Genomic DNA, 144,179 nt, shown 5'->3' on the forward strand with positions numbered 1-144,179 from the left:
CAAAGGAGGTGTGGGTCCCTCAGTCACCCACTAAGGGGGTTTTTTAATTTTAAATTTCACAGTCTTTCAGGGAACAGTAACTTTGAATTGAAAGGGACCTTAGAGTTCATCTACTAAGACTCAAGTCATTTTGTTGTTCTGAAGTGACCCCATTTGGAGGGGTGCCTTTTCCTTCTCCTCATTTTAAGGTGAAATAACTGAGGCAATCAGGGTGAAGTGGGTCACACAGTTAGTAAGTGTCTGAGACCAGATTTGAAGTCAGGAAGATTCCAGGCAAGGCACACTATCTACTTCACTCCCCAGCTGCCTTACGCATTTTACCCCGGGGGGAAATAATTGCTCCGTCATACAGGAAGTTAATAGCAGAGTCTGAATATGAACCCAGAGCTTCTAGGTTCCAATGCCAGTAATTTTTTCTGCCACATCACATTGAATCTCTTAGTTTCAGCCACAGTTTGTCTCCTCTTCCTGCCTCAGTTTGAACTCAGCTCCTTCTGATTCTAGGGCTGATACTCCTTGTACTGCACCATTTGGCTGTCTCACAAGCCTCTAATTTTAGTCAAGGCCCTTCACAATTCCTGCGTATGGCTTAGACCTCTCATACTCTTGAGGGTTGCTCTGGGCCCCTCAAACTCCTTAGGCACACCCAAGGTTTTCAAACATCTTGGACCCCTTATTCTCTCTAGGAATCTTTCCTAGTCCCTAAGGATAATATTGTCCCTTATGTTCCTTAAGAATACATTAGGACCCTCACACAACTAAGATCAGCTCTGTTTTTTCCCTTTCTCATTGGAATGGCTCAGGTTGCCCATATCCTCCAGGCACAGCTGTGGTTCCTTACATCCAGAAGAATAGCCCACCCTCTCACCCTCACTAAAGACAATCTTGGTGTCTTTCCACATATAACTACTTCAGACCATTTCACTTCCCACGGATACTCTAAATCCCCTGAGAATGCTCTGGGACCCTTGGGTATCCAAAGCACCATTCTATCCCCAGAAATAGCCCAGGCCCTTCATCTCCATAGAGTTGTCCATGGAAGGAGTAGCCACATATAGGGGATGCTGGTAAATATGGGAGTTGTTTCTCTGCTACTCACTTTACCTATCATTAACAGTGATTTATTTGTCAGTAACAGAAGGAATTTTAGAGCACCAAAGCTCAAAACTGGACAATCCCCTCATATAAAATGTGGATTGTCAGAGCTAGGGGTGGTCTTAGAACATGGAACAACAAGTTTAGATGGAAAATGCTATCTAAATAAAGTCAGGAATGACCCGAGTTGGAATAGAAGATTTACTTGTTGACAGCTCTAAGTACACAATCAAGCCATGTGATTTTATTCTCTCAGCCTCTATTTTCCTATGTGTACAATGGGAAAAGAAAACTTGGTAACTTTCCAGGTTCCAGGGCAGCTGTTGTTTTGCACTGGTGAAGGGAATCTCCTCACAGGGTCTAGAAGGAAATCCATAAATGTTTATTCATCTATATTATGGGAATATGGCTTGATAGGAGTGGAAAGGACTTTGGAAGTCATTGATATCGCTTAGCTCTAAAATGGAAGCTAGGATAGGACGCCAGGGGAGTCAAGGGAGAATGGGTGGAAAGTGGAAAGATGGGTGGCTTCTCTCCAAGGAAACTCCACCATTCCCCATTTGCCCACAGTGACTCAATTCTCTCACCCACTCCCTGCCTCTCAGATCAAAATGTCAGTCTGGTAGGCATCCCTCAGTGTGCAATAGTATTATATCTAAAAAAAAAGACCAGTGTTTATCCCTTAATTAAAAATACTTGATTGCTAAAAATGATAACTATCCCCTGAGCCTTCAGCAAAGCTGTAATCTTTTTGCTGAGGAAGGGTATTGTTTTGATGCTTTTGGCTGTTACAGAAGTTTGGGGTGGCTGTAACAATTTCTTAAAATAAGACAACAATGAAATTTGTTGCAACTGTTGATTCTTCCTTTTGTGAGAGAGTTCTCTGTAACAAGTAATGCTGTTTGATAGAATTTTACTCACAAGAGAACTTCTTTCAGAATTGAAGTCAGTCCTCTCAAACGCTGTCCCTTCTTCTTTGCCAACTAGGTTGATGCAATGTTCTTTAATATTGCCGGGTCTCAAGGAATAGCCAAAGAGAAGGAAAGGGAGAATGGCAGGTCCGTGGAGGCTGTTAGAACACATTCAACGTTTATCAATCAAGTTCTTATATGAGCATAGTTTCTGGTATCCCAAAACAATTACAGTACAAAATCAAAGATCATTGATCACAGATCACCAAAACAGATTTAATAATAATGAAAAAGTTTGAAAGTGTGAGAATTCTCAAAATGCAACATCTGTAAAGTTCAATGAAGCAAATCACATATTAAATGCTGTCTTATGTATATAGCCACCACTTCGATGGAGTGTGAAGCTCTCTTCTGGACTATTGGAATAGCTCCTTAAATGAGCCCCCTACCATATCTCTCCTTACCCTAATTCATTCTCCACACAGCCATCAAAATGATTCTCCTAAAGCATAGATTTGGCCATTTCACTCACATATTCAATAAACTCTGGTGGCTCTGGTGGTTAAATATTACTTCATCTTTTACCTAGTCCTTTTTATTTTTCATTTCTGTATATAATGTACATGAATTTATTGGGCAGTTAGGTCGTGAAGTATGAATTCTGTTGAATGCTGGCTTAGGAGTTGGGAGGACTTGATTTCAAATCTGACTGTGTGACCCTGGACAAGTCACTACCTGTGTGCTTTAGTTTCCTCATCTATAAAAATAAGCTGGAATGAGAAGGAATAGTAACCACTCCAATATCTTTGCCAAGAAAACCTCCATTGGAGTCACAAAGAGTTGGCCATGATTGAAGAACAGCAAGAAGTGCATCTATAAATCTTTTAAATAAATATGTACATATTAGATACATATATTCAAAAACTTTGATAGGATGCCAAAAAAGTTTGGAGATATGACTAATATGGAAATATGTTTTGCATGATTGCACATATGTGACCCATATAAAATTACTTGCTTTCTTAAGGAGGATAGAGTTAAGAGAGAGGAAGAAAATTTGAAACTAAATTTAAAAAAAATTATTGTTAAAATATATTGGATTACTTGACATCTAGGGGAGGGGGTATACAGAAGGGGGGGGGAATTGGAACACAAGGTTTTGGAAGGATTAATATTGAAAAATTATCCATGCATATCTTTTGAAAATTAAAAAGTTTTAATAAAAAATTTTAAGGTTAAAAATTGTTTAAAATTGTCTTTATATGTAATTGGAAAAAAATGAAATACTATTAAGAAGTTGAAAGACTATTCATTCAAATCAGTATGAGTCCCTCTTCCCCCTATATTTATTTTAAGGTACTTTTAGAAAATTTTTTACTTGCATGATTATATATTCCAAGTTTAGTAAAAGAAAATTTTCACTGTCTGCATTTCTTTTCTGACTATTATTTTTATTGTTTTCATTTCATAATTATTTCTGAAAATAATTTTTGCCATAAAGAGGAGGGATACCAGGAGCTATTTATGACACTGTAGTTCAGCAAAAGAAATCAACTGAGAGTGTAGACTTCATTCTAAGTCAATAATTCACCACCTGTATTCTAGCAGAACAGGACAAGCTAGCACCATCCCTAATTACTTATTGCTTTTACTTTGTATTTATACTGTATATGCATATTAAGTGTGTAGACACACACATATGTATGTATGTTTATGTGTTTGTGTGAATAAATAACTGTTATTTATAGGTTTATAGATATATCTATATCTACTGCATTCCTCCTCTCCTCCCTGACAATGTAAACTTTTTGAAGACAGGGACCCTTTCCTCTTTGTATCCCCAATGTCTTGTGGACATTATGGCTAGTGCATAGCAGTGCACGCCGTGGGTAGGCCAATCCATTGCTATTCTAGAGGAGAAAACTGAATCTCAATGAAGAAAGGCAATAATAAAGGTGTAATAATGGAACATATACACGACACAAAGGGGTTGAATTATGACTGTTACCGCCTAAGGTTACCTTGGACAAGTCACAGAAACCTGGAATTAGAAGAGTCTTCAGCTTAGGGATACAAAGTTTGGGGATCCCCCTTTACTCTAGTCAAATGATTATCTAGCATTTCCTTGACCTCTTCCAGTGAAGGAGAGCTCACTTCATCTTTAGACACCCTATTGCTGAATGGCCAAAATCAAAGAGCATTTTCTTGGACAAGGGTCTATACAACTATACTTTCAGTTTCATTATCAGTAATATCCTGAAATTGGATTAACTGGCCTTTAAGTTTCCTTTCTGTCCTAGAACTTAGATTCTTATTTCTGGACACTATGTGTCTCCTTAATGCAGACTAATATAGCATTTGCCATCATTTTGGCCTCAATATCATACTGGTGACTTCAGTCAGGTTTGGGGACCATTAAAGTCATCTACTCTTGTTTCTTCTTATCTTATAAGAGAAATTGACAAGACTAAGCCTTATTAAATATTACCATTCGATTTGATATTACTAGATTTTTGGCTGGTGTTCTAGCCTTTTAATATTTTTTTTTGGAATTCCAATTGTCATCTATCATCCTAGCTATTCCTTCTGGTTTTATGATATCTGCATATTTGAGAAGCATGTCATCTCAAAGTCATTTATAAAAATATTAAGCATCTGGGGATAAATAGATCCCTGGGATATTCCACTGGGGATCATTAGTGAATACTCTTTGATTTTGGCCATCCAATCAGTTTTGAATTTCATTAAAGTGTTGCTATGTCACATCTTTCCATCTTGTTCACAAGAATGCTATGAGAAAATTTGTGTGTGACTCTGTAGTTTGAGAGCCTACTTTCTCTTGTGATAAGCTCTTTCTGGATATGCTCTTTCCTCTTGCCCTTTTTTGAAATTGCCTATGCCTGGAAGCTTTCATCCTAGAAACTTGTATGTTTTATGCATTCTCAATTATCGATGCCTTCCTGCTCATGGTTTCAGAAGTGGGACATGAAACAATTGTATTATGGAAGATTTTATCCTTGTCATTAATCCCTCTTGGTCCTGTCTGTATCCTAGAGGTACTCAATGTGTGAGAAAGATCTAAATGTTCCTGAACCAAAGTAGAAGAGGGAACAGGAGTCTCTCTTGGAAACAGATGGCACTGCATGCTAAACTCTTGTCCCTTTTTTATGACTTCCTCTGTGGGGGATCAGTGGGATTAAAGGGGGAATTTGATTATTCTAGGGATGCTATACTATGAGTTTGTATCTATTTGTGTATAACTGTAGAGAATGATCTTTGTTCTTTTTTAAAATACATATTTCTTTATGAATCATATTAGGAGAGAAAAATCAGAATAAAAGGGAAAATGATGAGAGGAAAAAAAAACCATTAAAAAAGGAAAAAAGTGAACATAGCATGTATTAATTCACAGTCTCCAACTTCTTGTTCTTTATGTTGTTTCATGTCTTAATTAAATGCTTTCTTACTATGAGAGTTCTATATGCCTTGTAAGGTCTGGTTAATGGAGTGTAGTAGATAAATGCTTGAACTGAGAATTATATAGTTGGTTCTCCAAAAGAGTCACTCTGATCCTAGGAATAAGTAAGAGGTTTCAGAACTACAGAGGATTCTTGGTCCCTAGACCATATTTTTCAGATTTTTACTGCGTGATCTGTAACATTAAAGCAATCCCGCAGACACATCATCCTACCTTGGAGAGCAAGCAGAGGCTTGATGGTAAACTGGGGCTCACAACTGAGGTTCCATCATTGGACTGTTTTTCTGGCAAAGAAGGCAGGTAAGATAAATGCTATTGTCATCGTCAATTTTCCTGTTTTGTGATGTCCCTGTCTTCTATGGGCAGTGGAGAGGAAAGACTAGTGGGTGAGCCTTCCTTATTCATTGCCCAGGTGCCTTCCAAAGAGGCAAAGCATGACTTAGTGTAATCTTAGCATAGATCACCAGGGGGCACTCTGAGCTCAGGCTACCAGCACTTTACTTCTCACCTCCTCCATGTACAAATTTAGTTTTCCAGTTTGCACATATATGCACATTCTGGGAAGCATTCTCTACCTCCTCAGATTACCCGCATGAGTTCTATTCAACTAGGTCTAAAATTTAAAATGGGAAGCCAGTTGGGGTCCTCTTTGGACTATCCCACAACCAACTCCCTGATCACATTTGCCTGTTGGGTTCCTTTGGTAATGACTGCCCCAAGTAGAAAGTACTCTGTGGCTCTGCATTCTGATGTGTTTATTACCTCCAATGGCCAGAGAATGAACACAATTAGCCCAAAGCAAAATCATTTACTGAAATAGCAAACAGAACAGTCACAACAAACCATTGCTCTCAGAAAACCTCTCTCCAATATACTTTCTGATAGAGAGGCACAGCCATTGGTAATACATGAGACTAAGGAAATTTCTAGCTCTGATCCTACAGGATTCTACAGCATTTTAGCTTGGGCAAAACTCTGTTGGTCTCCGTAGGCTTATTTTTTTCTTCATAGCTCCTCTCTCTGCAACTGCTCTCTCCTGAGCAAAGGTTTACTGGAAAAGATTTAACAACCAGCTCTCCAGAGGGGTTTATATTTATAAACACAGCACACTATAAAGCTTAAGTTGCATTATTAACATTTTCTCTCTCACTTTCTTAAATCTAGACTAGGAGTCAGCAAACTATAGCCAGGAGGCCAAACCAGTTTAAATAGGAATGGGAAAGGGAAGAACTAAAAAGTACATGAAGATTTCTACCACGTTATTGGCTTATTTTTTTGCAGCTGGTCCATTGCCTCTTCATTGTGTGTCTCTCCTGGACTGCCCTTGTGACTTGGTCTCCCATGGATTCTTCAAAGCAGTATAGTGTCTTATTTTAAAGTGTTCACTCAGTCATGAACTGATCTGACCATTCTGGAAAACAATTTGGAACTATGCCCAAAGGGCTATCAAATGGGCATCCCCTTTGATCCAGCAGTCTTTCTACTGAGTTTGTATCCCAGAGAGATCATAAAAAATGGAAAAGGACCCACATGTACAAAAGTGTTTGCGGCAGCCCTTTCTGTAGAGGCAAGGAACTGGAAACTGAGTGGATGTGCATTAGTTGGAGAATGGCTGAATAATTAAGGGATATGAAGGTAATGGAATATTATTGTTCTATAAGAAACGACCAGCAGGATGATTTCAGAAAAGCCTGGGGAGACTTACAGGAACTGATGCTGAGTGAGATGAGCAGAACTAGGAAGACATTGTGCACAGCAATAGTCAGTGATGATCAGCTATGATAGACTTAGCTCTTCTCCGCAATTCAGTAAACTTTGGGTAGAAAATACCATCGGTATCCAGAAAGGGAATATGGACACTGAATGCAAATCAAAGCATACAATTTTTTTCCCTTCTCATGATTTTTCCCTTTTGTTCTGATTTTTCTCTGCCAATATGGCTCATATGGAAAAATGTAGAGAATGAGTGTACATGTATAGCTTAAAAATAATAAAAATGCCCACTCTGAGGGATCATTAATGGAAGTTTGCCCTATGGCACTTAATGTTTGCAGTTTCTAGCACCCACCCTCTTGTATTTCTAGGAACCAACTGGCACTGCTTGAGTGGAGTTACACGAGTTTGCAAAGGAGGGAATAGGTTGTCTAAGCAGGAGCCCCATTTCTACCTCGCCCTCAGGTACCCTAAAACCTTTTAGGGACTCTCATTTTATCCCACTTAGCCCAACCCTAACAGCACAGACAGTTTTACATCAAGGCTTTAGAAGGCTTTATTAGATCATCCCAAGAAAGACTTGCTTTCCAGAGCCACCTTTCTCCCATCACCCCCAGCCCACGCCCACCTTTCGGCGAGCTGGTGGATCGCCTCTCTAACCTAGGGCCAAGGTAGGAGCCAGGAGCATGACTTTCTCAGTGAGGTTTTTGCGGGTGATACGGCCCCTCCAGGAGGCTTGCAGTCTAATGGCCGCTGCCTGCTGCCTATTCAGGGCCTGCCTAGCCTGATAGCCCCTCCAGAGCGCCTGGATCAGCACCGCTGCCTTCAGCTGGCCATGCAGTTGGTGAGACCTCTGTATGGGGGATGCGCCCACCTTCTGTCCGCGCAGGTCCTCAGTGCCCTGGCCCAGGCCATGGAGCATCCTCGTTTGGAATGTACGCTGGCAGATGTGGCAGGTCCTGGAGTTGGGCTGCGTGAGCAGGGCCAGGCAGGTGGGACCATTCTGGACCTTCCTCTGCAGGGCCTGGCAGAGGGCACAGGACCTTGGCTGGCAGGAGTGGAAGCAGCGGTGGGGCGAGATCTGCTCGTCCAGGCTTTCCGGTTCTACCTCTGAGATGAACCTTGGATTCATCAGCTTCTGGCGGGTATAGAAGCTTCTCCAGCAGGCCTGGATCGTGATGGCCGCTTTTATTTGTCTAGCCAGCTCCTTCTGAACCTGGTAGCTCCTCCACCCAGCCTGGATGACAGTGGCTGCCATGTGCCAGGCCTTCAGTTGCTTGCGGGCCATGTAGCCCCGGAAGGCGCCCTGGATCACCGAGGCCGCCTGGTGCTGAATGGCCTCTATTATTTCTGGTGGCCAGCTGTGGCATTCCCTCTGAATAGGGGTTTCTTGCTCTGGAACTGACCCAGACCCCTGCTGCACAACACAGGGATTTACCTTTTGGGTCATGAGCCCCCAAAGCCCATTTGGGACGATTCTACTGGCCCCGGGTTCCTGGTTTATACCGGCCACATCTGCTTGTTGTGTGCTCGGGATCCCCGGGCTAGCTGGGCATTGTGGAGTCACTTCGCTGACGGATCTCCCATAGATCAGGGCCATTCTACTAGAAGATCCCTGATACAATGTACTAGCCATAGATCCCAGGCTCCCCCCGCTTTCTGGGAACCTCTGATAGATACTTGGTGTGACCCCACTAGCCACAGATTCTTGGCTTGGGGTTGCTCTTATTTCTTCACTGGCCGCAGAGCCCCAGTTCATGCTCGGGGTCTTGCCACTGACGATGTACCCCTGATGCGTCCTTGGGCCTCCCCAGCCGGCTGCGTATCCCTTGGTCACCCCTGGGACAACTCTGCTGGCCGCAGCTCTGAGAGGGGCTATCTCACCGCCTGCAGACCCCTGATGGGTGCTTTGGGCTATGCTCCTGCTCACGGAGATCCAGCCTGCCTCTGGGACCACCGCAGTGCTCAAGGCTCCCTGGAACGCACTCGGAGCCATCTTGCTGTCTTCTGGTCCCCACTTCTCACTCGGGACCATGGTCCTGGCCATAGATCCCTGCTCTTCACACGAAGTGACTTTGTTTGTTACAGATTGTCGACCTTCACTTGGGGTTAAATTACTGGTCCTAGGTCCCAGACTTATACCTGGAATTGCCCCGTTGTTCACAGAACCCCAGCTCAGAGTTTGGACTGCACCCCGTGGCAGGGATCCCTGCTGTACATTTGAGGCACATCTGTAGGTCACAGATCTCAAACTTGATTTGGAGGCTACCCTGCCACCTACGAGTCCCTGGTGAACTCTTGGGGCTACTGCATTGGACATGGAGCCCCACCTTACATTCTGCATTGCAGTGTTGGATTTGGATTCTTGAGGTACATTTGAAATCATCCTATTGGTCCTAGACTCTTGGATACTTGGGGCTACTTCACTATCTCTGCAACCTTGAGGTGCACTTGGGGACTTTGGTTCCCTATATAGACTCGGAGCCGCCCCACTGACCATTGGTCCCTGGTGTACAGTGGGAAGTGCTCCACTGGCCACAGATTTCTCATTCCTATTCTGCATTGCCTCACTGGATCCAGCTGACCAGTGTCCACTTGGGACCATGGATGATTGATGTGTATCGGGAGCCCCATCTTGATTTACATGGGGAGCTGTCCCTGTGGCCACATTGGGGTCCTCTCTCCCGGGCATAAACTTATAGAACAGGCTTGGTACCAGCTGGTTGGCTGTTAAACTCCATTGTACTCCTGGGGACTCTGGTTTGGAGACAGGTCTCTGATTCATATTTAAAGTCACCTCGTCAAACAGAAATCCCTGTTTCATAGCTGGAGTCGCTCCACTGGCCATAGAACCTTGATTCATTCCTGGGTCCTCCCCACTGGGAAAAAACTTTTGTAATAGACTTGGAACCAATTGTCTGGCTGCTAATCTCCAAAGCACTTGTGGAGACACTGCTTGAGGCACGGATCCTTGGCACCCAGCTGGGGCCATTCCACCAGCTACCAATTCTTGACTCATGTCTGGAATGGCTTCACTGACCACTGGTCTCAGAGGCCCACTTGTGGCCACCCCACTGACCTCAGGTCCCTGAAGCAAACTTGAGGCTTCCCCACCGACCCTAGAGATCTGAAGCCCAGTTGAGGCCATCCCACTGACCACAGATTCCTTATGCACAGCTGGGACCACTCCACTGACCGCAGTTACCTGAGGCACCCTTGGGATCCCCTCCCTGACTGCACTCTCTTGTGGTCCACTGGGGGCTACCTTGCTGACCACAGCTCCCCAGGGCACTTCTAGGGACACCTCATTGAACTTGGGTTCCTGGTGCATATTCGGAGCCGTTTCAAAGGCTCTGGCTCCCATATGCTCGTCTGGGGCTAGCTCGCTGATCCGGGATCCCCAGTGCACATCAGACACCCCCTTCTTGACTTCAGATGGCCAGTACATATTTGGGGTTAGTGCCCTGACTCCCGATTTCTGATGTGCAGTCCCCTCATTAACTCCTGGTTTCCTGTGTGAACTTGGAATTACATCATGGGACAGGTTTGGGCCCACCCTGTAGCTCTTGAACTTCTGGACTTCACATGATTCTACCTTTGTGATCATGGAGCTCTGTGGTGCGTTTGTGTCTTCCTGAGCAGCTCTTACTTCCTGGACGTCACTTTGCCCCTCTCCAAAGATAGAAGAGCCCAGAGGCAGGCTTAGGGACGAACCACTTGCCATGGATTTGTGTAGATTGGTTAGAGGGTTCCTGGAATTATTTGAGGTGCTCTTAGTAGGCATGTGTTTCTGATACATATTTGGGGGTACTTTCATGATTGCAGAATCCCAGGCTGTGCCTGAATCCACCCTAGGATTAATGGATTCCTGATATAGATTAGGATGTGCTCCAGTAACCAAAGGATCCTGAGGGAGACTGGGGACAACCCCTTGTAGACTCAGGGCTATCTCATTAGCCAAAGAAGCCTGATATAGACTCGGGCCCACAGCACTGACCCCCGACTCCTGGTGGAGACTCTGGGTCATTCCCCTAGTAGTGGACACTTGGTGTATGTTAAGTTCTGACTTGTTGTCCCTAAACACCTGCTGTATACTTGAGGTTAATGCACTAACCATGGACCCCTGGCATAAAGTAGGGGACAACTTACTGGTCAGGGATACAGGGTATAGATTTTGCTCCATTCTACTGGCCACAGACATTTGGTGTAAAAGGGGAGTCACCTTGCTGGCCTCAGGCGCCTCATACAGATCTGAGGCAGCACTGCCGGGCATCGCTGTCTCAGGTCCACTCTGAATTGCTCCACTGCTCTTTGATACTGGATATGGACTTGGGACCACCCCCAGATATGGAGACATGGGTCCCTGCTGTAGGTTCTTCGTGTCCATCCTGTTCCCCAGCTGTTCGCTTAGGTGCACACTCAGGGCCAGGGCACTGGGTTTCAAAGTGTGCTGCAACATTGCACCAGTGGTTTGGGCCAGCTGGTGGAAATCTGGGACGGGTAGCCTAGAATTAGCAGCCTGGGAGAGACTTAGCACGGCCCCACTGGCTAGCTTGGAATGTATCTCATTGGTCATGGAGCTCCAGGACAGATTTCTGGCCAAGCTATCTGGAGCCAAGTTTTCTTGTGGACCCAGAATCCCAGTTCCTCCGGGGGACCTGCATGCACTCTGACCTAAAGCACTGGCCACGGATGCCTGATACAGATTCGAAGCCACATCCCTGATCATGGATGCCTGGTGGAAGCCTGGGAACATATCACTGATCACTGAGGCTGGATATAGACTGGGAACCAGTCCACCGACTGCGGGCCCTTGTTGTAGGGCTGGGGCCACCCCATGAGCCACAGACGTCTGGTGTAGCCGTGGCTCTGCGCCACTGACCAAAGACTCTTGGGATAGACTTGGGGCCATTCTATTGCCCCCGGTCATCTGGGACATATTTGGAGACATAGCAGCAGTCATAGATCTGTGGTAGAGACCTGAGGGTACCCCAGTGATTATAGATACCTTGGAGAGAGTTGGGGTAACTCCACTAGCTACCAAGGCCTGGTTTAAACTTGGAATTCCCCTGTTTTCCATAGATCTCTGGGGACCACCAGCCTTAGGCCCTTGATATAGAGCTGAGACCTCACTAGCCACAGACGGCTGGTATAAACTTGGGGCTGTCTCACTGTCTCTAGGATCCTGAAAGCAATTTGGTGCCCTTCCGCTGGCTCCTGAGACTGGACATAAGCTTTGAGTCACTCCTTTGATTACAGATACCTGGTGCAAACCTGGAGTCACCTCACTGACCACAGGTGGCTGCTGCAAGCTTAGCATTACCCCACTGGCCATGGGTCCCTGGGGTAGACCCGGTGCTATTCCGCTGGTCCTGGATGATTGCTGTAATCTTGGGGTCACTTCATTGGCTACAGATGGCTGCTGTGGGCCTGGCTTGACCCCACCCATCCCATTTTCCTCGGGCAAATTTGCTATCTCCTCCCTGGCCTTGTCCAGAGTGGAGACCACTTCATAACTCTGCAATAGACTTTGGACAAGTTCACTGGCCACTGTCCCCTGAGACAGATTTGAGGCCATTCCGCTGGTCATGGACCCCCAGGGCAGGATCGAGCCCAGGCCACTGGGTGGGAATATTTGGTGGAGACTTGGCCCAGGTCCTGTGTTGACTTCAGAATCCTGATGAAGACTGGGGGTCATCCCCTTGAGCAGGTTTCTCCAGGGGAGACCCAAGGTCACCCCGCTGGTTCTGCTCCCTGGGGCCAGACTTGGAGCCACTTTATTGGCTACAGGCTCCTCAGGATGATTTAGACTCACATTGCCATGGCTGCTGTCCACAGGTAGCAGGGTCTCTTGGGAGATTTTCTGCCAAGAATTTTCCCTTGAGATGACAACTTTTGATGGGCCGGGGCTTACTGAGAAGACGGTTCGCTTTGTCTCTCCCACATCCACTTGACTTGTGGCTTCTTTTAGGGAGGAGCTTGAAGCAGCTCCTACATCCAAAGGTCTTGTCATGGCTGCCAACACACCCTGGGATAAAACCTGGCTGAGGACAGTACTCAGCTCCCCCTGGGAGAGGGCTTGGTTGAGAGCAGCCCTCTCATCTTTGGTCAGGACTTTGTCTAGAGCTTCCCCAAGCTTCCCTTGGGACATGGCTTTGGTCACCTCTGCCCGCAGCTCCCCCCGGGACAGGACCCTGGAAACGCTTGTTCCCAGAGCCCCCCGAGACAGGGCTTTAATCAACACTGGCCCCAAAATCCCTTGAGGCAAAGTCTTGGCCATGCTAGAGCCTAATACTTCTTGGGACAAGGCATTGGTTAAAGCTGCTCTCACCTCTCCCTGACACAGAGCCTTGGACAGCACAGTGCCCAGTTGTTCCTGAGAGGGCTTAGTCTTGGCCACTTGGGACTCTTCTACTTCATTCTCTTCATTTTCCATCTCTGGAACTGCCATCATTCCTCCCTGCTCTTGGAAAGCCTGAGTTTTGCTCATGTCCATGTCTCTCCAGGATAGAAATTTGGATAGGAGTGACCCCATCTGTACTTGCAATGGTGTCTCTGTCCCTGTGGTCCCTAGTTGGACTTGGGATGGGACCTGGGTCTCCAGATATGGCTGAGGTAGACCATGGGCCATCTTGTTCTTCAAATCGCTCTGAGATGGGACTTGGATTGCCTTAGCTTCCAAATATTCATGGGATGGGACCTGGGTTGCCTTGACCTCCAGATGTGCCTGACATGGGGTCTTGATCACTCCAGCTATAGAATGTGTCTGGGAAGAGGACTTGCTCATCCTAGACATGGAATAGACCTGAGAAGGAGCCTTGGTCACCTCAGCTGTCAGATGGGAGTGAAATGGGACCTTGCTTGCTCCTGGTGACGGAGGTTCCTTGAGCAAGACTTTGGCTAGGCCAGCCGTGGAGTGGGCCTGGGTTGGGACCTTGGTCCCGCCAGGTGCCAGATGTAACTGGGATAAGGTCTTATTGGCTCTAGCAATGGAGTGTTCTTGGGCTGGGGCCTTGGCCACTCCTCTTGATGGATGTTCCTTGGATGAAGCCTTGGTTGTTCCAGCTGCAGCTTGTGCCTGTTGTGAAACCTTACTGGCTAGGGCTGCCAGATGTGACAGGGGTAGAGCCTTGGTGGTTCCAGCTACAGCTTGTGCCTGTTGTGAAGCCTTACTGGCTAGGGCTGCCAGATGTGACAGGGATGGAGCCTTGGTTGTTCCAGCTGTGGCTTGTGCCTGTTGTGGAGCCTTAATGGCTCCAGCCGCCAGATGTGACAGGGTTGGAGTCTTGGTTGTTCCAGCTGTGGCTTGTGCCTGTTGTGGAGCCTTAATGGCTCCAGCTGCCAGATGTGACAGGGTTGGAGCCTTGGTTGTTCCAGCTGTGGCTTGTGCCTGTTGTGGAGCCTTAATGGCTTCAGCTGCCAGATGAGACAAGGTTGGAGCCTTGATTGTTCCAGTTGTAGGCTGTGCTTGGTGTGGAGCCTTAATGGCTCCAGCTGCCAGATGTGACAGGGTTGGAGCCTTGGTTGTTCCAGCTGTGGGCTGGGCTTGGTGTGGAGCCTTAATGGCTCCAGCTGCCAGATGTGACAGGGGTGGAGCCTTGGTTGTTCCAGCTGTGACTTGTGCCTGTTGTGGAGCCTTAATGGCTCCAGCTGCCAGAAGTGACAGGGGTGGAGCCTTGATTGTTCCAGCAGTGGGTTGTGCTTGGTGTGGAGCCTTAATGGCTCCAGCTGCCAGAAGTGACAAGGGTGGAGCTTTGGTTGTTCCAACTGTGGCTTGTGCCTGTTGTGGAGCCTTAATGGCTCCAGCTGCCAGAAGTGACAGGGGTGGAGCCTTGATTGTTCCGGCTGTGGGTTGTGCTTGGTGTGGAGCCTTAATAGCTCTAGCTGCCAGATGTGACAGGGGTGGAGCCTTGGTTGTTCCAGCTGTGGGCTGGGCTTGGTGTGGAGCCTTAATGGCTCCAGCTGCCAGATGTGACAGGGGTGGAGCCTTGGTTGTTCCAGCTGTGGGCTGGGCTTGGTGTGGAGCCTTAATGGCTCCAGCTGCCTGATGTGACAGGGGTGGAGCTTTGGTTGTTCCAGCTGTGGTCTGGGCTTGGTGTGGAGCCTTATTGGCTCCAGCTGCCAGATGTGACTGGTATGGAGCCTTGGTTGTTCCAGCTGTGAGCTGTGCATGGTGTGGAGCCTTATTGGCTATAGCTGCCAGATGTGACTGGCGAAGAGCCTTGATTGTTCCAGCTGTGGGCTGGGTTTGGTGTGGAGCCCTAATGGCTCTAGCTGCCAGATATGACTGGGGTGGAGCCTTGGTTGTTCCAGCTGTGGGTTGTGTCTGGTGAAGGATCTTGTTGGCCACAGCTGCTAGATGTTCCTTGGATGAAGTCTTGGTTGTTCCAGCTGTGGGTTGTACTTGGCGTGGGACCTTGTTGGCTACAGCTGCCAGATGTGACTGGGATGAGACCTTGGTTGCTCCAGCTGTGAGTTGTTCATAGAGTAGAATCTTGTTAGATACGGCTGTCAAATGTGCAGTTTTGGTAATTTCCGATGCTGGATATTCCTTGGATGAAATTTTGGTTAATCCAGCTGCAGGATGTGTCTGGGCTGGAGCCTTGCTTCCTCTAGCTGCCAGGTGTTCTTTAGATGAGACCTTGGTTGCACCAGCTGTGCTGTGTGTCTGATGTAGGATCTTGTGGACTACAGCTGCCAGATGTGACTGGGATGAAGCTCTGGTTGTTCCAGATGCTATGCATTCCTTGGATGAGACTTTGGTCAATCTGGCTGTGGGCTGGGTCTGGAGTGGAGCTTTGGTTCCTCTGGCTGCCAGATTTGTGTGAGATAGGACCTTGGTCAATTTAGTTGAGAATTGGGAATGGGATGAGGTCTTGTTTATGCCAGCCACCAGATTTGCCTGAGATGGGGCCTTAGTCGCTCCGTCTATGCATTCTTGCAAAGGGCTCTTGGGAAATCTAGCTGTGGGTTGTCCCTTGGATGGAACCTTGACCTCTTTGGTCATAGCATATGTTGGAGAAGAGGTCTTGGCCACTTTATCTGTAGAATTCATTTGGGATTGGACTTTGGTCTTTCTATTACTGAAATACCTATGTGGTTTGGAGGGCTCAGATTTAGCCCCTTGCAAATCTTGGGATTGTATCCAGGATACTTTGTTCCCTAAATATGACTGGTTAAGTTTCTCAGCAACTGGAATGTCCTCCTTGGAGGAGACTTGTGTCCATCTGTCCACTGTACTCTTTGGGGGATGGAGTCCAGTAGTAGAAATCCCTAATCTCTGCTGATGTAAATGAACCAGTGGTCTCCAGGGCTGCTTATGGTCCTTACTAGTCTCAGTGACTGTCTCAGAACTGTTCTGTGGACAAGAAGTCCCTCTGAAGACCTGGACCTGCTCCTGGCCCATGTGCTCCAGGTCCTGAGTAGACTGCAGATGCTGATGGACATGAACCGGACGGCAGGCATTTGGAACATTCTCTATTGCCTTGCTTCTCTTTGGCTCTATGGACATCTTCTGTCGAATATGGTGACCTCGCCAGGCTGACTGGATGACTGTGGCTGCTTTAGTCAGCATCATGTCCATCTCATCTACCAGCACATTACTAAAAGGCCTGGTTTTGGCGTTAAACCTGAGCATATGGGGCTCAAGATAGTAAGCGGGAATCTGATGGTAAATATCATCCGGCAGCTGAACTTGGATGGCTTGAACCTTTTGGTTCGACAAGGGCTTAGGAGAATAAGAATCTTGGGTGTGGTTTAGCCCTTGACTTTTGGGTTGTCTTGACTCCTTTATATTTTTGGTAAACTGGGAAGTCAGCCTTGCCTAGAATAATGTGTAATAATAATCATATTAATGTCAGACATTTAGATTTTGGGGTTAAAGAACACTTTAAAGGCATTATCTCATTTCATCCTGACAACCTCATAAGGTTTGTTCTATAGGAACTGCATCCATTTTATGGATTAGCAAACTGAACTGGAAAGAAACTAAGTGAAATAATTACCTGTTCTCACACAGATATTAAATGTACAACTCCACCAACAATGCATTAGTGTACCAGTTTTCCCACATCCCCTCCAATATTTATCATTATTTTTTCTTGTCATTTTAGCTAATCTGAAAGGTGTGAAGTGGTACCTTAGAGCATATAACGGATCATTGCACAATGTTACTCTTACCATGTACAATGTTCTTATGGTTTTATTTCATTTTATTTAAGTTCATGTAAGTCTTTCCAGATTTTTTTTAAATCAACCAGCTCATCATTTCTTTCTTTCTTTCTTTTTTTAAAATTTTATTTATAAATTTTTGGACAGTATATATGCATGAATAATTTTTTAAATAACATTATCCCTTGTATTCATTTTTCCAAATTATCCCCTCCCTCCCTCTACTCCCTCCCCTTGATGACAGGCAATCCCATATATTTTACATGTGTTACAATATAACCTAGATACAATATATGTGTGTAAATACCATTTTCTTGTTGCACATTAAGTATTAGATTCCAGAGGTATAAGTAACCTGGGTAGATAGACAGTAGTTCTAACAGTTTACATTCACTTCCCAGTGTTCCTTCTCTGGGTGTAGTTGTTTCTGTCCATCATTGATCAACTGGAAGTGAGTTGGATCTTCTTTATGTTGAAGATATCCACTTCCATCAGAATACATTTTCATACAACATTGAAGTGTACCAGCTCATCATTTCTTATATCACAGTAGTATTCTATTACATTCACGCCCAGCTGATGGGCGTTCCTTCAATTTCCAATTCTTTACCATCACAAAAAGAGTTGCTATAAATATTGTTGTACAGATAGTCCTCTTCTCTTGTTTATGATCTCTTTGGGATACAGACACAGTAGTAATATTTCTGAATCAAAGAGTATATACACAGTTTGATTACCCTTTGGCAAAGTTTCAAATTGTCTCCAGAATTATTGGTTTGGTCCATATCCCAATTTTCCCACATCTTCTCCAACATTTATAATTTTCCTTTTCTGTCAAATTAGTCAATCTGGCAGGTGTATGATGGTACCCTCAGAATTATTTTAAATTGCATTTTTCTATTTAATAGTGAGTTAAAGCATTTTTATGTTACTATAGATAGCTTGGTTACTTCATCTGAAAACTGTTCATATCCTTTGATCATTTATCAATTAGGGAATTACTTGTATTTTTATTAATTTGATACTTTATCAAAGTATCTTTATCAAAGACACTTGCCATAAAAATTGTTTCCCAGATTTCTGTTTTTCTTCTATTCTTTGTTGCATTGGTTGTGTTTGGGGAAAGTCTTTTCAGTTTAACATATTATATTGTAACATTTGAGGAATCATTGTATCAGAAATGCTGTTAGAAAAATAACCATTTTAAATCTGGGTGCTGTTGGATTATGAATTAAGCTCTTAAGGTATCTGAAAACAAATACTTAACAAGGTATATTTTGTTTCAAAATAGATAATAATGTTGCTATAATAAAGAGTGAATTTTCAACTGAAAACTTTTGGCTGTCACATACAAGAATTATGAAAATGTGTAGAGTGGTTTATAGATATAACTTCAGTACATTAATATGTCAGCTATCAGGAATTTGCCATATGTCTGAAACACCAGAATGTGGTTAGTTTTAATTTAAAGAAAAAAGAACAAGTGAAATTTTAACTATAAGGAAAACATAAGTAAAGCTATTCCAGCTCTAAGTTGTGGTTAGTGAAATTTTGCTATTTGAGGTTAAAATCTTGGGACTACAATTTACTATTGTTTTGAGTTTTGATTAAAGGAATGTTTGTCTGAATTGTCTTGAAGGTAGTAATAAAACATGGCATGCACTGCCATCTGAAAACTGCTAAGGTGGGGAAAAATTTTTGGGATGATTTTGTATGGCATAAGGTAAGAGCCTCTTGACTCAAGTTTTCTGATGTACTATTATCCTCTCTGAACAGGAATTTCCCTCATCTGGTTAATCCTGAGCCTTGCTTTTGATACCATGACCACATGATTGATTGTCAGAAATGACTCATGCCTAGACTGAAACAGAGCTAAGGGATGTTTTTTTTTTCCTGTAATGGTATACTTCAAATGAATTTCACTATGTCCTTCCTTTTCCTTTCATAGCAAATTTCTGTAATAAGGGCAGTTAAATTGTAGCTTTGTTAAGTATATTACTAAATCTATTAATTAATAGATTGATACTGGAACATATCTAAGTTATTATAAATTAGATGTTAAGTATGAAAAATTTAATAATTTTAATCTGTTTGTGGTCAAATTATAATATAGGAATGTTTTATGATTCCTATATTATATACAATTATAATATTATAATTTTTATATAATATTAATTATATATTATATAATATTAATAATACATATTAATATTATATATAATTCCTATATTGTAATATAGGAATTATACCAAAATAATTTTTGATACCAAAATATGATATTTATTTATTTATTTTGGATACCAAAAAATGGATGAAGACATAAAACAAAGGTGCAATGTAAAAATTTCCTAATTAAATGGAATAATTTTGAGAAAACAACAGGATATGATTTTTTTTCTCTAAGAACTATATATATATATGTGTGTGTGTGTATACATGCATATGATTGGCTTCTAAATGTAAAGAAATTCAGCCTTTGATTATGTTTCAGATTCTAAAAAAATTAAGTAGATTAATATTATTAAGTAGATTAAGTATTTTACATAGAAAATTGTATTAATAATTAAAGTACAAAAAATGAAATTTTTTTCCATTTTTAAAGTATGCTAATTTAGAAAGACAAAAGGTTTTGTTTTGTATTTAAATCTTTTTGAATTCTTCTACCAGGCATAGGATTTAGGTAAAGATAGAAACAGCAAATAACATTAAAAAAAACTGACATTCTTGATTGGCTAAGATGACAGGAAAAGATAATGAGGAATGTTGGAGGGGATGTGGGAAAACTGGGACACTGATACATTGTTGGTGGAATTGTGAACAGATCCAACCATTCTGAAGAGCAATTTGGAACTATACCCAAAAAGTTATCAAACTGTGGATACTCTGAAGATACATTCTGATTGAAGTGGATATCTTTATCATAAAGAAGATCCAATTCAGTTCCAGTTGATCAATGATGGACAGAAACAGCTACACCCAGAGAAGGAATACTGGGAAAGGAGTGTAAAATGTTTGCACTATTGTCTTTCTACCCAGGTTACTTATACCTTCGGAATCCAACAAGAAAACAACAAGAAATTTGGTTTTACACACATATATTGTATGTAGGTTATATTGTAACACATTTAATATATATGGAATTGCCTGTCATCTAGGGGAGGGAGGGGAAAATTTGGAAAAGTGAATACAGGGGATAATGTTGTAAAAAAAAAAGTTACCTATGCATATGTACTGTCAAAAATTATAATTATAAAATTAATAAATTAATTTTTTAAAATGGAAAAAAAAAACTGTGCATACTTTTTTTTTTTTTTCCTGTGTATGCTCTTTGATCTAGCAGTGATACTACTGGGCTTGTATCCCAAAGAGCTCTTAAAGGAGGCAAAGGGACCAATGTGTGCAAAAATGTTTGTGGCAGCCCTTTTTGTGGCCAGAAATTGGAAACTGAGTTGCTGCCCATTAGTTGGAGAATGGCTGAATAAATTGTAGTATATGAATGTTATGGAATTCTATTGTTCTGTAAGAGACAATCCAGCAGGATGATTTCAAAGAAGCTTGGAGAGATTTACATGAACTGATGCTAAGTGAAATGAGCAGAACCAGGAGGTCATTATACACAGCAACAACAAGACTATTCCACAATCAGTACTGATAGACGTGGCTCTCTTTAACATTGAGATGATTTAAACTAGTTCTACTTGTGCAGTGATGAAGAGAGCCATCTATACCCAGAGAGATAACCATGGGAACAGCATGTGGATCACAACATAGCATTCTCACTCTGTTGTTATTTGCTTACATTTTGTTTTCTTTCTCATTTTTTCTTTTTCTTCCTTTTTGATCTGATTTTTTTCGTGTGACAAGATAACTGTATAAATATGTATACATATATTGGATCTAACATGTATTTCAACATATTTAATATGTATTAGACTACCTGCCAGCTAGAGTGGGGATGGGAGGAAGGAGGAGAAAATTTGGAACAAAAGGTTATACAAAAGTCAATATTGGAAAAATTACCCATGCATATACTTTGTAAATAAAAAGCTTTCATAAAATTTTTTTTTAAAACCCTGACATTCTTTAAAGCTATAGATTTGGAGAATCGAATTATAGAGATTGTACTATATATTAAATCTTGTTACTGGAAGATTTTCACAGAATTACCTAGGAATCTTTAAAAGTGATTTGGACCAGAAAACGGAACTCCTTCAAAGCTGTCCTGAGAAGGAAGTCTATTCTAGAATGTGCAAGAGAAAATTTCCAGGAAAAGACATATATACTAATACTAAGTGAAGTGAGAAGAACCAAGAGAATATTGTACGCATTAACAAGATGATGTGATTATCAACTGTGATGGACTGAACAATGAGGTGATTCCAATAGGCTTATGATGGAAAAATATCATCCACATCCAGAGAGAGAACAATGGAGACTAAATGTGGATTAAAGCATAGTATTTTCACCTTTTTTTTGTTTGTTTGCTTGCTTATTTTTTTAAAATTTCTCATTTTTCCCCCTTTGACCTGATTTTTCAGCTGTGATGAATACGGAAATATGTTTAGAAGATTTGCACATGTTTAATCCATATCAGATTGTATTGATATGCATCTTGGGGAGGAGGGGGAAAGAGGAAGAAAAATTTGGAACACAATGTTTGCAAAGGTAAATGTTGAAAACTATCTTTGCATGTATTTGGAAAAACAAAATAATTAATTAAAAAAGAAACAAAGATTTACAGGAACCAAATGACATCATGAGATATCTGGGACTCAAAATGTGTTGGTTATTGAGAGTGGATTACTAGGATAAGGAGACTTAATGTTAGTTCATATTGATAATTATTAATGTATTTCTTTGTCCTGTTTCACAGTGTTTATATTTAAGTTTTCTTGGTTATTTTAGTGATATATAATTTTCCCTTTTCAAAATTAATCTGTTGTTAGCTCTCTAAGTAGTTTGATACATAATCTGTAATTCTGATTCTGGATATATGAAAAACCTTATAAATTTGGCTTATAGATAAGTGATCCAATAGGGGGAGTAGATTGCCTATTGCCCCACAATCAAAAGAAGGAAATTGAGAAAATTGGAAGAATTGAGGGAATTAGGATAGCAACTGTTTAATCATGGAGACTGAAACACACTAACTTGATCTTGTGACTCAATTCTGAAGATAGCCCAGTTCTATTTCTAATTCAATTATAGGTCTAGTCCAACTTCTGTCTTGTGAGAAAACTATATTGCATTGTTTGAACCACTTGTACGACTGGGAAGCTAAACCACCTGTATCTACTGCTTACAGACTCAACAAAATGTCTTAGTTCCTAATCTTTCCTCCAGTTAGAAATCAGATTACCTGATGTATTGTTTCCTTTTAATTAATTGGCCATATTTGACTAAGCATTTTTTGGTTATATGGTTATATATTTTGGTTATATATATTTGGTCTGCCTTCTCTTGTATTGGAGATCTAGCCATAAGCTGAGAAAAGGACCTGGTCCCTATTTGTTTGGCGTGCATTGTTTAATGAATTGATATTCTTGGAAGATTTGGAAGACTTTGTTTCCTTAGTCACTTCATATTTCACTCCACATGAGAGCAGCTGGAAGCAGGCCCATGGAGAGCAACACGATGACATCATCAAAGACTTCCAGCCCTGTTGAATCAGTTAGGAATTGATATTTTATATGTCAGTCCTGATCATGTATGTTCTTCAGGTGCACTGACTGCACATTTTCCCTTTATGAGGGCCCTTTCATGAATGCTCCTTAGATTTTTCCATTCTTGTATTTAATGTCTTAATTTGTAGAACTGGGTGCATCAGGTTTATGAGAGAAATGTTCTATTGCTATTTTATGAAATTTCATGAAATAATCCATGAAATATCTTTAGTTTGAATTGTGTTCCCAGCAAACTCATAAAAGTTAACACATTGCTAGGGGTACCCAAACTATGGTGGAATTTTTTTTTCCTTTTAAAATTAATTATTTATTTTAAACAAATGCAAAATAGGAAAAGAAAAACATTACCATGTGCACAGGCAGAACATAAAAGAGAGAATTCAAAATGCAAAGCAATAAATTTCCATTTCAAGAAAGCCTGCACATTTTAAATACTGCATCTTGTGTTCAGAGCTGTCCATCTTTTCTCTCCTTCTTTGTAGGTTTTCTTTTGTTCTCTGTTGGACATGGTTTACTTTATTATTTTTCCCCCTTTCTCCTCTCCTCCCCCCTCAAAAAAAGAAGCATTAAGCACTTCTATATTTATATGTTTATATATAGGCACACATATAGCTATACAGATGCACAAAACATGTATGCATACATATACACATACATGTACATAAATGTCTACAATTATACATATACATATATACATGTTGATATGCATCTATATGAGACTATTTTATGCTTTTTATTCTCTATTTCACTAAAGGTGGATAACATCTTCCTTTATAAATCCAAATCTTTCCATATTTTTCTAACTCTATCAACTTACCATTTCCTACACCAAAGCTATATTCCGACTTTAAACTGTCTAGTTATTTTAGTCTAAAACAATACTGATTACTCAGGTTGACATATAGTTTCCCTATCTTTCTCTTTTCAATAAATCTATTTTAGTTTTAATGTTGTCTGAGATCTACCCCTGCTTTTTTTTTTAACATAATAAATTCTTCTCCTGATCTTTATTCTATGTTTGTGTATATCTTTTATTTTCCTATCTCTCCTAATTTCCCTGCTTTACTTCTACCTGCTGTCTTTCCCTCCTATTATTATTTCCCTCCTATGGTCCTATTACAAGGATCCCTTCCTTATTCTCTTTGCCCACTCTTTCTCCTCTGGTTAATCTAATGTACCCTTCTATACCTCACTTATCCTATTTCTTCACTCTCTTATTTCTTTACAAATTCAGAAAACTTTTATTACCTTTCAAAAGTAAATGTTCTATCTAAAAATCTTTCCCTTATCTTTTACCCCTCTTCATAACCCTGCCTTCTTATTTCTTTCTGAATTTAGAAGACTTTTATACCTATGTATGTATATGTATGTATGTATGTAACCCATTCCTGATGAGAGTAGGGTTCTGAATTTGGCTATGATATTCCTGTAGGTTTTTCTCATAAGAGTTCTTTCAATAGTAATAGGTGATTTTTTTTCTATTTTTACTTCCCTTATTATTTGAAAACTTCAGAACAATTTAAAAATTATTTCTTGTATTATTGTATCAAGGTTCTCCATTTTCATCATTGCTTTCAGCTAATCTGATAATTCTTCTGATTTCTCTTCTTGATATATCCTCCAGATCAGTTGTTTTTCTTATGAGGTATTTCACATTCTATCCTATTTTTAAAATTCTTTATATTCTGTTTTATTATTTCTTGGTCTCTTGTAACTTTGTTGACTTTCCCTTCCCCAATTCTAATTCTAGGAATGTAGTAGGTGACCCCACGTGTATGTTGGGGTTAGCCTTGAGGCTCTGCACCTTCATATATATCATCTGCAAATATCCTTCTGGTTAGTCTTCCTAATTCAAGTTTCTTCCCACTCCAGTCCATTTTCCATTCAATTGCCAAAATGACTTTTCTAAAGCGCAGATCTGACTGTGTCATTTCTCTATTCAATAAGCTATAATGGATCAAAAATAAAACCTTCTTCTTAGCTTTTAGAACTCTTCAGAGCCTGACCCCTTCCTACATTTCTAAACTTTTTACATCTTACTCTTCACATACTCTATGATAGTGACATTGTTCTTACTGTTCTTTCTGTTCTTCAAACAGAATCTACCAATTCTTCCTCCTTTATACCACCTACGTTCCATTCATTTGACATCAAAGGATAGGACCAGGAATAATAGGTTAAATTGAAGCAAGACAGATTTTGGACAAAAGAAAGGAAAAACTATCTTTAAAAAATTTGACTGAAGTTAGAAGGACCTGAGTTCAAATCTGGCCTCAGACATTTAACACTTCCTAGCTGTGTGACCCTGGGCAAGTCACTTGACCCCAATTGCCTCAGGGGGGAAAAAAAAGCTCTGTTCCATGTGCCAATTTGTTGAAATAGTTTGTTTGTTTTTTGTGTTTTTTTTTTACTTTAAAACAAAAGAAGTTTAAAGATTCTGTGTTAAAACTTCTAATCAAATGAGTCAATATGTGAAGCATTTTGCAAACCCTAAAATGCTATGCATTGTCATTTATCACTGTTATTAATAATCTAGAGGTACAGAAAAGAAAAAAAGAATAATCCTTTGAAATAATGGTTTTGTTGAGGGTCCACTGGTCTATGTTTTTGCCATAGTGCTGTTTTGGCACAGTTCTCCAGAAGCTGTCTCACCTTTGATAGCAAAGTACTTTGGTGTTATGGTAAATGGATACAATTGGGGACAGCTCTCAGTTTCTACTTTTCTGCTCCCTGTCACATGGGGAAATAGAATGAACTGGGAATCTTCATCCAGGAGCAAAATCCATGAAAAACAAAAGGTAATAGGTCTGTCTCTGACTTGGTGGTATTTTTACCCCATCCCAAATTCTCAGTTTCCCTGGTAGTAGCCATCACAGTCCTTCCTGTGTCTATCAAAGCTGCAGATCACATTATGCTAGGCGAGGACGAATAGAGGGAATTTTTCAGTTACTTTTTGTGGAGAGAGTACAGCCACAGATGTAAATGAAATAAAGCCATCCTTATATGTGGCTAAAAGGCTGTGAGATGAGGCGATGGCAAGGGACATCCACACATAGATTGAAGTGTCAAATGTAAGAGGAGGTTGTTGTGAGGGAGAGGAATATTTAATTCCTTGAGAAAAGAGGAAGGTTGGCAGATAACTGTTACTGGAATCTGAATACTAACCAAGAAGGGGTTTGAATACAGTTATATTTAGGGTGGGGTCAACCTCCTCAGATGAAAGGTTGGTGAGTGACAATGATAGGGAAGATTTGGAAGTAGCAATGAGGAAAAAGCATTTCTTTTTTCTACTTCTCCTGACCTGAAAAAAGATACAACCAACACAGAAAAAGACAGCCAGGAATACCCTGGTTTTTTTTTTTTGGATCCAGGCTTCTGGGATGGCAAAAATATAGAAGGAAATAGCTATTTATTAAACCCCTATTATGTTCCAGGCACTTGGAGAGCTTTACAAATATTAACTCATTTGATCCTCAGAACAACACCACCTGAGAGATAGGGGTTATTATTTTTACAGTTTTTTTACTTGCTCAGGAGATCACCGAATTAGGAGGAGACTGAGACTATATCTGAAATCAGGTCTTCCTGAATCTATATCCAGTTAACCACCTAATTACCACCTAGAAGTATAATAATAAGAAGAATTCTAATATATAACAGAACAGAGGCTCCATGGAATGATGGAAGAAGAAGACATAAAAGAATGGAGGAGGGTGTAGGTTGATCTGAATGAATTTAAGAATGTAAGGAGTGGTAAGAGAGCTTCCTTCTTTTTGGCAGCCCAAGTGGATCCTGGATCACTGGGAATCTGAATAAAGGGGAAAACTGGCTTGGGATGACAGAAGATTATCATATTCTTTCTAATAGCAAAGATATCCAAGGCCTAGATCTCAGCTCAGAATTAATTTGATTATTATTCTCTGAATAAAAAGTAGAAGTGGGAGTAGGGTAGCACTAGGAAAATGGGTCCAATAAGAATCCTGTATTATCTTGGCCACAGCCCTAGTCTTGGTGTGATAGTAAAAGGTAGGGAGTCAGATACTAGGGAGAGAAAAACCGTTACTGGTTTTCAAGGAATTGTAAAAAAAAAAAAAAAAAAAAAGAGAGAGACTTATAGGTGGAAGAGAACCCAGAGCTCATCTAGTCGAGCACCTTTATTTTCCAGATGGGGAAACTGAGTTCTACAAAGAAAATGTGACTTGCCCAGGATCTTATAAGTAACAAGCTCAGGGTTAGAACTCAGTTCCTCTGACTTCAAACCTACTACTCTTTCCATTTTTCAGAGCTGAAAGCTGGATGGTTTGCTCATTTTTCTAAACATTAGTCAAGGGCAGATCTGGCTCAGAGCTGCTCTAATTTTTATTTTATTTTTTTCCTACTAGACTTTTCCCACTCAGTCTAGGATTCTCTGAGCCTTTGTTATTACTATTAGGCAGCTAGATAATACCTGGACTCAGGAACACTTGAATTCATATTTGGCCTCTGACAGGGAATGTATCCCTTGTAGAGTGCAGACCTTGGGAAGTCTCTTCACTCCATTTCCTTCAGTTTCCACAACTGCAAAATGAGCTAGAGAAGGAAATGGCAAACCACTCCAGTATCTTCGCCAAGAAAACCCCAAATGTTGTCATGAAAAGTTGGCAACTGAACAACAAATTGCTTTGGCTATGTTCCTCACTTGTATTAGCAAGAAAGCATCTTACATTTTCTCCTGGTCATCTACAGCCATTGTTACCTTCTCCTCTCAATCCCCTTTCTACTCAGGATTGGTCTCATGCATCCTCATCCCAACCTCACTTCCAAAAAACCTAAACCCAACACCCTCTCCCATGTATCATGAAGACCTGACTCCCACTATTAAAAGAGTTTTGTTTTGATCTAAGCATGATAGTGACTATAAACCGCAGGATAGGCTCACCATACTGGGAGACTCTAAGAATCACTCAAGAAGCTTACATGAAGAGCAACAGATAGAACTCAAATTTTGAGAACAAATAATCAAAGAAACAACAAGTGTGTGTATATATATATATCACATATCATATATAAAATGCTATATGTGATATAAAAATATATGATATAAAACACATTAACATGTGAATAACAATTTTGAGAACAAATAATCAAAGAAACAAGTATACATATCACATAGAAAATATATGATAAATATGATATAAAACATATCATATATAAACACATTAACATACATGCTATATAAGATATTGTACAGTTGTGTATAGATGACATTCTATGTAGGATATTGCACATATGTGTATAGATACCTGCATACACACATACATACACACACGTATGTACACACCCCTATGTATTAACTCTTTATATCTGGCCTTGTTATAGGTATCTGGAAAACACATCCAAAGAATGAGATAGTCTCTATTCACAATAAACAGAGAAGACAACAAATACATCTTTAACTTCTGCCCCAAAGCCCTTTGATAATGGGACTCTCCCACTGGTGGATGGATGCCCTGTCCTGCCCTGCACAAGGCTCCAATTGACAAGAGAGCAGAGAGTTTCAGTTCTCAACCAGTCATCCTTAAGAACTCTTCAGGGTCAGTCCTCTTTGGGATTTATCAAGCTTTCTGTCAGGTTGGTTTGAGCCCTTCTCATTTCCAGCTTTGAGAGAGAAGATGGCAGAGGCCAGTCCCTCTTAGGTTCCTGAAGCAAAAGACTCCAGGAATACATGAGAGGAGCTGGCAGTCTTCATCATGTTTCTGTCCCCAGCTTGCTACAAAGTTTTCCTTTGGGTGACATTCAGGATACTTTTTGAACTAAGTTATCTTGATTCTCATGGGAGATCTTCACTATGCATTGTTTTTATATATTCTCCTTCTCTGGCTATATATATATATATATATATATATATATATATATATATATATATATATATATATATACATATATATATGTGTGTGTGTGTGTGTGTGTGTGTGTGTCTTGTAATGTAGCATATAATTACGTCCCATATAACAATATACTACATAACATAATTTTATAATATACCATATCATATAATAATGTGCTACTTGTACAATTATATAACAGCAGAACATAGATTATTATATAATAGCATTATACATATAAAACACAAAGATTTTACAATCCCTTCTGCGATTTCTCTTTTGCTGTAATTTGGACTAATGATTTTTTTGCCATGGGCTATATGTGTTTATGGTAGAATTGATCTTTTGTGGGGAAGGGTTGTCAAGCACTGTATAAAGTGTTTGGGCTTCCCTTTGTTCATAGAAATGACAAAGTGATAAAAAAAATTAACTTAGATTTTATCATATTCCCTAGCATGATGAATCATATTTAAGAGAGCTGATTGATATAATTCTAGCCCAGTATCTCCTCTCTCTGAGAAGAGAAAAGTGGGTTTCATCTCCAAATTCCTGCTTTCCTTCCTAGCAGAAATGAAAGTCTCACTGGAGAAGGACAGTGATGGAATAGTCGGGAAGAAGAGGCTAGAGATGTCTATTCTGCTTCCCTTCAAGCCAGGGATAGCATTCTTACCACTCTCTGTTCCATACATAAAAATATATACAGAATAAATGTAATTAAATATATGTGTATATGCCATCTAAGGTGGGGGGAAGAGGGAAAAATTGGAACACAAGATTTTTCAAAGGCCAATGTTGAAAAATTATCTTTGCATGTATTTTGAAAATAAAAAATTTCAATAAAAATATACATCATACAAAAATATGTGTGTACACACAAAAAAGGTAGTTAGATACAAGGTAGTTTAAGAAAGAGAACATTAGTATGGGGAAAGGCTTAATATAGGAGACAGCATCTAGCAGTATCTTAAAGGAAGCCTCTATGAAATACCGGAAAAGAGGGAACACAATCCAAGTATGGAGGATGAGAATCAATGCAGAGGCTGAAAGGTAAGATATGTGTCATGAGTGAGGAACAGAGAAGTCATTGCAAAATGCAGATGAAGGAATCATGTCATTCAATAAACATTAAGCACCTATATGAACTGATGCTAAATGAGATGAGCAGAACCAGAAGATCATCATATTCAACAACAAGACTGTAATGATCAATTCTGATGGACGTGGTTCTTTCCAACAAATGAGATGATTCAGACCAGTTCCAATGGTCTTGTGATGGAGAGAGCCATCTGCACCCAGAGCAAGGACTGTGGGAACTGAGTGTGGATCACAACATAGCATTTTCACGCGTCTTCTTGTTGTTCTCTTGCATTTTATTTTCTTTCTTATTTTTTCCTTTTTCATCTGATTTTTCTTGTGCAGCAAGATAATCGTATAAATATGTATACATATATTGGATTTAACATATATCTTAACATGTTTAACATATATTGGGTTACTTGCCATCCAGGAGAGGAGGTGGGGGGAAGAAGGGGAAAATTTAGAACACAAGGTTTTGCAAGAGTCAATGTTGAAAAATTATCCATGTTACACGTTTTAGAAATAAAAAGCTTTAATTTAAACAAAAGAAAAACACAATAAACATTAAGCACCTAATGTGCTAAGTAAGCACTGTGCTAAATTCTGGGGATACAAGAGATAGTGCTTCTCTCAAGGAGTTCCCAATCTGATGGGGAAGACAACATCAAACAAGTATGTATAAACATGCTATAGGTAGGGATCATGTCCAAGGAGGATAGAAAGGTAGAAGACTTTACACATTTTATTATCACTATGTGGTAGCTAATTTGGATCTTGAGTCAGGAAGACGAGTTCAAATCCAAACCCAGATACTTACTAGTAGTGTTATTTGAGGCAAGTCATTTGACCTTTGCTTCAGTTTTGTCTATAAGATGGAGATGATAATAGCACCTATTTCCAAGGTTGTTGTGAAAATCAAATGGATAATACTTATAAAAACACTTGATAAACCCAAGTGACATATAAATGCTAGCCATTATCATTACCATTCAACCAGTCTAAAGGCCACTTCAGCTGGTGAAGAATGGAGATAGGTATAGGATGCATTGGGGTGGTGAGAGACCACAAAGTAGATGGCTCTTTCCAGAACCTCCATTTAAGAATGGCACCTAGGACAGTCATGTTTAATTCCCCTCCATGCTATACTCCAGACTACTTCTACCATGCCCCAGCAGTGGCTATCTTCCCCCTCTTTCCGATCTTCCTTTTATATTGTCTTCTTCCATTAGAAAGTAAGTGCCTCGAGGATAAGTCCTGTCTTTCTATATGTATTTGCTTTTTTTTTTTTTTATTAAAGCTTTTTATTTTTCAAGTCCAATATGTGTTAAACATATCTACATGAATTTGTATCCCCAGACAATTCCTGGCACATAGGAAGTGCATAATAAATTCTTATGGACTTCACACATCCAGAGATTTGGGGTCAGGAGAGCAATTAGGAGGAAATAACTGTGATGGGGATCTGAATTAAGGTGAGTGCTGTGGGAGGGACTTGAGAGAATTTGGCTTTGCTGTGAAGAGAAAAAAGCAAGAATTGGCAACTGATAGGATTTTGGGGTTGGAAAAAAAAGAGAGAAGGGAATATAAATATGATCTCACTTGATAATGCCAGGATTGAATTTGAGATGCTCAAGGATGGTGTTGCTGTCAAAAGAACTATGGAAGTTTGGAAGAGAAGGTTTAGCAGGAAATAAAATGAGCTTAGTTTTAGATATGTTGAATTTAAGAAGATATGGGATATCCGGTTTGAAATGTCCAATAGGCAGTTCATGATATAAAGTGAGACTGGAGCACAGAAGTGAAATAGGGACTGGGTATATAGATCTAGGAGGCATATGCAGGGAGATGAAGCACTCTATCTTGGTTAGGCTTCCATGGGTTTAACTCATAGGAACTAAAGAGGTTACCAAGAGAAAAAGAAGAAAAAGAGGAGAAAAGAGAAAGAATAACACCTTAAAGAACACTCACATTTAGGGGATGTGATGTGGGTGATGAGCCAGCAAAAATGACTGAGAAAGAGCAGGCAAAATGTAGGAGGTGCACAAGGAGAGAGTAGTCTTTATGAAAAGAGACAGAGATTCAGAAAGAGATAGAGACAGAGATAGAGAGACAGATAATAATACAGAGACAGAAAGGAAGACAGAGACAGAGAGATAAGAGAGAGAGAGAGAAACAGAGACAGAAAAAGACAGAGGGAGACACCGAGAGACTGAGATTGAGAGAGAGACACACACATAAAGACACACATAGAGATTGAGACAGAGAGAAACAGAGAAACACAGAAAGACAGAGATAGAGACAAAGAGACAGGGACAGGGAGACAGAAATTTGGGAAGAGAGATTGGCCAAAAGCATCAACTATAGCAGATAGATTGAGAAGGATGAAGACTGAGAAGATACTATATGATTTACTGATTAAGAGATTATTGATAATTCATGGGGTCGTTTCAGTGGATAGAATGTTGAACTCAGAGTAAGACAGACCTGAGTTGAAATCCAGTCTCAGCTAGTAAGTGTGATCTTAGGCAAGTCACTTAACCTCTCTCTGTCTCAGTTTCCTTATCTGTAAAATGAGGGTTGTTGTGAGGAACAAATGAGATATTTGTAAAGAGCTGTCAGTGTCTGGTACATAGCTGATACTGTATAAATGCTTATTGTTATTTTTATTATTAAGTGATGAGATAGAAAATCAAAATGCAAGGGATTGAAGAGTAGGTGGAGAGTAAATGAAGGCCTTTTTTTAAGGGAAGGGAATGGATATGGGATAAGAGTTTGATGAAATCTAGGATCTAGAAAAAGTTTTTTAAGGAATGAGGGAGACCAGGGCATGTTTAAAGGTGGTTGGTTGGAAGATTGAAGATTTCGGGGTGGGAGTGGGAGGCAGGCTGCAATCAGCTGAAGATGGTAGGAGAAGGGATTACATAAAAAATAAGATTGCCTTGACACTCTTTAAGACAAAGCCCAGAAGAAGCTGTCCAGCTCCTTCTGGGTTTTCTATCTTTTGATTTTCCTGATCCTGATTTCTCATGCCTTACCCCCTACCTTTCTGAATATTCCTTAGTCTCCTTTATTGGTTCATCTTTTCCTTCTCATGCCCTAAATGTGGATATCTTCCAGACCTTTGAACTGATCCTTCTTTCCTCATTCTAATTTCTCTTCTCAGAAATTTCGTCCATTCTCATTTTAATTATAACCTCTATGCAGATAACAGGCAAATGGGTATTCCAATGATTAGAAGTCGAGGCCTGAAATCCGGAAGATTCATCTTCCTCAATTCAGACCTTCCTCAGACTCTTACCAGCTGTGTGACCATAGATCAGTCACTTCTACCTATTTGCTTCAGTTTTCTTATCTGTAAAATGAGCTGAAGAATGAAATGGCAAACTACTTCAGTAGCTCTGCCAAGAAAAAACAAAATGGGGAGACAACTAAAATAATCATCTCACTTCTCTCTTTTCTCTGTATTCTTCATACAATCAAAATCTTCAAGGAATCCAATCTAGGTTCTGTCCTTTAAGCATTTTCTGTCACTGCCTTTTAAGGCTTTCCTCATAGATGCCCCTTTTCTATTGTGTCTCACTCCCAGAACAATGCCAGTTATTACAAAAGTTAGAGAGGTCATGATAGTGCCCTTTCATACCAACAACTGCTCTCCTCCCCACTTCATCTATCTCTTGTTGACATTTTTCCCACATTTGCCAAGAAATCTCCTCCCTACATCCATGTTCTCCTGCTCCTCTAGATGCTAGTTGCCCTGAGGGGTTCTGATTTCCCCCAGATCTTTTGCAGTGTAGGATCCTCATCTCCCTTCACACATAGGGGTGTTCATCAGTGGAACCTTCTCCCATTGCCAATTTAAGGGTTCCTTCCTTTCCTTCCCTTTTCAATCTTTCCATTTCTTTTCACCCACTTTCCCTTTAGGTTTTTTTTTTCTTTCTGATATTACAGAAGTTACTTTCTCTTCATTAGAAGCCCTCAATTTTGCCCAGGCACATTACATTCCTCTGTATCCCCTTGTTCCCTCCCCACCTTTCTCATATTGTCCCTTGCCAAGATGTAGTCTAACAAAGGAAGCATTCACATATAGGCAAGATATCAACAGGTTCGGTCTATAATGTTTTCTGTCTGCCTTTTCTGTTACCTCCACTGTATTTTCACATTCATTCTTGCCTCCTTGGGTAGATAGAAATCTCTTATTAATCTTTCTGTTGTCAGTTGCTATTACTATCATCTCTTAACCACTCCTGTATTTCTGTTGTTGGAGTGTTTGAGAAGCAAATGATCTCTTTAGTTTTGGTTTTCTTTCTAAAAATATTTCAAGCTCTTCTACATTATCAAACATCCATATTTTGTCTGTATGGCTAAACTCAAATTTTCAAGAAAGATCACCATGAACTACACCCTGAGCTCTAGTGCTGTTCTAGTCTCTCCCTGTTCCATTCTCTCCTTTTTCTAGTGAGTTTTGAATAATCTTGTGTTATTCAACTGTCCTTTCTCTTGTATTGAAAGGTATTTTTCTAGATGGCTTACAGAGCTGATTGTTTCTGAATTATCTCTGTCTAGGAATTTACAGCCTTGTTTTTATTCCCCCTCCCCCAAGGTGATCTATGAATTCTTTCAATTGGAATTTCATTTTCTATGTTCAATAGTTCTGAGAAGTTTTCTTTTGTTATGGTATTAAGGTTTTTTTGTCCTATAATTCTTCTGGGAATATCTATTATTTTAGGTTATCTCTATGCATCCTATCTTGGAGATCTGTATATTTTATTTTAATATTTTTCCTTTCTTTCTTTTTTCTTTTTCTTCTTTTAGATTGGCCTTCATTTCTGTGTGTTTGCGTTCCCAATGCATTGTTCCCTCAATTCTTTGGTGAGACTTGTCATGGCAGATTTAAGTTTTTCTATTCTGTTCATTATTGTTGCTGCACAGCACATAAATTCTGTATTCACAATTCTTATTTCTCATCTAAATCACTTAGAAGCAATGTTGTGTTTCCATGTTCTCCTCAAATCCCACTGGGTCCTCTTTCTCAAGTGTTGGATCATTTTCCCTTCATTTTACAATACGTATTCATACATACGTATTCATTTCATTTACCAGCTCTAAAGGCCATATTTCTTCTGCTTTAACTGTTGATTTTTTTCTGTTTGTTTAATTGTTGATTCTGTTTTTTCTGTTGATTTATCTGTTTGTTTTAAAAATAGTTCTTCCTAAAATCTTTAGTACTACATATATCCACCCCCACACACACACACACAGAGCTTATTTTCCTTATCATTTACTTCTGAATCTCTCTCCTTTGATTGTGGTTTCCTTGAGGATTAGATCTCAGAGTATCTCAGTCTCCTTTCACACTGAGCAATTTATTGTTCACCAGCCTAGATCTCTGCCCAAGTGACTTTTGGGTCACTGGTCCTAGCTAGATGCTGTGTTCTTCCATCATGGTTGGTAGAGTGCTGTATAGTTCCTTGTGCACAGTGTCCTGTACTGTCCGTCTGTTCTTGGGTTCTCTGGACCAGCACCAGGAGTTCAGAGCCTGCCTTTCCTGGCATTAGCAAAGGCTGCTCTTGGCAGTGGCTGTTTTTGCCTGGCATTGGTGTTGGTACTTCCAGGTTTCAGCTCCTAGCAGTCGTTTGCTCTTTAAAGGCAGTGGCCAAACTGGATGCTGAAACCCAAAGAGACTTTCACCCTAGTGGGGAGCATAGTATAGTGTGTCGTGTACTTTAGCCTTCTAATACTTACTGCACGGGAGGTGAGGCAGGGATGCTAAGTAACCTCAGGGTTAGTGAATATCAGTTCTTGAGTCTGGGGTATTTTTTAACATTCTTTTGAATTCTTGATCCTAAAAATAATGGAAACCGCTGAAGTTGCTTTATCTTTGGTTTATCATTTCTGTTTTGGAGAGGTTGGAGAGGTAGTAGGGACTGGAGAAAATGTCTAGTCTGCCATGTTGTTTAATAATAATCTCCTAGCTGATCTCTCCTCCTGACCTCAATCCTTCCTTGATCTGTCATTTGCTATTTATGTGACCTTGATCCAGTCACTCTGAGCTTTAGTGAAATGAGGGGTCAGACTAGATAGCCTCTAGGATCCCTTCCAATTATAAATCCTATACTTCAATGATCTTTCTCTAATCCATCCATCACACAAGTGAGATAATAATCTGAACGCATAAATCTGACCATGTCATTCCCATGCCCAAAAATTTTTCAGAGGCTCCTCACTGACTCCCAAGGATAATTCCCGTCAGAAGATGCTATGGTTTTCATCCTGCATCTGTCTTTGAGCACCAAAAATACACAGAAAGCAGAGATATTAGAGTGATAACTAATGGAGAAAGCAAAGGTTCAAGCTTTCCTCTCAATTACTTTCACTTCAGGGTTAGCTCCCTTCAGTGAGGGACCTCATCCTAACTTATGGTGATCTACCAGTACATTTCCTAAATCTTTGCCTCTGTAGGCTAAGTCATAACCAGGCAATGACAGTTTGCCAAACAATCATGAAAGAGCTCTGCAGTTCCATGTTTTCTAATTTTTTTTTAATTCCAAGTTTCTGTGCAAATGATCTATATGAATGAGTGCCTGGGGAAAGATGGAGGCAACTATGTCCTGGGAGCAAGTTCATTGTCTCTGCAAATGATGTAAATGTACAAATATTTACTCAAAACCTCATAACCTTTATCAGATGAAGAATGACTTAACTATACCTGAATCTCATCCTTACATCTCAAATTTTCTGTTCTTACTTCTTAAGATACTCCAAATTTGCTAGTTTAAATAGGGCAATTTTGTTGTTTTCAGTCTTATCCAACTCTATGATCCCTTTTGAGGTTTCCTTGGCAAAGTGACAGCTATTCTCTAGATAATTTTACAGATGAGGTAACTGAGGCAAACTGGGTTAAGTGACTTGCCCAGGGTCATACAGCTAGCAAATGTCTGAGGCAGAATTTGAACTCAGGAATTCTTGACTACAGATCTTGTACTCTATCCACTTCACCAACTAGCTGTCCCAAATGGGGCATATCTTTATATAAATTATGAAAACATATAGCGTGTCTCAAAAAGCTTAATGCAGTTTTGAGCTATATGCCTAGGCTTTAAACATAGAAACTGAGGGGTGGGGGAGAAATTAAGAGGAAAAAAAAAAGGGAGAGTGAATATTTGATTGTCCTTGCTCACATACAATGGAAATGAATTGCAGAAGCTTGAGCTTAGATCACCACCTGGTGGCTTGCAAGAGATATAGCACTACCCATAGTCACGTGAATTACTAGGCTAGTGAATAATCAATCACTAGTGAATTATTAGTACTTTAAGAATGAGAAAATTTTACTACTGTGCACAGAAAAATTCCTGATATCAGGACATAAAGAGGTAACCCTGCAAGCTCTCTCCCAAAGAAACTGGTCTGATTTATAAAGGAAAAGAACTTCTCCGTGGCTCAATTGATCTTTCTTGATTACACAGATGAGTCTCTTTGAAGTTCCACTCTTTGAAGGTGTTTCTAGATTCTAGTAACTGTTTTTCTATATCCTTGTCTGCTTGGAAAACATGTCTCCAATTATTGATTGGGATGTTTCCCACTATGCTATAAATTCTTTTTTTAAAATTAATTTTATAATTATAAATTTTTTGACAGTATATATGCATGAGTAATTTTTTTATAACATTATCCCTTGTATTCATTTTTCCAAATTTTCCCCTCTCTCCCTCTACTCCCTCCCCTAGTTGACAGGCAATCCCATACATGTTAAATGTGTTACAGTATATCCTAGATACAATATATGTGTGTAAATCCAATTTTCTTGTTGCACATTAAGTATTAGATTCCGAAGGTATAAGTAACCTGGGTAGAAAGACAGTAGTGCTAACAATTTACATTCACTTCCCAGTGTTCCTTCTCTGGGTGTAGTTGTTTCTGTCCATCATTGATCAGCTGGAAGTGAGTTGGCTCTTCTTTATGTTGAAGATTTCCACTTCCATCAGAATACATCTTCATACAGTATCATTGTTGAAGTGTATAGTGATCTTCTGGTTCTGCTCATTTCACTCAGCATCAGTTGATTTAAGTCTCTCCAGGCCTCTCTGTATTCCTCCTGCTGGTCATTTCTTACAGAGCAATAATATTCCATAACATTCATATACCATAATTGACCCAACCATTCTCCAATTGATGGACATCCATTTATCTTCCAGTTTCTAGCCACTATGAAAAGAGCTTATGCTATAAGTTCTGTTAAAAGCTATGATCAATGTGGAAGAGGAGAGAAAAATTTCTTCCTTTTCCCCAAAAATATGAAAAGTTGGATTCTTTCCTCTAAGAGGCTCTCGCTCTTAACTGCCCCAAACTTTCTATTTTTCTTAAGTAAATTTTGCCATGTCATTTTGTTTATATCATCATAGCTAACTCCTGTATCCTTTATCTTCCTAGAAGCTATCCCATATAACAGCATTTTTAAAGAGGGAAAAAACCCAGAAAAATGATCAATGCATTGAAAAAGTCCAAAAATATGTGTAATGTGTAATACCTATTGACCTTCTAACTCCATGCAGTAAGTTATGCCCTAAACTTTCAAAATATACCAATTGCCTTCAGGGTTTCACTATTTAAAACTCTGAGGGGAATGGACAATTTTTAGGGGAGTCAATCATGTTAGCCTTTTAAACTCAGAGAGAAGTGGTCATACTTTGTAAAGAGATCACTGGAGATTAATATTGTTATTGTCCTTTCCTTCCATCATCTGTGACAAACTGACTCCTTAGAGTAGAGAAGGTAAAAGCTAGGAGAATTTTTAGAACAGGAATGTCATACCTGCAAGGGCCATTAGAACCCAGGATGTCAGAGTTGGGAGGGCCCTTAGAACCCAGGGTGTCAGAGCTGGGAGGGCCCTTAGAACCCAGGGTGTCAAAGCTGGGAGGGCCCTTAGAACCCAGGATGTCCTTAGAACCGTTTTGTTTGAAGACTTCTGCTAGGGGAGAAACTGCATTGTTAGATCTGATTTTTAGAAAAATCTGTGGTTTTAAACATCAAAGCCAACTTTTTAGGGGCAGCTGGGTGGCACAGTTCATATTAAATTTACCAAGGTAAATAAGTAAAACAAAAATTATACAGGACACAAAAGAAGTGCATAAGTGCAAAAAGGAGCAGGAACAAGACAGTTTTTATTAGTACCTTGGTAAATTTAATATGAACTTAGACACATGCATTTGCTAAGGAAGGCTCATTACCTCATGCATGGCATTCTTGATTTTAAAGTGATCCATCTTATTTTTCCCCCTATGTTTCACTGGTTCATTTCCTTCCCTCCAGCTCTTCTTCAAAGTTCTTTACATGCAACATGTGGCAGCTAATTCACAGCTACCATGTACCTCTTCATTGCCCTTTGGGTAATACTCATATCTAGTTCCCTGGGGGAAGTATTATTTTATCACTTGTAGCTATCTGAAAACATAGGTAAGCCTACTGGAACTTGTTTTTTGTTTGATCTGTTTTTTTTTGAACAGTCTGTTTTCAGAGAAGCCTGGGGTCATTCATTACATTTTACAATTTCTCAAGGCAATCCATCTGGTTTTTCCTTCCTTTGTTTGATTCTGGGACGGCCTAATTGAGATTTGTCATAAAACATTTTTCTTGTTTGTCCCCGGAGATATATTCTGATAGACAGGCTATCTAATTGCATACCATAATCTGGACAATAGGCATTCTTTGTTCATTTAGTTTTCCCACTTTCATGGTTTGGGCCAAATTCTTTTGAGTGCCACAGGTCTCCTTCAAGAAGCTCCTTATTGTTTCTAGGCTCAATGCAGCTATCATAAAGCTATTCACATACAGGAGAATTAGAAGGATCTACCAGCTAACCAGTCAACTAATACCCATATGATCCTTCCATGTATGACAGCAAAGATAACATTATACACATTTGGAAAAGATCTCCTATGTCTTCAAAGAAGGAAGGGAGCTATATTTTCCAGTTTCTTTTTGGAATTGAGATTTGTCATAAAACAATGTTTTAAATTCATTTTTTGCTGTTCCCATTCTTTCTATTTACATTGTAGCGGGAGTCTTGTTTTCCTGGTTCTTTTAACTTTGCTTTGCATCAGTCCATACAAGTTTAGGCAAGACTCTCCTACTCTCCTTGTGAGCAAAAAAGAAAAATGTGAGCCATAGGCGAGGAGTGAAGTGAATTTGGAATTGGTTGATTTGGAAAGCAGACATTAATGTCACCTCCTAGTTGTTGTTCAATCATTAAGTCATGTTCAATTTTTTGTGACCCTATGGATTATAGGATGCCTATATTGTCCATAGTATTTTTGGCAAAGATATTGGAGTGCTTCTGCCATTTCCTTCCACAGTGAATTAAGGCAAGCAATAGTTAGGTGACTGGCTGAGGACCATACAACCAGTGTCTGAGGCTGGATTTGAACTCCATTTTTCCTGATTTTTCAGGTCCAGAGCTCTATCCATTGAACCACATAGCTCAGTTTGTCAACTCAGAGAGAGATTTCTAATCAAAGTTTCTTAAACTGTGGTTCATGACCTGATATGAGGTCATGTAACTGAATATGGATGTCATATGATTTTTATTATCAGTAAATATTTACTTTGACTTAATATTTTACATATCTATTTATATTCTCTAGACTCATGTTTTATATACCTATCTAGCTGGGGTTGTGTAAAAATTTCTCGGACGAAAAAGGATCCCAAGTGGAAAATGTTTAAGAAGCCCTGCTCTAATACTCCATATTAATACTTGAGCCTGAGCTGTTCAATATTTTTTTGAATGACTTAAGATATAAAAGACATGATTTTTAAAAATCTCAACATGTTTCAGATGATACAGAGCTAAGAAAGATAGTTAATATATTGGATGATAGAGTCAAAATATTGGGATAAATCAAATACGATAATATTCAATAGGAATAAATATAAAGTCTTCTACATGGATATTGTTGTTGTTCAGTTCTGTCCAATTCTTTGTGACCCTATTTAGGGTTTCCTTGGAAAAGATACTGGAGTGATTTGCCATTTCCTTCTGTTCTTTATTTTTGTTTTAGTTTCTTTTTCTCTTAAATTGTTTTATTTTTTTCTGATTAAACATACACATTGATTTTATTTTATTTTATTTTATTTATTTATTTATTTTTTGCTGAGGCAATTGGGGTTAAGTGACTTGCCCAGGATCACACAGCCAGAAAAAGTTAAGTGTCTAAGGCCAGATTTGAACTCAGGTCCTCCTGACTTCAGGACTGGTACTCATCCACTGTGCTACTTAGCTGTCCCTATATTAATTTTTAATACACACTTCTTTATGAATCATATTGGGAAAAAACTCAGAACAAAAGGGAAAAACAATGAGAGGAAAAAAAGTAAACTTTTTTTATGTGTTGGTTCAAAATGATTATAAATTCAGTCTCAGCCATTTCCTTCTCCAACTCATTTTTACAGATGAAGAAACTGAGGCAAACAAAATTAAGTGACTTAGCTGGAGTCAAACACTAGTGCTAGATTTGAACTCAGGAAGATGAGTTTTCATGATTCCAAGCCCAGTGCTCCATCTACTCTGCTGCCTAGCTGCCCTTGGATACAAGAAATCAAACACACAAGTAAAAGATAAGAAAGGTGTGGCTAGACAAGATCTTGCTCATGTAAAAAATGATTGGGGAGCATACAAATTATCAGCAAGATGGTATCATATGTGTACTTCTTTATCTCCAAACCTCAAATAACAAGAAAAGTACCAAATCTATAGAAACAAAAACATTTTCTAGGAAGAAGAATGAGGATATACACAATATAAATTTTCTGAAATATCAGGGGATGTTTGAATCACACAAAGACCCACTAACATGAATCATGTTTATTCTGGCTTGCATGCAATATTTATCACCCAATAGGCTTGTGTCTGTAGTTCCAGATGAAGTGAACTTTATTCTTTCTCTTCATATCAATGACTCCATCTGAATGCCCATATTCCAAAACAGATAGAAAACATGGATCCTACCAGACATATGATGGAAAGTATACACAATAATAATGTACCTAGAAGTACAAAATCAGCAAGAAGAGATGAGGATTCCATTTGTGAGGGAAATAGGGCTATAAGTAGGGCTTCAGCAAACTCCCCATGAATTGTACACATGATATAAATCCAGGCAAACCCCCGTATCTCCTAATTTGAGGCTGAGATCTCTCAGTCATAGGGCTTGAAACAAGATAAAATGAGTATTTCATGAAAGAGAAAAGGAAAACAGTGAAAAAACTACAGAAAGAAGTCTGATGCAGCTTGCCAAGTTCAGAAGAAAAAAGGCTGAAAAATAAAATAACAAGAAAGAAAGGCTGGGAATGAGCCCAGCTCCCAAACAGATAAACCCAACAGTATGACTCATGAAGAAACAAGAAAAAATGAGCAAGCATTCTACAAAAGATCACAATTCAGTGAATGAGTATTATTTTTTAAAAAATTTAGAGAGATCAAGATATTAAATTTTTCTAAATTACCAGAAAAAGTGAGACAACAATAACAAACTCTGAAATGATTCAAAGAAGAAATAAAATTTTTAGAAGTCAAAATTAGGATAGAAATTGAGTCAAAAATGACAATTCAACAATAAATAAGGCAAAATTTATGAAAATAAGAGCTGATAAACAGTCAGACAGGCAGTTCTCTGAAGAAGAAATTAAAGTTATCAATAGTCACATGAAAAAATGCTCTGAATCATTACTGATTGGAAAAGTGAAAATTAAAATAACTCTAAGATATCAATTCACATCTATCAATTTAGTTAATATGACAGAAAAGGAGAAGCATATGTATGTGTGGGGAGGAATGTGGGAAAATTGGGACATATATGCTATTAGTGGAGTTGTAAACTGATACAATCAATCTGGAGAACAATTTGGAACTATGCCTAAAGGGCTATTAAATTGTGTGTAACCTTTTGAAACAGTAATACCACAACTATATCTATATCCCAAAGGGCTTAAAGGAATTTAACTTCTTTCTGCTTCAGTTTCCCCATTTGTAAAATGGAAATAATAATAAAACCTATCTCCCAGGATCAAATGAGATATTTGTGAAGCACTTTGAAAGCATTAAAGTGCTATTCAAGCACTATCATTATTAAAGATTTTAAAATAACTTTAAAGAATTAGAAGGAAAGAAGGAAGAATTCTGATATTCTGACAACTAAAACCAGCATTCTCTTATCGGTGAATCATTTGGGGTTGTAACACAGAGGAAGCATGCCTCTGTGGATGAGGGAATACAAGGAAAGGCTGGGGACAGAGACATCCTTCCACCCAGCATGGGGTAAGCAGAGAAGTCATAATAATCTTTGTGTTCTTTTGATCAGGACGGGGTGCTGTAGAATAGAAAAAAAGTAGTGGAGAGGAGAGCCTGGGGTAGAGCGAAGTGGAAGTTGCCTTAGAAGAGAAAATAATGGGGTGTCATTGAAATATGTTCTCAGGATGGAGGGGGCAACAAACAGCTTTCCTGGGAAAGGGGGGCAGGGAAGAAATGGGTATATTAGAATATGATTTTTCCAAGAAAGGGTCATGCATCCTAGGACTGTGGCCCATTCCTGGAGAGGAGTGGATCTAAGGATGATCAGCAAAAGTGGAAGGAGGGAGTGGGGAGGAGATTTCAATTAAAAAATCCAGATATGTTCTTCTTAGGAGAAGAGAGTGATAATGGCCACTGCTGAGCCACATAACTCTAGATAAGCTATGCCATTCTTACCCCATTATTTTGTTCATGAATGGATATTTCTAGGAGTGAGGGACCACAGAGAGCCCTAGAGCTTCCCCTATCACTTTCAATGTCTTCCAGTGGACAGATGGACAAATCTAAGAACTATAGCACCTACAATCAATTGCACAGATGGCATAAAAATGGCCTCAGTAAAAACGGGTCACAGAGATAGGAGTCTGTACAAGATCTTTAATTTCTGAAAAACTTTCACTTTGCTAAAATTCATAAATTTTTATCATGCCGTCCAACAATTCCAAACCCATCAACCTCTATGCAGGGGTCATTCAAGGCCTTAGTACCAAGGTCTCCCCATGTACATGCTCCTTAAATCCAATCACCAAGGGCCAAAGGCTCTCACCAGATATGCTAGCTTCAAAATCCCCACCAAGGCCCTAAGATCATTCTTAAGTTTGCCAGAAACCCTGAGTCTAAGGTTATCAAACCCACTGGCCCGCTTATATCCCAAAGAAATACTAAAGAGCGGAAAGAGACCTGTATGTGCCAAAATGTTTGTGGCAGCTCTTTTTGTAGTGGCTAGAAACTGGAAGATGAATGGATGCCCATCAGTTGGAGAATGGTTGGGTCAATTATGGTATATGAAGGTTATGGAATATTATTGCTCTGTAAGAAATGACCAGCAGGAGGAATACAGAGAGGCCTGGAGAGACTTACATCAACTGATGCTGAGTGAAACGAGCAGAACCAGGAGATCACTGTACACTTCAACAACAATACTGTATGAGGATGTATTCTGATGGAAGTGGAAATCTTCAACATAAAGAAAAACCAACTCACTCCCAGTTGATCAATGATGGACAGAGGTAGCTACACCCAGAGAAGAAACACTGGGAAGTGAATGTAAATTGTTAGCACTAATATCTGTCTGCCCAGGTTACATGTACCTTCGGAATCTAAAGTTTATTGTGCAACAAGAAAATGATATTCACACACATGTATTGTATCTAGACTATATTATAACACATGTAAAATGTATGGGATTGCCTGTCATCGGGGGGAGGGACTAGAGGGAGGGGGGGATAATTTGGAAAAATGAATACAAGGGATAATATTATAAATAAATATATATATAATAAAAAATTATTAATTAAAAAAAAAAACCCACTGGCCCAAATCTACTAAATTGAAGTTTACTACTGAACCCAGAGTCGCCAAGTCTAACATTAAGGTCACCAAGGTCACCAAGTCTAAAGCCAAGGTTATCATGTCTAACTCTAAGGTCATCAGTGATTCCAAGGCAAACCCAAAGTTGCCAGTACAAAAGCTTATGGGACTAATCCCAAACCTTCAAAAAAGATGCTTCAATATAGAAGATCATGTTTAAACCCTAATTATTTTTTTCCTCAGGTAAAGCATGATCATTCACTCTTTTGTGCAAATAAAAGAAATGATAAGTCACAGAATAAAAAAATAAGACAAGGCAACTAGGTGGTACATTGGATAGAGCACCAGCCCAGAAGTCAGAAGGGACCCAAGTTCAAATCTGGCCTCAGGCACTTAACACTTTCTAGCTGTGTGACCCTGGGCAAGTCACTTAACCCCAATTGCCTCAGAAAAAAAAAAAAAAGAAAAAGAAAAAAAACAACAACCTCTAGTTGGCTCTTTTCACCAAGGAGATGATTCAGACCAGTTTCAATGATCTTGTGATGAAGAGAGCCATCCCCACACCCAAAGAGAGGACCGTGGGAAATGAGTGTGGTTCACAATATAGCATTTTCACTCTTTTTGCTGTTGTTTGCTTGCATTTTATTTTCTTTCTCATTTTTTCCTTTTTGATCTGATTTTACTTTTTTTTTTTTTTTTTTTTTTGCTGAGGCAATTGGGGTTAAGTGACTTGCCCAGGGTCACATAGCTATGACTTGGTTAAGTGTCTGAGACCAGGTCCTCCTGAATTCAGGGCAGGTGCTCTATCCACTTCACCACCTAACTACCCCTTGATTTGATTTTTCTTGTGTAGCAAGATAATTGTATAAATATGTATATGTATATTAGATTTAACATGTATTTTATCATGTTTAACGTATATTGGATTATTTGCTATTTAGAGGGAGGAAGTGAGAAAAATTGGAACACAAGGTTTCGCAAGGTTAATGTTGAAAAATTATCTGTGCATATGTTTTGAAAATAAAAAGCTTTATTTAAAATAAGACCTTATAAAACAGAGAAAAATAGAGAAAAGAAGATTGATAAATGAATAATTGGAAATGGAATAGAGGAGGAAGATCAATCTTTGTCAGCTAGAAGCTCTAGTCTTCATTAGGGATGCAAAACATGTGAAAGAAAGTAGGATGTAATAAGCCTAGAAAGGGAAAGGAGAGAGATAATAAAATTATAAAGATTTCTGTATTCTCTACAGAGAGGCTTGGAGAGACTTACATGAATGGATGCTGAGTGAAATGAGCAGAAACAGGAGATCATTATACACTTCGACAATAATACTATATGATGATCAATTCTGATGGCCGTGGCCTCTTCAACAATGAGAGGATCCAAATCGGTTCCAATTGATCAGTAATGAACAGAACCAGATACACCCAGAGAAAGAACACTGGGAAATGACTGTGAACCACAACATAGCATTTACACTCTGTTATTGCTTGCTTGCATTTTGTTTTTCTTCCCAAGTTATTTTTACCTTCTTTCTAAATCTGAGTTTTCTTGTGTAGCAAGATAACTGTATATATATATATATATATATATATATATATATATATATATATATATTGTATTTAACATATACTTTAACATGTTTAACATGTATGGGACTACTTGCCATCCAGGGGAGGGGGTGGAGGGAAGGAGGGGAAAAATTGGAACAGAAGTTTTTGCAAGGATCAGTGTAATTTTCTTCTCTAAAATATAATGTTCTCTGAGAGCAGGTTTCTTGGGGAGCTTCTGGAGGGAGCCTTAGTTTCAGTTCAGTTCAATAATCACCTCAAATGCAGCCAGGAGTTAAAGTCCAAATCCTTTATTTTCTCCTTCAAAGTTTTGAATCTTTTCCTGGGGCCCAGTTAGCTTTTTTAGAGACCTCTCTCTCTCTCCTTGGTTCCGAGAGCTCTTGCCACAAGTCCTTTGTCTCTTCCAGCTTCTGCCTCTAGCTCCTTCTGAATCCAAAGGCTCCATCCAGCACAAAGGTGGAATATGGAGTGAATCTGACTCTGCCTCCGAGAGAGGTGGCTTGTGGGAGCTCCTCCTTATATATGCTCTCTTAAAGGTGTGAACTCTAATAAGTACTAAGTACATAATCATTGTCTCTATCAATTCCAGTGACTTAGCACCTTTTTTTCAAGTTCTGGCCCATAACAAGTCAGTGTTGAAAAATTACCCATGCATATTGGATATAAAAAAAACTATAATAAAAAATAAATATAGAGAAAAAAAGATTTCTGTATTCTGTTCTAGAGAAAATGAGAGTTGTTAAATATTTTTTGAGTAGGCAGTGACATGGTCATACTTGTGCTTTAGGAATATTAATTTGACAATAATGTGAAGAATAGATTAGTGAGGGAAGAGTGGAAGTAGGGAGACAAATTAGAAAGAAATTATAGCAGTCCATGTAAGAAGTGATAAGAATTTGCCCTGCATTAAAGGCTTATGTAATTGGAGAGAATGAAATGGATATGAGAACTGGGTTACAGGTAAAATTGAAAGAATTATATAACAGGAATGGGGCAATAACAGGGAAAGTCAAAAGGTAAGGATTTTCCCCAATTGACAAATAATCAAAGGATATGAACAGGCGGTTTTCAAATGAAGAAATTAAAGTTATCTAAAATCAAATGAAAAAAAAAATGTTCTAAATCAATATTTATTAGAGAAATTAAAATTAAAATAACTTTAAAGCACAACCTCATACCTTTCAGTTTGGCTAATATGACAGAAAAGGAAAATCATAAATGTTGGAGAGAACGTGGGAAAACTGGGACATTATAATGCATTGTTGGTGGAATTATGAATTGATCCAACCATCCTGGAGAGTAATTTGGAGCTATGTTCAAAGGACTATAAAACTGTGCATCCCCTTTGATGCAGCAATACCACTATTAGATCTATATCCCAAAGAGATAATGAAAACGGTGAAAGGACCCACATATACAAAAATATTGGTAACATCTCTTTTTGTGGTGGCCAAGAATTGGAAACTGAGGGGATACCCATCAATTAAGGAAAAGCTGAGCAAGTTGTGGTATAGGATTGTGATGGAATAACATTGTACTACAAAAATGATGAGGAGGTATATTTCAGGAAAAAAATACTAGAAAAACTTATATGATTTGAAAACATTGTACACAGTAACAGCAACATTGTGCGATGATCAACTTTGATAGACTTAGCTCTCCTTGGCAATATGATGATTTCAGACCATTCCAAAAAAAATCTCATGGAAAATGCCATTCATAGCCAGAGAAAGAAGTATGAATCCAGATTGAAGCATGCTATTTTCACTTTTTAAATTTTGGGGTCTTTTTCATGATTTTTCATTTTTTTGTTCTGATTCTTCTTCCACAAGATGACTAATATAGAAATATGTTTAACATAGTTGTACATATATAGCCTATATTGAATTGCTTGCTGTCTTAAGAAAGACAGAGGTAATGAAGGGAAAGAGGAGAAAAATTTGGAACTCATAATCTTACAAAAATGAATATTGAAAACTATCTTTACATATAATTGGAAAAAACACTATTAAGTGCAAAAAAAGTCAAAGATTATTCCAGGTTTGCAGATCTGGGGTGACTGGATAGATGGTGATACTATCAAAAGAAATGGGAAGTTTTAGAAGAGGGATAGGTTTTGGGGAAAACTTAATGAGGTCTGTTTCGAACATGCTGAATTTGATGAGTTTGCAAGAGATTAAGAGAGATTAGGGCTAGAGACATAAATTTGACCGTCAGATTGAATTTATGGAGTCTGATAAAGTCACTAAGGGAGGGAATCTACATAGATAGAAAAGCTCTCAGAACAGACCCACAGTTAAAGGGAAAAGGGATAATGAAATAGCAGAGGAGACTGAGAAGTTGTGGTCCTACAAGTATGGCTCTTCTCCTACTTGTAGGACCACAGCTTCTCAGTCTCCTCTGCTATTTCATAATAATTGGCTTTCTTGAATAAATTTGAACTGATCTCAGCATTCCAAAAGCATAACTGTGCCATAGAAGCAAAGGAAGTGAGAAGACCCAGATACCGTCAGGCAAAAGCACGGGGAAGTCAAGAATAAGGAATGAGAAGAGCTCACCAGAATAGCAGTTAAAAGACTGATGGCAGTCGTGAAGGCAGTCATTCTAATCAAGTGACAGAATCAGAAGCCAGATTGTAAAGGGATTATAAGATGCTAGTAATAGGAGGTGAGGAAATGTGTAACTCACCCTTTTTTCAGAGTTTGGCAGAATCAAATAAAGATTTTTTTTAAGGGTTAGGAAGACCTAGACATGTTTGTAGGAGAAGGAATTAGTGGATAAGACTGAAAATAAATGATTGAGGGGAAAACTTTCAGAGGAAAGAATAGGGAATATGATTAAGATGATAAGTGGAGCCATTAGTCTTCATAAGAAGATCCATCTTTTTATCAAACTAGAGAAAAGGATAAAGCAGGGAATGATGAAGATAATTTGAATACAACAGCTCATAGAAGACTGGAAGGAATATTTTAGAGGTCATCTAATCCAATCTTTTCATTGTACAGTTTAGGAAATTGAGTCACAGAAAAGTGAAGTAATCTGCCTACTGTCATACAAATAGTAAATGGCAGAACCAGCAGTACTTTAAGCTTTGGAATGGGCAAGAAAATAGATAGCCTCCATTTTCTTTCTTTTGATTCTCCTCCTTTTAAATGTTTTTATTATTTTCCTTTTTTATACAACAGGATCATTTTCCAACAATTCATCTTCATTTCCAGTAGAATCTCTCCTTGTAATAAATAAGTAAATATAATAATGAAAAGCAAAACAACACACTGTAAGCCCCATCCTTATAACTTATAGTATGACAGTTTTCTGCCATCAGGCAAGAAGTATGCTTTACCATCTCCTCAAGTCACAATTGATCCCTTAATTCAGTTACTCATTACCTTTTGTCTGTCTATTATAATACCTTTCAAATTGATCTCCCCACCTCAATTCTGTTCCTGTTCTCTAGACCATCTTCATCATGGGTACCAGATGCCTTTTCTAAGGTATAGGTTTATCTATAGCAATTCTGCAAGAAATACCTGATTATCCCAATTCTAGAATCAAACTTAAACTCCTCTGTTTGACATTTAAAATCCTTCAAGATCTAGTCCCAATTTACCTGTCCAGTCTTCTTATATTATTTTCCTAATCATGTACACTCCAATGCAATCATATTGGCTACATGCTTTACCACATATACAATATTTCATCTCCCAACTCCATCTTCATACTGGTTGTCCCTCATGACTGGAGCTCTCTTCCTCCTCACCTGTGTTTCCTAACTTTCCTAGCTTCCTTCAAGACTCAGCCCAAATCCCAAGTCTTCCAAAAGGCCCTTCCTAATGCCTCATTTATACCTACCACCACCCTACCACCATCCTTTTATTCTGAGAGTGTCTTCCATTTATACAGTTAACATACACACACACACACACACATACACACACACATATGTAATGCACTAATTGTTGTCTGATTAGAATGTACAATCCTTGAAGACAGGGACTGATTTTTGATTGATTTTGGTTTGGTTTTTACCTTGCTTTGTATCCCTAGATAAAAATATAACTATATATAAATGCATGTATATATACAAATATAATTGTAAAAATAATGACATGTAAGTGTAAATAAACGCATGTTGACTGACAAGGAAACCTTAAGTGTTGATTGATTAAATTCCCCAATTAAACTGATTCATTTGTCACCATCCCCTCTGCTCACATCATCTTCATCTTACCCATCCATGATAAATTAATCATCAGATAATCTCATTACCAGGAAATTCATCATCTTGGATGTTGCTTCAGTTTTGTTCCTCTTTAGTACCTTCAGTTGCTTTCTTTCTGCCCCTCTGTTTAGAGAGTTGAAGGACAGAGGAAAACCTCCCATATCCTCCCTTTATAAGAGCTCAAAATACCAGCTACTCTGTTTGATTTCTATTCCATCATCATCTTCATCATGTCCCCTGGGTCAAGTACCCTCTGGAACTCCTCCTCCCTTTCAGTTTCCTTTTGAGAACAGGTATACTTCAAAGATATTGTGGGTTCAATTCCAGACCACCACAATAAAACAAATATCACAATAAAGTAAGTCACTTTGGTTTCCTAGTACATATAAAAGCTAAGTTTATACTATACTGTACTCTATTAAGTATATAATAGTATTGTGTCGGCAACATCAATATTATACAATGATCAAATCTGACATGGCTCTTTCCAACAATGAGATGATTGAAGCCAGTTTCAATGATCTTGTGATGAAGAGAGCCATTTACACCCAGAGAGAGGATTGTGGGAACTGAGGATGGATCACAACATAACATTTTCACTCTTTTTATTGTTTTTCACTTGCATTTTATTTATTTTTATTATTTCTTCTTTCATTCATTTATTCATTTAATGCATTAGATTATAGAATCCTTAATGGCATGTATTGTCACTTTTTAAAAAAACAATTGCCCCATACAAGGATTTAAGGTTAAAATAATTTCTTTGTGACATAATGGTACCTTGTATACACTGGAATTATCCTTCATCCCTGCAGCCTGTCTCCCTGGAGGTTGCATTTTATTTTCTTATTCAGTTTTGTTCTTTTCTGATTTGATTTTTCTTGTGCATCAAGATAATTGTATAAATATCTTTATACATATTGGATTTAACATATATTTTAACATATATTGAATTGCTTTCCATCTAGGGGAGGGAGTGGGGAGGAGAGGAAAATTCAGAACACAAAGCTATGCAAGGGTCAATGTTGACAAATTATCCATGCATATGTTTTGAAAATAAAAAGCTTTAATAAAAAAAGAAAATAGTATTGTCTTAAAAAGGACCCCTGTGTATACATTAACTTTTTAAAAATGCTTTATTGACAAACCATCATCTGAGTCTTTAATGAGAGATAAACTTCTAGTGGAGGGTCTTGCTTTGATGCTGACTAATCAGAATGGTAGTTGTTGAAGGTTGGGGCTAGTTTCTTAAAATAAGACAAAAATAAATTTCGCCACATCCATTGACTCTCCTTTCACAAAAGATTTCTCTGGAGCAGGCAATGCTGTTTGATAGTATTTTACCCATAATAGAACTTCTTTCAAAACTGGAATCAATCCTCTCAAACCCTGCCACTGCTTTATCAACTAAGTTGATGTAATATTCTTCAATATTTCTATGTCTCAGGGAATAGAAAGATCCAAGGAAAAGGAGAGAAATGAGGAATGGCAGATTGGTGGAACCATCTGAGCACACAAATGTATCCATTATGGTTACCACCTTACATCAGCATGGTTCATGGCACCCCAAAACAATTATAGTAGAAATATCAAAGATCATTGATCACAGATCATCATAAAAGATGTAATAAAAATGAAAAGCTTGAAATAATGTAAGAATTATCAAAACGTGACACAGAGACACAAAGTGAGCAAATGTTATTGGAAAAATGGTCCCACAGACTTGCTTAAGATAGAGTTACCATAGGGTTGTTTAATTTGTTTAAAAACAACAAAAAAAAAGAGCAAAACCAGCCCCATATATTATCTACAAAACACAATAAAACAAAGCACAATACTATGAAGACTATAGGTCTTCACTCCCCCACCCCCATTAGATTATTTGTCCTTTGTTCTTGAAGAGGACCATGATGTCAGAGACATGACGCCATAGCATACAGATGAATTGGATTTAAGCAAATATATAAGAATATAAGCTCTTTGAGAATAGATATTGCCTTTTCTTTTTTTATTTGTATCCCCAAAGCTTTGTATAGTACTGAAACTAATCAGGTACTTCCAAATGTTTAATTGGTAATAAACAAACACATAAGTAAATACATGTCAAAATAATTTTTAATCCAATAATTTATCATATACAAGAGTAAAGCGTGGTATTTGGTGCCTGTTCAGCATGTCAGGTGATATGTCTCCTCATGGAGGAGGCCAAAAAGCATGTTTCTGAGAGAAATTTCATAAGATGGAAAGAGGTGCAAAGAAATATGGGAACATGCAATGGACATTCTGTAACTGGTTCCAGTTGGTTAATTATATATTAAAGAGAAGGCTCTTTGATTGACTGGAGAAATTAAAAAATTTTATCAGCTTCAACATCTGACAAGAGACAATTGAAGAAAGAGGCTTCTGAGCCCTTTAAAGGGGTCTGAGTCCTTGGACTCTGTATTTATTCTTCTTTAATCTAGATGAACAAGAGGGAGCCTCCGAGACCTTAAAACTTTTGAAAGGTCAAGAAAATACTCTAGTATCCAGTAGTCATGCTCTGAGAAACAAAGAGTGACCTCAAAAATCCCAGGCCAGCAGAAGTTAAGAAAAGGACTTATCTGATAGTTCTGATTTCATCATGAATTTAGGACTTATGCTGTCAGAAGTGAACTAAGTTTTGAGACTGTTTCCCCAAAGATGGAAATGGTGTAGGGGAGGTAATCATGTTCTCAGACAAAACAAATAAAAATTTACAATGTTAAGTCAGATGAAATAAATTACTTTATATTTAAATGCATACTAGCAATGAAACAATATCATTATTAAATTTATATACACCAAATAACAAATTCACAAGAAAACCAGATTGTGAAAAGAAAAAAGTAGTAACAATAATTGTAGGAGACTTCAATGTTCCTTTGTCAAAACTAGATACATCTAACAGAAAGATAAAGAAGTAAAATGTAGAACACAAGAGACAACTGAAAAAATTATATTCAAAAGACTTAAAGAGACTTCTAAATGAGAATATTATGAAATGTACAATTATATTCATATGAACATATATTTCTTAGCATCACACAGAACATTTACAAAAATATAAAAGGCAGAAATATTGAATTCCTCATATCTATAACAAAATAAAATAGCAAATTTAAAAATGAATCCAATTTTTAAAAAATACAGATCACAAGGGAGACTAAGTAACAATAACCTGAATAATAAGTGATCAAAGAACAAATCATAAAAACAACTGAAACTGTGAAAAAAGAATGATAACAATGTGACAACATACCCACATATGGAGAATACAATTAAGTCAGTCCTCAGAAGAAAAACTATTTCTGGAAGAAAAATTAACAAGCAGAAAAAACAGAGTTAGTGAATTGAGCATATATATTTTTTTAAACTAGAAAAATTAACAAAATAACAAACCCTAGATAAATATTAGAAGAAATATTAAAAATTGGAATAGATAAAATGGGAAAATGAAAATCATCTCAGAATGAGAAAACTAGAACATTTTTTAAAAGCTAAAAAAAACCTTAATTTAACTTGATCCAAAAAGGGGAGAAAAAAAAACCAACAAATTTTAAAAACACATTAAAAAAAAAAAGGTGAGTTTGCAATGAACAGAGAAGAAATAATAATAATAATAATCAGAAATTACTATATATGCTGGCAAATCAAAATTTAAAAGAAATGAATGATTACTTCAAAAAATACAAAATATTCAAATAACAAAACAAAAATGGAAAATTTAAGTAATTCAGTTTCAGAAAGAAAAACTGAATAAGTTATAAGTGGATGATAAAAAAAAAGAAATACTCTTATCTATACAGATTTTTAAATGAATTCTGTCAAACATTTAATGAATAATATTTGTGCTATAAGAATTATTCTATAGGTAGTTTTTAAAAGGAGTTTCTTGAGTGAATCAACTTGAGGAAACCATAGAAAGCTTTTGAAAGCATCTACTTATGAAGAGTTGGGACACAGAATACTTAATATATTTGTTATTTTTGAAAAACAACAACAAAGAATTAAATAGAGATGTTTGTTGTTCTAAGTTGGGATGCATGGAGACAAGAAAATGGCAATGCTGTCTAACTAATTCATAGAATTAATGTCATATTATAGAAGAAATTTACTATGTAAGCTGGGCTAGATTATTTTAGAATTGACCTGGGGAATAAGGCTCTGGCCACTAATGTAGCTTCCTATGGCTTAGGTTAAAAAAAAAAAAGAAAAAGAAAAAGAAAAAGAAAAGTTTGGAGTTTTACTCCCAGATTTGATATTGTCTCCTAATGAACAGATGAAGCATGTTCTACACAACAGCAGGGAAGCTATATCCAAGTTAATAAAAAGTGTATTATTGCTGAAGATTCTTCCTAAGCTCCAATTACATAAGTCTCTTTTTGTTAATCAGCAAATTGTCCATAAAAGTCACATTTTATTTCAATTCTGAACCCACAGCAGCAAGCTGGTCTGAATCAGGCCTGTCCTGTAACACACACCCTAACCCAAACTTTATAGAATTGGACAAAATATTATTTCAAAATTTATCTGGGAGAACAAAGAGGTTTAATATCTCAAGGGAAAATGATAAAAATAAGTGGTAATGTAAAAGATCCACTACTTCCAAATCTCAAACTAGAAAGCTGTAATTACCAAAACTTTTGTCATAATTAAAAAAGAAAAAGTAGATCAATGAAACAGATTAACACAAGAAAGAAATTTTAAAAATTAAACACAGTAGTCCTGTGTTTGATCAACTAAGGGATATAAACTAGTCAGGAATGTTTTCCCTGTTTATTATGAACCGGGAAAAATGAAAAGCAGGTTGACAGGAAATAGATTTAGATTAGCATCTTACCCTATATACCATAGTAAGTTCAAAATGAACATGTTATGTAAAAATTAAAGGTTACATTATGTTTTTAAAAATAAAGAATGGAAGGAAGCACTTTTTACAGCTATGATTGAAGGTATAGGGATAGAAAGAATTTCCCCAAATTTCTCTCTGCCTTCCCCTCTCTGGGAGCCATCCCATATATCAAATAATATTTTTTAAGAAAAAAAATACTCAGAACTATTAATTAGTACATTGAGAGTCTGGAAACACCTTCAATGTATTATATCTGTTGGATTTCATGGCTTCATAAAGTGATATAGTAAAGGGGTATCCTCTCACATCCTTTCATTTAAGTCCCACTTGAGCTTTATAATTTTGTTACATTTACTATTTAGTTTTTTTGAAGTTCAGCTTTTCTTTACATTTACATTAGTGCAGTTATTGTGTATATTGTTTTGTTGGCTTTGATTATTACATTCTATATCAGTGCATGTAGATCTTTCCAAGTTTCCATGGATTCCATGAATTCATCATACACATAATTTCTTATAGCATAATAATAGATCATTTCATCCATGTGCCACAGTTTGTTTAGCTATTCTCCAAATGATGGGTGTTGACTTTATTTCTAATTCTCAAATATCACAAGAAGTGCTGCTACAAATATTTTGGTGTATGTGGAGACTTTCTTCTTTTCTATGGCTTCCTTGGGATATAAAAGCCCAGTAGCAGAATCTCTAGTTCAGAGTATAAATATAATAGTCACTTTATTTGCATAATTCCAAATTGTTTTCCAAACAGTTGCACCACTTCACAACCCCACCAACAATATATTGGTACACCCATCATTCCAAACCTCTCCAAAATTGATTATTGCCATTTTTGACAATTTGTAGACTTTGAGGTAAAATATCAAGGCTATTTTATGGAAAGAATTCTTAACAAACCAAGCTTTGGATAATGATGAACATAAAAGAATAATTAGATAATTTCAAATAAAACTTAAAAGCTTTTGCAGGAACAAAATCAGTCTAGCTAGGATAAAAAGGGAAACAGTCAATTGGCTAAATCTTAACATCAAATATCTCTAGTGAAAGTCTAATAATTGAAATTGACTAGTATTGACCCAGATATTTAAGAACCAAAAGACATTTTCCAATATAAGAATGATCTAAGGATATAAACGATAGTTTAACAAAAGATTGGAATCTATCAACAATCACTTGAAATATTACTCTGAATTACTAATGATGCGATAAATACAAATAAAAAAATTCAGAAAAAAAAGTTGAAAATAGTCAATGTTGGAGAAGCTGTCACTATTAATATATTCTGGAAAAACAATTATATCAGAGAGAGAGAGATAAACAGAGACATAGAGACATGGAGAGAGACAGAAATAAAGAGAAGGAAAGAAGAAGGACCATTTTTCATGTGAGATAGGGATGAGAGACAAGAATTGGGGAGAACATCTGAGTGATGTGAGGTGAGGAGAGGAGAGAGCTCTCAATTAATGGACTCATTCCTCCCACCCCCATGAAATATAAGCTCACAACTGTGAAATGTATGGCAGACAGGCAACAAGCACTGGTTACATGTTCACTATATACCAGTCACTTAGAAAAAATCCAGCACAGAGGACAAATCAAAGAGGGATTCCCTCAATATTGTGAGTTCCCTTAGAGATTCCTGTTTGTGAATGACAGACAGTTATGTTGATTGCATCAAGTACCTGGACACTGTAAAAACTGGAAAATATCAAAGATCATTCAAAGGAGTTGTCTCCCCCCATCTATCCACACAGAAAAGACCAAAAGGATGAAGATTTCCATTTATACTTCACTATACACTCTTATATGAATTTATCCGATAATATCTTTGTCTGGGATGAGTAGTAGAAATGGACAATGAGCTGAGGGCCCAGAATTGGAAGGAAGGAGGAGAGAGGATTAAATTGCTTTCAAGAAACTGCAAAGCACTTTGACTAATTCCAAGCTCCTCACTACAGAAAAGGCCTTTGTTTTCAATAAAAGTATTTGTTCTCTAGTAGCAGGACCTGGAACCTCACTATCTCAGACAAACTGAAAATGGCGATAGAAGGAAGCATGTTGGGTATGAGCTAGCTGCAGCATATAATCAATAATCAGTTTCAAAGACAAGTAAGACTAATGCACAATGTTTGTACAAGCTCTTTGATAAAGGTGTAAGGGAATCTTATGAGGGGGAACAAAGATGACCTGGTCCCATGAAAAGGAGAAGAGATAGTAGGTCACAGACAGAGAGCTCTACTCTTCTCTTCGTGGCACTGGGAGAAATTGAGGAAGGCCTTCAAAATACAGGGTGGACCCTCTGTGGCTAACTTGAGGGGAGGGCATGGAGGAGTGTCCCTGAGAAAGAGTTCCAATAGGTATCATTCAAAGAACTGAATCAAGATTACAGATCCATTATAGTATTTATTTCTTTAGAGTATTTTAAAATTTTATTTATGTAAGCCTTGAAAATCTTTTAAAATTGACTACAATCAATAAATATTTACTATTGGGCAAGTGAAGCAAAGAAATCAAGTGATTTCACAATCACCACATGTTTCCTAATTCCAAGTCCACTGTTCTTCCTATAATGCCTTTAGGTTAGATAAAAGCAATGGAAACTAGCTGGGAAGAAGCCACCATCTGAGACCTAAGGGCTCTCTGAAGCCAGCTGGCCAGACCTGGGGCCCACTCCAATTTTAGGGCTCCCTATTTCTGAAATAGACTCTGGCCCTGAAATGGCCTGCTCTCCCATAGAAAGGCTGAAGACCCAAGGGACCAAGACTGGCAGGTGACAGTAGGATTGTTCCCTCAAAAAGACACTTCTGTGTCCAATCCGACCTTGGATGATAACATGAAAGCTTGGTATTCAATCAATGTGGATTCAACAGAAAGAAGTTCAGACCTAACTGGATAAGGAAGGAGATCGGGAGTAGATGGAAGTGGGGAAGAAAATTCTGAAGCATCCTTTCTGCTTCCAAGGGCCAAGAAGAAGGAAGGGATCCATTTTACAGAAAGGACCAGCAAGGCCTTGAGAGGATCAAGCAGAAGAAAATGGAACGTGGGTTTATCTCCAGCAGGTAACATCTGTGGGCATCCCAAGGCATCTGAAACCCATATTCATTTCCAGTATTGAGACAAAGGAGTAGAAAATTATTTTCCAAAACAGACCACCAAGGTTTCCCTAGAGATGTCAGGGAAGGAGGAAGGAGCACTAGAACCTAGCAACCTTGTCCACCTGGGTGGGCATAGACCGGGGGCTCACCTGTTTCTGCCCTGGACCCAGCTACCAGAACGATGCTCCTCACATGGAATCCGGGAAATGCCAGGGGTATTATGACCTGGTGGAGGTTCTAGCCAATCCCAAGTCCTGCCAAACTACCCTACCATCTACCTTCTGAAACCAGACAGGTTTGGGAGAGAGAAAGAAGAGAAGGGAATAAGCATTTATTAAGCACCTAGAGCATTAAAGCATGGAACTCTGCTCTTGACAAAAGAGCTCTGAAACAGGGTGGAAAAGGGAGTGAGATTTGGTAATGGGGGGGTAGATGTCTGACTGGTAGAGAATGAAGGTGGAGTGCAAGAGAGAGCTGAAGAATCCTGAGTGATGGAGAAAGTGAGAGTTAGTGAGATCTGAGTGAGGAGATGGTTACTGAGGATGCTAAGTGACAACAAACTCCTTGTCCCCTCCCCCAAGCAAGGGAGTTGGTGATGTTACCTCTGAGATGACAGTTGGGACCCCTGAGTGGGGAGCACAGCAGAGGAATGTTATTACTGGAACTCTGGAAGGACTGGGACAAGGTAGGGGGAGGAGAGGAAGTGACACAGATCAGCAGATTTCACAGTTAAATGGGACCCAAAGGCTATAGAGCCCTCTCTGAACCTGAACAGGACTTCTTTCTGCAACATCGATCAAAAGGAGCCGTCTAGTTTCTGCCTAAAGATCTAGAGGGGAAGTCATTACCTTTTTTTTAAAAACAAATTGTATTTCCATGATGAATTTAACAAACACCAAGTAAAATAGGCATTTCTTAACACGTGGTAGAACAGAAAAAGAGTAGAGTATTGTACAAAAAACTACAGGTCTTTGTTATCTGTAGTTTGCTTTTCTTTTTTTTAAGTATGTAAGTTCAACCTGTTGTTTTTAAAGCCATCTTGTTTTTCTTTCATTCTGGTTCCTCCTGTTCTCTATATTTTAAAAAATGATGCCTCAATTACTCTCCTTCCTTTCTTCCTTCTTTCTTTTTCTTTTTTCTTTCTCTCTTTCCCTCCATTCCTTCCTTCTTTGTTTCTTTTTTTTCTTTCTCTTTCTCTCCCTCTTTTCTTCTTTCCTTCATCTCTCTTTTTTCCCTTTTTCCTCTTCTCTCTCTCTCCCTTCCTCTCTCTGTTTCTGTGTGTGTGTGTCTGTCTCTCCCTGTGTGTCTATCTCTGTGTCTCCCTTTCTCTCCCTCTATCTTTCCCTCTCTTTCCCTCCATCTTTCCTTTCTCCATTTTTGTCTCTGTCTTTCCCTCCCCCACCATTTCCATTTCCCCTCTCTCTCTCTCTTTCAATACCCTAGCCCTATCCCCCATAACCTTCCCACCAACCAATGGGTGAAAAAAAGTTAAAAGAAAGCCCAAGTCTTTGTAACAAATATACAAGTAAACAATTCCCTCCCACCTTGACTGTGTCCAAAAATATAGATATCCTTCCACATAATAAGATTATGATTTAATAGGAGTTATCATCAATTCTCTGAAGCCATGGTTGGTCATTGCATGGATCAGGCTTCTTGAATCTTTCAAAGTAGTTTTCTAGATAAAGTTGTTATTTAATAAATTGTCCTCCTGGTTCTTCCCACTTTGCTCTACATTAGATCATACAGGTTTTCCCAGGTTTCTCTGAAATTATTCATTTTGTCATTTCCTACAGCATAATAATACATTTCTTTCATATGCCATAACTTGTTTAGGCAATAATTCCCAATAGATTGGCAAGCACTTAGTTTTTTGCTACTACAAAAAGAACTGCTATAAATATTCTTATATATATATTAATCCTTCTTTTTCTTTGTTTTCCTTGGGAAATAGGCCTAGTTGTGGTATTTCTGAGGCAAAGTAGTACAAGTTAGCCACAGTTTACTAACTTTGAGTACATAGTTCCAAATTGCTTTCCCAAATGGCTGAGCCGATTTACCTTTACACCAACAGTATATTATTGTGTCTGTTTGACCAGAGTCCTTTTGACATTTGTCGTCATCATAATTAGCTTTTACATGGCATTTTTAAGGTTTGCAAATCACATTATGTATTACTGCTTGATTCTCACAAAATCTTGCAAGGTAAATGCTATTATTCTTGCTTTACAGAAGAGGAAATTGAGGCAGAGAAAGATTAAATGACTCAAGAAGATTCTCATTGCTAGCACTTTTATGAGGCAAGATGTGAATTCATGTTTTCTTGACTCTGGATCCAGCAATGTGTCTACTGCAACATCTATTATCCCCATTTTACAAATGAGGAAACAGGCTAGAAGAGTTTAATTTACTTTGCCCAGAGTCACATAGCCAGTAAATGTGTAAAAGTTTAACTGTATTGGTTTTGTTTTATTTTATTCTGAAGCATTTGTTTATAGCAATTGATAGCTCAGATTTCTTTCTTGGAAAACTGTTCACATCCTTTGATTATTTAAGCACTGGATAATGGTCCTTGTTCTTATAAATTCAAATATATTTGTTACGTATCTTTGAATAAGATATTTATTAGAAAAACTTATTGCAAAGATTTTCCCCAGTTAAATGTTTCCCTTCTAATTTTAACTGCATAGGTTTAATTTATATAGAACATAAAGCAACTTTAAAAATTTAATTGTAATTAAGACAACTCTGAGGAATCACTATACAATGCTTAGATTGTCTAAAAAGATAAGAAAAGATAATGATGAATGTTGGAAAGGATGTGGGAAAACTGGGGCACTAATACATTGTTGGTGGAGTTGTGAATGGATCCTACCATTCTGGAGAGCAATTTGGAACTATGGCCAAAGACAGTGTAACTACTGGGCTTACATCCTAAAGAGATCTTAAAGGAGGGAAAGGGACCCACAAATGCAAAAATGTTTGTGGCAGCTCTCTTTGTAGTGGCCAGAAACTGGAAATTGAGTGGATGCCCATCAGTTGGAGAATGGCTAAATAAATTATGGTATATGAATGTTATGGAATATTATTGTTCTGTAAAAATTGACCAGCAGGATGATTTCATAGAGGCCTGGAGAGACTTACATGAACTGATGCTGAGTGATGTGAGTAGAACCAGAAGAATATTGTATACAGCAACAAGATTATACAATGATTGGTTTTGATGGACATGCTTTCCAGTTCCAATGGTCTTGTGATCCCAGAGGGGAACTGTAGGAACTGAGTGTGGATCACAAAACATTATTTTCACCTTTTAGCTGTAGTTTGCTTGCATTTTGTTTTCTTTTTCATTTTTCCCTTTTTGATCTAATTTTTTGTGAAGCATTTTTGTGGAAACAAATGTAGAAGAATTGTAATGTTTAACATATATTGGATTACTTGTTGTCTATGGGAGGGGGTGGGAGGAAGGAAAGGAAAAATTTGGAATACAAGGTTTTGCAAGGGTGAATTTTGAAAATTATCTATGTATATTTTGAAAATAAAAAACATTAATAAAAATAAAATTGCATTCAAATATGAAAAAAAAATTAATTGTATCTTTGTCTATAAGAAAAAAAATGTTTTCTCTTTCTGTCATTAAGAAGAAAAGAAAAAAAAAGAAAAATCCTTGTAACAAAAATGTGTAGTCAAACAAAAGAAATTCCCTTTTGGGCCACGTCCAAAAATTACATATGCTGTTCTGTACTTAGAATCTACTGCTTCTCTGTCAGAATGCTTTCTTATTAGTTCTCTGGATTTGTAGTAGACAAAAGTCATCAGTATTTTTAATTTGATTGTTGTTACAATAGTGTTTTATTGTACAAATTATCTTCCTGGTTCTTCTCAATCCATTCTGCCTTAGTTCATACAGGTTTTCTCAGGTTTTTCTGAAACTATCTCCTCCATCATATTTTATTGTAGCCCCACCAAATTTATTGAATACCTCCTCAGTTTCCAGTTCTTTGTCACTTAAAAAAGAGCTGCTACAAATAGTTTTGTACACATGATTTCTTTTCCTTTTTCTTTGGCTTCTCTAAGGAATAGGCCTAGTAGTGAATGATATTGGTTGGGTGAAAGGGGATGCACATTTTAATGACTTTGGGAAAATAGTTCCAAATTACTTTCTAGAATGGGTGACCAATTCACAGATGCATCAACTGTGCACTGGTGTGCCTCGTCTTTTTTTTTTTTTTTTCCCCTGTCACCCTTCCAAAATTTGTCATTTTCTGTTCATCTTTCTTCATCTAATGGGTATGAAGTGGAATTTCAGAGTTGCTTTAATTTGCATATCTCTAAAATATTCACCAAGATCTTAGTGATTTGGAGTATAGCTATTGGAAGTTTAGATTGCTTCACTTGAAAAATGCCTGTGCATAACCTTTGTTCATTTATCAATCACAAAATGACTCTTATTTTTCATCAACTTAAATCAGTTCTTTATATATCTTGTAAATAATATTCTTACAAAAGAATTTCAATGAAATGATTTCCTCTTCCCCAAAATATTATCTACTTCTCTTCTAATTTTAACTATAATGATTTTGCTTGTAAAAACAAAAAAAAACAAAAAAAAAAAAACAACAAAAAAACCTGTAAGATCAAAATTTTCCCTTCTATAATTTTTTGGTCACATACTATTTTTCTATTCATAAATCTGAAAGGTAATTTCTTCCATGATCTTCTAATTTATTTCTTAATAGCTTATATGTGTCATTTGGTAATTATCCAATTTGATAATTCTCTTGATATATATTGTGGGATATTGGCTTAGGCCTAATTTTTACAAGACTGCTTTCCAGTTTTCCTAGAAATTTTTGTCAAATAGTGAGCTCTTGCCCCAGTAGTTGGAATTTTGGGGTCCATAAAACTCCAAGCTAGCTCATTTGCTGCTACTTGCTATATATCTAATCTTTTCCAGTGATTGACCTCTCTATGTTTAAACCAGTACCAAATCATTCTAATGATTATTTCTTTGTGGTACAGTCTGAAATCTGTTACTAATAGGCTCCTTATTTTCGTTTTTTTTTTCCTTCATTATTTCCCTTGAGAGTCTTAACTTTCTGTTCTTCCAGCTGAATTTCATTTTCTGGCAGTAGGCAATAGCCCTTTGGTGCATATATATTGGTATGATCCTGAATCAGTATATTAATTTAAATAGCATTACAATTTTTATTACAATAAGAGGCAAATAGGCATGGGCTATCCATTAGAAATTAATATTTCTCCAATTATTTCAGTCTGTTTTTATTTCTGTTTTATATTTATATTCATATAATTCCTGTGAATTTCTTGGTAGATTGACTTCCAATTATTTTATACATTCTGCAATTATTCTGAACAGAATTTTTCTTTGTATTTCTTCCTGTTGAATTGTGTTGATAATATACACAAATGTCAATGATTCATTGTCTATTCTGCAAATTTCCTAATTTTATAAATTGTTTCAATTTATTTTTAGTTGATTCTTCAGGGTCCTCTAAATAGACCATCCTTTGTAAAAATAAAACAAAACAAAAAAGAAACATGTTACTTTTGTTTCCTCTTTGTCTATCTTTAGTCCCTCTATTTCTTTTTCTTGTCTTCGTCAAATGCTTTGGCTAGCATTTCTAACATCATGTTAAGTATTTCTAATAATAATGGACATTTTAATTTTATCTCTACTTGTCTTTAAAAGGCTTTCAATATGTTTGGAAGAATTGAACATGTTTAACCTATATACCCTATGGATAGGGGAGAGGGATGGAAGGAAGGGAGGGTAAAAAATTTGGAACACAAGGTTTGTAAGATGAATGTTGAAAATTATCTTTGCATATATTTTAAAAATAAAAAGCTATTATTTTTTAAAAGACTTACAAACTTTTTTATATGTTTGTTCTTGATTTTAGAAAGATACTGCTTATCGTGTTAGGGAAAAGTCAGTTTATTATTATGCTTTCTATTTTTTTAAGCAGAAATAAGTGTTGGAATTTGTCAAAAACCCATGTCAGCAACTATTGATGTAATTATGTGGTTTTTATTTACTATTAATATTGTCTGCTATGTTCATTGTTTTTCTTAATTTGAACTAAACCTGAAATACTGGTGGAAATACAAGTTAGTCATGGTGTAGGATTTACTAAAAATATTATTATAGCGTATTTGCAAATATTACATTTATGGTAATGTTCATTAGGGATATTCTTATGTAGTTTTCTTTATTTGCTTTATCTTCCCCTGGTTTAGGTATCAAGATAGTATTTGTGTCATTGAAAAAGTTTGGAAGGGTTCCCTGTTTTTCTATTTTTGTAATAGTTTCCTTTTTCTTTCTTTTTTTTTTCCTTCTTCCCTTCCTTCTCCCTCCCTTTCCCTTTCCCCTCCCTCCCTTTCCCTTTCCCCTCCCTCCCTTATTCACTCTCTGTCTCTCTCTTTCTCTCTCTCTCTCCTCCCTTCCTTCCTTCATTCCTTTTACTTTCTCCTGGAATTTGTTTTCCTTATCACCTTTCCTGACCTCCCTCTCCCCTCTCCTTATACTCAGCTATTTCTCATTGCCCTTCATAACTTTGATCCTTCTTACCTTTCCAGTCTTCTTATACCTTACTTCTGACCCACACCCTTCAATCCAGTGACACTGGACTCATGGCTGTTCTACAAACAATCTCTTGGCTTTGGACATTTTCCCTATTTGTCCCCCTTCCTAGAATGTTCTCCATCCCAATCTCCACCTCCTTTAAGTTTCCTTTAAGTCCCAACTAGAATTCCATTTTCTATAGGAAGCCTTTTTCAATCCTTCTTAATTTATCCCCTTTAATTATCTCCCATTAATTATCTCTTTTTTTATCCTCTAGATCAAAGCTTCTTAAACTGCAGGTCATGACCCCATATGATTGATATTTTAAGGATTTTAATTTTTATTTAAATTTAAGTATTTTAATTAAGATATTTAAGGATGTGATAGTTTAAGTATTGTTATCCTCATTCAAGAAAATGAAGTTAGACAGATGAAGCAACCTGCACCATATCACGTAGTTTCTCATTACTCATTTCTATAAGGCTTTAAGATATAGAAAGATGTTTCCTGGCAGCAGTTCATCCTGTGAGAGAGAAAACTGAGCGTCAGGGACACTAAATGATTATTTGGGCTTCAGAAGAGAAGACTTGATGGAGGGATGATCACTACCTCCAACCTAATGGAAGATCAGGTTTATCCTGATTGGTCCCAAAAGGCAGAAGTGGGACCACTTGGTAGAAGTTACTGAGAGGTAGATTTAAGCTTGCTGTCAGGAAAAACTTAACAATTAAAGTTGTCCCTAAGTGGGTGCCCATCAGTTGGAGAATGGTTGGATAAGTTGTGGTATATGAATGCTGTGGAATATTATTGTTCTGTAAGAACTGACCAGCAGAATGATTTCAGAAAGGCCTAGAGAGACTTACAGGAACTGATGCTGAGTGAAATGAGCAGGAGTAGGAGATCATTATACATGGCAACAACAATACTGTATGATGATCAATTCTGATGGACGTGGTTCTCTTCAACAATGAGATGATTCAGATCAGTTCCACTTGTTCAGTTATGAAGAGAGCCATCTATTTCCAGAGAAAGGATCGTGGGAACACAGTGTGGAACACAATTCTCTCTGTTATACTTTGCTTGCATTGTGTTTTCTTTCTCAATTTTTCTTTTCATTACTACTTATCTGATTTTTCTTGTGCAGAAAGATAACTATATGTATGGACATGTATAGATATATTGGACTTAACATATATTTTAACATATTTAACACATATTGGACTACCTGCCAGCTAGGGGAGGGGAGGGAAGAAGGGGAAATTTTGGAACAGAAGGTTTTGCAAGGGTAAATGCTGAAAAACTACCCATGCATATGTTTTGTAAATAAAAAGCTTTCATTTAAAAAAAAAAAAAAAAAAAAAAAAAAACAGTTAAAGTTGTCCAAAAGGAAATTGGACTACCTTGAAAGATGATGGACTTTACTCCTTTGAAGTCTTCAAGAGAATGCTATGTGACCTTGATGAATGCTTGTTGATTGTTAAATGGGGAATTCTTCTCAAGAAAAGGTCTGATGATGACCTCTGCAAGGCCTTGCTTTTGTGAACTTGTCCCTAGTTATACAACCAGTACATGTCAGAGACCTTAGGGCTGGGCTGAGCTGGGCAGGGCCCTGTGAGTTCAGCCATGTGCAAGGGTGGAGAATTGGAGCCCTCTGAGCTGGGGCCTCTCTAGGCCTCTTTGGTCTCCCCCTACACTGAGGGACCAATGGGAGCTGGGGCTGGGTGGAGATGGCAGAGGTCCAATTCTGAGTCACTTCCCTGGCCTGGAGCACTGATTACACTGGTCCTGGCTCAGAAGTCACTCTCCACACCTCCTCCCCCCATCTCCCAGTTTTCCTTGTGGCTTTGGACAAATGGGAGGTAATGTATCTGTCTGCCCTTCCTGACTGCCAAGGTGAGCCAAGGGCACTGCCATAGCCATCTCAAAAACCAGAGAATCATAGGATAGAGGGGCAATAGAAATTGGAGAACATTTGGTTCCATCACTTCATTTTACAGATGGAAAATTGAGACCCAAGATAAGAAAAGACATCATCCTCAACTCTCACAGTGAGAGAATAATGGTTTAGTATTTGGCAATGATGAGTTCACTTGTGGGTTCTGCTGCTCATTTGCCTGTGTTCCCCTGGACAAGTCCATTTTGCTCTCTGGACCTGTTTTCCACATATAAAACGAGAGGGGTTGGACTAGATAATCTCTAAAGTCTCCCCTAAGAACTATAGGGCTGGGATTTCCCTCAGTTTTGCCACATATAAAATGAGGGGAGTTGGATTAGATGGTCTCTAAAGTTTCCCCTAAGAAGTATAGGAAAAGAAAAGAACAAACAAAAATTAAAAAGAATTATAAGGCTGGGATTTCCCTCAGTTTTCCCATATATAAAATGAAGGGGGTTGGACTAGATGGTCTCTACAGTCTCCCCTAAGAACCATAGGGCTGGGATTTCCTTTTTATTTCCTAAGTCTGTTGTATTTTCTACTCCTGCTCATTCCTCCTTCCCTCTGCCAGTAGGGGGAGCTCCAACGTTAGTTCATGAGATGGTGGTAAGGTGATAGAGGTGGAAATCACCTGTGACATGGACAAGTCACTTCACCTCTAAGCCTCAGTTTCCTGACCTGCAAAATGGGGATAATAATCCTTAAACCATTTATCTCCCAATGTTGTGAAGAGAACCTTCTCTCGAAGCTCTACTCCTGTTCATCAGAACTAGCAACAGTCTCTTTTCATTTTGGAGATACTTCAGTTCCTGTAGACTCTTCCAATGATAGGTGAGTTCCTGCCCGGGACCATCAGCATCCTGTCTGGCCTCCAGCACCACAACTCTCATGATGGGGAGAGTCATGGAGACAGAGTGGAGACAGCCAGGGGTCATGGAGACAGCTAGGGGTCAGATCAACTTTGGACAAATGCCCATAGGACAATGCTGTGCCATTGATTCCCTTTGTGACTTTAAGCTCTGGACTTCAGTTTTCTTCCCTCTTAAAAGAATGAGTTGGATCTCTAAAGTCCCTTCTAATAAACAACACCCCATAAACTATTTAGTGCTTTGCAAACGCCACTGAATTTTTGCAGGATTATACATTTATAGCTGGAAGAAATCTTAAAAGTCGAGTCCAATTCCCTTATTTACAGATGAGGAAACTCAGGCTGAGTTAACTGACTTACCCAGGGTCACACAGTAAATACCTGGAGGTATTAAAATGCTCATCTTCCATCACTGTATCTAGTTGCCTCAGTTACATGAGAGGTTACTGTTTTATCAGTAACACAACTTGGGGTGAATTTTTATTCTGATATGAATGTCCAAAAAGACAGAGATGTGTTTGGAGCCAGCTTGAACCAGCAGGCCCCTTGGCTAAATGTTTAGTGTTAACATTTAGTATGCATCCAAAATGAGAAAGTACTATAAATCAAGGCTTTATTCTTTTGTTGATTGTCTAGACATAAGAAAGTGATGATGAAAATGTGAATGATGCAAATTAATCTTAAAAGTGACTGTACATATATCTCCTTCCTCCTTTCTCCCCATCCCAACCCAGAACAACAATGGAAATGCCCCAGATGACATTGAAGGGCTTAGCCAATGGGTGGGGAAGGGATTTGGGGGTGAGAAAAAGGGAACTTTTCTTATATCCTTGAAATCACCCAATCAAGGATGATAATGAAGGAAGAATCATAGCTTACATTCTTTTCATGTACATAGTGATTCAAGGTTTATAAAGCATTTCACATTCATTATCTCATTGGGACCCTCACAATAAATCTATGAGGTAGATACTATTATTATTCCCATTTTGCAGATACTGCTGTTGAGGTAGGCTTAAATAATTTAGCCAGGCTCATACAACTAATAAATTTCTAGAGTTGGAATAGACTGACTTCTTTCTGGCCCCAAGTTCCAGTTTTACATTCATTATCATGTTTCCTTCCCACAGTTTGTTTTCAGAGGCCCCCATGACAGCTTCAGTCCTCCAGATAGCATCTACCCAGCTCAATCTCTTCCCAACAAAATGGACTAATAAGACTAGAGAGACTGAGGCAGTCTTGTGTAGTAGAAAAGGTACAGGACTAAAAATCTGGAATTACTACAATGAAACTCTTCCAGTTTTCCCACTTCCTAGCTATGTAACCTAAGATAGACCCCTTCCAAATCAGACATTCTTTCGATATTTCTATAGTCAAGTTCATTTTCTGTTTCTATATTGCCAGAGCCAGGTGATTAAATACTCGTTGATTGATTTAAATGTTAAAGAGAAAGAGAGTTCTGGAGTCAGAAACAACTGAATTCAAAGCCTGCCTCTGACATACACGACTGGACAAATCTCTCATCTTAACTTCCCTCATCTGAAAACTGGGATTAATAGTAGTACCTACTTCCCAGGGTTGTAATGATCCAATGAGGTAATATCAAGAGTATTGCAGATCTTAAAAACCTAGATAAATGTTAGCTATTATTATCATTCTAGACTTGAAGCTATCCTAGCACAGAAGCCAGATCGCACCATTTTTAATTAGCTTCAATGTGTTTCAGCACACAATAGATGTGAGTATTCCTTGTTTGTTGGATGAATAAATAAATAAACTCATGAGAATTGCTGAATGAACACAATATGTGAAGGGAGTTAGATTTACTATTAACCAAGACAGTCACTTTCTATGGATCTGGGTCCCTGGATAATATCTGTGAGGACCAGAAAGTTAGCAATCCTGCCTAAAATTCCTAACTCTGAACACTTAGTAGTTGTGTGATTTGGGGCAGATCCCCCCTCTAAACATTTTTCTGTCTATCCATCTCTCTCTTGCACATGCACAAGTCACAAGAGTGCCTTGAACACCTTTGCCTTGACAGCCCCCCAAACTGTAAATGGTTTTCCCCTTCAAAACCTGCTGCTCCTGTGAAGCCCTGATTTTTTTTCAAGTCCCACCTTCTTCATGAAGTCTTTCTCCCAGCATTCAGTGCCCTCTGTCCCCAAAGCTATGTTGCATTTACTTTGTAAATATTCTACAAATTCTTTATATATGCATACATATGCTATATATTTGTTTTATACTCAGCATTTATATAGGGCCCACTAAGCATTGTGTTAAGAAACAATCTCACAACTGCCATGGAAGGTTTTTTGCTTTTTGATGTCTTTTGATTCCAGCTTAAATTGAATTGAATTGCCCAGGTGTTCACAGAAGATGAACAAGTCTAGAAAAGTCTCTAGAAGCTGGAGATTTTTTTCTTTGGAGGGCTAATATGCAGAATGAAGTGTGGAGAGATCCGATCTGGAGGCCATCCCTGTGCTGATGAGAGCATTATTCCCCCAAAGGAAGGACCGTCTGTACTGAATGCCTTACACGCCTTCGACGTGTTTTCTTCAATGCTAGTTGTTAGACTAAGGCTCACCTCTGGGACTTTGGACAGATCCCTTTCTCTGGTCCTCATTCTCCCCCGCATGTAGATGAGAGATCTTAACTCTTTTATCTCTAAGGTTTCTTCCAGCCCTGAATTATTTGCTCTTTTCTGAGGTTGTGAGGTCCTTTCACTTGGAGTGAGGGACACATGTAAGTTATTATCATCTAGGGGCCGCTCGTTGGGGGATCGGGGGTTGTAGATAGTTCCTACTATGTGTCAGCGAAGCACAATTTGATGGCCGAATAACAGCCACTATAGACACGCGTTGGCGGAATTTCGCTTCCTTTCTCTGTTCAGAGATGCGAGCCTTTGAGAAAGTAAGAAACCCGAGTCTGCAGCCCACCCCCAAGCCTGAGTTACAGGGGGCCCCCAGGAAACCCACATTCCGGGAGGCCTGGGCGTCCTGGCCCCAAGTTTCCGGGTTCTATAATTGCGTGCAGGGCTCTGCCAATCAGCAGGCTGCCTGCCAGGGGCCCAGCAGGCCGGCCGGCAAGCCTGGGCCTCTGTTCCCCACCCCACCCCCCACCTTAGGGGCTGGGGGTGGGGTGGTCCACTAGGAAGCGCGCCCCCAGCGCTTTACGTCAGTGGGGTGTACTTTCCCCGCCCTGCCCACAGCCAGATGTCCCAACTCCAGATCGGTTCTCCCTCTCGGGGGCCTCAGAGCAAATGCTGCTCTCCCAGAATCCCGGAGCTCCCACTTGCCAGAAGGTGCTGGTCCAGCACCAGTCTGACCCCTCCGAGTCCCTGGGCCGGAGCAGGGACGGGAGAGGGGGAGAGGCTGTGGCCCGGGGACCAGAGGGGAGGAGAGATGGAGAGGCCCCTCCCCAAAAGAAGTAGGCGGAGCCTGAGCCCGTGGTAACAATACTTTACTGAACAGAAGGTCAGAGTACAGTATTACATACTGGAATGTGGAGTAATAGCAAAAGGAGGGAAGGGGGGCAGATGGGGGGATGAGGGTTTTTTCTTAAAAAAAAAGAAAACAACAACAACAACAACCCACCCACCACGTTGTTCCCGGTATAAACATAAATAGGGCAATTCGAACACTTCAAACAAAAAAAATAGCTTGAAATTCTGTAAGTGTCACATTTACACTTTGTACAAAGGGGGCAGGAGGGAGACTCGGGTTTGTGCAAACCGGACACACGATAGGGGAGGGGGAGAGGCGGCGTAGAAAAAGGGGCGGACGGACTGACTAGACGGTGGTGGCCCAAGCAGCTCCTGGGGCTTGTAAACAGGGGGCGGGGAGGCCCCCAGCAGCGAGAGCCCGGGGACGGGGGGCGCTCTCCCACGCTCAGCCCTCCCTGGCTGGAAGCTTGTCTGGCCGGTGCGTGCCACGGCCCCCTCTCGGCTAGTCCCGCAACCCCAAGTCCAGGCTCCCGAAGTTTGCCCTCCCCTCGCGTTTCCTGCAAGGCCCAATGTCGCCGCTCGGTATCCACCGCAGTCCGCCCGGAGGCCACTCTGGATCGGACCTGGAGGGAGCCTGAAGCTGGCGGTCTCAGCAGCGGGGGCCCGCGGGGCTGCGTGCGCGCGGGCTGCCAGAACAGAGGGACCTCCAGTAAGGCATGCGCCCCAAGGACTAGTTCTAACCCCGAGCCAGGCGCCCGGGGTCTGTCGGAGGGTCCCGGCCCCAGGGGGTGAGAGGATGGCCAAAAGAGAGGGGTCGGCCGGGCCAGGCATGCGCCCTACGGGGCAGTCCCGGGAGAGGCGTCAGAGCCGTCCGAGAGTCCGGTCCCGGCCCCCGAGGGTCAGGGGAGAGAAGCAGCCGAGCATGCGCCCTGAGGGAGAAGCAGTCCCGCGCGGACTCCCGAACTCCCCAGTCAGTGGGTGGACAGCCCGGGCCGGGCCCCGGGCCTCGGGAAGCTTAGGCTCTCGGCCGCCTCAGTACGCGGGCACCTGGTGTTGGGGCAGGAGCTGGCAGCCGCTGTTGACGTGACTGAGCACCTTCTGCTTGAGCTGCGCCACCTGTTCGCGGAGAAGGTTGGCCGTGGACGCCAGCTCCGTGTTCTGGCTCTTGAGGCTCTTCACCTTCTCCTCGAGCCGCGAGATCCGCTCTAGCTTCCGCTTGCGGCACTTGGAGGCCGCGATGCGGTTCCGCAGCCGCTTGCGCTCCGCCTTGATGCGCTCCTGGGTGTCCATGTCGATGGGTGACAGCGGCGGGCTCTCGCCGAAGCTGGGCACGTCGGGCACGATCTGCGGCTCGTCCTTGAGAGCCTGGAGCCGGGGGTGCGGCTGCGGGGGGCCGGGGCCGGGCCCGGGTCCCAGGCCGGCGGGCGGCGGCGGGTAAGGCACCGTCTCCGTGCTGTAGTTGACCGTGGTGCCCCCCAGCGCGCTCGCCGAGCCCGTGTAGCTGCTCAGGTTGGCGTAGACCGGCGGCTCGGGCTGCGCCAGGGACGCGGCGGCCGCGGGCCCCGCGCTCAGCTCCACGCCCGCCCCGCCTGGCGTGGGCGCACAGCCGCCCGCGGCCCCCGCCGGCCCCCCGGCCCCGGCCGGCCCCGCGCCGCCCCCGCCGCCGCCGCCGCCGGCGCCGCTCAGCTGGTTCTGCTTGTGCAGGTCCTCCAGGGCCTTGACGAAGCCCTCGGCGAACTCCTGCTCCTCGCTGGCCGCCACCTTGGGGTACAGGAACTGGCTGCTGGTGGGGGTCGTGGTCACCAGCCCGTTGGACTGGATGATCAGGCGCTCGAGCTCCGGGGACGCCAGCTTCAGCAGGCCCAGGTCCGGCGACGTGAGCAGCCCTTCGGCGGCGGCCGAGGCTCCGGCCCCGGAGCCCGCCCCGCCGCCCGCCCCGCCGCTGCCGCCGCCGCCGTCCCCGCGCAGGTGGTGGGCGCCGTGGGGCGGCGGCGGCGGGGCGGCCTTCAGGGTGGCCACCACCTGATCGCTGAGGTTCAGGGTGAGGCCGTCCTTCTTCATCATGCTGCCGCCGCCGGCAGCGAAGGGAGACGCGGCCGGGGGGAAGAGGCGGCCGGAGGAGGCGAAGCCGCCACCGCCACCGCCGCCGCCGCCGCTAGTGCTGGTGCTGCTGCCGCCGCTCAAGCTGCTTAACACATCATCATGGTAGAAGGGTGTTTCCATTCTCTCACCTCCTCCCCCGCAGCGGCCCCGGGGAGGGGGGAGTGGGAGGGGGGAAGGGGCGGGCCGGAGGAGGGGAGGAGGAGCGGCCCCGGGGGGGAGGGACGGGGGCGGAGGGAGGGGAAGCGAGAAGGGAGGAGGGGAGCGGGCGGGGGAGGGGGGCTGGCAGCCGCTTCCCCCCCGAGGGGGAGGGGGACTGGGGGAGGAATCGCTCGGTCGGTTCCCCCACCCCGAGACACGCTTCCTCGCAGCGGCTGCGCTCTAGTCGCCGCAGCCCCTCCCCGGAATTGGACTGGCTGCTCGGTGGGCAGAGCGGCGGGCGACCCTCCCCACGGTTCTCGCGCGCGCGCGCGCGTGGGCCTTAGCTTTATCCCTGTCCCCGCCTACGCCCACCCCCCACCTTCTCGGGAGCTTGGGTTCGGGAGGCCTTTGCCCGCGCAGCCCCCAGCTCCGGCATCTTATACCCTCGGCCAGCCACGATGAGCTCACTTCGCCCGCTCCCCATTGGATGCAGATGACGTCTCCCCCAAGCCCCCCCTCATTTACATAGAGGGCAGGGCAGCTGGCCACCCCCCTTCGCGGCCTCCCTCTCCAGCCTCTCCGACCCACCCCCCCATCCTCGCCCAGCTCCGGTTGTCCCGGAGACGCTCTGTAAACTGCACAACAGCGCGCGGCCTTGTGGGTTGATGTCATGGGGGCGGGGCCCCCCGGGGAGGGAGGGAGAAAAGAAGGGGGTACGGTCACGTGGTATTTTCTGGAGCGGAGCTGGCCTCGGCTCCGAGCACGTCAGGCCCTATTTATAGGCACAAAGGGAGTCGCTCCGAGCTGGACCCCAGAGCCCCTCCTCGGACTGGCTCTGGGACCGCCCCTAACACCACCCACAGAACGTCACCCTTGGGGCACCCCACCCGCAGTGGCGTGATGTCCCCTGGCGCTCTGGAGTCTATCCTGGGCCAGCCACGTCTGGGCCCCCCCCACAATATCCACACCTTCCTGGGCTCCCATCCAGCCGGCCCCAGCCCCCGGAGCATCACCCCCTCCCCATCATCTCCGGGGCGGGACTGCGGGGCAGTGCCCATGGAGCCTCTGGCCTTCCGTATCTTAGCTTAGAGGTTCTTACCTTGGCGTCCAGACCCTAAAAGGGTCCTTGAACGTCTATGGGAAAAAAATATTTTTTCAATAATTTCTAACTGAAATTTGGCATCTTTCCATCCAGAAAATGGGTGACAAACGTCCGAGAAGGGGTCACCGTATAGACACCAAAAAGTAAAGACTCCCGGCCTTTCTGGACTGGCACCTCCAGCCAAGCGCCGTCGGGCTCGGGGAGGAGATGGCTCGGAGCTCTATCATAAGGAGCTGCTAGGGCGCCCCTGACTGCACCGACAACGCGAAAGCCGAGTCAACATGGGGCAGCTGGTTATTATTATGCTGTATTATTATCATCATCATTATGGTGGGAGGTGAGAGGAGCCACCCCACAGCCAGCGGAGAAAAGGAGGGGGTTGGGGTACCGGGAAAGTGGCGTTAGCCCTTGGCCCAGGGGGCCTCCTCCCCTTACCTTATACCAGGCAAGGGAACCGAAACCAGCCCCGTGGGAGGTATGGAGAAAGCCAGGCTCAGTGGGAGCCGTGAGGGGCCCCCAGGCTAGCCAGGTGGAGCCCAAGGCCTGGCATGGAGAGCAGACACTGCCCAGCCCCCAGCTGCCACAGCTCCACCGAGCTGGTTGCTCTGGCTAAGGCAGGTCTCCCTGTCAGGGGCCCTGGGGCAGACAGCTTGGCTGCCATCAATGAGAAGTGGGGCTGGGCAAGGGGGCACCAGCAGAGATGTCTCCACAGAGGGGCTGCTGGCCGCCGTGCCCGGCTCCACAGCGCCTCAGCCCCCACTCCACTCCCTGTCCTGGCCCGGCCCCAGCCCCTAGGGCCAAGCCCATCTGGATCCTGGCAGCTGGCACCAGGCTGGGACACTGTGAACTCCAGTGGGTGGGGAGCTGGTGTCCTCTCCCCCCACTGCATGGGGCTCCCGTCTGCCAGGGCTCCCCACCCTCTGGTGGTGAAGGAGGAAGGTCTGGAAATTTCCCAGCTCTGGGGGAGCTGAGGGAAGCTTCAAGGGGGAAGTGGAGGTGGGAAGTGCTGGGGACTCGAAAGCGTTAACTCACAGAGCAGAAATAAAGTACTCTTGGGGAATTTGAAAAGCTCTCTCCTCTACGGTTTCAAAAGCACCACTCCAAACATTCACTCCCACGTCCGCACTGTCACTCACTCACACCGAAGCGAATGCGTACATAGAGTCACACGCACAGGCAGGTGGGGGAGCGCTGAGGGGGTAGAGGGACTCATGTAGGAGGGAGCCCCGTACAAGGATGGGCTGGCAGGGCTGAAGATGGAGAGGACCCCCTGCACAGCAAGAGAAGGAATGTGGGGGGGAGTCAGAGCAATGAGTTTGGAGTCAGGAGACCCGGGTAGTTTACTTCTCCAGACATCAGTTTCCTCATCTGTAAACTCAGATGGACAGACTAGACAGGTCCCTTCCAGCATTTCATCCTAGGGCCTTGTGAATGAGGCTGGGATAGGGGGCAGAGACAGATGGTCCGGGATTGGGAGCTGAGGACAGAAAGAGCAGGTTGGGATGGAGAGGTCAGGATCTGGCACTTGGAGAGATTGGAGGAGCAGGGATAGGGTAGGGGGCTTCTGGGAGCCTGAGCATCTGCAGTTATGAGGCTGGGCGTCCAGGAGTTAGGGGCGGGGCAGGGAATGAGAAGCCCATGAGGCAGCTGTAGAGGGGAGGGCTAGGAGTGATGAGGGACAGAGACGGGATGGGGCAAGGACCTTAGTTAGGGGTCCCTGCAGAGAGGATCCAAGTCTGCTATTCTCCTTCCTGAGCCCTCTCTGAGGACCCATGGAGAGCCTCTGAGGAAAGCCCAATTTCTGGAGTAAGACCTTAGCGCTTCCAGGTTAATGTCTATGATTAATTTCAACAAAAAGGGAATTAAATGGCTGATGACAACAGAAAGGGCTGAGGCTCGGAATACAGAAAACCTGGCTCGACAGCAAGGTTTTCCTCCGTTTTTGGCCTCAATCTTCCCATCTATGAAACAGAGCTGGATCAGCTGTGCCCGGCGTCCTCCCAGCTCTAAGTCTGAGGATCCCTTGTGCTTGTGAGGCTCACAGCCGCCTGCACTCCCAAAGGGGCAGGCGAAGCCCTGGGAGCCCTGGGAGGGGAGTCCAAACCCCACCCTTTCCCCTTCCTCTTCCTCACCCACCCCTTCTCCCCGGCCAGATGGGGCCTGAATTATCAGAGCAGACAGGGAGGGGTTAAGGCTTCACAATTAGAGGCTCAATTTAGAAATGAGGTTTAACTAGTTTAGAAATAAACCTCAGGAGGGTGGGCGGTTTTTCCCCTCTTGACTGATAGGAGCACAGGGCCTCTGTGGGTGTTTTTGGTATGGTTAGGTATTGGCTCTGGCAGTGCTTGTGCCTGTCTGTGAATTTTTGTAGCTCTGTGCATGTCTGTGGTTCCGTCTGTATACTTTTGTGTATACCTGCATCTCTTTGGTTATGTCCATATGCTTTTCTGTATACCTGTACCTGGGTCTCTGTATGCTTTTGTGTGTACCTGTAATGTTGATATATCTAGATGTATGTGGCCTTGAGTCTGTAATTGAGTCTATTTAGAGTTAGAAAGGACCTTAGAAGACCCACAGGCCAGGTGACTTACCTGAGGTCACACAGGTAGGGGTAAGGGCTTGCTGCTTGGAGTATTAGAAAGATTGAAGGAACTAAAATCAGGAAGAACGTGAGATCAAATTTGCTGTCCTGCCTCCACTTACCCAGCTGTGTGACTATTGGTAAATCACACACTCTCCGCCTTCGGTCTCATCATCCGTAAGACAGTAACAGTATTGTTCGGTTATTTTTCCAGTCTTCTCTGATATTTTGTGACCCCATTTGGGGTTTTCTTAGGGCAGATACTGCAGTGGATTGCCATTTCCTTCTCCAGCTTATTTTACAGATGAAGAAACTGAGGCAAACAGGATTAAGTGACTTGTCCAGTTTTGAATTCAGGTCCTTCTGACTCTAGGGCTGACATTTTGATGGGGAAGACATTATTCAAACACCTGTAACGGCCCCCCCACACACACACTCTACAGGATTCTGGTGTGAATCAAATGAGATAATGTGAAAAGTGTTTTGAATGTCTTAAAAATGGTACCCTGGGAAGCACAGACAATCTGGAATCAGAGCTGCCTGCACATCCTGTGGGTAAGGCACTTTACCTCAGCCTCTCCATCTGTGAAACGACAAGCTGACCTCCACAGAGCCTCTCGGTTCCACGTCTATGGCTGTGGATCCTCCACAAGCATCATCCCTAATGTTATTGTGGCTGGGATAGCCCCGTGCCGTTGCCCCGGTCTATGCTTGTTTGGCAGTTTGGGTGGTTGTGTGTATCTGGCTGGAGTTCGGTCTGTGTGTCTGTCACTGCATCTTTTCCCCAGGGGCAGGGACGTAGGCAGGGCCTGGGGAGAAGGAACATCAACGGCAGCTTAGAGTTCATAAGAATTTCAACAGTCATAAAGCCAGGGAATCCTACAAGCTGGTTCCTGCCCAGACCAGCGATGTTTATGTTCTGAACTAACCTGCAGATCAACTCTTCCCCTGAGTTGTTGGCCCCGGGCCCAGGCCAGCCCAGAGAGTTCTGGGCCCAGAGCCAGAAGAAGGTCTCTTGTGAAGAGACCCAGCCCCCACTCTCCAGCCTTTCCCCTTCTTCTTCACTAGTCCCTTCACACAAGAGATGGAGAGTTAGAGATTGTCAACTGGAAGGGGCCCTTCAGGGCCTCCGTGCCCAGACAACTGGCCTTCTCCGTTTCCTGACCATTTCCATATCCTCCTCCTGCACTGCTTGGAAGGTGGTTCTGGTTGTCTCGGGTGCATTTCTGTCTATTTAGTTTCTTTCACCTTTTAAAAGTCAGCATGAATCCTTTCCCCCCCCTCAAAAAAATGACCTTGTATTTATTTTGCATATACAAATATAAGAGTCCTGACTCCTGAATTTAACTACAAAAAGACTTAGACTCTCTTCCTCAAGCCTTTTTGCTGAGTTGCCATGGAGGGTCAGTCACAAGCTGTGTTATATATGATTATGCATGTATTACGTTAGATTATGTGTGATTTTGTGGACTTTAGAAGGTAGGAAATCAAAGATTCCTCCAACCACCAGAATCAGCAGCAGGAACAGTCCAGAACCACTGCCTAAGTCTGAGGAAAAACCAGCCTTGACCCTACCCAGCCTTGATTGACCCATCAGCTGAGATACCACATTCTGAAAGGAGCCAGCCCAACTGAGCAAGGGAGTAGCCTTCCCCATTACTGATTCACCCCGAATTGAACTTGCTGGGGACTCTGCCAAGCAAGAAAAGGATTTCCAGTGTTGCTATCTCTTCAACAAGAGAAATAGGCTCCCCAAGTACTCCAGTTCCCCGAGGAATAATTTTTTAGGGCTCTAATCTAAGGGGACTCCCAAGGAAGGGACAGAGAAGGTGGGAAACTTTTAAAAGGTATCCAGAATATAAGCGCGAGTCAGAGAACAGACAGTTTTATTCTCACAAGGAAAAAAGGGAACAAATGTATATAAAATGATTACAATCAATTGAGAAGTTACTACTCAAGTCTCCTTGGGACATTGCACTTCATATACAGCCCTGTTAGCATGGAAAGGGACTTTTCAGTGGTCTCCTTCTGTCTTTGTCATTGGGATGCTTTTCCCCTTGGTTCTTCCCTCTGCCGCTGCTTCTGCTGTTGCCAGTGTTGTCAATACAACTGATTCGGTAACCGTTTGTCACTGGCTACTAAAGTCATCAAGAAAGAGAAGCCTTCAGGGCAGCAATTGCCCCTTCAGTGTATCCATGTAGTACCAGCTTAGCCAATCAAATACCTACTATGTGCTAGGCACTTTTCTAAGCACTTTTTATAACATCTCATTAGATCTTCACACCAACCTTGGGAGATAGGTGTTATCCCCATTTTACAGATGAGAAAACTGAAGTAAGTCATTTTAACTTGCTCAAGCTACAACCCACTAAAACTGCATTTGAACTCAGGTCTTTCTAATTCCAAACCCAGTGTTCTAGACACGGTTCAACCTAGTTGTGTTATTATTGCTAGATCACTAGGAGGGAATCAATATATCTGTGCCTTCTCTGAATGGGGAGTTTGGGGAGGAAGGAAAAAGAGGGTCCTCCATCAAGGGCCATGAAAGAAATAAAAATCAGCATCTTTTAAGGTCCTGCAATGTGCCAGGCACAATGCTAAGTTTTAGAGGAACCGAGATCGACGTGAAACAAGGAGCTTGTGTTCTATAGGAGGAGAAGGCTTGTGCAAAATATATTAATATGGTACAAAATATATGGGAAATAACCACAAAGGAGGTGGGAACTCCCAGCTTCATCCTTGTCATGATGAAAGCCCAAGTCTTACAGATATCTGTATCAATATTTTCTCTTCCAACCCACTTTTAATTCACAGACAGTAAAACAAACCCCAAGAGGGACTTGCCCAAAGTCCCACATTGGGTGGCAGAGATAGGACTCCCTGAGCTCTTTTTGTCTCTCCCTTATATGACTGATTCTCCACACTGAGCCAAGCTACATTCTTTCCCTCGGGGGAAAACAGAAAGCTAGTTCTTTGAAGAACCGGGAGACTCCACCCTCCCATCTCTGAAACCATAAGGGGCTCTGCCCCCCTCCCCCCCCCAGATCTGGCAGTCCCGGCCAGAAATTCCAAGTTATGTTCTCAGACCACCTACCATCCATCTCTGGCATTCTAGGTCTTAAGATTTTCCAGTTCTGATATTATATGCAAAATGTTCTGGAGGCTTTTACAGCTCTGCTGTCTGTTCTACCCTCTCCAGCCCTTGTGGCTCTGATGTATATTCTACGGCCCTGTGGCCTGGTCTGATTCTGAGATTCTTGTGTCTTCATCTGCCGGCCTTTGAAACTTGACAGGTTCCACGCTCCTTAATTCAGCTTTTGTCTTAGTTCAGTTTTTGCTTTACTGTTCCCAGTACCTGTCATAAAGTAGGCCCTTAACAAATATTTGTTCAATGATTAATAGGTTTTCAGCTCTAAGAGTATATGTTTTGTGACCTGTGTTCTCAGGGCTCTCTCACTTCTGACCTGCTGTGTCCTAAGATCCCTCCCAGCTCTGACATTCTGTGTCCTGAGGTCCCCCAGACCCTGACCTCCTGGGTTCTAAGGGCCCTCCCAGCTCTGACCTCCTGGGTTCTAAGGGCCCTCCCAGCTCTGACCTCCTGGGTTCTAAGGGCCCTCCCAGCTCTGACCTCCTGGGTTCTAAGGGCCCTCCCAGCCCTGACCTCCTGGGTTCTAAGGGCCCTCCCAGCCCTGACCTCCTGGGTTCTAAGGGCCCTCCCAGCCCTGACCTCCTGTGTTCTAAGGGCCCTCCCAGCTCTGACCTCCTGGGTTCTAAGGGCCCTCCCAGCCCTGACCTCCTGGGTTCTAAGGGCCCTCCCAGCCCTGACCTCCTGGGTTCTAAGGGCCCTCCCAGCTCTGACCTCCTGGGTTCTAAGGGCCCTCCCAGCTCTGACCTCCTGGGTTCTAAGGGCCCTCCCAGCCCTGACCTCCTGGGTTCTAAGGGCCCTCCCAGCCCTGACCTCCTGGGTTCTAAGGGCCCTCCCAGCCCTGACCTCCTGGGTTCTAAGGGCCCTCCCAGCTCTGACCTCCTGGGTTCTAAGGGCCCTCCCAGCTCTGACCTCCTGGGTTCTAAGGGCCCTCCCAGCTCTGACCTCCTGGGTTCTAAGGGCCCTCCCAGCTCTGACCTCCTGGGTTCTAAGGGCCCTCCCAGCTCTGACCTCCTGGGTTCTAAGGGCCCTCCCAGCTCTGACCTCCTGGGTTCTAAGGGCCCTCCCAGCTCTGACCTCCTGGGTTCTAAGGGCCCTCCCAGCTCTGGCACTCTAAGGTGTTCTATCTCTCTCTGGGTCTCTGTAATTGCTGATCTGGGCAGAGTTTTTGGCCAGAGCTTTCCTCAAGCTTGATGGGGAGAAGTCTTTCTTGCTTCCACTTATCCAGTCAAAATTTCTGTTGCAAAGTCTATAAGGAGGGCAGAGGGATCAGTGTGTATATTTGGGGGATTTTCACCCCTGAGAAAGGGGGGCTAGGAGCTCCCTATCTCCTCCAAACCTGTCCATGGAGCAGCGACCTCGCTGCAATTAGCCTTCTCCTTCAGTCTGGGGGACTGTGCAACCTGATCCCAGGCCTGGCTCAGGCCATCTGTTTCCCCTTCTTCTCAGTGGGGAGGCAGGAATGCCCCATCAGCTCATGTCCAGCTCTGTTTCTCCAGGGCCAGATCGGGGGAAGCAGGATATGCAAGGGGTGAAGCAGGGTCGGGCTTTCCTGGCTGACCCACCAAACATTCTAGGGCCCCCTTTCCCCCTTCCTAAGGCCTTCCTGAGGTAGGGGATGGGAGTGGCTACCATCACTGGTAATTCTACTAAAAACAATGGCTTCTTCTCAATGGGTGGGGGAGAGGCTGGAGGGAGGGAGGGAATTTGGCACTCTAAATTAATATTTTAAAAAAATGAAATGCCAAAATACCAGTAATAATGGCTCCCATTTCTATAGTACGATTACATTTACAAAGTCTTCCCCACAAAAACTTTATGAGGTCAGCAGTTCACTTTACAAATGAAGAAACAGTCTCAGAAAGGAAGAAATTACAGCCAGATAAGACTCCAATCTAGGCCTTTGGACCATTGCTACGAATCCCTCTAACATAGTTGTTCTGTGTTGTAATATTGCGTATCACAGCTATCTCGTTTTTGTCTTTCCCCCCAGCAGGCTGTTAGATTCATGAAAGCAGAAATGTATCTCTCTAGTGTCTGATCTGCACTAAGTAGGCACCTAATAAGTATTTATTAAACTTAATTGAAACCATGTCTTCTAACTTCTGATAATAATAATAACAATAGCATTTACATATTGCTTTAAGTTTTGCAAAGTACAAACACTACTTCATTTGATCCTCGTGGCAACCTTGGGAGGTACGAGCTATTTTTATCCTCATTTTACAGATAAGAGGTCCAAGGCACAAAATGATTTGCCTGGGGTTATATACAGGAAATGTATAAGGCCAAATTTGAACTCAGATCTTCCTAATTCCCAATCCATTGAACCATCCAGCTGCCAAAATTCTGACTCCAAATCTTGCTCTATTACATCCTTCTGTTTATTTATAATCACAATCATAATCATTATTATGCCTTTTCTTGTTTTCAAGTTCTTCATCTTATTATAATTTTTAAAAATTTTCTTTTTTATGATAATTTTTTATTTTTCAAAATACATGCAAAGATAGTTTTATTACATAGTTTTGCTCTCCCTTCCCCCCACTCTTTTCTAGACAGCAAATAATCCAATATAGCATAAACATGTGCAGTTCTTTCAAACATATTTCCACTTTTATCATGCTTCATAGGAAAAACCAGATTAAAAAGATTAAACCAGATTAAAAACCAGATTTCCCCGTGACATGGCATGATGATTAGCTTTGGAATACCACCTGGAGAAACACAAAGCAGGATGTGGAGATTCCTGGGGAGCAGGAGAAGGTATAAACTCCTGAAGCATGCTCTCAAATGAGTTCTAATGAGGATGCGTACCTCCTATTAGGTAAACTCATGAATCTTCTTCCTGGGCATATTTCCCAAAGCAACCAACAACAGAGAGGAAAGTCCCATAGGTACAAAAAGATTTCATTAGTGAACCTTTTGTAATGGAAAGAACAAGAACTAAAGCGGGTACATTTCAGTGGGAGGATGGTCCAACAAATAGAAATATGGGAAGGGAATGCTATAAGAAATGATGGTGAGGAGTTTAGAGAAACTTTAAAGTATTTGTGTGAACTGATGCAAAGGATATTAAGCAAAAACAGCCAAGTTAGATAATGATCACAATCATGCACTGGAAGATAGCAGAACTTAGAGAGCAGTTGGGACCCTCTGGGGTCTCTGAAGGTTTGAACTAAAATGGACTTTGAATTCTATCTGTTTAGCAGGGAGGTGGGGCAGTTGATAGAATGTGGCATTTAGAGTCAGGGAGTTCTGAATTCAAATCCAGACTCAGACACTTAATAGCAGTGTGACTCTGGGTAAATCACTTAATCTCTATCTGTCCCAGTTTCCTAATCTGTAAAATCACTTACTTCCAAGAATTGTTGAGATGATAAAATGTTTGGAATAGCAATTGATATATAGTAATTGATATATAGTAAGCACTATATAAGTGTTAGCTATTGCCATTAATACTATATTAATATTATTCTAATAATAATATTGATTAACTAATATTAATATTTATAGTTATTCACTGCATAACTATTTCTCACTTCTGGTGATTATAAGGGTGAAAATCATAGTGCCAGCAGAAATAAGGTCTTAGGCATGAAGATGTTGTCCTTTTAAGATACTGCTGGTGTTTTACACATGATTGCTGCTAAGGATTTCAGAAGAAAGTCAGATTTGGATAATAATTAACTGGTTTAAAAGAAGATGCTAAGAAAAGATTAGAGATTTCTAAGCCATTGTTTAAAATGTAGTAATATGGTGATCAATTCTGATGGACAGGGCACTTTTCAAAAATGAACTGATTCAGACCAGTTCCAGTGATCTTGTGATGGAGAGAGCCATCTGCACCCAGAGAGAGGACTGTGTGTGGATCACAACAGAGCATTTTCACTTTTTCTGTTGTTCTTTGCTTGCATTTCCTGAGTTTTTTTTTTTTGTTTGTTTGTTTTTTGTATTCATTTTTTCAAATTACCCCCCCCTCCCTCTATTCCCTCCCCCCGATGACAGGCAATCCCATACATTTTACATGTGTTACAATATAGTCTAGGTACAATACATGTGTGTGAATATCATTTTCTTGTTGCACAATAAACATTAGAATCCGAAGGTACATGCAACCTGGGCAGACAGATATTAGTGCTAACAATTTACATTCCCCTCCCAGTGTTCCTTCTCTGGGTGCAGCTACCCCTGTCCATCACTGATCAACTGGAAGTGAGTTGGATCTTCTTTATGTTGAAGATTTCCACTTCCATCAGAATACATCCTCATACAGTATTGTTGTTGAAGTGTACAGTGATCTTCTGGTTCTGCTCATTTCACTCAGCATCAGTTGATTTAAGTCTCTCCAGGCCTCTCTGTATTCCTCCTGCTGGTCATTTCTTACAGAGCAATAATATTCCATAACCTTCATATACCATAATTTACCCAACCATTCTCCAACTGATGGACATCCATTCATCTTCCAGTTTCTAGCTACAACAAAAAGAGCTGCCACAAACATTTTGGCACATATATGACTCTTTCCGCTCTTTAGTATTTCTTTGGGATATAATCCCAGTAGTAGCGCTGCTGGGTCAAAGGGTATGCACAGTTTGATAACTTTTTGGGCATAATTCCAAATTGCTCTCCAGAATGGCTGGATTCTTTCGCAACTCCACCAGCAATGTATTAGTGTCCCAGTTTCCCCACATCCCCTCCAACATTTGTCATTATTTGTTCCTGTCATCTTAGCCAATCTGACAGGTGTGTAATGGTATCTCAAAGTTGTCTTAATTTGCATTTCTCTGATCAGTAGTGATTTGGAACACTCTTTCATATGAGTGGATATAGTTTCAATTTCTCCCTCTGAGAATTGTCTGTTCATATCCTTTGACCATTTATCAATTGGAGAATGATTCGGTTTCTTATAAATTAGGGTCAGTTCTCTATATATTTTGGAAATGAGACCTTTGTCAGAACCTTTGTTTTTAAAAATATTTTCCCAATTTGTTACTTCCCTTCTAATCTTGTTTGCATTAGTATTATTTGTACAGAAACTTTTTAGTTTGATGTAATCAAAATCTTCTATTTTGTGATCAATAATGATCTCTAGTTCTCCTCTGGTCATAAATTCCTTCCTCCTCCACAAGTGTGAGAGGTAGATTATCCTCTGTTCCTCTAATCTATTTATTATCTCCCTCTTTATGCCTAAATCATGGATCCATTTTGATCTTATCTTGGTATATGGTGTTAAGTGTGGATCCATATCTAATTTCTGTCATACTAATTTCCAGTTTTCCCAACAGTTTTTTCCGAATAATGAATTTTTATCCCTAATGTTGGAATCTTTGGGTTTGTCAAAGATTAGATTGCTATAGATGTACCCTTTTTTGTCCTTTGTATCTAATCTGTTCCACTGATCTACCGGTCTATTTCTTAGCCAATACCAAATGGTTTTGGTGACTGCTGCTATATAATATAGCTTTAGATCAGGTACACTTAGACCACCTTCCTCTGAGTTTTTTTTCATTAGTTCCCTTGCAATTCTCGACCTTTTATTCTTCCATATGAATTTTGTTGTTATTTTTTCTAGGTCATTGAAATAGTTTCTTGGGAGTCTGATTGGTATAGCACTAAATAAATAGATTAGTTTGGGGAGTATTGTCATCTTTATTATATTCGCTTGGCCTATCCAAGAGCACTGAATGTCTTTCCAATTATTTAAATCTGATTTTATTTTTGTGGCAAGTGTTTTGTAATTTTTCTCATATAATTCCTGACTTTTCTTTGGTAGATGGATTCCCAAATATTTTATACTCTCAACATTTGTTTGGAATGGAATTTCTCTTTGTATCTCTTGCTGTTGCATTTTGTTAGTGATATATAAAAATGCCGAGGATTTATGTGGATTTATTTTGTATCCTGCCACTTTGCTGAAATTTTGAATTATTTCTAGTAGCTTTTTAGCAGAGTCTTTGGGGTTCTCTAAGTATACCATCATGTCATCTGCAAAAAGTGCTGAGTTTTTTTTTTTCCTTCTTGATCCGATTTTTCTTGTGCAGCAAGATAACTGTATAAATATGTATCCATACATTAGATTTAACATGTATTTTAATATATTTAACATGTGTGGGACTACTTGCCTTCTAGGGGAGGGGGATGGGAGGAAAGAGAGGAAAAGTTGGAACAGAAGATTTTGCAAGGCTCAATGTTGAAAAATTACCCATGCATATGTTTTGTAAATAAAAAGCTTTAATTAAAAAAAGACAAAAAATTTAAAAAAAAGGTTGAAACATGGGTAATAGAATGAGAAGGAAGCCAGAGGTGGGGAGCAGTACGAGGAGTTAAGGACACAACTAATGCCTTCTATGTGTCAGGTACTATGTGGGGATAAGTAAAACACTTTATAAAGTCTTTGCTGAACTCCAGGCATTGTGCTAAAAGCTGGAGATACAAATAGAAGTAAAAAAGAAAGATTGTCTCTACACCAAAGGAGATTACATTCTAGTAATTACAACACAGAGAAGTGCAGAAGACCAAAGAATCAGAGGTAGAAACCTGGAGGAGGAGGATGCAGAGTTAGAGGTGTTTACATTTTGAGAAGGTCACTGGGGCAGAGGTGGAAAAATAGTTTGGGAAGTTAGGAGATGAGTTTTGATTAGAAGTGTTAAAGAACTGGAGATACAAAGAAAAATGAAAACCAGTTCCTATTCTCAAGGAGCCAACCCTCACTAGGGAGACTGTTAAATAAGCCAAGATGCCCCTACGACCCAGGTCATGTCCAGCTGTCCTGATGTTTGTCCTCCCAATGGACTTCTATGACCCTGGAAGTCTCAGAGAGAGAGGCTGATAACTTTGTGCAGTTCTGCTTCCCTTAAATCCAATTCATGAGAAAGTCACCCTGATATAGAACTGGTCCTCTTTGAAAATGAAGGACAAACAATCAGCACACCTCTGTTGTAGTCTACAATTTACAAAGCACTTCCTAAACTATTTCCACTCCTTCTTCTCAACCTGGAACCTTTATCCACCGTGCTGGCCCCCTTTTCTTTCTTTTTCTTTTTTAGGTTTTTCTTATTTATGTCATTATTGAAGTTTTTTATTTTCAAAACATATGCATGGATAATTTTTCAACATTGACCCTTGCAAAACCTTCTGTTCCAAATTTCCCCTCCTTCCTCCCACCTCTTCCCTTAGTTAGCAAGTAACCCAATATATGTTAAACATATTAAAATATATGTTGAATCCAATATATGTATACACATTTATACAATGATCTTGCTCCACAAGAAAAATCAGATCAAGAAGGAAAAATAAATGAGAAAGAAAACAAAATGCAAGCAAACAGCAAAAATAGTGAAAATGCTGGGTTGTGATCCACGCTCAGTTTCCACAGCCCTCTCTGAGTGTAGATGGGTCTCTTCCTCACAAAATCACTGGAACTTGCTGGCCCCCTTTTCTTGTTGATGAGCTCCTTTGCAGGTTTCCATTTTAGGCCCTGGCCCAGGTTGGTCATGTTGTGCTTCTGACTCTCTATACTTCATTACCACATTCCCTGTAAGTACTCCTTGTACTCTCTTTCTACCCGATAGGATTCTTTTTTATGCTGTATTCCTCCATTGGAATTTAAGTTTCTTAAGGACATAGGCTGTCCTTCTGCTTATATTAATATCCCTAGCGCTAGCATTATTATGCTTAATAAATACTTGGGGCTTACTTGCCTGCCTGCCTTCCATGGGAAGAAGGCACAACAGGGACTAATATTGTTCCCAGGTCCCACAATTAGCTGAGTCTAGAACCCAGTTCTTCCTGTATATTCTCAGTCCATTGTGTTTTCTACGGTTGCAATGAATTAGGTCAAACTCTTCTGAGTGGAAAATCCAAGGGCTAAAGAATGCTCTTGTCTAGTTTATGACAGGCAGTTAGATGGACAGCTTCTAGAGTTCATTGATCACTGAGCAATTCTTGGAACCAAAACTGCAAGTGGATCCAGGCCAGGATCTGAACAGTGGGAGAGTGGATGGCTCTTGAAAAATTTCAAAGATATCTTAATGGCCTCCAGTTTCTCCCTACATCAATCAATACCAGGATTATGCTGGTAGTATTGTATAACTGAGACATAGGTCACCGGTCTTCAAAGACAGATTATCAGCCAGAGGGAGGAACAGGAAGATGTAAATACATTACAAAGAGAGAATGATAAGGGAAGAGTGGTGTGAAGGATAGTATCAAAGATATGTATGATTGATAAAGAAATAGGCTGCCCGTGTGTCAGAGCAAAAGAGAACCATCGGACAGCTTGTGGACTTCATTAAAATCTGCTTTATTATAAGAGAAACCAAGAGAGGATCTCAACACATGAAGTGGACCAGACTGAAGGTAGAAAGAGGTATCATAGGATAGAAAAGTTTGAATGGATCGGAAGCTGCATTGTGGGAGGAAATAATATCTTGGATGGGATCACAGAGACACTGGAGTATTAAGCAGGGGCTAAGGCAGCTGAAAAAAAACCAGGAAGGCCAGACCTTGAGTTCTGGGTATGGAAAGAGGGAGCCTAGCTGGATTCATGGGGTGTATAAGAGTGAGTTGTGTGGGATGGGCTGATGGGAGTGCTATGGCCTGGGCTTGGAGGCATTCTTGAGAATCAGGTTACTCAGGAAAGGTCAGCTCTTCCCAGAATGCCACCCTCTAGGCTTTTTCCTCCTCCATCAGGGGCCCTCCTTGAAGACCAGACTTCCTATTATTTCCCCTTAGATACCCATTCCCAATGACCAGAAGATGCTCCCCGAGATCCTTCTGTAAGGATGAAGGAGAGGGAGAAATCCATATTGTCTTGTCTTCAGGGAGCTTACAATCTGGGTATGGTGATTAGACAAAATAAGTGATGAAACCTGGATTTGTCATAAAATCACAGAATTTCAGGCAACTAGTTGGTTAGAACATAGACCCTGGAGTCAGGAGGACCTGAGTCAAATCTAGCCTCAGACATTTCATACTTACTAGTTGCCTTTCCCCTCCTCCCCCCAATCCCAGATTTTAAAAGGCACCTAAAGGGTCCTAATTATAGACCAAAGGAATCTACATTATAGCTTACCTGACAAGTGGGCTTTTTTGTGGAGGCAGAACCTCCACTTTGGGACAGCTCTCCTTCTTAGTAAGTTGGGTTTTGAGGATGTGTGTCAGTGGGTGGATTTCCAGTTAAAATTGTCTTTTCTCCCTCCATCCATACTGTGTCTGCCCTCAGAGTTTAACACTGTGCCCACCGGAAGGCCCTTTAAGTACTTAAAAATGCTTTTGATTACAGCCCTCTAAATACTTTAAATGGTTTTAATGTCAGCACTTAATCTTTCCTTCTCCAGGCTAAATAAACATTCCTAGTTCCTCCATCTGAGCCACCTGGGACATGCATTCAAGGCCTTTCCACATTCCAGTGGCCTTCCTTCAGACACTCCAGTTTATCAAGGTTCTTAAAATGTGGCTCCTATCACTAACCTCAGAACTCCAGACGGGATTTGGCTAAGGCAGAGGATGCTTTCAGTGGAACTCTCAATGTAACTCCAAGATCAAATTTGATTTTTTTTTTTGGCTGTAAAATCCTGATCTTGTTGATTTACATGGAACTGATGGTAGCTTCACACACACACAGAGATCCCAGCTATATCTAAAGACAATAATAATGATTATAATAATATTATAATAATAAAGTCTCTATGATGCTTTACAGTTTTGACGTGCTCCATTTCCCTCCCATCACTGGTCTAAAGATTTCTCCCAATTCTTTTTAACACATGAGATAATATTTATAAGGCACATTGCTCTACAGTGTATATAAATGGTAGCTATTATCATGATCCTGTCTTCTAATGACCCTCCAGGTTCTTCCTCCTATCCCTCAACTCTGACATTCTATGCTTCTTTGATCTGGACCTCAGTTTTAGCATCTGAAAAATGCTCCTGGACCTCACTGAAAGAACTCAAATAACAGAAAAGGCAAAAAATTGTCTTGTAGATGGTAAAACACCATGTGTACAATTGTTATTGTCATGAGACTGAGATGTGATCGGTGGGGAGGCTTATGTGTGTGTGTGCATGTGTTTGAGTGAAAAAGAAAGAGGCAGAGGGGGAAAAGGAGAGAAAGAAAGAGACAGAGAAGTAGTAGCTCCTGGCTGTTTTATGACCCCAGCAAAGACTCAACTTCCTCAGTTTCTGAAAAAAGATGCTTAGAAATGAGAGTTTGGAGGTGAAAGGGTGGAGTGAGTTGGAATCAGACTTATTTGTGAGGGACTGGATCTTCTACCCGGGAAGGAGGATATTGGGGGAGGGAAACAGCCCAGCTCTTAGAGATACTGCCTCCCCGGGGGGGTGGGGTGGGGGGGTGGGAAACTGGGCAGGGGCTCGCTGGGAGATTCTGCTTCTCCAGGGTCCTTCCCTCACCTATCCATCATCTGTCCAGGCAAATGATCCTGAAGCTTGTGTGTAGGAGGACAGAAGAGGAGAGTTCATAGAGTACCCTAAGTTATCAGAGAGGGAAAGTACAGCTGCTATGAAGTCCCACCTCCATTCTCCCTTCTGCTTTTCTCCCCTTTTCCCTCCCTTTGCTTTTCTCTCTCTTTCACACATCCTCCCTCCTCCCTCCTTCTCTCCCTTTCCTATCTCCTCCTCTTCCCCTCCTCCTCCTCCCCCTCCTCTTCCTTTCCCCCCTCTTTCCCCTTCCTCTTCTCCCACCAGATTCAGGGGAGAGAAGGGGCCCTCTACTAGTACTTGGTTTAACCCCTTCTATTCCGAGGACTGACCCAGCAGAAGAGTTCTCAGGAAACTAATGGGATAGGGCCAAAGCCAGGGAACGAAGCCCAGGATGCTTTCCCCTGAGCTCTCCTCCAGTCTGGGGCATGCGGGAAAGATAAATCTGGGCCAGGCCAGCCCAGGTGGCCAGGTCCCATTTCCTCTCCTCTGCCCCAACTCCTGCTTAAGGGGCATCTCACTCCAATAGGAGTGGGAAGAAGAGAGAGGATGACTGTAATTATGATAATAATATGTGAAATCTTCCATTCCTAAAGAGCTTTGAAATTTACAAAAGGTTTCCTCTTCAAGAGTCCTACGAGATAATTTATGACTCTCCTCAGTCTTTTTTGCAGATGCAGATTTTGAGGTTCTCTGGAGAAGAGATGAGGAAGCATCTTCTGAGAAGTGGGACCCATGTGTGAGCAGTGTGGCCCCCTCCACGTCTCTTGGTCCTGCCCGATGGCTTCTTTGTTACAGGAGAGCTCATTTAGGTGGGAAGACACATCCAGAACTGGTTGTGCTGCAAAAACAAAGGGCATCCATGAAATGGACTAAAAAAGGAAAGAGAAACTGAGGCTGAATGTGATTTACTCCCCCCTCCCCTAGATGGAATAAGTGGCAGAGTGAGAATTAGAAGCCGGCTCCTGATGGGAGATGCCAGTGGTTTTCCATAAGGAAGATTGGGGGAGGGGTGAGAGGGTGAGACCTGGTTCAGTCCCTATCTTTCCTCCTTATTATTCAGATTGTTCTTCCCGGTCGTGCTAGGCCAAGCCGGCCTGGAATTCAAGAAGCCTGGATCGATGTCCCCTTGCAGGGGCCTTTTGGGCTCCATGGGCCTCTTGCTCCTCAGCTATAGCACGGGGGAGCTTGGCCTGTGCCCTTGGAGCTAGACTGAGACAACTCAGATGTGTGAGTGTACATGAATCAAAGCCCCCTTTCTCTTTCCTTCTCTTCCCCCCCTTACGCAAAGGAAGGGATTGGGGTCTGACGGGTGGAGGAGGGGGATGATTTCGAGCAGAGCCGCGAACAGGAACTCTAGCGGGTGGGACAAGGGGGGCAGTGAGGAGGAAGATGTGCCCCCATCACCCCTCCTGGCCCAGGCCCCCCAAGTCTGGTAGCAAAATGTGAGCAGAGAAGCCGCCCTCCCTTGGATTGGTGCGCTCTGGAACAACGCCCAGCCGGCCCCGAGTTAGTTCCTGCTTGGGTAGGAAAATGAGAGGTAATTATGAAAGGGCACAGGTAGGGAGGGAGCCCAATTAAAATGTGTACTGGGGGGGGGGGGAGGCCGGGCAGGCAGCAGGCCGGTCCTGCCCCGCCCCGGGGCCCAGCTGGGTGGAAGGCTCCTTTTCCCAAGGCTTCGGAAGCTGCCAGGGGGCCGATGTGGGCCGTCTCTGCCCCTGGGCCGGGCACTTTCTCCGGGGCGTAAATGGGGAGCACCTCGGACTAAAACGGGAGTGGGTCTTCGGGAGGTGATGGCAGTCGGACGCGGGAGGCCCTTAGGCCGTCCTGCGCTCTCTTAGGTCTTTCCCCTCGGAGAGGAGAGGGAGTCCCTGGGGGGCGTCCTGGGCAGCTCAGGGGCGAGGAGCTCAGCCCAGCCCGCTTCTCTCCGGGCCTCCCCTCCCCCTCCCTCCGCCACCGCGGGCGGGGGAGCACTTCCAGGTACTTCGGGCCCCGCAGGAGTTAAGCCGGGCTGGCCGCGGGCGGCTGAGGGGGCGGACCCGCGTCAGCCTCTGACGTCAAGTCCGTGCTGGAGCCCGTGCGCAGCTCGGTGGCGGCGGTGGCGGCGGGGCGGGGGAGGGGGAGAGCGCAGAGTTCAGATCGTGACTGCCGCCCGCCCCGGAGGCCCCCGTGGGGGGGGGGGGGGAGCGTGGGCCCCGGCGGCCGGCCTGGCCGGACGCATGACCTCCCGGAACAGCGGAGCTGGCTAACACTTAGCCCCCCTCTCCTTCTCCCTTCCCTCCCCCCCTCCCCCCCGGCGCCCCCGTGTCAGAGCTCACAGCACCGACCGACGTAGCTGAACGTCACAGCCAGACGGGCCGTGGCGCCTAAAACGTCAGCGCCGGGAGCAGACCCGGAACGCCGGATCCCAAATGTCAGGAGGCGGCGTCCTCAGTGACGAGGCTCCGCTGGGCCGCAGGCCTGGCTTCGAGCTCCCGCCGTCGCGAAGCTTCTCCGGGCCCCGGTTTCCGCCCCCCGTAAATGAGGGGGCTGCTCTAGGGGACCCCAAACAGGCCCAAGTTTATTACTCCCGGGTTCTCCCGGGAGCTCGAAACCCACGTCCCCATTTTACAGAGGAGGAAACTGAGGCAGCCCAGCGCCTCCTGCAGGCCTCCGTGGGCCCGGCCCGGGTTCGACCAGGCCACGAACAGGAATTCTAGCGAGAGGGACGAGTGGGGGGCAGGGAGAAGGAAGATGTGCCCCCATCACCCTTCGGAAAGGGAAAGCCGCTGCCTCCCCTCGAGGAAGTCACAGGCCGCTGGGCTAAGCGAAGGGCGGGGTCGCCCAGAGTGAGGGCGGGGGTCTCAGCCGGGATCCAGATTTGAGCCTTTTGTGGCTTTGCACGAAGCAGGCAGGGGTCCCTGCTCTCCCCGCCGCTTCCCAGGGCTTCTTCCGGCCCTTCCGGGAAAGCCCCCAGGGAGGGGAGTTGGGGAGGGGTCCCAGGCTGGATTTCTGGGGCCCAACAGCTTGGAAAATACCCTCCCCTCCCCAGGACTCCGCGCTCCCCGCCCCTTCTCCGCCTCGCAGTAATCAGACAGAGGGGCCCCACTAGGGGAAAAGGGGAGGCCGGGCTGTCAAGAACGGGTCTCTTCAGGCCCAGGGCTGGGTGTTTGGCCCCGCGAGGGCAAAAGAGAGCGTGGACTTCTGCCCGGCCCGAGCCCCGCCCCGCTGCCTCCTCTCCTCTCCCCCCCTGCGCTGGGTGCCCTAATTCGCGGTCAGGGACCCGCTGGAGCCGGGCCCCCGGGCTGCCCCCCTGTGGGAGGGGGTGCTGAGGGAGAGGAGGGGTGTCTGCGGGCGGCGCCTCTGGCTGCTGGGAGACTTAGTTCAGATCCTTATCTGGGGCCCCGCGAGGAGGAAGAGGGGAGGGACCGAGAGGCCCTATCTTCTTCCCCCCACCCCCATCCCAGCAGAGACCGGGCCATTAATCAGGGGGAGCCGGGGCTAAGTGATAACAGGCCTGGGTCTGGAGCGCGGCTGAAGGGGGGCGGGGGTCTGGGGGAGGGGGAGGGCGTGCCTGCAGTACGTGTGTCCGTCTTCGGCGGTCCGTACACCACCCCTGGCCAGCCCCGGGTAAAGTAGGACTCCAGCACCACTCCCCTTCCTCGGGGAATCTTTTTCCTCTCCTCCGAGGCCAGCCTTTTCCTCACGGCTGCCTAGTGGGGAGGCGATACCCCCATCTCACAGAAAGGGAAACTGAGGCCCAAAGGGGGAAGGGGTTTTTCCTCTGCGGAAGAATGAGTGTTCCTTTTTCTGGTCCTTATCTGGTCTCGGGCTTGGCTGCCCTTCTATTTAGCCTCAGTTTCCCCACTTGCAAAAATGAAGAACGAGAATCAGCCTCTAAAATCTTGACATTTTCCCCTGAGGGTTCCCCCCCCCCCAGCTGAACTTCTCTGGCTCAAAGTTCCTTTCAGTCTGACCTTGGGTGTGCTAAGGGCCCTCCCAGCGCTGACATTCCCTATTCCAAGGTCCCTTCTGGCTCTGACACCCGTGATCTGTGTCCTAAGTCCTGCAACACCCTGACATTTCATGTTCTAAGAGTCCGCCCAGTTCTGATAATCTCGGGTCCAAAGTCCTTCCCATGTCTTACATTCTCTGGTTTAATATTTGTCCCAGCTCTGTCTGACCTGTATCCTAAGGGCCTGCCAGGCTCTGGCTTCTATAATCTCCAGTCTTTTCTTTCCTTAAGATTCTATGTGTTCATGAGCGTAAAGAGCTCACTGCACAGTAATCTTTCTGCCTTTGGAGGAGGTGTGGGGGAGGGGAGCAGCTGGGGGGGCACCCCCTTTCCTTGTTTGTATTCCCTGCATTTGACCTGGTTTCACTTCCCTGACTCAAACACCTAGGGACTCTTGATGGGCAAATGGGCTGGTCCCAGGCAGCCAGGGGCTCCGGGGCTGCTTGCTGCTCCCCGTGGCCTTGACCTTAGAAAGAAAGCTGAGAAGGGCCTCAAAAGAAGCAGGCTTAAATCAGCGGGTTCCTGGCAGGCTGTCCTGTGTCTTTAATTAAATGCAGGGGCCTGGGAGGGGGAGGGAAAGGAAGGCGGATCTGGGCTGGGAGCCTGAGGAGCCTCAGTTGGCCCTGAGGCTCTTGGAGGGAGGTGCAGCCCAGAGGCTTAACTGCTTAGGGAGGGGGAGAATAGGGAGCTCCAGAGTTCAAGGCCTGGATGCCGGGGTCCTGGGGGAGGGGCGGGGCCATACTGCTCAGCTGGGGCACTTTTCTGGGACTAAAGTTCCTCGGGGTCATCGGAACAGCTCCCTTGCAAAGGGAAGTCATCCCCCAGAAGCAGGTCCCTTTTAATTATGGCCCACATTTTCTTAGGTCATCTGTCACCCTCTCATACCTCTGAGGACCTTTAAAAGCCCCAGTGGCTGCTGGTTCTGTGGGAGCCAGCAGTCCAGGAAGAACCTGGCCCTCGAGAGAGAACTCGGGGGGAGAGGGATAGGGAGAGAAAAGAGAAGGGGGTTGGGGAAGAAAAGGGATTAGCAGAGGAAAGGGGATTTTCTTCCTTGTAAGAGAAAAGCAGCTAAATGTGTAGGCCTCTCTCTGGGTCTGTTTCTTCCTCTCTAAAGAGTGCCAGGGGCAGCTGGATGGCCCAGTGGATAGAGCACCAGTCCTGGAGTCAGGAGCTCCTCAGTTCCAATGTCTCAGATACTCACACTTAGCTTTTTGCTGTGTCACCCTGGGTCAGTCACAACCCTCTTAATTGCCTCTTAAAAAATAATAATTTTACAATTTTTTAAGAGTACCAGATTTGGAGTCCCAGGAGCTAGACGTCAGATGCCCAGCTCTAACAAGTCCGGGAGGTGTGGCCCACTCACAATTCTCTGAAGCTCTTTTCTTGTCGGGAAAATGGGAGTCCTTGCATTTCCTTTTCCCCAGTTCTTTGAGTCAGTCCGGCAAGCATTGCCAAGTGCTTCCTAGGTGCCTGGCGCTGTGCTTGGTAAAGCTGAAAGTGCTCTAGGCTTGTGCATAATTAATAAGTGGATGCACCAGGGTGGGATGCTTGCCTAGCTGGTCCCCCAAGCCCAGCTCAGAACAAAGTTGGACCGGGTCGAGTCCATTTCCTCCTCCCCCAACCGGCACAGAGCTCAGGCCTTCCCTTCTGAACCCCAACCTCTCCCCCTGAGCCAAGGCCGCCTCTCCCACAGGGTATGGCTCAGGCCTAGGCAGCCCCTTGGCCGCTGGAGCTGGGAGGTCCCCTCAGGACCCCCCCACCTACAAATCCCTTCCCCCACAGGCCATGGTGTGAGAGGATAGTCCCACGGGGTGGGGCCCCAATCACGCAGGATGTGGTAGGGCCGGAAAGTTGCAACAGGAGGCATGGGGTTTTCTACTTTCTGGGAAAGGAGGCTGGACTCCCTCAACCACTCTTCCTTCCTCCCTCCCCCTGTCCCACAAGGGAGCTGGCCAGGGCTGCAGATGTGTGTGGTAGATGATAGGGAGAGCCAGGAGCAGCTCCTTAGGTCTTCCCCTTCATCAGGCAACTCCCTCCCTCCTGTTGTCCTTTCAGTCACACCCCTGCCCCCACCTAGTTCCTCCCAAACTAGGTTTCCTGTTTTGAAATGTGGAGACCATGTTGTTGGGGGAGAAACAGCTCCAACCTGGCCATCTGTCTAGGTCAGTCCGTCTCTTGCTCACTCACCCCCCCCCCCAGGATAGGTGGAACTCGGGGCTTCCTGCCCTCTGCCCAGAGGAGCACCCCCTGGGTCACAGCCTGCCAGGAGAGTTGACACCTTCAGGGCTTTCCCGCCCAATCCAGAAAGCCCAGAGTCCCAGACCAGGTGGCTCTGGAGCCTCAACTTGGGCAGTTCTCAGTCTTGGTTATTCTGAGCAGACCCAAATCCTCTCCAGACCTAAGGAGGAAAGGGACCGTTCACCTGCTTCCTCTTCCCTATCAAAGGAGAGGAATGGTAATGATTTGGAAATCCTTGGTGGCAGCCGTTTCCCCTCATTTTCTTCCCCCAAAACCCTGGATTGAAACTGAGGGAACAGGAGAGAGAGAGAGTGGGACATTAGAAGGATCATGGACTTGGAATCTGGCAGGCTGGATTCAAAGGTTAACCCTGAAACCAAGTAAATCGCTTTTCTCTGGGTTTCATTTTCCTTATCTAGAAAAGAAATAACAAGAGCTCGCATTTGTATGACACACAATTATATGTATTATATAAGGCTTGTCATTTATTTTACACATATATAAGGGGAGAGTCTCCCCTCACCACACTTGAAGCAGGTTCCTATTCGGATGAAGTTTGGGATGATGGTTCAATGTGTTAACAAGGTATTAACACTGCTGTCCCTTTACAAAGTATGAAGTTCTTCTCCAATTAAGCCCGAATTGGCAACACTATTGGTTGGACTGAAAATCCCATACTTCTGAGACCTTTAAAAGGCCCAGTGGCTGCTAGTTCTGCAGGAGCCAGCAGTCTGGGAAGAACCTGGTTCCTGAGAGAGAAGTGTTGTAGTTGGGGGGAGAGGGATGGGGAGAGAAAAAGGGGGAGATGGGAAAGAAAAGAGGGATCAGCAAAGAAAAGGGGATTTTCTTCTTTGTGAAGAGAAAACATCCTCATCTTTGACTGTATCCACTGAACTGGAGATCCCCTTCCACATTTATCTTTATATACATATTGTCTTCTGAATAGAAAGAAAGTCCTCTGAAGACAGGAAACATATATATTTTTTTCTTTTTGTCTTTGTATCCTTAATGCCTCGAAAAGGGCATGGTGAACAAGAAGGGCTGAAAAAATGCTTTCTGCAGGGTGCTTCTTGTTCAACCTTGTGAGGCTTATAGGTACCCCGTGAAGTATCTTTACGTACTTTTTATTCATTTTACAGAAGAGTAAACTGAGGCCTAGAGGGTTTAGAGGCATTATGTTATGGTAAAAATGGTGCTGTATTGAGAGTCAAGAAAACTCTGATTTTTGGTAGAGGGTAGATGGTCTTGAAGTCCTTCAGGGATATGACAGTCCACTGGCTGCTGAGAGCTGATATGTTATCTTTTCTTTTCTTTTTTTTTTTTTTATTATTCATTTTTCCAAATTATCCCCTCCCTCCCTCTACTTCCTCCCCTTGATGACAGGCAATCCCATACATTTTACATGTGTTACAATATAACCTAGATACAATATATGTGTGTAAATACCATTTTCTTGTTGCACATTAAGTATTAGCTTCCGAAGGTGTAAGTGACCTGGGTAGATAGACAGTAGTGTTAACAATTTACATTCGCTTCCCAGTGTTCCTTCTCTGGGTATAGTTATCTCTGTCCATCATTGATCAACTGGAAGTGAGTTGGATCTTCTTTATGTTGAAGATTTCCACTTCCATCAGAATACATCCTCATACAGTATTGTTGTTGAAGTGTACAGTGATCTTCTGGTTCTGCTCATTTCACTCAGCAACAGTTGATGTAAGTCTCTCCAACCCTCTCTGTATTCCTCCTGCTGGTCATTTCTTACAGAGCAATAATATTCCATAACCTTCATATACCACAATTTACCCAACCATTCTCCAATTGATGGACATCCATTCAACTTCCAGTTTCTAGCTACAACAAAAAGAGCTGCCACAAACATTTTGGCACATATATGTCTCTTTCCCCTCTTTAGTATTGAGCTGATATGTTTTCAGTATGAGCATTCACACAACTCAAAAATGGACAAATGCAAAAAATCATGACGATTTATTTTGTTGGTTATCTAGACTTAAGGTAATAGAAAATATTTTAATAATGCAGATTCCATTTTAAAATGTGTCATCCTTTTTTTTTTTTTTTTTATGAAAAGCTTTCATTATAAACATTTAACAGCACCCTTGGGTTCCTTCCAAGCTTTAAGATCCTGTGAACTTGCCTTTAAGTCACACAGCTAAGTGTCAGAGTTATCATTTGAACCCAAGATTTCAAAGGGTAGGGCCAGTGCCCTCTCTCCTAAATCACAAGTTTTTCTATAAGGACTTCTATTTCCATAGTCCATCAACAAGCATTTATTAAGCACTTATTGTGTGTCTGGAACCATGCTAAAAGTTGAGACTACAAAGAAGTAACAGTTACATGCCTCAAGAAACTCATATTTCAGTGGGGAGACAGCATGCAAATAATAAGATACATACAGGATATATAGAGAATAAGCAGAAGGCAATCTCAGAGGAAGGCACTAGAGGAGAGGGGAGATGGAGACCAGGATTCCAATGGGGTCTTGAAAGAAGTGATGAGAGAGAGCATTCCGGCCATGCATGGAGGCAGCCTGTATAAAGATATGGAGGTGGGAAATGGGACATGTTTCATATGAGGGAACAGCAAGGAAGCCAGGGTAACTGAGTCATGGAGAATTTAGAAGAAAGCAAAGTTTAAGAAGAAGTAGAAAGATACATGTTGTGAAAGGCTTTTAAATACCAAATATTACACAGCAAAGTGTCCAAAATGCTGCTACTGGGTGGCAGATAGCCCATAGCACTCCATAGTAACTAAACAATATTAAAATAGATAAAACTTTAACAACTAAATAAAAATCCAACAGAACATAGATAATGTTAATATTGAAGGGCAGCTGAGTAGCACAGTGGACAGAACATTGGACTGAGAATCAGGAAGACTCATTCAAATCCAGACTCAGACACTTACTTAGTTCTATGATTCTGGACAAGTAATTTAATTCTGCCTGCCTCAGTTTCTTTATCTGTAAAATAAGCTGGTGAAGGAAATAGTAAACCATTACAGTATCTTTGCCAAGAAAACTCCAAATGGGGTCATGAAGAATCGGATATTTCGGCATCAAAGATATATTGTTTTCTAAGTCAATGTGGAGCCAATAGGGATTCTTAGGTAGAGTTTTAATAGCCCCTATTTCTTTTGCTTGACATCATGGCTGTAGAGGATTCAGTCTTGATTCAGGAGGTTGTGGGGAGCTACCAGAGTTTGTAAGGTGAGTGGTGACATGATCAGCTCTGCACTTTAGGGGAATGCCTAGGGAGGAGGAGGAGCAGTGGGTGAGGGATTTGAGTCACAGAGATCAGTTCCAGACTTTCATAGGCTTATTTAGGAGGGTGGTAAGCTTGTTCTAGGGTGATGGTGACTGAGTGGAGAGAAGGAGCATATACCACAGCCTGTAAAGTTTTTCAAAGCACTTTTCTCACAACAAATAGTATGAAACAGATACGAGGTTTGAGACTTCCAGATAAATTCAGGGTCTATCAACTAGTGTTTCTACAAGTATTTGGACCCAGGTCTATTATGACTCCATATATAACTGTTAACATTGTGCTGAGAGCTTCTGTGACTGACTTCTCCTAGACTCATGACCCTACAGGTCTGGCAGAAAGACATTGAGGGGAGTTCCCCTGGGGACAAGAGGCCAGGAGGATGGGCCCTTGCCTTGAACTGAGAGGCTTGAGCTTTGCTCTCCCTCCTGCTGGGTCCTCAGCCACCCCCATGCCCCTGAGAGTGACCACCAGGCTATTTTTACCCATCCCTATTGCTATTTTCAGAGTCTGAGTAAGTCTGTCTCTTGTGACCCAACAGTCCTCATAGGCATGTCACCCCTGGCTGGGCAGATGGCTAGTGCTGAACTCCTAATTGAAGGTGGAGGTGGGGAAGAATCATTGCATATTCCTCTTAAAATCTATGCTCTATCCTGAGGGGGACCCAGCTCTGTCTTCCCCTCTTCAAAAGCTTCAGTAGTTCCATATTGTTTCTGGAGGTAAAAATATAAATTCTTCTGTTTGGCTTATAAAACCCTCCTGAGTCATACCTGTTTTTGCAGACTTATTTTGTGCATTCCTCTTTGTGCACTCAGCACTCCAGCCAAATTATCTATTTGTTGTCTCCATCTCCCTCCCCTTTACACAGTGTCTGGGACATGATAATCAACTAATAAAATGCTTGTTGATTGACTGATTACTTTGTACATAATATTCTATGTCCTACCTCTGAAATAACATTTGCTCCCCTTGACTGGAAGTTTTTTTTCCTCCATTCCAACCTCAACTCAAATTTCTTTTTTTCTTTTTTCTTTTTTTTAATAGCTTTTTATTTTCTAAATATATGCAAAGATAGTTTTAAACAGTCACCCCTACAAAACTGTGTTTCAAATTTTCCCCCTCCTTTCCCCACCCCGCTCCCCTAGACAGCAAGTAATCCAATGGCTCTCTCTAATACAAGTCTATTGGAACTGGACTGAAAAAAATGAAGTCCATCACAACTGATCATCTAATAATCTTGCTGCTCCGGTGTATATTGTTCTCTTAGTTCTGCTCCCTTCACTCAGCATCAGTTCACTTAAGTCTCTCCAGGCCTTTCTGAATCATCCTGCTGGTCATTTCTTATAGAACAATAATATTCCATAACATTCATATACTATAACTTGTTCAGCCATTCTCCAACTGATAGACATCCATTCAGTTTCCAGTTCCTTGCCGTCACAAAAAGAATTGGTACAAATGTTTTTGCACATGTGGTTTTTTTTTTCTTTTTAAAAAATATTTCCCCACAATTACATATTAAAATAATTTTTATCACTTAAAAATGTGAATTCCAAATTCTATCTTTCCTTCTCTCCTCTGCCTCCTCCCTGAGACAGTAAGCATTCTGATGTAGGTTATATGTATATAATCACAAAAAACATTCAAATACCTTTCAAAAGATCCTCCTTGGCTTCTCATGATTGTTGGCAGTGTCCCTTCCCAAATTATTTTGTGTTTATTTTTCCATTTATATGGTCCTTTCCCTTCCATGGCATTTAAGCTTCTTAGGGGCAGGCAGAGACTATTTAGAATCAGCTAAAAGGCATAAGGGACAGAGCTTGACCTGGAGTCAGGAAAATCTGAGTTCAAATGCAGCCTCTGACACTCAGAAACTATGACCTCAAAGCAAGTCACTTAATCTCTGCCTCAGTTTCTCCATCTTTAAAGTCGTGGAAACAATAGGATTGTGTTGAGATCAAGTGAGATGATACTTTATAAAGTAACTATCAATATTATTCTTTTCATATTTTTTTCCTCTTTGTGTCCTAGGTACTTGGCACATAGGGGTGTTGAATTTATTTTAACTTATTTATCCTGCTGCTAACAGTGGAGTCCTGACTAGAAGAAAGAGGGGAGAGTGAGGTCTAAGTTCAAATTCTGAATGGTACTTCTTTTGCCCTCTTTGGTTCTTGATGAAATGAATAACTTGGCTAGAGGAACTAGATTCACACCTGAGCCTATGATTCACTACCCCCAGGTGCTGGAGTCTGACTGGTCTCTCCTGAACATTCTTTCTGGAAGGAAGTTACTTTTTAGAGAAGAGGAGAAAGTCTTAGGGAATCAGGAGCTATTAATGGAAGACCCCATTCTCTTAATTCCCATGAGTTTAGGGACCATGCACACCATCTGAGTCCACATCTCAGTACAGGAAATTACAAGGGACAGATAGAATGTAAACTCCTTGAGGGTAAGAGCTTTATAGTCTTGCATTTTGCCCAGATCCCTGGGCACATAGTAGGTGTTGGCTGATTTTTGGACTGACAGGACTGAGAATCCCGAGGCCTGGATGATATAGAACTGTTTCTGCCATAAACTGGCTGTGTGGCTTTGCATAAGCACCTTCTCCTTGTACTTAATTTCCCCATATGTAAAATGATTGAGCTGGACCTGATGAAGCCCCTTCCAGCTTTGACCTTCTCTGTTCTAAGGGCAGTCCCTGTTTAATCAATCCATAAACATTAAGCATTTCCTATGAGCCAGACATTCTGCCAAGTGCTGGGGATATATAAAATGCAAATGACAGTATTTGTCCTGGAGGAGCTTATGATCTAAGAGGGAAATACACACATACAGAGCAAGGATATTTACAGGATGTATAGAAAATAGTGAACGGAGGAGTCTGGGGAGGGTTTGTAGAAGATGGGATTTTGGTAGGGGCTTAAAAATAGTCGGGAAGGTCAGTGGTCAAAGTGGAGGAGGTCTAGGGGCCAGCCAGGGAAAATGCCTGGACCCTAGATCCTATTCATGGAGTGGGCCAGTATCCTGTGTTCTAAGGGAACTTCAGGTTCTTCCTGCCAACAAGGTGAGGGAAGAGCTCTGTCTCTGTAGTCCCTGGAAGCCACTGTTTTAACTAGCTGGGGCCCATTCCCCCCTCAGAGGGAGCTCAATCTCCTGTTGCCTGTTTCCTGACACAGCTCCCTCCAACCCCTTCTGTTTCTCCTCTCCCCAAAGGCCATCTCTAACCTAGCATTTAAAACCATGAGATAACCATGGGGGTGGGGGATGTGGGGGCTCAGGAGAGGGCAGAGGAGGGTATAAATAGCATCCTCCCTTTCCCTCCCCCCACACTCCTCCCCACGCTGTCCCTGTCCCCGGCAAACAGTCCTTGCCTACGTGGAGCCTGCATCAGCTCTGTGCAGGGCAGCTGGCTGCCATGGTAACACTGACATCATCAGGGTAGAAGCAGGTACAAGGCTGGACAGCATCCTCAGGAGAGGGGAGCTGAGGTCAGGGGGAGCAGAACTGCAACCTCACTTGTCCTCAGGTGGGTACCCTCGTGGGACCCCCTTCCAGTGGGACCCCAGGCTCCCTGGGAAAACGAGTGCTTTGAGAAGAAGGTCTTTATCCAGCCAGATCCTTAACTTCTCAGGGAGGTTGAATGAGGACTAATAGAATGTTGGATTTCTAGTTTGGAAGACTTGAATTCAAATTCTACCAGACACTTCCAAGTTCTGTGCCTCTGGGCAAGTCACATAATGTCTGCCTGCCTCAGTTTCCTCCTAGATAAAAATTGGAATAATTATACCATCTACCTCACAGTATTGTGGTGAGGAACAAATAGATTAACATATGTAAAGTACTTTGAAAATACTATATAAATGCTAGTTGACATTATTTATAATAATTATTTGACCCTCACAATTGTGATTCAATGAGGGTGCTATTATTTTCCCCATTTGACAGAAGTATAAACTTAAATACATAGGGTTTCATACAAATTCACAAGCTTAATAAGTGTCTCAGGTGGGATTTGAATCCAGGTGACTTCAATATCGGGGTTCTTTCAAGTCCCCATGCCATATGGTTCCAAATGCCTGTCTTTCTTCTCACTGCCTGGGGGACTAAACAAGTCCCTTCTTGACCTTCATGGATGTCAGTTTAGTTTCTTCATGGATTACAAGAGAAAGTTGAACTAAGAGATCTAAGGTTGGGGAGTGGAGACAATGAGAGTCCACTCAGGGGGAGTTTCAGGGTATTAATGAGAATATAGGGAGACACAATCTATTTCCCAATCCAATTTAATAAGTCTTTATCATGCACTCATTATGTGCCAGGTATAGAAACAGTCATACTTCAGATTCAAACCCTATCCAACCATCCCACCACTGTTTATCTGCTCCTCCCCATCTGAACCCCACCCCCACACATACACCCCACTCCCCACCTCCACCCCATAGAAAACCTAAAATCAGGACCTCCACACTGGCTCTTCCAGAATCTAGAATCTCCCCTCCTTCTTTCCCTCCCCACCAATCCCAGGGGAAGTTAATCTATTCATTTTTGGAGTTCTTCCCTAAAGTTTACCCAGTTGATTTTTTGACTGAGTGTGTGCAAACTAGCCAGGGGTGTGCCTGAGTCAGCTCCAGCTGGCTCAGGAAATTGTTTAAAATTTCAGTGTGAGCATTTCCACCTCAGAAATCAGCTACAAATCAGGGCTTGATTTATTGTTTTGTTGATCGTCCGTCCAAACTTAAGAAAATGATGGAGAAAACCTTAATGAATACAGATTAAACTTTACAATTTATCCTTTTCTTGGGGAGATTGCATTATTAACACATTAACTACCCCACTTTTGAAATTAGCCTGTTCAGGTCTAGTTGCCCCTAGACACAAATCTATGATTCATCATCTCATCTGTCTGTTTTCCCAGGCCATCTCATCATAGGCAGTGTACCTCACCTCCACCACTTTCTCCCTCCCTAGCACCAAAAACCCTCCCTTGATACCATTCTCTTATATGTTGGAAGGAAAACTCTCTGCAGTCAGGAAATCTCTGTCTCTGTCTCTCTGTTTCTGTCACTGTCTCTCTCTCCCCCCCCTCTCCTTTTTTTTTTTTTTTTTTCTTTTCTTTTTTTCTAGTGAGACATTTGGGTGAAGTGATTTTCCCAGGATCATAGAGCTAGTAAGTATTACATTTGAACTTGGGTCCTCCTGACTCCAGAACAGGGCTCTTTTCACTTCTCCACCTCGTTGCTACCTCATTCCCTCTCTTTCTCTCTCCTTCTCTTCCTCTCTCCTTTAAAGTACTTGCATCTCCACTTCTTAACACAATGCATAATGCTTCATAACCATTTGATTAATGCCTGTTCATTTATTCCAACATTTGCATTCCAATTTACTTCATTTTTTTCCACCAGGCATTATATCCCTGTTCTCAAAGAGCCTCTCTACGACTGAGGGTAAATAATTTGTACATAGAAAACGCAGTACAAAATATATAGAAAATCATTTTGGAGGGTAGGGGAATCAGGACAGGCTTCCTGCAAGAGGTGGCTCTTGAATTGACCTCTGAAGGAAGCTGTGCTAATTTTGGAAGCTGAGGCTCTTGCAGCTGGGCCTTCAGTTGGAAAAAATACTCGAGCTAAACCATGAAGAAGATCAGGGATTCTAATTTAGGGAAGTATACAGAGGAGATAGTCCAAGTATAAGAGAGAGCTTAAAGTACAGCTCAGTGGTCAGAGAATTACCTCATGTAGGAGGATAACAAGCAGGCCTTTTTGCAGTTTGAGCCTGAGCAGCTTAGCCAGAGTCACGTGGACAATGACGTTCACTGCCCAATGGGCAAGTTTGCATGTTATTCTAGAGTCCAAAGGAGCTCAAGGAGAGGACTGGTTTAGTCAGCCCTGGGGGTTGGAAATACCAGTTGGTCAATTTTCCTGGGGAGGGGTAGAGACTGGAGGCCAGGGGCCAATTAGGAGGCTATTGCAAAAGCTCAGGTGAGAGGAGCTGAGGGCTGAGTGGGCAAAATGGAGAAGAGATGCTGCCAGAGAGATGCTAACTCTATTCAGACTGCCAATGATTGGTTGTTGCATTTCCCTGTTTGGGGCTTTATGCTTTGAAAAAAAATCACATTCAAAGCAATTCCAATAGACTTGGGAGGGAAAATGCCCATCCACATCCAGACAGAGAACCATGGAGACTGAGTATGTATCAAAGCATAGGATTTTCACCTTTTTGTTTCTTTCTCATGTTTTTTTTTTCCTTTTGATCTGATTTTTCTTGCACAACATGACAAATGTGGAAATAAAGGATTGCATATATTTAACCTATATCAGATGGCTTGCAGTCTTGGGGAGAGGAGAGGTAAGCGAGGAGAAAAATTTGGAAGACAAAGTGTTACAAAAATGAATGTTGAAAACTATTTTTACATATATTTGAAAAAATAAAATACTATTGAAATTTTTAAACAAGTAAATAATATTTTAGAAGAAAAGGAGAAAAATGAAAAAAATATCACAAGCTATGGCAGGACCAGGATGACAGTGACAGCCCAGGAAAGGCATAGGTAGGAGATTTCTTGTCACAGGGCTTTGGATCCTGAGGTTCATAAGAATTTTTCCAGGAAGACACCTTTGAAAATTATCCCACACCAGGGCAGCCTAGATATATTAGTAATTTAGAGTTTTAGCATCAGAAGCAAATATCTAGGGCCATGTTTTTCAAATTGTGTAGCAAGATAACTTGAAACACTCTTAAATTTATCTTTTTAAATGAATCTTAAGTTGTTTGCTAATAACCATTTTAAAATAATAATTTTAGAAGATTTTTATTCTTTATTCTTCTGTCAACATTTTGTTTAAATTGAAGGAAAAAAAATTGAGATCAATGATCTAGTCAAAGCCTCTCATTTTATAGGTGGGTAAACTGAGACCTGGAGATAGCTAGGGTTACACTTTTCCAGGGGCAGAGCTGGGATTTGAATATGTCTTTTGACTCCCCGGAAACTTAAAATTATGCTATCAGAGGCTGGAGGGACCTTAAAGACTCTGTTGCCCAACTCTCCTCAGTTTACACATGAGGAAAGAGAGTCTCAGAAAGTCCTAGGCCAGTTAATGATAGAATGAAGGCCTCCTGATTTACAGTTCAGTATTCTTTGTTGCATCTCTCCCTTGACATTTGTCTCCGGCACTGGCAGTCTCCCAAGGGCTTTGTCCTTGCCCCAGCCAGTGGTAGGCAGTAATTGAAGTGGACCTGGCACAGCTTGTCCCCAGCACTGATACCAGATGGGCAGAATACTGGACTCCTGATGTCCTGGGTGGTCCCTGCTGCAAGGCCCTCAGATGATGTGAACGGATCACCCTCTTCAGGGATTGTCAGCCTCACCTGACACTTGGATCTTGGGGCTAGCAGAACCGTCCCCACCTGTTAGAGAGCCCCAGTGCAGAAATGCTTTACCTCCTGGAGGGGAAGGGAGATCAGAAAGCTGGGGCCAGAAAGCGACCTGGGAGGTGGGAGACATCCCAAAGGAGCTGAGTTACCAGAAGGCTGAGGTGTGTGTGGGGCTCAGGGAAGGATTAAGAGCAATGAAGGGGGACAGGGATCAAGGGGAGTAGAGGGAAAGGAGAATAGTGATGGAGTAGCTGAGGCTAGGAATTGTATACCTTCGCCCTGGAGGTGAAACACCAGGGGGCACAGAGCTTCCCTCAGCCCCTGCACCCGAAATCTCTGCAAGGTCTACCTACCTCTGTAACACCTCTCCCAATCTCTCCCCTTTTCTCCACACCCACAGCCAGCAGCCTAGTTCAAGGATTGGGACAATAACCTCTCACCTGGACTATTGCAGCAGCCACCTCATTGGTTCCCTTGTCTCCAGGCTCTCTCCCTCCATCCCTCCTCCACATGCTGCCAAATCTGTATTCAAAGAACAGTGAGGGGTGGTGCTCCCTTTCTCAGGGAACTTCCATTGTTTCCATATTCACTCTGGGATGAATTAAACTTCCCAGCTTGATATTCCAGTTCAGTGTACATTCCACCCCTTCGTGTATATCAGCTGCCAATCAAACTAGCCTGCTAGTCTGTGGAATGCCCTAGACTCTGCACTGGTTACTCTTCAGGCCATGAAATGGGCTCCTTCTCCCTTCTGAAGCTCAGAGTGAATGAGGGAGAGTGTTCCAGGCGTGGGGGAGGCTTATTTATGGAAAAGCCAGGAGGCCAGGCTCTCTGGGTAGAAAAGTATGGGGGGAGGGGATCAGGTATAAGAAGGCCTGGAGAGAAGGAGGGGATCAGGGTATGAAGGGCTTTGAATGTCAAGCAAAGCATTTTGTACTTGTTCTTCCAGTAGGTAAAAGAGGAAGCCACTGGAATTTATTGAGGGAGGGAGGAAGGGGGAGGGAGAGAGAGACAGAGACTGAGACAGAGATAGAGAGAGACACACACAGAGAGAGACAGAGACAGAGACAGAAACAGAAACAGAGACAGAGACACAGAGAGACAGAGACAAAGAGAGAGAGAGACAAAGATAGGGAGATAGAGACAGAGACAAAGAGTAAGAGACAGAGTCAGAAAGAGACACACGGAGAGACAAAAACAAGGAGACAGACAGAAACCAAGAGCAAGAAACAGATAGAGACAGAAACACACAGAGAGAAGGGAGGGAGAGAGAAGGGGAGACAGAGACGGAGGAGAGAGAGAGAGAGAGAGAGAGAGAGAGAGAGAGAGAGAGAGAGAGAGAGAGAGAGAGAGAAGTAGTAGTAGTAGTAGTAGTAGTAGTAGTAGTAGTAGTAGTGGGGGAGTGGGTCTTGATCTAATCTGTATTTTAGGAAAATTACTTAGTGGTAGAGTGGAGGATGGATTGAATCGGGAAATGACTTGAGGCAGGGAAACCAACATCTATTGCAATAATCAAGGTGTGAGGTGATGGGGCTGGCCAATCACTGAGGAGTGAGTGCCAGGAGAAGGGAGAAGACATATTCAAGAGCTATTGCAAAAGGTAAAATCAACAGGCCCTGGTGACAGCTAGGAAGGGGGACATAATGAGGGGGTGGTGGTCCAAGGTGACTCCTGGGTTGGGAGCCAGGGGGACTAGAAAGACTGTGTTGCCCTCTAGAGTGATAGGGAAGGGAGCAGTGGGGGGAAAGATGACGAGTTCTGTTTTGGACATATACATGCAGCCCATATAAGTCTACTTGCTGTTCATTTCCAATGCTATTTCCCACCTTCTTGCCTTTCCACTGGCTGTCCCTTTCCCTTCTCATCCCTTTCTCTTGGAATTCCTTCAAGACTCAGCTCCAGAGTCTCCTTCTTCAGGAGGCCTGTCCCAGTCTCTCCAGCTGCTGCTGCCTCCCCCTCCAAGATTCCCTCCTGTCTGTTTTAATTGTGTTTGTACATAGCTCCTCAAAGGCAAAGATTATTTTTTATTTTTAATAATAATTAGAATTCATAAGAACTCTGGGCCTGAAGTTAGGAAGACTCATCTTCCTGAGTTCAAATCCAATTATCAAATACTTCCTAGCTTTGTGACCCATTTGTCTCAGTTTCCTCATCTGTCAAATGAGCTGGAGAAGGAAATGGCAAATCACTCCACTATGTTTGCCAAGAAAACCCCAAATGGGATCATGAAGAATTGGACAAGTCTGGAAAAAACAACAACAAAAAACTGAACCATGGACACATGGAGTATTTTAAGGTTTGTAAAGCATTTTACATATGTTATTTCATTTACTTCCCACAGCTCCTGGGAAGTAGATATTATTATCTCCATTTTACAGGAGAGGAAATTGAGATGGACACTAGTGAAATGATTTATCCAGGATGACACAGATACAGAGTTCTTGCCCACAAAGAGTTACCAGTCTAATGGCTGAGACTATATGCAAATAACTGCATAGGACAAAGTGGGGATATTCAATACAGAGAAGATACTAGTGTTAAGGGGAATTGGGAAAGGGTTTCGTAGAAAAGGAAATTTTAGCTGGAACTTGAAAGAACTCAGAAGGCTGAGATGAGGAAGGAAGGCATTCTGGATGGGGGGAGGGGAGCCAGAGAAAAAAGAGTCTGAAGATGGAAACAGCCAGGAGACACGGAACAAGCATTCAGTGAATGCTGCTGATTCTGTAGGCCTGTTGGCACATTATTCTTCCAGTGGATGGAAGCTTCTTAAGGGCAGGAATTGTTTTTCCTCTTGTTTTTCTCTCCCCACTTAGCTCACTGCCTGACATTTAATTTCACATATTCTTTGGGGATTGGATCGGTTGGTGAAGGAGAGATTGTCCTAGTTCTGCTGGGTTTGGTCCTGGCAGACCCTGGAAATAGAAGGCAGGCTCCCAGGTCTCTGAGTTAAGTAGTCATTAAAGGGCCTTGCTCTGCCACCTGCTAGCAAGGCTACAGCACAGTTATATTTATCTTGTAGTCATCAAAGAGGAATTCTTAAACTCTGGTGGGCCATGGCGAGCATCACTCCCGATGCCCTGTGGCTTGGAATATCCAGTAGAGGGTTTAGCGTGCTCCCTATCTTTATCATTAGTAGGCTCAGAGCTTCTCAGACTTGAAAGCAGCCTAAGCCCATTGACCCAATTCTGTTATCTTACAGAGATGGAAACTGAGACCCAGAGAAATCACACAGCAACAGACTTGGGCCTGGGACCTAGCTCTGGATACCCATTTAATTAAATTACATATCATTCACTCTAATAAGCGTCAGCTCAGGCCGTTAGGTGGTACAGAGGACAACATAGTGGGCCCAGAGTCTCATTATTTTTGTGAGTTCAAAAATGGTCTAAAACTCTTACTAGCTGGGGTAAGTCACTTATCCCTGTTTGCCTCAGTTTCCTCATCTGTAAAATGAGCTAGAGAAGGAAAGGGCAAATTCCAATTTTTCTATTAAGAAAACTTACTCTAGGTAAGTCACTTCACCCTGTTGACCTCTTTCTTTTTAGTTTTAGTATCTTTTTTAGAAATCTATTTTTCCCCAGTTACATTCAAAACAATTTTTTAAACATTTGTTTTTAAGATTTTTGAGTTCTAGGTTCTCTCTCTTGTCCCCACCCACAATTAAGAAACCACATGTGAAGTTATGTAAAACATTTCCATAAAAGTCAAGTTGTGAAAGAAAACACAGATCTCCCATTCTTATAAAATAAAAACCCTCAAAATTAAATTAAAACAGAATAATAGAGAATGCGTCAATCTATATCCAGACTCGATCAGTTCTTTCTCTGAGTATTGATGAGGTTTGTCATCCTAACTCTTTCAGAATAGGTGTGGATGATTGTACTATTGAGAATAATAAAGTTATTTACAACTTTACCTCAGTTTCTTTATCTGTAAAATGAGCTGGAGAAGGAAAGGGCATATCATTCCAGTATTTCTGCCAAGAAAACCTCAAATGAGGTTACAAAGAACCAGATATGACTGAAAGAACTCGATAAAAAAGGCTCAGCTGGCTAGCACATTGATAGGGTGCTGTGTCTGGAATCAAGAGTCAAAATTTGACCTCAGGAGCTTATAAAACTGTGATCTTGGGCAAAATCACTTGACTTCTCAGTCTGTTTCCTCATCTGTAAAATGGGAATAAGGATAGCAATTCTAGGGTTGTTATGAATGATGAAAGGAAATTTGTATTTTTTAAAATTTAATACACTGTATAAATGTTAGCTATTATTTGCTACTATGTATCTAAGTGCCGGGGATACAAACAAGTCATTTTACTGGATGAAAGTTCAGTTATTCACACATACTACACACACGTACAACACCCACACTCACCTTTGCCCTCTGCTTTTACTACCAACTTTACCTTGGAAAAGGTTTCTCCTCCCTGGGTTCTGTTCCTATTGTTAAAGAGGCTCTGGGGTAGACGGGCTCTGAAGTGGTGACCAGAATTTGAGGCATCCTATGCTAGGGTTATTCCAAACTCCTTTGACTCCCAAGAAAAATATATTCATGGGACACAGTATGTCGGAGCTGAGAGAAATCTTAGGATGGCAGATTTTGAGCTCCAAGGGACTTTTAGGATCATCAACTCCCATCTCCCCCATTTATTAACTCATCTGTATCAGTTTACATATAAGGAAAGGTAGGCTGTCTGTGCTTAAATGGCTTGTCCAGCTGAACGTATCTGAGGCAGGGTCTGAAGCCAGTGCAGCGTGCGATCTGTTGTACTGCCCTGCTTCTTGACCAAGAGAAAGGGCTCTACTATGTAAACAGGCAGATGGATTGATAGACACATAGGTAGGTAGATTAGATGTATAGGCGGGTAGATAGATAGATTGTTGTTCAGCCATTTCAGTTGGGGTTTACTTAGCAAACAGACTGAAATGGCTTGCCATTTCTTCTCCAGCTCATTTTACAGATGAAGAAACTGAGGCAAGCAGAGTTAAGGGACTTTCCCAGGATCACATAACTAGTACATGTCTGGGGGCAGATTTGAATTCAGGCCCCCCTGACTCCAGACCCAGTGCTTTCTCCATTACACCACAGTTTCTTAAACTGGGTTGGAGACCCTGTATGGGGTCATGTAAGTGAATGTGAGATTTGTGAAATTATTTTCAGTGAATGTTTGATTTGTATATCTATTTTATATAGCTATACACCCAGGGGCATGTAAAAACTTCTCAGACAAAAAGGGATCACGAGTGGGAAAGTGTAAGAAGCCTTGTACCATAGCATAGGGTGTGTGTGTGTGTGTGTGTGTGTGTGTGTGTGTGTGTGTGTGTGAGGTAGGGCTGACTCCAGATTAAAGAGCTCCTTCCCACACTTTCCTAGGGGAAAAGAGAAGGCAAAGTGAGAACAACCTGTAGGTGGAGGCGGTCTTGTGGGAATCAGCAAACCTGCTTCTCATTCCCAGCCTGTTGTATGATCTTGGTCAAGTCTGTGTCCCTTCTCCAAGTTTTCTTCTGCTTAAAACCAAATAAATGATCTAACATTTTGTAATTAATTCTGAGGCAAACTGGCTCAGAAAGAAAAGGACTCGGCTGGCTGGCTTGGTCCCTGGGGTCAAGTGTGTGCTGCATGTGGCTGGGGCGGACCTCCTCTTGTTCTTCCATACAAGGCAGAAAGCACTCATCTCCCTTTTGGACAGAGGGGAGAGGTCTTGCCCTTTGACCTCTGCTCCAGCCCAGGCCTTCCAAACAGCCAGGAAAGTTTGCTGTGATTGTCATGGAATGAGAGTGGGGAGGGAGGGGGAGATGCCTAGGATCTTTAGGGTGGATTGGGGGGTACAAAGCTGGAAGGGGATCTTCCCTCTTTCTATAGGAGCTCCCCTAGGCTACAGTGGGATCCCAGCACAAGGTGAGAGGCAGTCCAAGGAGAAATCCCTGGGGTGGAGTGGGGCGAGACCTGGCTCTGCTGGAGATATGGGTCCAACTCCACCCTGATCAGTTACTTGGGATGTCATGTCATGGTGGGCATGGGGAAAGCCCCCTGGATTTGGAGTCAGAAGACTGTCTGAATCCCGCCCCTGTGACCTTATGCCAGTCATCTTACCATTGGGCCAGGGGTTCTTTTCTCACTTGTTTAGACTGGCTGGCCTCCAAGCTCCATTCCAGCTCAAAGCCTCTGATCCTTGAACTCTAGTTTATTCATTTGTGAAATGGGGATTGTACAATTTGTCCCAAATGAAGGAAGTGACATTTTTGTAGAACTCAGCTCTGATTTCAAGCGTGTCTTTAGGACTGGCTTCAGTTTTAGGACTACCTTTGAGGGGGAGTTTGTGCCTCCTGAGCTGGACGCCCATCATGGCCGGGGGCTTGGAGACCATGCCATCTGCGAGTTGGTTGAAGGAACTGGGCACGTATCACCAAGGGAGAAGGGAACAAGCAATTAACAAGTGCCTACTTCTGTGCAAATACTTTACAAATATGATCTTCCTGGGGCTCACAATCATGCTGGGAGGGTAGGTGCCATTCAATGGTCGTTTTGCTATTGAGGAAACAAAGGCAATATGTGAGGCCAGTGCTCCATCCACTGATGGAGGGGGAATTTTTGTGGGGTGGGGGTGTGAGGGGGACTAGGTGGCCTCTGAGGTATCTCCCACAATTCCAAGATTTTCAGAAGTTTTGGGCCAGGGAAGGGCAAGAATTTTCACACCTTCTAACGTCTAAAGAGCCATCCTGAGGAAGAGTGAACAAATTATTGTGTGTAGCCCCTGAGGAGACATACAACTGGAGGTACAGGGGAAAGGAGAGTTTGGATTAATCAATATAAGGAAGAAGCTGTTACCAATCAGACCTGTCCCATGTTAGTAGGAAAGTTGGCAGGGGATGGGGAGAGGGCAATACAGTCAACAGTGAGCTTCCAGCACTGAAAATGCTCAAGCAGAAACTAAAGGGTCACTTGACCAGGATGCTGGGTGAAGACAGAGAGCTCTTCTCTCCCTTCCCCAACCTAAAAGTTCATAAAGCTACCCGGTTTAACTCCTGCTTATTGCTGTAGTCCCAGGGTCTCTCTGTCAGCTTAAGCAAATTAATTTTTTAAAATGACGAAATACAAAAAACATTCCTGGAAAAAAAAAAAAAGAAAAAAAAAAAACCAAACCACCATTTGCTCAATTGAGACCTTCCAAGGGACAACGTCACTGGGCTTAAGTAAGTGCCTGCCCTCCCTCCTCTCCTTTTCCCTCCCAACAACTGAATCTGCTGTGGGATTTGTGGAAGAGACCCAGCCCACCAAAGAGCAGGATTCCTGATGAAAACATCCATGGTCGCCGTGGTGATGGGGAGAAGCACAGCTGTGAGGGAGCAGCCCAGCTCCCTCTCCACCCTAAAGATGCTGGGCCCACTAAAGGCCCCCAAACTCAATTTTCAGAAGGCAGGGGAATGATTATACATGCACAGGAGGACCCCCTCCCAAGGAGGAGAGGAAGGGCGAGGGCTTGAGATTTCTGGAGAAAGGATTTAAAGAGAAAAGGATGGGGGGGGGGGAGGTTAGGCAGATAGGCTGTGTATTTTTAGACACTGAACACAGGCCTGAGTTATTTCTACAGCCCCTCCCTCTGGCTTTCAGGACTGGCTGTGGAACTATTCCTAGGTTCCCTCCCAGCACAGAAGGTATGAGTCACTGCTGGTCCGAGTCAACAGAGCTGTGTACACTTTGCAAACTGAGTGCTCTTATAAAATGAAAGATCATGTGGTCCCCAAGGTAAATACTTGCTTAAGCAAGTATACAAAGTTAGGCTCAAGAGGGCTGAGGGTTAGGCCATTCAAGGGTGAAGGACAAACAGAAGAAAGGGGAAGGCGAGCTGAGCCACCGTCACCGGAGGAAAAGGATTCTACTAGTTCGAGTGGCCCAATGTTCCCACTTGACAGAGGAGGAAAACTGAGTCAGTTGGGAGAGCTCTGAGCCTGGATTGAGTAACCTAAGCAGTCTGTGAAGCAGGTCATTGGGGCTTTGAGAGATGGAAGGGACTCATTTTTAAGGAGGAAGAAAGCAAAGAGGATCCTTGTCCAAGGTCTCACAAAAAAGGTCTCATGGTGAGAAGGGATAAGAAGCTAAGACTTCTGGCTTGGAACCTCATAGTGTCCTGTGAAAATACAGGTAGAACAGGTAGCCTAGAACCGATATCACTTGATTCCCAAATCAGGGCGGAAGGGGACAGTCGGGAAAAGCCAGAGGAGCTGGGTTCTACTGCTGACTGCCATTTTTTCGACTTTCAGTCAGCCATGGAACCAGGCTGGGGAAGAGGGGCTTGTGTGCCTTGACATCCTCCTGAAGTCGGCCTGTCGAGCCTTTCTAATAGTTTTAAAATGCAGAAATAAGTTGTCTAGGAATATAAAGAAAACTGATTGTTGAAATATAATAGGAAGTCATTTTGCTCCAAAAAACAAACCCCCCCAAAACCCAAGTTTATGTACCTCAGGTTAAAAACTCCTGGACTAGGGGTCTCTAAAAGGCAATTCAGCTTTAAATCTCTGATCTTTGACTTAACATTTGCAAAAAAATCAATGCTGGCTGATTTCATTCCCTGTGATTTTTCCTCTTAAGCAAGTTGATACTGACAGAGGCCTGTATTACTCATGTTTCTGTCCTTGGGCCAGAAGCAAATAATATTCCCTATAATTGTTCAATATTGGCTTTGGAAGTAGCCTAAGAATTCACATAAATCCACAGTCCCCTCTTATAGATGATGGAAAAGAGGCACACAGTAAGAACAGGTATGTTCTCAAGGCCAGTCTGTGCTCATAGCTAGTATAATCTTCTCTTGTCCCACCAGTTCGACTTTCTAACTCCACTAGTCCAAGGTTATCCACCGTAACCAAAAGACATGGAATATTAAATTTCAAAGCCAGGCTAGAACTTGGAACATGAAGCTGGAAGGGGCCTGAAAACACTGATGAGTGAATAGCAGAGATGGTGGGAGGGTGGTGAACAATAGATTGAGGAGGGGGTAAGGGGAACTTTAGAGTAAAAACTTTTGGGTATCAGGACTAAGAAGATCCTTAAAAGATGAACTATATTAATTGAGAAAACATTCCCACAGGAATATTCAAAAGACCCTCCCAGCTCTGACATTTTCCTTGGAAGAGAGCTGGAAGGGACTGAGAATACACAAGGTCCAAATTGGAAATGTCTTAGAACAATGAATGTCAAAACCAGGAAGGTCCTTAAAACAAATATCACACTAGGGGGAAGCGACTTCATGATAGAATGGGAGAACTGTGGGCCTCTTAGAAAATAAAATGCCAGGGATGAGAAGGACCTGAGAACACATTATGTCAGAGCTGGAAGACCCTTTAAGACACGGAAAATAGAATGTCAGGACAGAAAAGGACCTTCGAACATGAAATATCAGAGCTGGAAAGGTCCCTCAAATATAATTGGAGATGAAAGTCCCAATAGAACAAAGAACATGGAATATAGATTGTTGGAGTTAGAATAAAGGATGTCAAAGCTGGAAGTCATCTTAGAATATATTGTCATAGCTAGTTGGGTCTTTAGAGCATAAGAATATCACAGCTGGGAAGAACCTTAGATCATAGAATATCATAGCTGAGGAGTCCTTAAACAGAAAATGTTAGAGCTGCAAAGGCCCAGAATACAAAGAATATCAAGATTGGGAGGGCCCCAAGAACAGAAAACGTCAGAGCTGGGAGGGCCCTGAAAACAGAAAATGTCAGAGTTGGGAGGGCCCCCGAGAACACAGAATGTCAGAGGTGGGAAGGCACTGAAAACAGAGAATGTCAGAACTGGGAAGGTCCCTAGGACATAGCATGTTAGAGCTAGGAGGGTCCTTAGGACACAGGATAGCAGAGCTGGGAAGTCTCTGAGAACACAGAATGTCAGTTCTTAGAGACCACCAGTCTCTGATCTCTAATCTTCATTTCTCTCTGACATTCAACCTTCTCCCCTGGTCATTTGGTTCCCCACACGTTCTGCTCTAACTGATCAGAAGCATGGCCCTCCTGCCCTTTCAGTGTCTGTCACCAAATAGGGAGTCTGTGTAAAACACCCTTAAAATAACTTGGCACTGCATGAACTCTCACAGTGTATCCATCCCTGCTAGCTGAATGCCAGGGGCAGCAGGGGGCACTCCCAGCTCCAGTGAGTCATGTTCTCATAGTGGCTTCAAGTGGCATTTACAGTATTTTAACTGCAGCAAAAGTTAAGGGTTAAAGGGAGGCACTGGGGACTCTTTCTGTCCCCACCCCCATATCCTCCTTCCACCTTCCAGGATAGGTAACTCACCTGAGACTTGGGTCTATAATAGTCAGCAGCACCATGATTAGGGTGAGCTAGGATACAACGTCTGGACTTGAAGCTTATTATCAACCAGATAATAACTAGTTAGGATTGCTCTCTCCTGAGCAGAAGGGAAGGGCCCCACAATCCTAAGTGATCATTACATGGCAAGGGAGGCCCTGAAAGCCTGACATTAGGAACCGGTTCCTTTATGTTCAGTTTCCCTTCTTGTTCTGGGGAGCTGTGAGTGAAGTTTCTCAGAATCCTGGAGGGGAGACTGGAGATGAGATCCCTGGTACCTTGTGTGGGTGAGTCTGTGCTGGTGAAGATGACGGGTCCCAACTTGACTTGCTTGGTCAGCTGCCAAGTACTGGGGCCCACTTGGAAATAAAGTCTGGAGGCAAAGGGGAGAGAAGCATAGATTCCAGGGCACAGTTCTATTTCCTCAGTGCTTGCGCATCAGTAACTCCACCACTAGAACTACTTCATTCAAACATGACAAACCAAACATTTATTAAGACCTGCAATGTGCAGAGACCATTGCTCAGTTCTGGATATCAGGCATAAAGGATGAATACACAAAAGTCTCTGCCCTCAAGGAGTTTCCATTCTGTTAGTGAAAAATAAAACATATACACGCCAAAGAATTATTCACAAATATATGCATAGTAAATACAAAGTAATTGGGTAGTAGCAATTGAGTCAATCATGGAAGATCTTCTGGAGGAAGAGGTACTTAATAAGCCACAGACCAAAGGAAGTAGCAGCAGTGAGGATGTGCATCTGGGCTAGAAGAATGGCAAGTGCAAAGGGATGGTGAGAAAAGATGGAAGGCCATGTATAGGGGTAGGCAAGGCCAATTTGACTAGGGCAAGCATGTGAAGGACTGAGTTAAGTCTGAGTAGTACGCTGATCTTCTCCCACTCCCCCACCCCCATTGGAGTTATTCCTCTTCATCCCCTGAACTGAATTGTTTGTATCTCTTGTTTTTCTCAAGCCTATCCGCATTGTGGTTATTTTGTGTACTTGCTTTATTCTCTTTACATTCCCTTTTATTCTTGAGGGATAAGACTTGGGATGAATTCTTTAAGATCCTGTAGTGCATGTTGAATGGAGCAGGCATTTAATATAATAATTTTCACTGTAAAAGTTTCCCAAAGAAAAGATGGTTGCAGAGAATGTGAGACTCAAAATTATAATGTCTAACCAACCAAGAAGTTAAATGAGCTCAGGGGTTCTTAGCATTGGCAAAAGAACTGAGAATGAGGAAAAACAGAAGGATCTGAGAAATCAAGGAGAGGCAGTTTGGCTAAATGCATCTTAGAGACGATTTATAGTGTGCACAAGAGTTGGGCTACATCTGGACAGTTGGGTTCACTTCTGAGCCCCTAGTAAGTTGGAGAGCATCCAGAAGATACAACTTGGTGATGGGCCTTGCATCTGTGGCACATAAGGATTGACTGAAATAAACTGAAACCTTTAGCTTGGAGAAGACATTATTTGAAAGTTTATTAGCTGAAAGAGTTTTGGAATAGACTTGCAATCATAATTCTTGCTGTGGGATCTCAGAAACCACCCTGTTTTCCCAAGAAAAGCGAGGTCCAGGGTCACTCGGGGAATGTTGTCAGAATTGATTTTTGAATCCAGGTTCTTGGACTCTAGAGAGAGCGCTCTTTCCCACTGTACAACATTCTCCTCAGGCCCAGACCAGAACCAGAAGCTGTAGAACTTGGCTAAACCATACTTTCTGATGACACCAAAAGTGGAAGAGGATGCCTAAAGGTAATTAGCCCTCCATTATTAACACACAGGGTCCATTACCAATTGATTGGGGATATTATAAAGAATTCCTTTGTTGTTTTTCATTCGTGTTTGACTTCTTATGATCCTTTTTGTGGTTTTCTTGCCAAGGATACTAGTGGTTCCTCATTTCCTTCTCCAGCTAATTTTACAGATGAGGAAACAGGCTTAGGTGACTTCTTTAGGGTCACACAGCTAGTGTTTGAGATTGGATTTGAACTCAGAAAGATGAGTTTTCCTGACTCCAGAACTGGAACTTTACCCATGGTTCAACATCACTTCCCCAGAGAGAATTCCTATCCAGGATTAAGTCGGACTAGATGTTCTCTGTTCTCAGAGATCTTTGCCAATTTTTGGATTTTGCAAAATGATCTTGGGCTAAATCCATTATTCAAAACTTAGGTTAACCAGGGAGAATTTATGTAGGCAGAAAGGGGTGACCCTTGCAACTGTAAAACTAAGGTAGGCTATGTGTAAAAGATAGGCAGATTTTAGTGGCTGTAAATTGGAGTCCACAGAATAACATGGTAGCCAAAAACAAAACAAAAAAACCACTGATCTATTTGGGACCATATGTCTTAAGTAAGTCACTGACAAACTATATGAATCTATAGAAGGACAATAATGAGGGGCTGGAAACTCTGCTAAGATGGGATGTTAGCTTAGTGTAAAAAGCTTACATGAGCAATGTCTTCCAATATCTGAAAGGCTATTACAGGGAAGATGGAAGACTGAACTTTGAACAGAATAGAATAGAATAGAATCAAGACCAATGGGAAAAATTATAGTTACCAGTTGCAACTTTATGTAAACTTAGAGGATATAACTTATGGCAACTTAATTACTCCCCACCCACTCAGAGAGGACAAAGATTCAGAACAGTTCATTTTAGGGAATGAGTTGTTGCTACTGAGTGGAGACTAGATGATGACTTTCTGCCAGGGATACTGAAGAACTGTGGCAATAGGTGGGAAGATAAACTACATGAGCTTTGAGGTCATATTCTAATTCTTAGTAACACAATTATAAGATCTGGAACAAGCACCTTATTCTGTCACATAAATGTTCTAAATGCAAAAACATGGACAATGACGTGGGCACAGCTTGGCTGAAGATATAAGAAGCAAGTAACTCTCTATAGGTTAAGATTGCATTTATTTTAATCACTATGCAGAATGGATTCAACCAAGTCATCATTGAGAAAATATGCATATATTAAACCTATTAACCTATGCTGCTTCTTGCTCACAATACCGGATATGTTTTTTTTTTTCCCCTCCCATTTTCAACTTTTAAATAAGAGTTATTTCTCAGATTAAAATCTTCTAATTACTTGTAACACCTTTCCTACCCTCTCCTCCCCCCAAAAAATTTGGCTCTATTTTTCAAGATAAATTATTGACACAAAATATACAATCTCTTATTTCTAGAATAGGTTCCTTATTTCTAAAAGAATGTGAAAAACTCAATGAGAATTTTTTTTTAAGTATTTCTTGCTATATCCCTATACAGCTTCAATTTGAGGTTTTCCCAGAATAGGAAAGAGGGACTATAAAGAACCCAAAACAGCAAAGAGAAAAGACAGAAAATGGTACAAATTTCCCTGCTATATATTTTTAAACGTACATCCAAAAGGCTGAAGTCTGCCCAGATTTCAGATGTCTCCAAAGGTTCCCAACATACATTTCAGATTATCATTTCAAAGCAAAATCCTGGCTATAATCTTGATATATGAAATAAGTGGAAAAGAGGGAAAAGAAAAGTGAGAACTTTTCTTCCCTCCAGAAAATGAAATGAATGTACATGATGATGGGGAGTAATTAAGTTGTCATAAGTTATATCTTCTAAGTTTACATGAAGTTACAACCAATAACTCTATAATTTCTCCCATTGGTCTTGGTTCTATTCTATTCTCTAACTTGGGCAAAGTTTAGAGTCTTCCATCTTCCGGAATAGCCTTTCAGACATTGGAAGACATTGTTCATGTAAGCCTTTTACACTAATGAATGTACAGGATGAAATAAAAAACCATAAATATTTTATTTCTACCTCCAGAATCTTGAAGTTTAAAAGGTAGTAAAAGAAGCTTTTCTGTATACTAATTTAACTTCTGAAAGGGACACATGTCTCAAAGAACCAGGATAGTAGGTTTGCCAGTGGAACAGCTCTGATGCCACAAAGAAAGTGCATTCAAACCCAAAGTCACTATCTTTCTAGGGAATGGGGTTTCCTGAGGAGCAAGAGTGGAAATACGCTCCATGGCAATCTGAGAATGAAGAAATCACATGCTCATCTGTTGAGCATGCAAAAAGGAATTATTAATTTTCAGCTTATGGTTGTATTATTTTTATTTCAGTCACACAAACTAAAGTGGTTTCCCCAAAACAAATACTGGGAAAAGAACAGGAAAACAGTTCCAATAATTATTCCCTGAAACAAGTTCCAACCTCTATTTTCAGTTTACAAAAAAAAAAAAAAAAAAAAAGGAAGAAACAAAAAGGTTGGGGAACAGACTTAAAGGAAGCAGCCCTGACAGTTTCAGGGCTTGTAACTTTGAAGGAAAAAACCTACCATGTGTCAGAAATGCCCATATCTTAAAGCAAACATCACAAGACACATGGCAGCAAATGAAAATCACTCTTGAAATGCCCTTAAAACAGGAACAAAGGCCACCACGTTCAGATACACTTTAAAAGGGCTCAGTCTTTCAAATGAAATGGCATTGAACTTTTTCTAGGAATCAAGTCTCCAGGAACCAAGGATTTCAAAAAACTGAAAAGCCCTCGAAGGTTTTTAATTCTAAAATGGTGGCTAAAACAAGTTAGACAATGACTACTCAAACTTTAGCTAAATAAGAGGATTTCAAAGGATTACAAAAGACATGATTCATAGGATTCTTCCCCAACACCTTCCCAGCCTCCAACTTTCTTTTTCTTTTTTTTAAAAACAGATTCGTTAACCAAAAATTAGAAACAGGACATCAAGTCATGAAGGCAGGTACGAGGTAGCAGCAAAGGGGTCTTCCCGTCAAAGTCTCTGGCAAGGCCGGGACTCGGTCACGCCCTTACTGCTTCCCAGCCTGCCGGCCAGGCTTCTTCTCCTGCTGTCCTCTTCCACTGCCAGGAATGCCCCCACGGCCTCGACCTCCAAACACACCTGCGGGAGCACAGAGTCAGTGAGAACCAGGGCGGCCAACAGTTTCTTTGCAGGCTGTTCCATGAGGTGCGGCCCCCAGCACCTGCAGGTATAGAGCTGCACTCCAGGCGACTGCCCAGGAGGCTGGACAGACTCAAGTTCTCGGTGTGAAGTCTTGGCCTGCTCAGGCACATTCACCTTGTTCAAGTTGTTTAGCTGCTCCATGAGAAGCAGAGGAAAGCAGAGGATTTTTTGGAATCACAAAAACAGCAAGAAGGCCTGGAGGAAGACTGTCTTAGAGACCTCTTATCTGCTGACTGGAAATTCAATTTAATCCAAGTTTTGTGGATTTCCTATTGCCCTCATGTCCACAGATCAAAAAGAAAAGCCTGCTGACAAGACTCCAGCTACTCACAAAGTCATGTTTTCTGAAGGCAGTGGAATAATATACCTAATAGACTTAATATGTAGTTGGCGAATGAGTGACAACAATTAGATTTCTCATTCACAAATCTCTACATTGGAGCAATGTCCTCAGGAAGCTTATGGTCCAGGAATACTTTCTGATGGAGTGGCCATGGGAGGGCTCAGTGGGAGACTAAGTGTCGGAGCTTAAGACCCAGAAACTTATAATTTCAAAAGATGCCTACTCTCCATTTCTGGGGTAGATCCTCCTGGCTAACAGATTGGATAAGCAAGGAAAAGTAGGACTCTCTTAAGCTTCTGTCCCAGGTATTTAATTAGTAAAGATTTTTGAGACTATTTCCTGATAGCCCAAAACAATGTTCAATGGAATTTAATCATTGAATTAATTCATAGTATTAAAGCAAGAGAAATAAACCCCAGGGAGGGAGGGGAAGGTTAGGAAGGATGCAGAACTTTGCTGAAGCTATCAGCATTAGACTAGAAGGCAGTATATCCCAGGCCCAGGTCTATTCATCACATGACCCCAGCCATGTCACAAAGAGGCAAATTTAAATTTAATCTCAGGAAGAATGTCCTAACAATGAGAGCTATCAGAAAATAGAATGGGCTGATACATGAACTAATGAGCTCCCAAATAGGGGGTGTTGAAGCAGAGCCTGGACCCTTTGTTGGGAATAAGGTTAGAGAGGAATAGTCTCTCTTACCTTTGGCTTTCTGTATCTTAAAAACTCCTCCCAGTTTTGATACTCTATATTCTAAGTTCCCTCACAATTCTGACATTCTGTGTTTTTATTCACCAACCAGCAGCTGGGGCTTCAGTGAATAACTTTTGTTTTTGCCACTTTATTTAAAAGTAAATCCTGAAGAGCAATTGAGTAACAACAAAGTCTCTTGATACTCCCCACAGCCAGAACTTCCTTACAAATGGCTTTTTGGACTAGGCAGGAAATCAGGCCCCTTCAGAAATAGGCAAAATGTGGGTTCTATTGACAGCCTCAGCTAAGAATGTCAGGGTGGAGTTGGAAGGTGAACAGCCCCTCTATCCATTGTTGCTACCTCTTTTCTAGAGGCCCCAGACCTCAAAGTTAACTTTGAGTGAGAGCCCAACTTTACAGTCCAATGTGCAATCAAGGGGCAACACTGGCCTGACCCGGCCCGGCCCAGTTAGGGAACTCACCTCGGCCAGCTCCACCTGCACCACGCCCCTTCTGCTGCTTCTGCTGCTGCACGCCACCACGGCCCCTGCCCTTGGACACCACCTCTTCTTTCACCATGTCAATAATCTCGTCAGGAATCCGCAGGTATTTAATGGTACTACCTCGAATGTAACATTCAGGCATGCGCCAAAACTTATCACCATCCTGGGAGGGAAACATCAATGTCTTCAGGCTGCAAGGGCAGCAAGAACCAGGGATCTCAACTGTCTGCCATAGAGCAGCCACTCCCCGCCTCTTTTCATTGTTCCCTTTCTCCCTCCTTCTTCCCCAGGTTCAGGAAGGTTCCTAATTTTTCTTTTGGAGGGGAGGGAAAGGCGGTGGGCATACTGTTCATGTCACAAACAACCTGCAGAAGCCTAGAGAACAGATCCCAAGGAGAGCAAAGATCCCCCGAGGCCTATGAACTGAACTGGATTCATTTCCAGTTTTTTGTTCTCTTTTATCTCCTGGAAAGTTCTTTCCTTTCTACTTGGCCACTCCAAGATTCCTCCAGGAGGCATTTCCCAACACTGCAGCCATTAGCCATGAAACAGTAACATCAGGAGGACTCAAGATTACCTTGCCCAACCCTCTCACTTTTACAGACAGAAAAACTGAGGTCCAAAGAAGGTAAGAGCCTTTATTTTTCTCATCTACAAATTGAGAAGACTAGACCCAATGCTTTCCAAGCCCTAAGATTCCATGACTGCATTAAGAAACCCAGGCTTCCTCACCTTCCAACCCAAAGCTCCTCTTACTCCTTGGGAGTTCATTGCACCCAATCTAACACATCATCTCTGCAGCACTTTGTACAGTTCTCTTGTCATTTTACATGTTTTGTTTCCTCCTCCTTCCTCTCACCCCCTGTAGGCAGTGATTACATTGAATCTTTTCTCCCCTTGCAGCATTCAGCGCAAGCTATATAAGTTATAATTTAATAAATGTTTGAATGACTAGCAGGCAAAACCAAACTCCCTTAGACTCAAAATAAAGGAAATTAAATGTGCACAAAACTGAGTAGCAATGTAAGATTAAGAATCAGGGGGTTTTGACTCTAGTCCTACACTCTGACCCTATCTAGCTTAGAGAAGGTCTTTCTGGCCCAGAATCTGTGTTCTCCAACTCTGATATTATAACTACTAATAACAGTCTAAATTGCTCTGAAGATTTTATAGCCATTTCACATATATTATCTTACCTGGTTTTCCCAACTATGAAACTGGCACTGAAGATTATAATTCCCACTTTACATGAAGAAAATAATCTCTGGGTCACATGGCTGGTCACTAAGTATCAGAGCCAGAATTCAAACTATGATCTCTCATTACTCTAAGTAGGAATCTATTTCACTATAGTTTATTTAAACTGGTCAAAGAATCTTAACCTCTGCTTTTTTCTGCCTTTTACAGAGGCAGCTGGGTGGTGCAGTGAACAGAGCTTTGTCCTTGGGAACAGGAAGACCTGAGTTTAAATCCAGTCTGGGAAATTTTACTAAATTGTGGGACCCTGGGAAGTCACCTAACCTCTCAGTCTCAGTTTCTTCAAATGTAAAACAAAAATAATAGCACCTACTTCAAAGAGCTGTTCTGATAATATTTGTGCAATACTCTGCAAACCTTAAAATACTACCTAAATGCTAACTTATTATTATTACCACTACTATTACCTGTACTTTCCCTTTAGTCTAAAATTCAATTCATCAGAAATATATGCTGGACCTTTCAAGTTCTCTGAGAGTCTATGTTTTGGGGCCCCTTTAGCTCTCAATTATTTGGCTAAAGCTTGGATGGAAGCATCCAGAGGCCTCAAGGCTCTACTCAGGCTTCAGTTGGTTACTAGCTTGATGTATAATGAGGAGAAAGTCATCTAACTTCTTAGCTTACATTCCCCATCTGTAGAAGGATGAGATTGGATGATTTCTAAGCTTTTAAACGCTGTTAAGTGTAGAAGATATTTCAATGAACTCCAAAACAAATCTAACAAAGAATTTTGAACACCATAAAAGAAACTTTGCCATCTTCATGAATAAGGGTCAGTAAATAGAACTGAAGCTTATTTTTTGGTTTTGCCATTAGGAGTAAGCTCCTTATTCTCTTCAAAGACACAGACAAGTTTCCCAAAGGAGTGTGGGGTCCTGGACCATCCTGGGTGGCATTTCTTAGTGCACAAGGAAGGCTGTCTTGTCTTTTTACTTCCTTCTTTCAGTTCTCTGTTGGGGAATAAACAAACTAATCTCTTTGGTGCCTGCAAAGAGTGTTCGACTGGCAAAGCTGCTCTCTGCACCCTCTTGTGGCCACAACTGAGCTTTGTTCAGCAACCATTACCCCTCCCTTATCTCCAGCCAGTATTTTCCAACTCAATAAAAAACAAACAGCCATTAGAACTGACAGAGGCTTTGGAGGTGACCTAATCCAGAATTTCTTAATCTGTAGTTTGTGAATTATACAAAAATTTGATAACTATTTCACTGTGCTTGGTTTCCTTTGTAATCCTACACATTTTCATACATTTAAAAGCACTGTTCTGAGAAGGGATCCCAAACTTCCTTAGATTGCCAAAGGGGTGCCCGACACAAAAATCAGATCCTGCCCTTAGCTAAGAGCTTCCTTTTACAGAGAAGGAAACTAGAAGCTTCCAGCAGGGAAGTGACTTGCCTAAGGTGAAACAAAGAGCCTAGCAGAGCCACCAGAATCCAGGTCTTTGGGAAGACTTTGTATTACAAAAATCAAGTTTAAAAACAAACAAAAAAAACAAACAAACAAAAAACTTAAGATTTCAAATCCAGCCAGTAAGTCCCAGCAAGTGTCAAACACTCAACAGAAGGCAGGACCTGGAGTGAAAAGACCTGAGTCCAAACCCAGTCTCAGACATTTCTTGCCACGTGAGCCTGGGGGGACTATTTCCTTCCCTCTGCCTCCCTGTGCTCAACTGTAAAACTGAGGCAGTAACAGTACCTACTTTGAAGAATTACTGTGAGGATCAAGAGATATTTGTAAAGTGCTTAGTGCAGGTACTACATAAATGTTTATTCCTTTCCCTTTCCCCTTCAATTCTACTATCCCACAATCCTTCCAAAGGTAAACTCTTTATCAAAACTAATCTCAGTAAACTAACAAAATAGCAAGCCACTATCAACCTCACAGGGATTTAGAAAGAGAGTGCTTTGAGAATTATAAAACATTTTTAAAAAATCTTAGTTCTTAGTATTAATAGGAGTAGCAGCAGCAAAAACAATTGATTCTACTTGGTGTTCCCACTATGTGCATACGCAGGCAAACAACCCATCAGAGTAGCAAAGATCACCCCCCCTCAAAAAAAAAAGGTGGGGGTGGTGGGAGGGAGGAAAGAATGTTGGAGGGGTTGCAAGAAAACAGATCTTCTGTATTAAAGCACTGATGGCAGGGCTGGGAATTGGTCCAGTCATTCTAGAAAGCAATTTGGAGCTATTTCCTCAAAGTCATTAAACTGTGCCTACCCTTTGACTCAGTGACATCATGACTAGAACTGCCCCAAAGAGATCAAAGAGAGGAAAAGGATTCATATGTACAAAAATATTTGTAGCACCAAAAAACAAGATGAAGGGAGTGTCCAATCAATTGAGGAATCATGCAACAAATTATGGTATATGAATATAATACTATTGTGTTAAGAAATTACCAACAGGAATGATTACAAACCCTACTAGCAATTCCTAACAGAGGTATTAGACTCAAGATGCAGAATAAGACATTTTACAACATGGCCAATGAGGAAATTATGCATTTTTGCTAAAAGGATTTCATTTTTCTTTTCTTCTCAATGGAGTGAGGGTAAAATAGAAGGGAGAAAATAAATCTAGATTTAAAAAAAAAAGACACTGTGGAAATAGCACTGGCCTTGTAGTCAGAGGACCTGGGCTTGGATCCTGTCCTGGCATTCTATTTCTAAAGAAATAGCTCCTTCAAAAAGCTCCTCAAGAGCAGGGCCTACTTTCCTTTTTTTTTTTTTTTTTAACCCCCAGTTCCTTCAACACTGGATATTTAATAAATGACTATTATCTCTGTGACTCTCTCTTTCTGTTTCTCAGTTTCCAGACTTATAAAGTAAGGAGGTTGGTCTGGATAACCTCTAAGATACCTTATAGATTTAAATACATCGAGCCACTAGGCAATGTGTTCTGTAAGGCCCACTTACCCGGGATGTACATATGACTTCTCTCAAATTGATGTTCATCCAGTTATCACAGCTCACAAGATGCCCATTGTAGGTTTCACCATTTTTAAGCTCTACCAACTAGAAAAAAACAAAAAAATTCAAATAAAAAATTAGCTAATCAACTACCAAATATTTACTTTATGTTTATTATGTGCTAAATATGCTAAATGATGCTAAGAACATTACTTTTGTCTTCAAGAAATTTAGTAGAGCACCTATGTAAAAAAACCCTATAAAACAACATGCCACTAATGGTTCTAAATTCTTTGTCTCATAAGACAAAAAAGTTGGAATCAATGAGAATTGGAATTCTCATAAAAGAGGCAGATTTTAATCTGGACCATTCTTTAAGAAAAAAGCTCTAAGCCTTGATAAATCATCAGCAATCCTATATATGTAACCAACAAAATTCTGCAAGAAGAGATAGTAAGAGATACCCATTTAAAATACTCCACACAGAATAAAATGCCTAGGCATATACCTGCCAAAACAAACACAGGAACTACATGAACAAAATTGTAAAAAACTTTTTATGCAAAAAAAAAAAAAAAAATAGATTTAAATGATTGGAAAAATTCCAGTTGTTCATGGGTAGGTGGGGCCAATATAATAAAAATGACAATTTTACCTAAATTTACATATTCAATGCCATCTCAATTAAATTACAAAAAAAAAAAAACTTTAATAAATTAAAAAATATAAGAAAATTCGTTTGGAAGAATAAAAGGTCAAGAATATCAAACGTACCAAAACAAAAAACTTTTTAGGAGATTTAGCAGTATCAAATTTTAAACTACATTCTAAGGCAATAATTATCAAAATTATCTGTTATTGACTAAGAAACAAAAAGATGGATCAATGGAATGGAGTAGACACATAATGTACTGTAGCAAATGACTTTAGTAATCTTGTGTTTGACAAGAGTAAAGACTTAAACTGGGGGGATAAAAATTAATTATTTGGTAAAAACTGTTGGGAAAAATTAGAAAGCTGTCCAGTAAAAATTGGGATTAGATTAGTATCTTACACCATTTATACCAGGATAAGGTTAAAATGTATGACTTAAATATAAAAGGAAATACCAAAAAACTTGAATAACGTAGAACATATTACTTAAAAGTTTTATGGATAGGATGTGGATAGACTTATGAATAAGTAAGAGATAGAGAGGTAAGATGGAGAATTTCAGTTACATTAATTAAAAGTTTGTACAAATAAAACCAATGCAGCCAGGACCAGAAGGAACTGAAAACTGAGGGGAAAAAAATTTAAAGGATAGTTTTCTAGATAAAGATCTCATAGTTCAAATATATAAGAATACTAGCCATTCCCTAATTGGTAAATGGTCAAAAGTATGAACAGGTAGTTTTCTGATGAAGACATCAAAACAATTTACATTCATATTAAAAAAAAAAAAGCTCTAAATCATTGTTGATGAGAGAAATGCAAATTAAAACAACCTTGAAATAACATATAGAATGGTTAAAATGAAAGAAAAGGAAAACAACAAATGTTGGAGAAGAACTGGAAAAACTGGGACATTTATTGTTGGTGGAACTGTGTGAATTGGTTCAACCATTTTAAAAAGTAGTTTGGAATTATGCCCAAAGAGTTATAAAACTGCTTATACCTTTCAATCCAATAATAGCACTATTAGGTCTGTTTCCCAAATTGATTAAGAAAAATAATCTGTATTTTCTTTGTTTAAAAAAAAAAAGCACCTTTTATTTTTCAAAATATATGCAAAGATAGTTTACAATATTCACTGTTGCAAAATCTTGTGTTCCAAATGTTTCTCCCTACTTCCTTCCCCGCTTCCCTAGATAGCAAGTGATCCAATAGAGGCTAAACATGTGCAATTCCTCTAAATATATTTCCACATTTGTCATGCTGAGTGAGGAAAAACAAATCAAAAGGGGGAAAAAAAAAACACACCAAGCAAACAAACAGTTAACAACACAAAAAAGGTGAAAATACTATGTTTTTATCCACATTCAGGCTCCACAGTTTTCTCTCTCTGGATGTAGATGGCTCTTAGACTTACCCTGAATCACACCTCATTGTTGAAAAGGTCCAAGTACATCACCACATAATCTTGTTGCTGTCTTCAATGTTCTCTTGGTCCTACTCACTTCACAGCATCAGCTCATGTAAGTCTTTTCAGGCTTTTCTGAAATCAGTTTGCTCATCATTTCATACAGAACAATATTCCATTACATTTATATGCCATAACTTATTCAGCCATTTCCCAACTGATGGGCACCCACTCAGTTTCAGTTCCTTGCCACTACAAAAAGGGATACCACCAATATTTTTGCACACATAGGTTCCTTTCTCTTTTTAATGATCTCTGGATACAGACCCAGTAGACACACTGCTGGATCAAAGGGTATACAAGTTGATAGCCTTTTGAACATAGAAATGCTCATATTTTCTAAAATATTTGTGGCAACTTCTTTACGGTAGCAAAGAATTGGAAATTATGGATATACCAATCTACTAGGGAATAGCCAAACAAATTGAGATATTATGACTGGAATGGAAAGCTACTGTGCTATAAGCAATGATATGCTTGATTAGTTTAGAAAGATGGTAGAATAAAGACAGGGACTGAAACTTGAACTCTACCCCAGAATCTTCTTAATACTTTTAAATAATGATTCTATACAAAATCTAGAGAGGCAGAACCATAAAAAGACCACTTAGAAGGTGGGCAGGAAAGGTCTGCTGTACCAGGGTGAGAGAGGAGCCCAGTCCAGTTCTGGCAGACTGGGCCCCAGAAAACTAGCGGCAGGCCCTGGGGCAACTTAATCAGTAGCAGCAAGGGCAGTTTCTAGAACTCTCAGTCCATAGGGTATCAGACAAGTCAAAAGGAAATTTATAGGGATCCCTTTGCTGGCACTTTGGGCCCATACTTGGATCTGGGCCACAGTTCTGGGTCTCGACACTTGTGAGAGGAGAAGCACTAGTCTGGCGAACTTGCAGCCCCAGGATAAGCAGGAACTCTGGTAAGTTTTGGAGTTTGGAAGAATGCTTATGCTGGTACGCACACTAGGAGAGTAGTAAACACAGTTATCCCTGGGCCATATCACATTGGAAAAGCAAAAAATCTGCAGGCCCCAGAGTCACCTCTGAAAACAAGCATATAAAAACCCCAGAAGCTTGGGATAATGCTCCTCCATTCCAGAAGCAGAGCCCCACTTTAGCACAGAGTTAAAAGTCAAGAAATAGGCTGGAAAATGAGCAAATAACAGGAAAAAAAATGTCAATCACAGAAAGTTATTATGGTGACAGAGAAAAACAAACCCGTATTTAGAAGACAACAAAGTGAAAATTCCTGCATCTACATAGTCTCAAAGAAAACTAAAAATTAGTCTCAGGTAATGAACTCAAAAAGGATTTTAAAAATCAAGCAAAAGAGGTAAAAGAAAAGAGGAAGAGAAATGAACATGATGCAAAGAAAATCACGAAAAAGGAGTCAATAGCTTGGACAGAAGAGTCCAAATGGTAAAAGACATAAAAACCCAATGAACAGAAAAATGCCTTGAAAAGCAGAGTTGATTAAATGGAAAAAGGTATATAAAAATTCACTGAAGAGAAAAACTTCTTAAAAAGTAGAACTAGCCAAAATGAAAAGGTACAAAAGCTCACTGAAGAAAATAATTCCTGAAAAGCTAGAACTGGGCAAGTGAAAGCTAATGACTTTATAAGACATCAAGAAACAATAAACAAAAACAAAAGAATGAAAAAAAAAATAGAAAAAATGTGAAATAATTAATTGAAAAAAACAACAGACCTGGAAAAGAAAGTCAGGAAAGATAACTTGAGAATTACTGGATGATCAAAAAAAGATATAATTTTTCAAGAAATTAAGTAAAATTGTCTTGACTAGAACCAAAGGATAAAACAAGTTGAGAGAATGCACAATTACTTCCTGAAAGAGAGCCCAATATTTAAACTCCCAGGATTATTACAGCTAAATTCCAAACCTCCCAGTTCAAGAAATAAATATTGCAAGGGACCAAAAAGAAACAATCCAATCACTGAACCACAGTCAAGATAACCCAAGATTTAGTAGCTACTATATTAGAGGATTAGAGGGTTTGGAATATAATATTCTGATGAGAAAATTAGAGTTGAAAAGAAAATCTAATTTTCAAATGCAAGATACAAAAGAAACATTTAAAAGGTAAACAGAAAAGGGAAACCATAAGGTTTTCAATAAAATTAAATTCTTTATATTCCCACATGAGAAAATGCTATAACTCCTAAAAACTTTCTCATTACTAGGGCAGTTGGAAGGAGTATATATATAGCCAGAAAGCAAAGATGTGAGCTGAATATGATGGTATGAAGGAGAAAGGGAGAGACAGAATGGGACAAATTATCTAAAAGAGATTTTGAGAGAAATGGGGGAAGCCAGGAGGGGAGCACATAAACCTTACTCTCATAAGAACTAGCTCAAAGAAAGAATGATATACACACTCACTTGAGTGTAGAAGTCTATATTACCATACAGGAAAGGAGGAAGGGAAAGAGATAAGCAAAGGTGAGGAGGAGGTAAAAAGCAGAATCAAAACTTTTGAGAATCTTTAGGGTAAAAGGAGAGACAGATAGAATAGGATTAAAGGGGAAAATAGGATGGAGGGAAATCTATAGTAATCATTGACTGTGAGAATTTTTTTTTTTTTACAGTGAGATAAAGACTTCATTTCTCAAACATAGAAAACTAAATCAAATTTACAGAAACAAAAACTATTCCTCAATTGATAAATGGTCAAAGAATATGAATAAGCAGTTTTCAAACTTTAAAGTCCAAGCAAGCTCGCTGGAGGCCTCAGGAACAGCTGGAGTCAGGATAAGCAAAAGTTCTTGGTCTTCAGAGGGAGAAGTGAAGGAAACAGACAAACTGCTACAAGCTCACCACCAATCTCTCTTTCTCCTAGTCCTGCAAAGTGAAGTTCTCTCGCCCCTCTCACCCCACCCCTTAATCCCTACCTACAATTATTTGTATACACCAAACATTGAGGCTCACAGAAGAGTGAGAAGGGCTATTTTTCCAAACATATGCTAATAGAATCATTGTCCAAAAGGTAATTAGCCTTAAGTGCTGGGTTGTCAGATTCAAGCACATCTTTTAAAGAGTTTCAGCCCTTTACAAAATCAGACAAAATAATCAAAGCTATCTATAGTCATATAAAAAAATTATCTAAAGCTAAATGTGGCTTTACATATGTTTAACATATATTGGATTATTTGCTGTCTAGAGGAAGGTGATGGGGAGAAGGGAGGGAGAAAAATTTGGAACACAAGGTTTTGCAAGGGTGAATGTTGAAAACCATCTTTGTATGTATGCTGAAAATAAGAAGCTATTATCAACTTTTTAAAATGATGAGAAATGCATAACAGAACAACTCTGAACTACTACTTCACACCGTCAGACTGACTAATGTGACAGAAAAAGAAAATGACAAATGTTGGAGAGCATGTGGGAAAATTAAAACACGACTGCACTGTTGTTGAAGTTATATAATGTTACATTCTAGAGGGCATTTTGGAACTATGCCCCCCAAATTATAAAACCATGCATACCCTTTGACCAAGCAATCACACTACTAGGTCTGTAACCCAAGAGGTAAAAAACAAAAAGGAAAAGGAAAACTATTTATAGCAGAGAACTGGAAAATAAAGGGATGCCCATTAATTAGTTGGGGAATGGCTGAACAAGTTGTTGTATATTATTGTGATGGAATATTATTGTGATATAAGGAATAATAAGGATGGTGTCAGAAAAATACAGAAAGACTTAGATGAACTGATGCAAAGTACATATTGCAATATTTTATGATGATTTACTATGAGTAACTTTATTATCAGCAAAACAATGATCCAAGAAAACTCTGTAGGACTTATGATGAAAGGTGCTGTCCATCTCCAGAGAAAGAATGGGTAGAGTCTAAGTGCATATCCAAGATATTTCCTCCCTTTTTTTCTTCTTTTTTGGGGTGGGGAGGAATAAGGAAAGTTGGTCAGTGTTTTCTTTCACAGATATGGAAATATAATTTGCATGACTACACATGTATAACCTAAAAATGCTTGCCTTCTTAAAGAAGAAGGGTAGAGAGAGAATTTGGAACTCAGAATTTGGAGGGAAAACAATGTTTTTACATGCATCTGAGAAAAATAAAATACTAAATAAGATTTTTTAAAAATATGGAAAAATTTTCACGAAATAATGAAAAAGGAATAAGCTTCAAGTCATTTTGACTATTATAAATATTCAAACTACAAAGGATCTATGAAGAGGGTATTTGCATCTGGGGGAAGAGGGGGAAATGATAAATAGAAATATGTATAGTATGGATTTAGACATATTTGTGTCTAATGGTAGCTACTTATAGGGTGAAGAAATGGGAGGGGGAGAAAGTTACTGAATAACTTTAGATTAGCAGTTTCATGTGTGAGCCTCTTCCCCCTTTCCTACTTTGTTACTGATAATGCTTTATTTCTTAAATTCAGAATAAACATTTTTTAAAAGCAAAAGGCCAGATTTTAGTACTAGGGAATGGGGCAAAGAACAGCTCATGTAAGGGCTATCAATATTAATGAGGCACAAGGGTGGGAATGAACATATCTGACTTCTAGGACAGTGAAGAGATTTAACTGGATAAAAGGTATGATGTGGTGAATAGTCAAATAAAGCCAGAAGGTATGCGTGAAGCTCCTTTCTGGAGGGCTTTAGAAGCCCCGCAGATTTGTTTTGATCCTGCAGGAGAAAAGGGACCACTAAAGATTTTGGGATGCAGTCAGAAGATTACTCTGACGCTGGTGGGCAGAGAGATTGGAGGAGACACTGGAAGTAGGGAGGTTCACTTGTATCCAGTAGAGAAGCCACTATAGTATACTGGGAAGAACTAGGTGCAAATCCTGGCTTCATATCTTCCCACCTGTGTGACCTGGGCCAGTCAGTTCTACACACACTTCTTATTCTTCTATGTATGGGCTAGGAGAAGGAAAAGGATAGAACTGGATACGAAGGTGATATCAAAACAAGATCTCAAGATAAACATTTTTAGAAAAGAAAACATGGATATTTTCCTAGCCAACAATGCCAGAAAGACTTCCCCCACGTAGGGTTTAAGATCCCTCTTACTCTTCATGTCCTCCTCGTGGTGTCTGAGATTCAAGGTTATCAAGTGGCCGCCACATTGCCTACTCACCATGGGGTGATTCTGGGCTGTCTTCAGTAAGGATAAGGGCAGCTAAGAAAGCAAACAAAAGACAGTTGAGAATTCCATCAGCTACAGCATAAGTCCGTCTTTCTTCCTATATGTCAGTTTCTTCAAGGTTAGAAGCTTGGACCAAGTCCCTCCCCCTTATTTTCCAGGTGACACAAGGTTTTTAAGTTAAATAATGGCCATATGGTGACAATTCTTGATTAAACAATGAGGTTTATCTGGACACTAATTTGCTCGCTTTCCGATGCTACATTTGCACTTGACACAGAATATTAATCATCCCCTCTTATTGCCTCTTCCTTAGTTCAGGAGATTGAGTTTAAATGCATTTTCTTTTCCTCAGACACCACAAAACTTAGAACTTTCTCAAAGTCCCGGGAGGCTCGCCCAAAGGGGCCAGTCCCACCACGGACTTCCCCATCAAGGGAATGCCACTTCTTCCTCCACTGGAGATTTCATACTTTGGACTATGGCTTTTATTTTTCACAGATGCTGCGACTCGTGTCAAGAGCCCTGGAAGGGAAGCCGTCAGTCTTGGCCTTGAGGCTTGTGCCGCTCCAGGCCCAGTTTGAGTTTCTTCCTCTGGTAAGACTATAATAAAGCTAGAGAAGATGAACTCAAAGGGCCTTTTCAGCTCCCGGGTCCAAGGCCACGGTTGGGGATGTCTGGTAGGAAGCTACGGCCTTTCTAATTTTAGTTTGTTACAAGAACCAGCAGCTGATGGTTTTCTAAAGAAAAGGAAGAAGCTCGGGGGAAGCCCCTATAACCGATCACCCGTGGTGGCTCAGCAGGAAAATGGGCCAGAGGCCACTTCCCAGAGATGACCGCGTGCGTGCTTACTACTGTGCAGCCCAAGGGAAGTGCAGCACAGGAAGGACGAGAAAAGAAGGGAACGAAGAGACGGGACTCGCTGCCATTTTATTTTTTAAATTGAAGAACAGCTTTATTATGCAAGTTCCTGGACCCATCTTCTCCCCCCAATCCGAACTAACGGAGGCTGGTGTGAGACGAAAGCAAAACTGCTGGGGAAGAGAGTGATCAAAGGGGGGTAATTAAGAACGATGTGACGCGCTAGAGAGAAGAGAGAGGAAGGAAGGAAGGAGACGGGATGGGGTGTGGAGAAAAGAAAACGAAGGGATGAAAGGGAGGAATAAGAGGACGAGGGAAAAAGGAGGAACAGAAACACTAAGGAAGAAAAAGGGAGATTTCAGGAGCTAAGGGATGTCAGGCAAGTTACCCTCACCCATCATTTCACGTACTGTTAGCTAAGTCGCTCGTGAGGTAAGGCGAAGGAAAAGGGGCAGGATGTGAGCAGGAGAAAGACTTAGAAAAGGGAAGAAGTAAAGGGGGAGGAGATGAGGAGAGGGGAGAGAATGATGAAGAGAATAGGGGCGGAGGAGAGGGGGATGAGGAGAATGAGAAAATGAGGAAAAGGATGAAGAAAAAAAGATGGAGAAGATGGAAGGGGGAGAGAGAAAAGTAACGAAGGGATCAGGAGCTGGAAAGAGGAGAGATAAGGCTGGGGAGTCCCGCACTCCCACGTGAGAGCTCTGCACCCACCCCCACTCCTCGTCCCGAGGTTCACAGAGGACCAGCCCCTCCCAGCGCCAGCGCCGGGAACGGAGTCTCAGAGTGGACCCTACCACCCCCGCGCCGCCTCCCTCAGTATCCCCTCACCATGGTGCCGGCCGCGCCGGGGCGGGGACAGAACCGGGACTGCTCCGGTCACTTCCGCCGCCGCTGCCGTAGCTCCAGGGACTCAGAATTCCCTCCAGGCCGCGCCGCACGGAACAAGGCGGGCTGATGTCTACGGCGACCAATTACCACCCGACTCCGCGACATCTTGACCAATCGCGGGAGGAAAAGGGGGCGGGAGAAAAGGCCGAGGGCGCTGAGAGGTGGAGAGTGACCTCGCGCTCCGAGCGCGCAGCTGCCGTAAAGCAGGTCTCTGTCGGGTGCGCGCGGCTCGCGGCATTGTGGGTAACGGGCTGTGGCGATGCACACTGCAGTATCCCTTCAGGAAGCGAGGAGGCATGGCTGGTCTATCCGGTGCTCTCCATTTATCGGCTTTGAGAAATGGGCTGAGTAATATTAGTGTGCTTGGCCGCACTGAGGGTTTAAGACGGCCTTAAAGCAGTTGGAGCTGGGAAAGAAAACTGACGCTGCACGTTTTCTAAGGGGGCTTCTCTGTCTGCCCTTTGACCTGAACACATCCCCTTCACAGAAACGCCTGGAAGAAGTCAGAGGTCTGACTGCACGCCCAAGTCACTTACCTTCTCTGGACCTCAGTTTCCCCATCTGTAGAATGGAATGCATAAGACTCTTCCCCCTACCCCTAGAGTTTTTGTGAAGGAAGTGCTTGAGAAGAGCCTCAGAGGCAGCTTCCCAGGGCGCCCCAAACCCCGGGCTGAGCGCAGAGAAGTGGCGTGTGCGCCCAGCTGGGCCAGCGATGCCGCCCCCTAATGCCCCGGAGGACGGCTTAGTAGGGGGAAGGAGGGGAGAGAGAAAAGGGAGGGCGGCGTGTTCTAAGCGAGCCGGAGACTTTTAGGATGAGCTGGAAGAGGGCAGGGCCGAGGGGACACTTGTCTTCCAGCATCTCAGGGAATTAGGTTTGTTCCGCTTGACCCTTGGGGGCAGAACCAGAAGCAGCAGGGGGAAGATGGGGAGGATCTGATTGAAGATCCCTGTGATGAACAGCGCCCCTCATCTTGGAGGCTAGGGAGGGGCGTGTCACTGAAGTCGGTACCGAGAGGGCACTCCCGCAGCACGTAAACTTACGAGAGACGGGGGACAGAAAGAGACAGAGATTGAGTCAGAGATAGAAATTGAATCAGAGATAGAGGTTGGACTAGATAGACAAGTAGGTGGGCAGGTAGATGTTCTCTGAGCATTTTTCCCGACCTGAGAATCTAGCATTTCTAGTGTTATTTGAAAAACCTGTTTTTGAATGAGGTTCAAGCCAGAGTATTTGGGGAAGCGCTTTGCAAGCCTTAAAACACTAGTCATTATCAGTTGTTATTGAGCTGGTATCCCAGAGAAGAAGCCTTCATTCTAATTCTCTTTTTCTGCACAGAATACTGCACTGGGTCCTAGGGGAGAGGTTTATTTTTGAAGTTGGAAGGGAGCTTATGAGTCTCTTTTTAGAAGAGAAAATAGACGCAGAAAGGTTAAGGGACTTGCTGGTGATCGACAGTCCCTAGGTCTCACACAACTGTTCTGAAGGTAAAAGAGCGCTACATTTAGAATCAGAATGCAAGTTTGAGGGGCAAGTGTGGATAGAACGCTGGAGTCAGTAAGAAGCATCTTCCTGAGTTCAGAGATACTAGCGGTGTGACCCTGCACAAGTCACTTAACTCTGCCTTAGATTCCTTATCTGTGAAACTTAACTACTGAAGAGATTGTGGGTGACTTGGTACAGGATGCAGCTTTTGGATTGCGCTTTAAAGATGGATTCAGCTTGTGAGGGGGAATGGGGAGGGGGGTTGTTTCAGATATAGGGAATAGAATAACATGAGCACACAGTGGGAAAATGGTGAGCAAATGATGGTGGCTTTGCGAGTGCTTCACTTTAGCAGAAACACAGGGTAGTGTGAGCTACATTAGAAAAGGCAGAATGCCACCAAGGGCCTCCAAACAATTTGAATTTCAACTATATCATAAAATTAGGACAAGATAGTCCCCTGAGTATACTTGCAGATAGTCCCCATCAAGAAAACCTGGGAAACAATCCCTCTATTTTTGTCTGCCTGCATTTTGGATTTCCTTCACTGGCTAATTGTACAGTATTTCAAAGTCCGATTCTTTTTGTGCAGCAAAATAACTGTTTGGACATGTATACATATATTGTATTTAATTTATACTTTAACATATTGAACATGTATTAGTCAACCTGCCATCTGGGGGCGGGGAAGAGGGGGAAAATTAGAACAAAAGGTTTGGCATTTGTCAATGTTGTGAAATTACCCATGCATATATCTGGTAAGTAAAAACTATATATATATATATATATATATATATATATATATATAAAGAAAACCTGGGAAAATATTACTAGAACTCCCTACTATTCTGAGAATAACTATTTACTAACAGGCATACAATTCGCAAATTATTTAACAAATTAGAAAAATTAATTTAATAAAACAATAATATACCTTAAATGAACAACCAATTAAGATCCATACTGTATATGAAATCTCCAGAATCATTTACCTATATAACCACTGTGACCCAGAGCTCACTCCAAGTTATATTCTTCTAATCTTTGAGTGGTTGAGAAGAGAACTGCAAAGAGGTCCTGTGTAAGAATTTTTTCAGGCAGGGTGAGAACAATGTGTAGTTCTGTAGTCTTATAGTGCCATCTCCCTTATACAAAATAACAAAAACTGCTCATGTCTTTTTCCTCAGAGGTTATTACTGCTCTCTCAACTCGTCTTCCCTCCAGGTCCATCAGTTAACAACACTAACCAGTGATTGAATATGTGAGTCATTAAAGTATTAGAAAGAAATCAGGGAAAACTTAGTATCTGCTAAGTGGGGTGATTATAGGTATGTGGAAGATTAATATTGGGGAAAGGATGATTAGATTGAGACCTTTATTTTTAAATTTAGAAGTTCAGGCAAATAAAATAAGATAAAACAGTAAAACAACCAAAGAAAACAAGATGTTCTAAAGATTAGATTTTAACATTTATCATTTTGAAATAAAAATTCCTAGTGACTATGTGTATCTCCCTTACTGTGCTTTCTCTATCTAGTCCCAGTTATCCCTTTCCTTTCCCTACTTCTCCCAAACCCCATTTTCTTCAGTTCTTGGGGCCTTCAGATGCCATGTTTCTCTTACTTTTTCTCTATATCAGGGATAAAAAAAGTTTCCCCCAAAAGATACTCTTCAGTTAACTATTTCTGAAACTACCTACAGAGAACTTGTACACTGTTCATAAACAAAGCAACATATGCCCTCTAGTGTCCAGTTTTTTAAAAGCTTGAATTTCCTTACCAAATGATTTGATAAATGTGAGCACACTTTTCCTCCAAGAAGTTCAAAGAATAAACATAGTACTTAGAGATTCTTCAATTTTATTTTCATCTCATATTTTCTCAAAGAAAAAAACAATTGTATTTTTTCCAAAGGAAAACACATCTCTTAATTTTGTTCTCTTTGCCTAAAATTTGTCTCCCTTTATCTCCATCTGTTAAAATCCTCCAGAATTTATTGTATAAAATGAGAGATACTGGCACAGGGCTGCCCAGCATGCTGTGCCTTCATCAGAGAAGGTGCTGTGCTCTCTGAGCAAAGAAAAAAAAGCTCAGAAGAAATGAGATGCACAAAGCTATGAACAAATATTCATAGGGATTATCTATATCCAACCTATGGCAGAGCCTTCCAGGCTCACATTGATTTTATCAGCCACAGTTGGACACACTATAACTCTATTCTAACATAATGTTATTTTGGTCCTCTTTAAGAACAAAGGACAACAACCAGCCAATCATATGTTTAAATCCTACATCCTTTTTAAGGTCCATCCCAGATGTCACATGCATGAATCTTTTTATGACTCTTGCTTAGATTGTCCCCTTTAAATATTGCATATTTGATTTACTTCTTACATACTTTATGCATGAGGTTATGTCATGGTTATTTACACAGATGTTGGACTAGCTTATGAACATCATGAGGCATGACCATGTATTATTAGTAGGTGCTTTATTTTTGGTGAAGTGGAAGCCTTTTAATATACATGCAAAAATTTTTCATTGTTTGGAGGGATAAATTGTCTCATTGGAAAAAATGGTTAATTCATTGAACAAATGATTATGTGCAAGGCTAAGCTGTTTATAAAGCTGAACAAGATCCAGTCTCTGTATTCAGGGAATTTGGAGTCTACTTGAGAAGATACCATTTATATACTTAAAGATAGAACTAACAAAATACAAAGCAGTGTCAATCTGCTGATTTTCTTCCAAGATAGAGCTTTCAAGAACTCTTTTCTTTCTTTTTTTGTTATTATAGCTTTTTATTTACAAGATATATGCATGAGTAATTTTTCAGCATTGACAGTTGCAAAACCTTTTGTTCCAACTTTTCCCCTCCTTCCCCTCACCCCTTCCCCCAGGTGGCAGATTGACCAATACATGTTAAATATGTTAAAGTATAAGTTAAATACAATATATGTATACATGTCCATACAGTTATTTTGTTGTACAAAAAGAATCAGACTTTGAAATAGTGTACATTTAGCTTGTGAAGGAAATCAAAAACGCAGGCAGACAAAAACAGAGGGACTGGGAATTCTATGTAGTGGTTCATAGTCATCTCCTAGAGTTCTTTTGCTGGGTGTAGCTGGTTCAGTTCATTACTGCTCTATTGAAACTGATTTGGCTCATCTCATTGTTGAAGAGGGCCACGTCCATCAGAATTGACTATCATATAGTATTGTTGTTGAAGTATATAATGATCTCCTGGTCCTGCTCATTTCACTCAGCAGCAGTTCATGTAAATCTCTCCAGGCCTTTCTGAAATCCTTCTGGTCATTTCTTTTCTTCTTTTTTTAAAATTAATTTTATAATTATAATTTTTTTGACAGTACATATGCATGGATAATTTTTTTTACAATATTATCCCTTGTATTCACTTTTCTAAAATTTCTCCTCCTTCCCTCTACTCCCTCCCCTAGATGACAGGCAATCCCATACATGTTAAATGTGTTACAGTATATCCTAGATACAATATATGTGTGTAAAACCAAATTTCTTGTTGCATGATAAGAATTGGATTCTGAAGGTATAAGTAACCTGGGTAGAAAGACAATAGTGCAAACAGTTTACACTCAATTCCCAGTGTTCCTTCTCTGGGTGTAGCTGTTTCTGTCCATCATTGATCAACTGGAACTGAATTAGATCTTCTCTATATTGAAAATATCCCCTTCAATCAGAATATATTTTCATACAGTATTGTTGTTGAAGTATACAATGATCTCCTGGTTCTGCTCATTTAACTCAGCATCAGTTCATGTAAGTATCTCCAGGCCTTTCTGAAATCATCCTGTTGGTCATTTCTTACAGAACAATAATATTCCATAATATTCATATACCACAATTTATTTAGCCATTCTCCAATTGATGGGCATCCATTCATTTTCCAATTTCTGGCCATTACAAAAAGGGCTGCCACAAACATTCTTGCACATACAGGTCCCTTTCCCTTCTTTAAGATCTCTTTGGGATATAAGACCAGTAGTAACACTGCTGGATCAAAGGGTATGGAGAGTTTGATAACTCTTTGAGCATAGTTCCAAATCATTCTCCAGAATGGCTGGATGTATTCACAATTCCACCAACAATGTATCAGTGTCCCAGTTTTCCCACATCCCCTCCAACATTCTGCATTATTTTTCCCTGTCATTCTAGCCAATCTGAAAGGTGTTTAGTGGTATCTCAGAGTTATCTTAATTTGTATTTCTTTGATTAATAATGACTTGGAGTATCTTTTCATATGACTAGAAATAGTTTCAATTTCTTCATCTGAGAATTATATGAACTCTTTTCTATATGAAACTTTTCCAGGTGTTCACAACTGCTAGAGCACTCCTCCCCAAACCATCTTGTATATATTTTGTGTATACTTTATATACATGTTGCCTTAGCAGAGTATAAATTTCTTGAGGCTATAATGATTTCACATTTATTTGTGCCATGTCTGGCACACACCAAGTACTTAAAATAGATGGTTGTTTATTATTGCAAATAATAGTGTTAAAGGAGTTCTTAGGAGGATCCTCTTCCTCTTTGGCCTTTCCACTATTTTTTCCTGTATATAGCCTTTCCTCTCTTTGCTTCCCTGATACTGCCCTCTCTTGGTCTTAAATAATCTGATTGTTCCTTAATATTTACTGCATCATCTTCTGCCACCCATCTCTATGTGTGTGTGTCCCACAAGGGTCTGTCTTGAATTCTTTCTCTTCACATTCTTTATCTTGATAAGAATATATTATTCCCATTATCTTCTATGGATTCAGTTATTTCTATGC

General features: G+C 41.6%; 2 protein-coding genes and 3 long non-coding RNA genes across 5 annotated transcripts; 1 reads left to right on the forward strand and 4 right to left on the reverse strand.

Moving 5' to 3' along the window:
- Nucleotides 1-16,932: 16,932 nt before the first annotated feature.
- LOC141562562 (uncharacterized) lies at nt 16,933-58,847 on the reverse strand. Its single transcript, XR_012488207.1, has 3 exons — nt 58,795-58,847; nt 53,941-53,989; nt 16,933-17,020 (listed from the first exon to the last, which is right to left on the reverse strand). It is a non-coding gene; the product is annotated as an uncharacterized LOC141562562 (long non-coding RNA).
- Nucleotides 58,848-71,478: 12,631 nt separating this feature from the next.
- Nucleotides 71,479-73,811, reverse strand: JUND (JunD proto-oncogene, AP-1 transcription factor subunit). Its single transcript, XM_074303394.1, has one exon. It carries the CDS (start codon nt 73,698-73,700, stop codon nt 72,510-72,512), a length of 1,191 nt encoding a protein of 396 aa, XP_074159495.1. The 5' UTR covers nt 73,701-73,811; the 3' UTR covers nt 71,479-72,509.
- A 17,730-nt stretch (nt 73,812-91,541) lies between these two features.
- Nucleotides 91,542-93,042, reverse strand: LOC141562569 (uncharacterized). Its single transcript, XR_012488208.1, has 2 exons — nt 92,748-93,042; nt 91,542-91,830 (listed from the first exon to the last, which is right to left on the reverse strand). It is a non-coding gene; the product is annotated as an uncharacterized LOC141562569 (long non-coding RNA).
- A 29,237-nt stretch (nt 93,043-122,279) lies between these two features.
- On the reverse strand, nt 122,280-137,961 carry LSM4 (LSM4 homolog, U6 small nuclear RNA and mRNA degradation associated). Its single transcript, XM_074302606.1, has 5 exons — nt 137,824-137,961; nt 136,129-136,170; nt 128,888-128,986; nt 124,696-124,879; nt 122,280-123,113 (listed from the first exon to the last, which is right to left on the reverse strand). The coding sequence occupies exons 1-5, from the start codon at nt 137,824-137,826 to the stop codon at nt 123,022-123,024; spliced, it is 420 nt and encodes a 139-aa protein (XP_074158707.1). The 5' UTR covers nt 137,827-137,961; the 3' UTR covers nt 122,280-123,021.
- On the forward strand, nt 124,867-126,279 carry LOC141562608 (uncharacterized). Its single transcript, XR_012488210.1, has 2 exons — nt 124,867-125,344; nt 126,124-126,279. It is a non-coding gene; the product is annotated as an uncharacterized LOC141562608 (long non-coding RNA).
- Nucleotides 137,962-144,179: the final 6,218 nt, after the last annotated feature.

This window comes from Sminthopsis crassicaudata, chromosome 1, assembly GCF_048593235.1.
Source record: "Sminthopsis crassicaudata isolate SCR6 chromosome 1, ASM4859323v1, whole genome shotgun sequence".
Classification (NCBI taxonomy): Eukaryota; Metazoa; Chordata; class Mammalia; order Dasyuromorphia; family Dasyuridae; genus Sminthopsis; species Sminthopsis crassicaudata.

What these genes read in the sequence shown, in the direction of transcription:
- JUND (XM_074303394.1), bottom strand. Translation starts at nt 73,700, where the DNA reads ATGGAAACACCCTTCTACCATGATGATGTGTTAAGCAGCTTGAGCGGC.
- LSM4 (XM_074302606.1), bottom strand. An exon ending in CAGCCCAGAATCACCCCATG is followed by an intron (nt 128,987 to 136,128) that starts GTGAGTAGGCAA and finishes GTTTTTTTCTAG; the next exon opens with TTGGTAGAGCTTAAAAATGG. An exon ending in TGCAGGTGGAGCTGGCCGAG is followed by an intron (nt 123,114 to 124,695) that starts GTGAGTTCCCTA and finishes GTGCTCCCGCAG; the next exon opens with GTGTGTTTGGAGGTCGAGGC.